The following is a 127226-nucleotide window of genomic DNA, read 5'->3' as shown; positions in this document are numbered from 1 at the left end:
TATAGGAGGTTTGAGTTTTGATCTGGATGTTTTGGGTGGTCTTTAAAGACCACCTAGGACTGAGCACATTTTACAAAGAGAGAGTTCATTCTAACCTGGAATCGCCTCAGATTGTAACCTCTAGAAAATCTCTGGTCACATTTTCACGTAAATCATATTTAAGTTCTGGTGTCTTCAGTTTTATTTTGTTGCTGTAATCAATCAGCGCCTAATAACAGTTTTGCCCTTAGCAATAGCATGCATGTTTTGTTTCTGTGTTTAAAATTGGTGCCTCCTCAGGGAATGTGCAGGTTAGATTTGAATTCAAGCAGCTGAATAATCTTGTTGCCTATTAAAGACAGAACGTCTGAATCCTGCCTTTCTCCTCAACGGACATAAAATTACATGCTGTGTGCCAACGAGAAGGGAATATATTGGCAAATAAGGTCACAGTGTGGGAAAGGTTGAAAGCAACAGGGACAAATGACTTTGAAAACACTAATTAAACATCTCAAGTCTATGGGAAAAGGGCATTTAATTATATTTTAGGTGTAACATATGCAAAGTCACTAGTAATGTCAAGTGAATAAGTGAAGAGCACACAAGAAATTAAATTGAGTATGGTTTGTCATTCTCCAGTGACATTTTGTCACCTTATGGAAATTTCCTCCTTTAGAGACTAGTGAACAGTGTAAGATGCTGTCATATCCCTACCTGGTTTGCTGTACACAAAGATGTCAAGTTACAAAACTGCCAAGATACCAATTAATTCATAAAATAAGGAAATGAATAATTCAGCAAATGAATTAATATTTGAAGACAGGATCGAGCTCCGATGAATTCACACCATCACTCTGGCTACTGAATTATCATTTGTGTGCTTGTTGTGCCTTTTTCAGTACTTACTAATTTTAAAATACTCATTATAATTATATGAGAATCCATTTAAAAATAGTGGAAAAACTCTGTCACAAATGCAAATCAGCTCTTGAAGCCATTCAGATAAGTGCTCAATCAACATCCAAAATTATCAATACATTCACAGTAACAACAATACTTTCCATAGTTGCTATCATTTGGATACCTTAATGCATTTTACAAAAAAACAAAAACAAACAAACAAACAAAAAAACACATCACAGAAGGGTTTTTCATGTGGGGAATTGAAGATAATGAAAGATTAAGTGATTTCTTAGGGTTAGTCCAGAGATCCATGGAGTGCTGCGAGTAAAACTCGCTTTCTTCATCATCTGTGATGATCTCCACTTGTCATTCAAGCAGGCTGGTTAGTGTAAATAAGTGCGATTATATTATCATATGCAGAGTCTTGAATTTGGTCTTTGATAAAAAGTGAAAATGAAACCGACAATTTATTTAATAGACATGTATATTGTCATGTCAGTTCGATACATGCAATTACCTTCTCAAATACTTGCGCATGTGGCTTCCCAGTACTGCAGTTAACTCTCGTGGAGAAGGAGCAAGAATTAATCAGCACTCAATAAAATGCGAAGAGAATGTGAACATCTGTGCTTGTGCCAAATCTTTCCCTGCTGCTTAATCAAAGCTAAGTGCGGTTGTGCATCCTTACATGCCTAAGAGATCTCTCTTCCCACATCCTCCAAACACCTGCAGTTCCCAAAGCTTCCATATAACTTGTACATTGTCACCCCTGAGCATCTACTTGCATGATTAAATCTTTATATAAATTTAAATGTCTATTTTGTCCTCTAAAAATACAGCCCAGAAAATGTTCTGCATCAAAAAACCATCTGTCTCAGGATATCTGTACTAGGCCTTTCTGTTTATCCAGTGAATAGGGCCCCAAGTTCTCTATTCAGAGTCCCCAAAAGGCACAACTAGGACAGAGCTAAGAACATGAAGCTTTGATAGTGCTGTCACAGGAAGAGTATCAAATTTAGTAAATGCTGCTTTTGATGACAGGTGATAGAAAGATGCCTTGGAGTACTACGTATGCTGTTAATATTTCTTTCTCCCTATAAGTTCAATTTCTTGCATACAGTGCAATCAAGGCCTGAGTTTGTGAAGGGAAAACAACATACCAAAGCAGTGACTTACATTTAAGTCACCAAACCAGATGTTCTGACTCACAGCACAAGCAGGAGAGGGGGGGAAGAGGAGAGGGCTGGGCAGCATGTCTTGTCAGCTGTTCTGGGCTTGGTTAAGTCTTCCACACTGCATACTTAGGCAGGCCACTGTAACATCTCCAGCTGAGATTTCTCTACAAGAGCCTGTAAGACTTAATAAAATTCTGTTCATCTCCTGCCCCAAATTCATCCTTTGCAATTTAGGGTTGTGAAGAAGGTATAAAGACAATTGTGCTTCTGACTGTACTAGGAATTTTATTCACAAATCTTTATGGAGAAATGTGTTTGCCATCCTGACCTTCTATTAAAAAGGTAAAATAATTGTAGACAATCTGAATTCTAAATATATATTTCCAGATTTTTCTTTTGAAGTAACAAGATTTTTAAGATCATGTGGGTCTTCTGGAATCATTGGATGTGATTGGTGCTGCCCATTCTGACTTTTAACTTTTGTGTTTCTTGATTTTTGTGCATAAAGATGTGGTTTAAACATTTCCAAGAGATCCGAAGTACATTCCCACGCAAGACTACCCACAAGGGGATAGTGAAAAGCCCTGAAGTTCTCATCCCACAATTTCCTTCGTATTTTTTGAGGGCAGTCCTGAGATAGGAAGGATGTGTCCTGCACTGAGATGGTATGTTTTATTCCAAAAGCCGGTTCTAGAAATGAAATCAAACCCTGCCCTTCCGATACATCTGCCAGTTTGTAGCAGTGTGACACACACTTGCAAAGCCCTGTGGGGTGGCAAACTGCTTTGCTCCTTTTGTTCCTCACCTTCCTGGGCCAGGCACACACTGGCATCCCTGCCTGCCTGTTATCTCTGCCTGCATATGGTAGATGTTGCTATGCAACTGTGCACCAACAACAACTGGCTCATTTTAGAATGGAGAATTAACTAAATTAGTTCTGATGAAGACATGATACAGCTGAAGAGCAGCAGGAGTGAAGAAAAAAAAAAAAGGAAAAAATTGATGCCACAGAACTTTTCATCTCACTCTTTCGTTGGCCCATGCTAAATTGGACTCACAGCCACCAGTAATAGGAGACACTGGAAGAAACCTGACAGAATGTAGGAGTTCAGTTTTCTGTCCTCCTGAAGAATTGTTTCCTCTACTGCTTCCTTGAGCCACTGTGGCTTGTATGACATCAGGGACTGGAGACTCACCATAGACGGTAAGGAATTTTTCTTCTAGTAAGGGCATTCTGTGTTGAGAATGGCCAGATTTCATTCTTTTCTATTGCTTGAGTTCTGCAATCTCAGAATCCAGATTCTAGCGTTTTGTGGAAAAGCACTATCAGCTTCTAGGCTCAGTATCTTGCATCATTCATCTAGAGAGACAAGAGCCAAGCAAAAAATATACAACTTTCACTGCAAGTATATTTATTCCCATCTGTATAATCAATGAATATAAAGATATTATAATTACAAAATAAACAAGAAAGTTAGACAAAACAGGTTATAAAAACAAAAAGAGAACAGATAGAATGCTTACCTGCATCCTGAGCTCACTGCAAAACTTCAGAGAAGGGACCTCCAGAAGAGACCCATTCTTACTGGCAGTCAGCTCTTAAATGGGTGTAGGCAAGGTGCAGCCAGGCTCCACCCCTTCTGGCAGCACAGATGAATTGCCTTCACCTGTGCTCCCAGGGCTGACTCATTGCTCACTTCAGGTGATCAGAGGTTCAGGCCGTGATTCAGCAGTTCCTATACACCATCTATGTTCACTGTTCATGAATATTTCAGCAAATAGTCTCACAGGCTAGAAGAGTCCTAGAAAAAGAGCATACAAATATTGACAAATGTTGCCAGAAGAAAAATCTCTGTTACAACTGTGATTCTATCAGTAACACTCCCCAGTCATGGAGCGTATGTGTACCCAACTTACTTGTTGTGACAGACCAATATGAATGAGAATTCAAGTACTGAGTATTCAAACTGGTAAATTTGCAGGCCAAAGACTGTTGAAATGAACCTGTGAGTGATTCTGAGCAAGCTTAATATAGTTTTCTGGTGTTCAGAATACTGAAAACAAAAGCAGACAGAAGTAAGGAAGGCAATCGGCAATGCAGCTTTACTTGCAGAGGTGATCAGTCCATCATTTGTTCCTTATATCCCCTGCTCTTAAAAGTCAGTAATAAATGTTACAATATCTTCGTTCACAAATGTATGTTCAGACAACTTGTGGATATGACTCTGATTTTTATCTAAGCTCCTTTAAAATAACATAGTTAAAGCTCACAGGCTTAGTCAGTGATGGAGACTCATAAGATAGATTTACTACGTTATTCATATCTCTGAACTATATTTAAAAAAAAGAATTGCTTTTATCAGTAGAATATTACATATGTGGGTTTTCTGCACATAAGCTAGAACTCTCTAGAGTGGTGATTAAGTTACAGATCTCTCGCCTCTCGTTTGGTTTTGGTGTTGTTAAGAATGCAGCTAACATAGCTATAGATGCTGTATCATTACAACTTTTCTAATATGCTATCAATTAAGAAAAAATATTCCTTTCCTGTATATCTTTTCAATATCTTTATTCATTATAACGAGACTTTGATGTCATGGATCTGAGAGAAATACTGGGGAAAGGATCAGGAGATATATAAAAACAGAAGAAGGGAAGTCTGCTCATAATGATCCATAATGAGCAAAAACCTGAATGTCAGCAAAGCAAATTTGGCATCTCTAAGGATGAGTTCAGACTGCCATCTGGGGGATTTAGGACTGAGATAACTGGCTGACAGGCTGAGAAATTTAGCCTACATGGTGAATCTAAATGGATCCCTTTCAAATAGCAGTAGCCAAAGAATTCACTGCAAGTACCTTGTCTGGTGAACTTTTTACCAAATAGTTCTGCTTACAAACTCTTTGCAAACCCGTGTACTTGCAGAATTGTTTGAATGGATAATTTTCAGCCTACAGCCTGTCCTCAGACTTCTCTATCATCTATTATTTTAGGTGGTGTGGGTCTAGTAGATTTGATTGAACTTGCAAAATGGATTAAGACTGTAGGCACAACATTCCTAGTGAAGGATTTTTCTGTTATCTCACCTATCCAGGGTAACAAATTACATCAAAATCAGAAAGCCATTATCAAGGTGTATTTAAAAGCCTGTAATGTGTTTTCTCACATGCAAATAGTAATTTGTCTTTTAAATTCCCCATTAAGAGCATCAGTAGATAACCAATCTGTTTATATAATCAGGGAGACTTAATGTCTGTTAAGATGTGACCAATTTACATCCTGTTGTCATCTGTTCCATTCAGTGAGATTTCACTATTTCTTCTCATTCCTAAACATAACTCCAGAGGAGAAAAAAGGAGGTTTTGAAGGCTGGCCCCTCTCTCGTTGTTGTTCAAAGACAAAAGGAAAAGGAGAATCCATAAATGCCTCTTAGAAGACGTATTGCATGCAGAAAGCAAGTGGCTGCATATTGCTGAGTGGGATTACACTCTTACAAGTCCAGGTCTCAGGCACAACAATATGAAAATTGCATGTCTTGTGCCTTCTGAGAGAAATAAACAACCTCTAGATAGAAAAGGGAGACGGGCCAGCTGCCAGCTTTAAGCTCCATGTAATTTCTTTAACTTCATATTGCCATGGGCTCATTAGATGGGCCAGTGTCACAAGCACCGAGTGTGCCACTGGGCTAGCAGCTAATCCAATTAGCGTTAGCTGCTTAGTTTCTAAAACTGGATCTGCAATACCGGATGACAGTCTTATTCAGCATTACTATTGGAGCTAGAGTTCTCCTTCAGATCTGCAGACCCACACAGCATGAAAAATAAATTCTCGAAAGGAATGAAGTTGGCAGAGAAAGGGTTTCTCTTCCCACTTTCAAACTGTCTGAACAGAACAGCGTGTGTTCATTGTGCATAGAGAGGGAGATTACTTATAATTTAGCTTGCTAAATTGGCATTTAAAACAAATATTTACAGATGATCCAGTCTGGAAGTACCCATTAAATTGATTTAAAATCATACAGAAATGTTAACCCCCTTTTTATGCTAAAGTGGTTGTATAGGTTTCAGGAAGAAAATTTGATTTCTTGCGTTTTTTATTTACGTTACTCTTTCAAGAGACTGACAGAAGACTGAATTTGCATGGAGTAGAAACAAACTGAGTAGCTAGCATAGAAACGCAGTCTCATCTCAGAAATGGCAGCAATTCTTGTTATAAATCATTCACATAGTTACAGGGAGAATATATTCCAAGTTCCATAGCATGGATATCAGTATCTTGCCTTTTCTTTTTTTTTTTTTTTTTTCCCCATAGATTCAGGATTATAACATTCCTTCAAAATTTGGGCTGGGTTTTCTTGGTTTTGTTCTGTAAGTGCAGCTGTGGCTATATATTATTCCAAAACACCTCCTGCACCATATGCATCCCATATGAAGTCTAGACATAGTACAGAATTTTTCTGAAAAACAGAAAATTTTAAAACAACAAGCAGCAAACAAAAACAACCCAAAAGATCCTTTCTTGCCTAGGAGGGTTGTTTTGTTTTTAAATTTTCATAGTGCTGAAGACTCTGTGTTAAAGTTATGCTGTAAGTCTCTTTAAGTTTCTGATGAGTGAGACAACAGGAGCACTCACTGTTGGCAATCCCAGCTTGCATTCTTTCTTCCAGCGCCCTAGGAAAATGGAAGTAGGAGCCATTTCTGGAGTTACAGGAGCCAGGTAGGTGTGTAGTTGAGAAGAAATGAAATCCTGTTTTTTCTATTAGACAAGTGAAAAACAGTATGTGGTTCCTCTGTACCGCTGTTAGAGGGCAGCAGATAGCCAAAACAAGAAAAAAGAAAGGAAAAAAAAAAAACGAAAAAAAAGAAGTCAACTTTGGACATTGTATTGACCTAGTTCTGCCACGGCTTTGTAGCATCCACAATGGGAAATCTTCGATGGCAGAGACAGGTTGTGTAGCACTCGTTTCAACCCCTGATTGTAGTCAGATACAAATTTTGTAAGTTTTACTTGCTCAGATCAGTATTTTTTTTCCCTTTCTTACCTTGGGATTTCTTGAGAATTTAAACGGCTTTACAGCCATTTTCAGGGTGGAAATTAATCTACAATCTATCATTCTGTCAGTGCTAAAAATATTCCTTCTATGCATTCCTTCAAATCACCTACTGTTTCTATGGCTTGGGAGGGGAACCTGTAGAAGTGTAATGGTGGAATCTAGAGCTTCTTGAACTTTTATAAACACACTGAGTACTATTATGAAATCCTGACACCATCACTTAACCTGTCAAATATTTGCTTTCTAAGCTTCCAGATTACTCATTGATAGTGTGATTTTACTGACGCCTCTTTGTCAGGATACTGTACATCCTTCTCTTCTGCAGCTCTCACTAGAATGAATAGCCTTGGAGAAAAAACCACCTAGGATCCTAGAAACCACTAATTGAAGTTTCACCTCTTTCAGTGGCTCCAACTTACCAATTCCCACTCTTAAGCAAACCCATACATCCTGACCTGGGAGACCATCTCCTGGCAGCTGAGTAAAGTTCTGTAGTCTATTCCCCAAAATAGGAACTTGTTCTTCAATTTAAATATTTGTCCATTCAACAGTGCCACTTTCCAAAGGAAACTGTCTGCAGGCCTTGCTCTGATACCTATAATTACTATTCTAAAAACGGTATTTAATTTGCTCCTCTGGATTTGGCATCAGTGTCATTACAGGCAAAAACGGTGAAAGTTTATTTTGCTTTCAAAAATTGCCTAGGCATCAAGATTAAGCTGGTGCTGCTTGTTATTCCTTCAGGTAATCGAACACCAGATATCTGGAAATGCCACAGTCAATGTCATAACCAACAGCTGCCACACGGTCATAGGATAATCCTCAGATAACAGTTATTTTTAGAGTTAGGATTCAGGTTTGGGTGAAGTAAAGGCCTAGAGCTAGAGCAGTGCTATGGGACTGTGGGCAGCAAAGAGAAGGGCTCTGAGAAGGATTTGTAATGAGTATGCATGCAGAAGGCTCAGCCTGGTGAGGGGCTGGGATCCCTGAGTGGCTTTGAGTCCTTCTGAGGAACAGAGGCAGCCCCCAGCTGCTTTTGCCAGGGGGCTGGGAGAGAAGAGAGCTGTCCTTGGGAAAATATGTTTTAGGAGCAGTGGTTCAGGGCATGCATGGTGATCATCATGACAATACATAATTATGCATAGCAATTCTGAACAGAAGCATTGGCTAGAATGTAAATAACTGTTTAGGAAAAAAAATGATACAGTGTGGACATAATATTTTAAAATGTGCTAGTATGTGCAAGAGGCAGCTTCCTGAGCCACCTTTATTCTAGCTGCTTAAAGGAATTATTCATTTCTGCATTAAATATCTGACCTGTGACAATTTATGAAATTATTTCTTTTTCTCCATTCTTACAACCTCAAAGTCCTCTTCTTTTCTAACCCACTTTTTTTTTTCTTTTTTAATTCAGAGGTGTAATTATGAAGGTCAGTGCCAGCAACATTTGAACTGTATTTCTGATATGCATTCAGTTTGATGAAATAAATGAGTTAATTGATGACTATGCAAACAGCTGTTAGTACCAGGAGTAATTTGCTTCAGCTGAAAGTGGAGAATGTCACTATATTTTTTATTTATTTTTTTTTTTACCCAAACAACAGCATAGCTCTAGAAATAAATGTACAGTCGGACACTGCCTTGGAATGATTCTCCCACAGCTTGCAGAGATCAGCCTGCAGGTGGGGAGCAAACAACACTCCATCCTCAAATAAAAGCTTCAATCTGCAATCTTGACACAAATAACCCTGAATTTCTGTGGTATTTAGAGCTGTGCCTAAACCTGAATAACACTTATTCCCTGTATAAATAAATACAAACCTGAAATCTGAATGTGCTAGATAGCAACAGGTTTTATGCTTTTTATCAGTGGATGTCTCCATAGGAGGCTTTACAGACGTGTCTGTGTGCACTTGTAGAATGCTACAGTCCTCAGAGCAATGGTATCATGCAAAACAAGGACAGTGTAAGTTTTTCATTGTCAGAATGAGAATATTGAATTACTAAACATCGGAAAAGAGAAAGGAATGCCCATTACCTGATCCAAGACTCTGGCCCTTTCTCCAGTGCTCCAAGATGCCACGCATTTGCCTCTGCAAAGCTTTGGAAGGCTGCAGCAAATACAGAAAGGATTTTTCCCCTAGTGCTGCTTTCTATGGCCATGCTTCAACAAGAACCAGAGCATCACACTGCTTGTGAGGGAAGCGGCAGCATGTTGGTTTAAGGCCAGGATGGTGGGGAAGAGCTGCTGTCTTCTGGCCTGACCTGTTGCACCGCCAGCTACAACATGTCATGCTCAGTTCATTAAAAAAAAAAAAAAAATCTGTAAGAAAAAAAAAAAAAAAAAAAGGATATAAAAGCAGTCTCCCATGAGCTGCTCTTCCACCAGACCAGTATGTTTGGACTTACATATTACTATTGTCAGGATACTCTGACCTAGCTGAATGTAAAAAAGTAGTTTGAGCAGACAGTCAAAATACCCACTAATTAACTTCTTCCAATGCCACCCTCAAAACAGGCTGTAGCTGGAAATAATTAGCTATAGCAGAGCTCTCAAACTTTGTGAACCATCTCATTTTTAGCTGCTTTGTGCTGGCTGAACAAGTTTTGCAGCAAGGAGGACAGGCCTGCTGGCAATTGGCTGCTGCCCTGGCCCTCACTGCAGAGCTGCTCCATAGCTGCATGGCTGCAGACAGCAGGAATCCAACCTGAACTCCAAGCAGTCTGGACAGACCAAAGCCAGAGATGCTGCATTTTGTAGACCATCAGCAGGATAAAAGCTCTCAGTGCACTGACCCGTAGATCCCCCCAGCCAGAGAGCACAGGCTGAGCTTCTGCAAGCAAAGGCTGAAAAGTACTTTTTGTCTGGAGCCGGAGAAGGAGCACAGCCAGCAGTGCTCTACATGTCCCCCACCAGGTGTTACCCTGTAACCCCTCAGAAGTAAAGGACAATGTTACTCATGATCTTTATAGGTGGCAGGTTGGAATTCATATTCTTGGGGGTGATAAAATGATGTGAGAGAAATATACTAAGATCATACAGCTGCAGCCACTCCCCAGGAAGAGCATAGGAACTTTCTTTCCCCTCTCTCAGCTCCTTTCTGTATGCCTATAAAGCACTTACTGAATGAGAAGGTGTGTTGGGAAAGCAGAGCTACTCTGGCCAAGTAGAGAAGCACAGTTGCTGGAATACATTTGTGGTGATGTTCCAATTGAGTTCAGTGTCTTTCTTTGGGAATCAACTATAATTGTTTCTTGAAGTAACTGCTGCAAATTTCTTTTGTAGCCAGTATCCCAGCTGTGTGTGAAGGCTGATAAACCACCAGCCTTCTATAGCCTCACATGCCTTTTAACAGCCATATTATGGCCCAGAGACACTCCATCCATAGACATACCTGGAGTACATCCCTCTAGCTTCCAAACATGTGATTATTTTTTTTAAACAGGTTTATAGGTGTATTTCTCACCTTGAAGCAACATCCTGTGCAGGGACATTATCTTTTACACTGTCCTGGGCACAGTGTAAAGGGAGTCTGTGTAGCTGGATCAGCATAGTCCTGGACTTGAAAATATACCTACAGTTTTTTCAGTCCTCCCATACTTGATGTTAACCCCAAAGCCCATCTCTCCCAGAGGATGCAATCCTCGTACTTCTTTCCTCTTCACCATCCACAATCTCACTGCTGTCTTCCCCCAGAGAGGAGGGGAACTGAGTTTTACTCCGTTCCTGTCCAAAACGCCTTCCTCACCATTCCCACCCAAGTCCTGGCACAACCCAGTTCTTCCAAACAAATGCCCTCCTTTCCTGCAGCCTGCCCTGCTCCCGGTTTCAACCCTGCCTTTCTCCAAGTTGAATGTAATTTCAGTTTAATACCAAATTGCACCCGCATTACTTGATTTCTTCTTTTCAGTGTGTTGCCTGGTTTTTTTTTTAGCCTTGAATCTCTGTTATACAAAGTAAATTAGTAGGCATGGCATTACAGTCAAATACTCTCCCACATCATAAAAGGCATGTTTTGTTTCATTTTCACTACAAAGCTGACAGGTGAGTTACTTTTCTCCTTCTTCTATTAAATCTTGATTCTTTCTGAACTTCATGCAATTATATTATAATATCATTATGAGAAATTATTTTATTTGGTAATTCACAGTGCCCTCTCATGAAATAAGTTTCAAAATCTCTTGCAATTTTCTTCTTAAAGTTAGATGGTGTTGCTGCTACCCAAATCTCCTCCATGGAGAGGGATGTTCCTTACCTTTTTAACAGAAGACATAGCTGTAAGAACAGATATTTCCTTATGTCCTGTACATCCCACAGAAACATGCACATCCCACACAGCAATTCCCAATTCCAAAAATGTTTTACAGCACCAAGATCACTGACAGAGTAGCATCTTGAGTATGCTGCTGGTGCTCATATTGATATTGTACTTATCCAGTGGATTTAATAGAGGGAGGTAGATTCAATCTTGACCGTCAATCCTTTCCATGTCACAGGATTCAAAGATATCAGTTTTCTATTAAGTTTGGTTGCAAGCTCATGTGAGCCTGCTCCTTGTTAAATTATAGGAAATTCTCAAAGTACTGTGGCCAAGTGTTGCTCCTAGCCCAGTAGAGACAATGCATTCCTATTCTGAAGGAAAACACCCTCTGCCTTAGTGCACAATGACAGGTTTGGGCAGATAATGGATACAAAGCTGTGTTACAGAAACTTGCTTTCAAAGCCAAGTTTGTCTTTATTTTAACTTAAAAGACAAACATAGCTGCTGAGCATCAGCTTGTACAAAGAATTCAGTTTCAGTAATCTTCCATTAAACACCAACAGAAAGTCTTCATTTATCATTACTACAGCAGGCAATAGCAAGAGAAAGTCTCTTTTTAAGAATGTATTCAAAGCATTCAGAGACATTTCTTCAGTGATTGACTACTGAGTATTATATCTTTTTCTAAACTTTTTGCTTACTTATAAAACATTTTTTTTTCTCCTCTAGGGTTATCTATATTACATATTATCTCTTTTTCACTGTTTTCTGAGCATGAATTCATTTAATTATCCTGTATGATATGACCCCATGCTCCTCTCATCAACCAAATAAAATAATTTCTTTTGTCTTTGTTAAAGTTTTGATAATTCTCCCTTATTTGTTCATGCACATAAAAATACTCCATTGCTGTAGTTCATGTTACTTTTTTTCTGACAGGTTGAAATTACATTTGCCAAAAGCCAAAACTAAGTAAACCCTAACAATGTAAGCATGAATTTAATTTATTGGCGTGCATTGAGTTCAACATATTACCCATGGTACGCTAAGCTGCAGTAAGAAGGGTAAATCTGCTATTTATTCTGTAATTTTTCGTGCTAGAATTCATCTTTTGGTGAAATATTTTTTAGAAAAGTGTGGGGAAATCTTCCTGGCACCAATCTGTTTAATATATATTCCCAAATGTATTTAAATTTTTATGGTTCACTGAGCTTTTCTATTTGCTTTGTACTTAAAATACTTAGCAGTCTCCACTGACATCACATCATGTGTCTTACTTCAGAGCTCTGTTTCCTGATTTGCTGTAAAACTCAATGAAAGAGTTGCAGTAACTGCATACAGTTTAACAGCAAGCTGCAGCCTTGTCTCACTTAAATATCAAAGAAACTGATATCTGAACTGAGTATCAAGTGCATCTGAGATTCAGTACCTATTAACTTTGCTTTTTCCAGGCAATATCTTTGTCTATTTACTTTTCTTCAACATGCATTTTCATCCTAAAATACTTATTTTTTAAAAGAATTACTTGTTCCTCAACCTGAATCGAAAAGTGTAGAGTTGAAGTGTGAGGAGGAATCCAAAACCATACAGAAATTATGAAAGACTTATTCTGAGGAATGAACATAACAGGGTTCATTCTATGCATGCCTCGCTGAAGCAAGGGTAAAAGGTGGCATAGAGTGTCTTTGCCACTCCCAGTCATAGGACCAGCAGATGTCATCCCTGGGAAAGCTATGAGCATAGATAGGTTGTCCAAGGAGGTTGTGGATGCCCCATCCCTGGAGGCAATTCAAGGCCAGGCTGGATGTGGCTCTGGACAGTCTTGACTAGTGGTTGGCAACCCTGCACATAGGAGGGAGTTGAAAATAGATGATCATTGTGGTGCTTTTCAACCCAGGCCATTCTATGATCCCATGATTCTTTGAGATGCACACTGTACATCTGCAAAGTCTGCAGCAGTGCTGCAAACACTGCAAAGAAATGCAGCCAGATCCTCAGGAGACATTATGTCTGCATAGCAGCAGCACCAGTTTACGTTAGTTTTAGGTGGAGGCCACAGAATCCAGTGACTTCTGAAATGAATTTGGTAATGATAATACAACTTCTGCTGCAACAAATCATACTAAAAATAAACGAAAAACGATTCTGCCAGGTACTGTTTAAAATTGGAATGTTTTATCATTTCAGAGGCCAAAGACTTAGTGAACTAAAATATTATCCATAAATGCAGACTTTTAAATTCAAGGCTGGGAAGCACTGGGATACAAGAGGCAGAGCAGTTTCAGCTTTTGGGACTCAAGGAGCAAAGATGGGGTGAGCTTGTGGAGTTTGACCTGCATCATTTCTGTCATATTTTAGCCTTCACTTCTGTGAATGAAACACCTCACAGTGGAATTTAATTCATGCATTCATGCAGAGAAGATAAAGCAGACGGGCAGTTCTGTTGTTTGAAAAAGTAAGGCTAAGAAGCAACAGTCCAGAGAGCATTGAAAGCTTCCCATAAATGACTCCATTCTTTTGCCCAGTTCAACTCTGGTCTGAATCTGTGGAGCTGCATAAGAGCATTTTATAAACTTAGATGAGAGCACAGTGTGGTTTTATATACACATTTATATGGAGTATCTTGCAGAGCGCTGTGCGAACAAGGACTTAAGATACCGGTAATGCATCAGCTATGTAAGCAAATGTGGCAGCAGCTCTATTTCAGTGATAGCTGGAGCAAAGCAGACCCTGTCCAACTGAGGAAGGCATTGTTGGCCAGGCCCTCAGAGAAGGAACTGCTCCTCAGCCTCTTTCTAAGCGAAATGATGGATGCTTAGTGCCCTCCTGGGTGCCAGCAGCACGAGGAACACGGGGCTCAGCTCGTACACCAGCACTATACACCAACACCAGCACAGTTTCACACAGGGTCTAGGTGTCCTTGCCCTTTGCCCCATCGTGCTTTGGGCATATGTGATGTTACCTAACTCAGTTCCTGCCTAACAGCATTTTTTATAAACAGCCATTAATTTTAGGTTTAAAGTTCTTTTCAAGTAATAACAGCAAGTGTTGAAGTGTTTGTGTTTCTGTCTGAAACGGAGGAGCACATCCTATCTTTAACAACACTGCTAATCCTAAGCCCTTTCTTTTTGGCAGCAGATTTGTAGCAGTGCTCTTGCTTTATAACAATAAATCTCTCATCAGCTCTCTTTGAGGGGGGGAAAACGGCAAGAGTCATGGAGTTACCAAAGCAAAAAGTGAGACAGGCTGACTGGTTGAATTATTGATAGTACCACAAGATGGTGCTGGACGTTTCACTGTCTCAGGTCCCTGAAAGTTTTTAGCTTGTTGCTTAAAAATTCTTAGGTTTGTACTTCCTCCAGCTATACTTCTCCCCAGTTGAAGAACTGAGAGAGTTTACACTGAGCTGTGCTGGCTCACTGCAAAGGGATGTGCAAGTGAGTTGGCATTGTACCCAGGCTGGAAAATAAGTTTTCTAGTGTATGTTATCCTGAGAACATCATTAGTGGTGATCTGTAGTTGTGCATCCCAAGATGATTTCACGGCAGGTTGGCACAGCTTTAGTCCTACTGCGATGAAACCTCCCAGATTAATACTGTTTTCCAAGCCTCCTGTTGCTCACAGCAACGTGGAATCATGACAGAACAATCTTTGTGGCATTTCTGATGGACTTTTTTGTTCAAAAGGGAGAAAAATCCTTACAAGTAGGAACTATATAAAATCATTCTATTCCATTTTTGTACAGTTTTTATTCTAGAAAGAAAAAAAAAAATCTAAGAATATAGATTACCTTCCTCTAGTGACTTGTAATTCACTCTTGAACAAAGAGATCTGATCAGTAGTTTTTTCCTCTATTTCTCTAAAATTAAATTTTCAGTATCGCAAGGTTTAGCAAACCATTTCTGACACTGTCAGGCCATGACTGGTAATGCTGTTAACATTTCCTAAGCATGTGTTTAGGAAAAAATATGGAATCAGTAAAAAAAATCAGTACAACTTTCACTTCAGATTCTCAGTGAGAATAATAGACCTACAATGATTTGTGGCCACTGCAGATTAGGCCTTTAAGTAGGAAAAGGTTCTTGCTTTTATAACATTAATGGAGTTCAAATCTGGATATGACATAACTGGCCAGTATAATATAGAGGAAAGCATTCAGATCTGGAATGCAAATATCCTGATTCTGGAAGTGTTTATGTTCCCATCTGAACTCAGGGAGCTCATCTCAGCTTTAATTTGTGGTGTCTCTGCTCCTCAGGATTTGTTGTCTCTTTTCCCACAGACAACACCTCCTACAGTCTCTTTTTCCAGCTGCTCTCCTGATTTTATAACCAGTCGGCCCAGAACAACACAGCAGATGCAGACTTCTAATATACAGTATCAGCTGCATCTCTCCTCTTGTTTGTTTTCCTTACTGATAGAGATGAGTGGTTTCAGTGGCAACAAAAGAAACGTGTCCAGCTTCCTTTTTATCTTCAGCCTGGAATACATTAGTCATCTCTTGTCCTACTTCAGTCTTATGCGCCTTCACTGTAATAGAGTCTTTTCCAAACTGCATGACACCCACTAAGGCATATGATGAAAGCAGAAGGAATGTGACTTTTGTTTATAGTCAGCATCACTCCGAGGCTTGTGTTAGTGATATTGCTACAGAGAAAAGGTTAAAAACCACTTGTAGGTATTCACTGAGAACATGGAAAGTATTTTCTAGATGAGGAATTGGAATGGTTTGCATTTATGAATAAAACTGCATATAGCAGTTACAGTGTTTTTCCTAAGTTATAGTGTTTTTATTAAGGAAAGAATTCATTCTTAGGTTGAAAGATAGAGAAATTAGGACATGGGAAGCTTAACAGAATTATAGAGGAATGAACTGGGGACTTCTAATTGCCTGCCCATTCCAAGGTGTGAACACTTTGTACACACTTCTTTGTATGGAATGGGAAGTACTTTGTGTTTACTAGGCCATTTCAAGCAATGCAACCAGCCAAAAGGTCAGCAGCTCAAAAAGTGGTCATTCTGGGTCTATTTTCAGACACAGTCAAGCAAGTACTTTGCCATATCTTCTTATTGTAGGAAGACTATGGATTTAGAATGACTTTGTCATTTTATGGTAGTAAATGTGACATTTTTGTTTTCGAAAATATTACGTAAATGTAGTATTAGTCAGATATATTGCAACAGCAGATATTCTTAGGAATACAGCTGTTCCTGAAATGGTGCTGTGGAACTTGGGTTTTCCCAGGCACTCTTCTGTGCATCTGTTGAACGGTGTGAATTTGCCTTTCTTCCCCTCAGCGTGGCTAGCAGAATGCAGTATCTGGTCTGTTGTTATCCTAAATGAAAATGGAGGTCTAGGGATGTGGTAGATTATTGCATAAGTAAAACTACAATTGTTATCTAAAGAATTCTGCATTTTCCTAATTTTTTCCAGACTCAAATATGGAGCATCACTTGGATTACAACATATTCTTCATGGGAGCAAGAAAGTCGGTGTTTACATAAAGTCTTCTGTAATGACTGTCTGGTTTCTGGAACATGGGGTAGCATATTCATACTCCACACCCTGCATGAGTGATACAGTTATTGTAGCCTTCTGACAAGTGTAAATTACAGAATAAAATCTGCTTTCGATGTAACGCACAGCCCTTTCACACCGTCTGCCACTACCTGTATACCTGCATGCTTTAGGGCTCCCTTGCTCTACAGAGGCGTAAGAAAGCCTTAATGAAAATGAAACTCATGGCCCAATACTTTGATCATCTCACTAGTCTCTCTTTTACGTCACCCTTTCAACTATCTAACTATCGAGGAGGATGGAAAAAAACTGAGGGTTTTGCATTGCAAAATGCTACCTAATTTATGATGACACTTTTTGTAGTATTATTACAATGATACCTCCTAAATTGACCTGGCTATAAGTAATGAAATAATGATAAGCAAACACTTTGAAATTTCTACTTCATCCTTGGGATGTTTAGAAATACAGAGAAGACACCTTGTCTTGTGATTTCTGTGGGAATTTCCATGCTGCTTGCCCTGTCCTGTGAGATCAGGCAAGGGAAAGCAAGAATCTCAGAAAAGGCTCTGCATTTAGGGCTTAGTTTTCTCTTGCCCTCAAGCTTGCTGGTTGCTTATAGCTAAGCAAAGCAGGTAAAAACCCTGCACATTTTCTGCTTCCTTGCTTCCAGTCTAACTGAGATATAGTCACCTTCTGCCATTTATCTTGGTGTCCTGCTTGATCTTGTCTTGGTCAATTGTCTTAGTGCAATTGTTATGTACCTCTCTTGGGCAAAGCAATCTGTGAGTTTTCTCATTATGTACCATTATACAGAGGGCTGGAACATCCCCCCTGCAGGGCAGGCTGAGAAGTTGGGGCTCTTCAGCCTGGTGAAAGTTTCAGGGGGACCTGATAACGGACTTCCAGTACCTGAAGGGGCCTACAGGAAAGCTGGGGAGGGACTTTTTATAAGGACATGTAGCGATAGGACGATCCCCTGGCGGAGTTCAAGGCCAGACTGGATGGGGCTGTGAGCAACCTGGTCTACAGGGAGGCATCCCTGCCTATAGCAGGGGGTCGGAACTAGGTGCTCTTAAAGGTCCCTTCCAAGCAAAACCATTTTGTGATTCTATGATTATGTACCATGATGAGTGAACATACTCTGGGAAAAACCATGCTGAGGTTTGGGTTTGTAAGGCAACTTTCACAGAACTTTGAAGAGTTTGGGTTAGAAATTGTTCCAGATTATCTGGAACAACCATTGAGACTGTATAAATTCTGATATGCATGCATTAAAGGAATAGGGTCAATACTACATATTGCTGGGGATGTTATTACAGCTAATGTGCTCCATCACAATACAGACTTAAAAGTTGTCTTAGCATGGGGCTAATAAATGACTTGGAGCAGTCACTGAAAACTCTTTGTGAATACTGTGGCAAAAACTAATGTAAATAAAGAAAGATCAAAGTAAACTTTGAAGTAGGAATGGAGCCTGACATAGCCTAGCAAAACATAGACATAACCCAACAAACTGGAAATATTTCATTTTCAATTTCCTGTCCAAGATACCAGCCTTAAGCCTTACTTTATTATTATCATTATGATATTTTTTGGTTTTTACTGTCATTAAATAGAAGCTATGCTGGCAACTTATTTTACAAGCTTTCTGTAAAGATATGGACTGTATTTTCTTTTTTTCATCACTCTTGACTGCATTTTACTGTGCAGCAGAGCAGTGTAGCTTACCAGCTCCACTAGCACAAGACAAATGAAGTCAGTGCCATCACAAAAACACTACGCAGAAAATGAGGAGTGTAATAAAGGCCCAAAAGAATGGATCAGCATGTAGGTTTATCCATACATTTAGCAGTATCCTTTCATTCACCTGATTTTCACCTTTATGTAAACCTCTCATAAACACTGCAGTGCTGGAACCAGCTATGAAGAGTCCTCTTTTCCAGACCCATTTCATGTACATAATAAAGGCTTAGGTCATGGTTCCAGCCTTGTATGTCTATGCAGGCTTATAAGGGAAGCAACACCCTTAATCTGTAACCATAGAAGTCTGCACAATTATCCATCTCCAATGTTGGAAGCTCTATGGGGCAATTTTTCTGTCATTTAGGCACCCCTTTGCATACAGATGGGGCCTTCTCTCCACCATTTCATTCCACTGAAGACAATTTATGAGCATCAGCTGCAAAGCCACCTTCCTCCATCTACTCTAAGAGCATGCTGCTACACAATCTCACCCAAAGGCATCCTGCCAAAATGTCTTCTCACTGGCGTGTGTAATGCAGCTAGTTGACCACTGGGCTATAGCAATGAGCTAGCAAGAAGTCAGAATCATTCTTCACATGTAAAATAACAGACTGGCTGAGCTTGGCAGGACCTCTGGGTCCATCTGGTCCAACCAAGCAGGTATACTTAGAGCAGGTTGCACAGGAACGTGTCCAAGCGGGCTTTGAAGATCTCCAGGGAAGGAGTTCTTGCTGAGTTATGTCTTTTGGAAACAAGCCTGAGCAAGAAACTCCAAATCCTAACCCGGATTTCTTCAGTGCCCTTGTGCATGAACATCCTACATGTTAATAAGCATCTATTACTGCTGTATAATAGACAAAATTTAACAGACTTGGGTTTATTACTTGGCAAGCTATTACTAATGAATTCATATAATTTGGTGGTGTGAAAGTGGTGGAGATATCCTGCCCTGTTCATTGCTGGCAGACCTGAGAGACATGCTGCTAAAGGAGCTCCTTTGAGCAAGGCTGCAGGCAGCAATCTGGAGACCGCCAGCTTTCCCAGCTGAGACCAGAAGCCCCGGGGCAGCAGAAGGCTCCTTTGCATTCCCAGCAATTTTCTTTGCCAGGGTGGAAATCCTGAACTCCACCTGGAGTGCCTGGAAGTCAGGACCCCATTTGGAACTGTTCTTGAGCTCAAGATGAAGGCAGTAGCCATAAGAAAAGCTCTGGATTGATGTGGTGGCCAGCAGATCAGCTATAGCACAAACACTGCCATTTCCAAACAGACCTAGTCTTTCATGGAGATTAAAGTAAATCCCAGCTAGCTATAATCCTAAATAACAACAAATCAGGATGTGCTGTACATTATTAAATGACTCCTCCGTTACTTTTGGTCTTCCTTGCCTTGAAGAGCATCAGGAGCACCAACAGTCAGGACCCTTTACATGCAGTGTGCCATTACCCGATTTGTTACATGCTTTCTTCTCAAGAAAGAAACTAGAGCCAGCTGAACAATCGGAAGGCCTGCACTCTCAAAGACGATTGCTAGGTCAGTGCTTTCATTATTATGGGTTCTTGGTGGAAACATAAACCACCACAGCAGAGAGCTCTCGTGGTTTGTACAACTCAGCAGAATGCACAGGCTGTGTAGTTTAAATGTATTTTATTAACACTTGAGCAGTCACTTCATGCATAGATAGCTTTTAACACTGTTGGCACATAAATAAGAGAGCCCTGTTATGCAGTATATTAGGAAGAAAAAAAAAGAAAGTATTTTCCTTTCCAGAGGCGTGTGCCTCTGCAATGTGAGGTGTTGCTGTATCATCTCTCTGCCTTAAGGGATGTGGTATGATTGGTATATCACTGCTTGTAGGAAGCCAGGCTCTGGGGATGCAGCTGTGTTGCCAGAAAGTCTGCACACTACAGACATTTCTTTTGTGTGCTGCCAGTAAGCTGTGGCTGTGACTGCATCCCTAAGGGTTCCCGAAATCTTCTGGACTGTAGGTGTAGCTCTGTGCTGCCAGAAAGCCTGTGGTTGCGGATGTCTTTGTCTATAAGGCTGAAGAGTTGTAGACTGTTGATGTATCAGTATGGGCTATAAAAAAGCTCGAATACAAAAGGTGTATCTCTCTCTTCTGCTGAACCCTTTGGGCCATCCCAGAGCTATTTGTGTCCATAGCATTTGGACACACGCTTCTCTATTTGCCCTAGCACGTCTACAGGGTAATAAAGTTTGAGGTATGATGTTTATGACAACTTACCCTCTGTTTTAACATAAGCAACATCCCTCTGATGGTCTTGAGACTGTTTTAAGTTGCTTGTTAAGCTACTGACACCGGTGTAAGTAAGTAGTGTTCTGCCCATTATTACAGATGCATGTTGTCACATTTACAGAAGACCAATGTTCAGCCTGCTGGTAAAGTGTTTTAAAACCTTTGTGCTCCTTAGGGTTCCTAACCAGCTCTTAACCAGGGAGAAGACTGATCTGAATAGCAGCTGGAACTAGCACTCTGCAGCAAGTAATAAATCTTCAGCTGGAGCTGTGGGCAAAAGGAGCTTAGCTGGCATGTGTACAGCATACACAGAAATACCACATGCATTCATTTTCATGTTTTCAGGATCTGCATCTTCTGATTCAAGGACAAGTCCCAAATGCATATTCTTGCTTCAGAGCTTGGGCAGTATCAACACATTGAAATACTCCAACTTTGGCATGACTTTGTAACACAAGATAGCAGTCTGTGCTATGCCCAAAGGAATGAGTTATCCTTCAGGACATGGTGTGCAAATACATAAGAGGAATCCTGGCCAAATCTTTGTACTTCTCCCTGCTGTGTATTTCCTCCAAACAGTTAATTGGCTCTAAGGATGCAGTCTAGACAACACTTTCTCCTTCATCCTGAAGCTAAAAATAAGGAAGTGTGAAAAGGTGCTGAACTTTTGCTGATGTGGAACAGGCTAAAAACTTCAGAAGACTGTGGGGATTCTGCTTTTCGTGATTGCTTATTACAGTCATACTTTACGTCTTCTGCACAGAAAGAAAGAATGATTACCTAATTCAGTAGTAACATGAAGCTGAATGCATTTTTTCACTGAGTACTCAAAAGTACAGATCCTGATACGTTTTTAGCCAGTAAATGCATCTGATCATGTGCCGAGATGAAAAATAAGGCTCCAAATACCCATCTGGATTCAGAAATAAACTCAGCACCTCAGGCTCATCCCTAATGGAAAGAATGACACAGACAAGCATGACTTCATGGTCATGAGGCCTTGAAAATGTACATCCAAAACGTTTGTAACAATATATATTTTATCAGTTTTGGAAGCTGCTAAAAATAAGAGCCAAATGATGAAGCAGTGTGGAGTGTCTGCAGGGAAAGGTGCTTTGTGCCAATAAGTCAGAGATATTAGCTTTTGGCTCACAAGTCTGAATGATTTTCTGGCCATACAGTCAGACTTGGATCATCCAGATCTTGCAGAAATGTGAGAGAAGCAGAAAATGCCATTTGCTTCCTTAGGCTCAAAACCAGTACTAACTCATACTTATAGAACTGTATTGAACATTTAATATACTGTATGTTTCTGCCTTATCTTTCCTTGAAATACATACAGAAAAGCAGCCGTTCTTATTAGATGGACCATAAAGTGAATTTCTATATGCTATGGTTTTTACATCTTTTGTTGTCTTTCCTCTCCCAGATAAATCTGCTCTGTTTTTCTAATGAAACACATAGTATGACCTTGCTACAAATACAATTTGTTGTTATAATTGTAGGAAATTGAGCTATTTTTCACCCTAGAATTGTGTGAATATTGCAAGAGGTTTTTGCATAGATACTTGCCAGCTTGAGTGTTTAAATTATCATGCTTCAGGTACAGCTGTTAAGTATAGCAACTGCAGTGGACTTGACAAGCTGGAGAAACCCAGGAGGCAACTTGTGAAGAGAGAGAACAAGCAATGGGGTTTGTACTGCTCACAGCTGAGTGCAGTCTGTTTCACTTCCAACACCAAAGGTCCATATGAGCTGTGCTAGCCCCCGGCTTGTTTTCAATGGATTTCTCCACATTTTCTAAGCACTCCAATAAATTAATTTACTGGCAGTATTGTACTATTGTAAGAAAATATAACCAAAGGATTTGTCTAATTTCTTATTTTTGAGCCTGCAACCCTGAAGATTTACACCGCAAAGGCATTTCCAAGAGCTGCCTTGACAGGGTGCAGAGCAATTTCTTGTGAGCTTTGTGTCAAGACAGCTCAAGGTAGGAGGTGCAAACATCCCAGTGAGCTGTAGTTTATTCCTTCATTTTGCATGGATCCTGCTAAGCTCATGCTTTAGATACTTCAGCAAGTGGGCTACCTCTCTGACCCAACCAAGCAAAATTGATGCCAGTTCCAAGCCTAGTCTACTCCTCTCCCCAGGATGCTGTAGATGATCTGCCAATTGGGCTGAAGGCCAGGAGAAATGGTAAATGCAAGACTGCAATGCTCCATCATCAAATCCCAAGGAAAGTTGGTGAGTACATCAGGCCTGGAACAAGGGTGATTTGAGGTTTCTTGACTCAGAGAACAGCAAGTCCTTTTACCAGGAAAGAGAGCCTTCAGCCTGTCCTCTGCGCTAGGGAAGCCATATTCCAAGTCACCTTCATGACATGGCTGGGAATAATTAAGGAAAAGAAGGGGAGCAAATAGCTTGGAGGATCCTGAGTGGCAGGGAACAGAATCTGGTGGTGGCTGGGGACACTTGCCCTCACTCTTCTGTTCCAAACCTGCTGCTCCATCTGCCCCAGCTTCCAAGTACCATACCAGTTCTTGCAGCTGCACCAGTGGTATGTGAATCCCTCTCTTTAGGATATTTGTAATCAGTGACAGTTTTGATGTGCTGCCAATATTTTTCTTTCAGCAGTTCCAGCAGGAGTAAGGAAATAGTAAGCTTTCAATTATTTACACTGTGGCGATACCTGAAGAGAAATTCACCAAACAAAAAAGAGGTACTTGTCCGCACCAACTGTTTTCCTCCTGACAGATTTCAAAGCATGAGACATAAAAAGATGTGAAGCTCTCCAAGTCAAAAGCTTTTTTGTGAGGAAGGTTATGTCCAACAACAGCAATCTCAGCCTTCCTACTGTCCCATCCCAGGGAGATGTGTGCAGCTGGGGGCTGCCCTGCCCGTCTTACCCTCCTGCCCACAGGCCTGACGGCATCAGGAGCTAACGGCACCAGAACGCTTTTAGCAGCTTTCCATTGCGTCACAGCAGGCAACCACCAACAGGAAAACTGGTGCTGGTTGAGCTGGTGCGACACTGGGTTTGTTCAAACCCAAAAGCCTGTCTAAACCTATTCCATCAACACTTTTTGTCATGGATGCAGTGATTAATGTAGAGAGGCTGCACAGAGAAGGGCCATCCCACACCCTCATCCACGTGTTATCAGCTCCCATCTACTGAAAACATGTCTGGGCAAGGCTTGGCTGCATAAATGTGGCAAAATGTTTTCTCAGGAAAATAATGAGATTATTCATCCAGAGATTGGAGTGCTTGGCGTAATCTCTCCTCAGAAAGACAGAGAGGAGAGGAAGAGAAGGCTCTGGGGAGACCTCACTGCAACATTCCAGTGCTTGAAAGGAGCTTGAAAGCAGGAAGGGGACTGACTTTTTGTATGGTCTGATAGTGATAGCACAAGGGGGAATGGCCTAAACTAAAAGAGGGGAGATTTAGATTAGACGTTAGGAGGAAATTCTTTACTCAGAGGGCAGTGAGGCCCTGGCACAGTGCCCAGAGAAGCAGTGGATGCCCAAGGCCAGGTTGGACGGGACCCTGGACAGCCTGAGCTGGTGGGAGCAGCCCTGCCCACAGCTGGGGTGGGGCTGGGTGGTCTTCAATGTCCCCTCCAACCCAAAGCATTGTATGATTCTTTTAAATACTTGCTCCTGGGCATATTCACAAATGTTTGCTGCACAAAACAGTTTGAGATTCCAACACATAAAGCAGGGCAGAAATCCTTCATTTCAAACTGAGTCTTAGGATAGTGGTTTCTTGAGAATTGTTATTATAGAATGGCAAATGAAGAAAATGCAGTGTGGTTTGAAGCAGCCAGACTGTGAACTACATAAAAAAAAGACTGTAATAAGTCAATGACTCAGCTGTCATTCAGAGGAAAAATGTGGGATGTACAGTAGGAAGGGAAAGTGCACCATGGAAAGGGTTGCTGTGGCATGCCCCATTCTCGTGCCGTGCCATGCCAGTATTGCCGATGGCTGGGCTTGGGCCTTAACCAGCATGTAAGAAGAAGCTGCTTCACCAGAATTTCAGAATAGCAAAGGGAAGTGGAAAGTTTACTTCTTGCATCAAAAGTATTGCCAGCAAAAAAAAAAAAAAAAGTTGGGAAAGAAAAAAACAATACAAATTACCTCTAGGTATTTTTATGCACAGATCAGAAAACCTTTCAGAAAGCCACACAAAAGTCATTAGTGACTGTGACAATGGGGAGACAGTAGAGTGAAGAAAAATGTCTTCGCTTTTAATTATACTGGAGACTTTTTCCCTTGGGTTCTCTCTTGGTTAGAGTATAAATGCTCTGTAGTTAATTAGCTCTTCCTTCCTTTAGAGCAATTTCATGATTTTAATTAATATAGCATTGCTAACCTATTAATCCTGCCAATTGGCTGGAGGTGTTGCACAAATGGTTAAAAACAAGCAGCAATTAAGATGGACCCGTTACCTATAGAAGCTTTTGAAAATTGAAATAGCTCACTCAGCCCAATAAACACACTGTAGGTCATCTAGGAATGTCCCAGCCTGTCTCAGGTAAAATTAAGTCCTGATCCAACAAGCCTTTTCAAGTCATATATAGTTCTATGGATGTGAACTGTCTCACAGGAACTGAAAGAATCAAAGCATTTCCGAAGGCCTGGGTGGTGTGTGGCAGCCCTGGTGATGCTGACCCCAGCTGCTGAGGTTCAGGTTGGGAGTTTCACATAGGTGTGGAGTACAGCATCAAGGCCACATTGGCCTTCAGATGCCAACAAGAGCTCTGGTCATTATAAATTGCTTCTGGGAAGATGTGGGAGACTAAAGCAGGAGGAAGAGTTTGTTTTGAGACAACCAGTAATTTTATGTGCTGTAGAGGGCCATCAGTAAAATAGTGGTTGAGTGTAGACAGCACTTGCACTGAACTGTTCTCATGGTACGACACATTGGCACCTTCTGTAACCTGCTATTTATTTCTCCAGAAACTCAGGCTTCTTTAAAAGAAATACAGAAAGATAGGAGAAATGTGTATATCAATAGAAAGGCACAGAGGCTGGGTGGAGATCAGGGCTGAACCTGCACAGCACTTGGGACATTGCAACAGGGAGGTCAGAGGAGTCAGCTCTGCATTGATGGATGAAATATTAACATTTTAACTGCTGTATTTGCTTGTGTAATGGCTGTGCACATGGAGCAGGCACACCCTGCAATCACAGCCCCAGCTGACAGGGAACAAAAGAGCTCTGGCAGTTTTAGAAGGTGTGCACACAGCAGTGGTGCCCTCTTTTCAAACTCACGAAAGCACAGATCTACCCATTACCATGGCCTGCCATCTCACAGAGATGTTACACCTTTTCCTCCCGGGAAGAAGGGACCAATTCTTCAACATCTATCAGAGCTCTCAGATACATTTGACACATGAAGCAAAAGCAGATCTGTGCCAAAGCCTTCCTCCTTCCCAGGTGAAGCTAATCATCCAAAAAGGTGTAGGAGTTATTTGGACGGGGCAATTCCATGTGGGATTTCATTTGAAGAAAAGTATGATTCTGAAAGAATACTGGCAGCATTACTTTTTGTATTATCAGACAGTAAACTGTAATGCACTGCAGCCCAGTTTTAACAGAGAAGTTTCACAGTCATATTATAAACAGGAACATTAGCAGTTTTATCATCTTGCTCCAGGTAATCATCTTGTTCCATATAATTATTAGCTTTCGCTTCTTGGATGAAGTAATCTTTTAAAATCTGTTCCTATTTAATTAGTCACATTCCCTACTGACTGCCACAGGCATCTCCTGTGCAGGTGTAGTCTTGAAGCTGTAAATACATTTTCAGAAGCGATTCCAAAAAGGAGCTGCTCAGACTGGAACCAGCAGCAGAAAACCTTTTCTGCATCAGTCTTACTATTCAAGACAAGAAGATGATCTGCTTGCAGGCTGTGTAATGAGGAAACCAATTGAGCAGAGAGATCTGGTCAAGGGTAGGTGAAGGGATTAACATTTTAAAGAGGGCATACTGCACTGCACTGTAATGCAGCCTGACTTTGCTTGCAATCTTTTTGTGCTCAGTGTTTGAAAAGCTTGATCTGTGTGTTACCTGGGGCTTTAGGTGTACTCAGCATCACCCACACGTAGATCTGAATTAGCTGATCGGAAGGCAAGGCTCCCAGGGAATAGTGGCCTGAGGGTGGGCTTTGTTTCCCTATTGACTGAGTTTTGAGTCTCTACATTTGTGCTTACACAGAAGCACCAAAATCTTGCCTAGCCAGAGCTTTAGGTGATGTTCGACTTAGAGAAGGCAAAGACCATCTGCTGAGAAATATACACCATTTTAAAAAACGAAAGCTGGGGCTTACCAGTGGTAAATTCATCTGTAATCTTTTTATCCCCACAAGCAGCTGATTTTCTTTAGATGCTCCAAGAGACTTCAGGATTCTCTGGAAGGGAGAGATTGGTAGGTCACATTCACTTCTGTTTTCACAACTAGAATGAGTAGCTTAAGGCTAGGGGAATCCTCCTCTATTCCAGAAAGCTTATTCTCCTGAGCCCAGGTTACAGCAGTAACAAACTCTTTGATATTATTCTGCGGTCCATGATAACCTTTGTAAATCCCACATCAGGAGGAGATCTGAGAGAGTTATAGCACCAGTGTCGCCATTTTTCTCTCTTTGACTCTCAACCAAAGCATCTCTTTGTTGCAGAAGACCAACTTCTCTATGAATGTCTCTGCACAACATGGATAGGAAGAAAGCCATGAAAAGTCTCCTCTCTCTTCACTCTCCTTCTGGCTGCTGCACTTGGCTGCAGTAAGGATAAAAGCCAACCTTCATGTGATAGTATCACGATTATTATTAGTCTTGGATGATATCCCACAGTGACATCAAGCTCACTGTAACATATAATAAGTCAATAAAAGGATTAAACTGAACTTAAGCTCTTCCCAACTGTCAATATCTATTGCCCATGTACTTGCATCAGAAACAGAGAAGACTATTCTCTCTTAGAGAGTCTGATTTTATTTCCACTGAAAGAATTTAATGATGGCAAGTTCATCAGTTTCAAGAGAAATGTTCTTGGATGGAATTAATCTAAAAAGAACAAAAATCAAGTTCCTAATATTGATATATTAATCTTCTGCTTGGCTCCTTATTCACATCATGAAGCCATTGATTCAAATGTGATTTCTGGGTCTCTTTAGATAGGTATCTAGTCAATGAAATTTTCTGTGGGGAAATTGCTCACATAACATTCTGCATATGTTGCTGGCATAATCGAAGGATCAGCAAAACCCACTTCTGCTTTTTCTATATATTTATTTCAGTGTAAACATGAGCACTTCCAAAGCACACCAGGATTGAACCTCGTGGTGGATTTGTGTGCTGGGATGATATCCTGTTCTACAGAGATTACAAACTCACACTGCCAGCCTTTAAGCTACTCACTTGGCCCACAGGAGCCCTAGGCTTCTTACAGCCACTTAAGTCTTAAGGCACCTAAATTAAATATTTTGAATAATCACAGAGTAAAACCTTGACTTTCAAACATGGCTTCTGATTTGAGGAAATAACATTTCTGATTTCTCTTAGAGCATCCTAAATTTGACTTGCGTGTAGGAAGAGCTGTAGATCTCATGGACCTCAGCTGGAGCTGGAGGCATTAAATGTCTGACCTCAGGCTGATCAAACTGGGCACATGCAATCAAGCACAACAAAATCAGAAACTGCTTTTGAAAACAAACCCTCCAGCGCTTTGTCAGAGGAGGTGTGGGATAAATACAGATTACTCCCTTCCATTTTGAATCCAGATGATGCATCTCAAACACAAAACTGCCCTTTGCTTGTATTGAGAGAAGGTATGTAAAAGTCTGGAAGATAAAGGTGAAGCCAAAGTGTTTCATGTATTTTTTTACCCAACAATGCAAACCTCAGAAGAAGAGTGTATGGCAGGTATGATAACATACTTTTCTGACTAGAAAGTTACTGACCATTTAAAAAGAGGCAAAAGTATTTACTGAGAGGAGGGAAATATTTTTGTTTTCTTTGTACAAATAAATTGCTTGTTTATCACTATGTAGTTATGAGTAAGCATGTGAGTTTCTTGATGTGCAGTTATTGATTTTTTTCCTGTAAATTATCTTGTGGTTATGCTGCCTGCCTCTGAGAAGTGCAGGTTATTATTGATCATTATGAAGCTGATAACTACATGGTAAGTTCTTCAGCATTGCTTTCATCTTTTACCTTTCCTATTCTCTTTATTCTTTTTTAGAGTTTCTTTTTTTGACTTTCCCAGAAATTCTGCCTGCCTACATAATATTGTTCTCTGACTTTTCTACAGTGAGATATATTTCCCAAATACCATAAGCAAAATATGGGCTCACATCTATCCAGAGCATTTATTTGGTGCACTAAGCATCATCACTGCTGGAAACTTGCATAGTCTTAAAGCAACTTCTCATGATGAAAGAATAGGCAGCAAGTTAAATTTTAAAGCTGTCATCTTCTTTATGTCCTTAGAATCCACAGAGAATGAGACTGAGAGAACAAAATGCCGCTTAACTGCGGCAGTCAGTGAGGAATCCTGAAGTTGCCATCCTAAACTGCTTGATAATGGATAAACAAAAGCACTTTGAAAAGTTTTCTACAAATCCTCATTAAGTCCCTATATCTTAGGTAATCCTGAGCTAACTAACTGAAAGATAAAAATGTAAGCCTTCATATTTGGGGTCAAAGATAAAAAAGTCCCCAAAGTCCTCTACTTTTCTTGTGAATCTGATCTAAGTTCCTTAATCTGTAATTCCTGAGCAAGCAGAAAACTAAATGAGTTACAAGTCTTTGGACAGAAGATTTCACAATCCCCAGATCTGTAGGTTTCTCTTCTCTATTTTTATGGTTATCTCTCTTGAAAGAAATTATTTTAAATGGAGTTGTCCTTTATCTCTCCCTCTCTATGATGTTGAAAGGAGGCCTGAAATGGTTGAACCTCTAAATATTGCCTTGTTTTTCCTTTCTCCTCATATTGGATTGTCAGTTCTGGGTTTTCACAAGGCTTGCATGGAAATCTGTTGGAATCTGGTCAGGGTACGTGTCAATACTTCTCACATGTTAGTTAAATCCACCAGGAGGATACAATGCAAAGAGAAGGATATAGTGAGTGCTGGATAGCTTCATAACAAGGATTTCCATCCTCTATTATGTTCCTTAATTCAAAACTAAGACAATAAAATGTACCGGAGAATACATGGAAAGAAAACAGGACTATCTTTCCCTCACTCCTTATAAGCTATCATCACCATTATATGAATGCTGATGTTATGCAGCCAAGTGTTGCAATGTACAGTTGCCTCATTTATTCTGCAGCTATGTTTAGGCCAACAAATTAATAGTCAGAAAGAACTTTTCTAAAAATCTGTCTTTCAGTGCTCTTTCTTCTGTGTTGCAAGTCATTTTCAGCTCATATTCTGTGGGCAGCACAGGGATTTGTTTTGTGTTCTCATCTTCAGATGAATCTGCACATTCTGAAGAAGGCTATGCTGCTCAAATTCTGTCATCGCTTGCTGACGTAACTTTTTAATTAAAACCTGACAAGATGAAGAAAACTGACTGTGCAGTTGTGAGTGATTGATTTATATGAAGTTACGTGAAAGATTTCTGTATGAATGGAGATTCTTTGTTTCTCAACCAAAGGAGAACGTGCAAGCCGCTGGCATGTTCTCAGAACCTTAGAAGGCATTAGTCATGATGGACTGTGAGGATTCATCTGAAGTGCTCATGAAATTTGGCGCAATTGGTTCCGTTTTAATATCAATCCTGTGGATTTATGCTTTGTCCAGGCAACAAGTCAGAGTAATGTTATATAACTATTTTGAAGGTAAAAGTACCGGGCAATAGCCATAGTTCTATCTGCTCTTCATTGCTGCAGCTAAATCCTTTTTCTCAGCCTTGGGGCACAAAATGAGACATGGAACAGAACTTTGACACCATCCCATTGTCTGACAAATCAGATGACTCGTAGCACTGTGTCAGAACAAAGCATTGGGATGGGCAAATGATTTATGACACGATCCATTTAATGATCTATGAGGAGTTTCTGCAAAGTGAGGTCAGTCAATGGCATTTTTAAGTAAATGTCACCTTTCTCGCCTCCAGCAGTAGCTGCTTGTATTTGCCTCCATTTCTTCTATTAAAATTGCCCACACAGTGCTGTTGGAAGACATCTACAGCGGTTGTAAATTATTTTTCTACAGTATATGTTGCTGCAACTATTTGTTCAACATTCCAATGAACACTCTTCCTTCCATCTTATTAGTCATCTGGCAAAGGAGAATGGCTGCAGTATTTTTACTGCACAGCTCCACGTATCAGTCAAATCATTTTGTCAAATGGTAATCAAAGATCTTTTCTTTTCTTTTCTTTTCTTTTCTTTTCTTTTCTTTTCTTTTCTTTTCTTTTCTTTTCTTTTCTTTTCTTTTCTTTTCTTTTCTTTTCTTTTCTTTTCTTTTCTTTTCTTTTCTTTTCTTTTCTTTTCTTTTCTTTTCTTTTCTTTTCTTTTCTTTTTCTTTTCTTTTCTTTTCTTTTCTTTTCTTTTCTTTTCTTTTCTTTTCTTTTCTTTTCTTTTCTTTTCTTTTCTTTTCTTTTCTTTTCTTTTCTTTTCTTTTCTTTTCTTTTCTTTCTTCTTTCTTTTCTTTTCTTTCTTTCTTTCTCTTCTTTCTTTCTTCTCTTTTCTTTCTCTTCTCTTCTCTTCTCTTCTCTTCTCTCTCTTCTTCTCTTCTCTTCTCTTCTCTTCTCTTCTCTTCTCTTCTCTTCTCTTCTCTTCTCTTCTCTTCTCTTCTCTTCTCTTCTCTTCTCTTCTCTTCTCTTCTCTTCTCTTCTCTTCTCTTCTCTCTCTTCTCTTCTCTTTTCTTTTCTCTTTCTTCTCTTTTCTCTTCTTTTCTTTTCCAGAAGAGATCAAAATGTCCCATTTCAGAAGGCTAAAATGGAATTCAGCACTACTAGGTACCTCTACACTATCACTACCATCTTGAAATTGTGAAATTGGTCACTGTCTTGACTGGTGTTGCAGACAAAGTTAGCTGGCATGGTGGTAGAAGCCCTATTAGCAACCCACACCAATTTTCCTGTAACTTGGAGAGATTTAAAGGGAGAGCTCAGTGTTGACGGGTCATTTGTGATTTTAACAAAACAGCAAAGTTCCGCCTTTTGCATCAGAACAGTAGATGCACGCATTGGTCATGCAGCTTTAGGTCTCCAGAAACACTCCACATGAGAGTAGGAGGTTACAGAACTTGTATTTTCTCTCAGAGAGGCAGGTAGCAATCTGCCATAAACATTAAAAGAAAAAAAAAAAAACAGTCTGAAGAAATCAGAGCTAAGTGCTCCGGTAACAGAAGTGCTGTCTCTAAAGTTGCAGGGTGTGGCTAGTGACCTCCACAAGCCCTGATATGAAAGGATAGACTGCTGTCCTGCAGCGGTGCTAAGGAACAAAGTTGAACTGCCATGTGATGTCATAGGGTCTGAAAGTGGTGTGCCACAGCTCTCAAGGAACCATCAGAATGTGGAGTCATTTAGGGAACATTTCCAAGATAAAGAGGGAGTAAGGAAGACACTGCGCTGGCCTCTGTACCAAGGCAAAGCCAGAGAGCTCCATGTGACACTGACAGACAAGCTGGACCACCTCTCTTCAAGTATTGCATGCAGAGACTCTGAACATTATGTGCTGGTTATCTATTCACAAAGCACTCAAGACTGCAGCACAGGCACTGAATGCAGCAAAATAAACAATGTAAAATCCGTGGAAAGCTCTTTTGATCTGGTGTATGCACTGGGATTCAGTCAGGAGACTCATTTGAGCAGCCAACACTGCACAAACCAGCAGGGCTGAACGTTGCACAAGAGCACAGTACAGAGAGGAATGCTAAAGGTGCTAGGCCACCATTGTGACAAGGCACTTCTCTTGCACAAGGACTTTGCAAGGCTTTTCATGATTTCTGAGTCTTTCCCTCACTGAGACTGTCCTATATGAAGAGAACCTGGGGCGTTACAGAGTGACTCATCTGCTGACCAGTGTCATCTATTTACTTGGAACACCACAATGCCCCCAGATTCATTACCCCTTGTCTTGCCATGTTTCAAAGCATCTCATCTTTGTGACATGAAGCCCTGGAGCAAGCGAAAGCAATCTGTATTACATCTCACCATCTCATCAGGACTTGAGTGCAAAATGAAGATGGGGTGGTGCTAAAGGAGCAGAAGCATTTTATTGCATTTGTCATGGAGACCGATGTTAAGACAGTATAACCATAACCCCCTTCCTCCTCTTTTTTAACACTGCTTTGGACTGTTTGCTGCCATAGCTCCCACCAAGCAGTAGGCAGTGCACAGAGATTGGCCAACATGTAGTTCAAAAGAGAAAGAGGCAAGAGAAGGATCTGTTCCAGGAACTACTGGCTCTAACCCAACAGAAGGTCCTCAAGCATTTCCCGGAGAACCCTCGGAGGACCAAAATGGAGATCACTGCCCTGGAAAGAGCTCTGACACAGACACTACAGAGGAAGAACGTCAGGGATTAGCTTCTTTTGTGATTGGAGTTAATGATTGCAGCCCAGTCTACTGCACTCTGGGGAAGATACACCAGCCTGGGGTAAATAGGATCCCTCCCACTGCAGGCAATGGGCAGTTCCACCCCTGGAAAATGAAAAACAACAAATGCATCAGTGGCTTTTAACAAGTTTGGTTTGCAGACCTCTAACACTTTTCTGATGGAGATCTCGATTCATATACAATTAATGAACTCTCTGCTTACTTCATTACTTACCTACATAACTGTCAAAATGTGAATTCATCATAGGCTTGTTGGTCAAAAAAACAATGGATTGTATGGAATGTATTTTTACATATATTTTTCTTACTATTCAGCTTGAAGTAATCTTAGCCTGATACTCCTCAGTTGTGAAATTTCATTGCTATGCAAACTATAAATAGCACAATATCCTTCTATGCTGTTAACTCCAAATATGAGTAAATGCAAACACATATTCTTGGTTAAAAGACATTCCTTCCAACTATTTTCTCATTGCTGAAAGTGGGCATAGGATCCTGTTTCCTTGACCACAAGAGGCAGCTTGCCAATGCAGTTTTTTTTGACTTACTTATGTCCAGAGGATCTCTTGGCTTCTTTTAGTTCTTCAAAATCTTTCTCTTCCACTGATATGTGCAATAACGAACAGTCAGTTAGCTCCCCTCAAGTACTGGAAGGCTATAATGAGATCTCCCTGAAGCTTTCTCCAGGCTGAACAAGCCCAGCTCTTTCAGCCTTTCTTCACAGGAGAGGTGCTCCAGCCCTTTCATCATCTTCATGGCCCACTAATATCCTGCTGTGCAACAACAGCAGCAACAACCTTCTCACAACACCACTGGTGTCCATATAAAAACGCCCCTATTTTACAAAACTGGATTGCAAAAGCCGTTACCAATCCAGAGTGATGAATGGAGTGGAGCTTTTGTGTCCATGCTCTGTTCCACTCACTGCTGCTCGAAAAGTGGCTATGGATGAATGCTCCGCTGAAGTATATGCTCAGTTTGATCAAGACCAACACCCAGGGAAGAAACAGAGCCCCTCAACCCCTATGCTTTGTGGTGGAGAAATGTGAGAGAAATCACAGGGTGAGGGTGAAGCAGTGCATCACCCCAACAGGGGCTGCCCTCCTAGAACACCACTCTGGTCATTAGAACAAGGCCACAGCTACATCAACAGTGGTCAACAAGGAGGATACTATAAGCCAGAGTTGTGGCTTGGCTACATTTAAACTCCACAAAGTTTAATGACGCTTGAGCAAACAAAATCTGGCGGCACAGTATCTATGTGTAAACTCATCATCGTCACTGAAAACACTGCGGTGTGAGCTCTCCAGGGAGGGCCTCTCCCTCACCCACTTCCAGAGAGGACTGCAAGCACTCCAGCAGCTTTCATGCAAGCCTTCCTTCCACTAGAAGGAATTGCATGAATGCAGCAGCAATATATGTTCAGCTGTAGCCCATGGAAAGCGTTTGAGGAGCCATTTGGCCTCAGTCCAGACTCAGGCCAGCTGAGCTCCTGTGGGAGCACAGGGCTCCTCACTGCCAGCATTGTCCTGGGGCTGACAGCTGAGGAGGAGCGCACCGAGGAGGCTTGGCAGAACATTTCACATTACTCAATTTGTGCAAAATATTGGTGTAACATCTGATGTTTTGGAGCAACTAGCTGAGTTATCATTAAAACTCTCCGAGTGGGGTGATATTCCTGCGCTGCCCGAGGCGTGCTCAGCCATCTGTTTGTCGGATGGGGATGCGAGGGGCTGCATCACGCTCCAGATGTTTTTCGTGTCATCCGAGCACAGGCTGCCTTCAGAAAAAGAGAAATTGAAAAGGAAATTCCTGAGTAAAGGCAAAAAGCTCATACCATCTATGGTCATGAATATTTGAGGATGACATGATGATAAAAAAATTGAAGATAATAGCTGCTCAGAATTATTGCCAATTTGTTCTGACAAACACTTCTGGTTTATCTCATATGATGGCGTTCAGTGCTTCTAGAGCTTTAAAAAGAACTGATCTAGAGACAATTAAAATAAGTGGGATCTGCCCTGTGACTCCTTTGGGATTTGGACTGTAAGCACCAAAATGCTGTCAGAGCTTTATCTCAAGCTGTGGTAGTTCCTAGCAAATATTTTGTCTCTTGAATCTGAAGATTGCAACCTTTGACACAAGAGTTCCAGCACAAGAGAGGCAGGGAAGTCTTGATAAGTATAAGGAGAGGGAAACATAGATCCAGCATACTATAGGTATGGCTGATACAGGCATGCATAAAGATGCCCTAATGACTGTCTGGTGAAAATCAGAGTTTTTATTTCTTTCGGTAACTGACTGCTAAACTGCCAGTGATGATGTTCTTGCCCGACTGAAACATGAGATTTGTGTTACTGACTTGAGATGACCAGGATTTTACCCTATGCAATTAGCTGTAAAACCAAGCCAAAATCCCAAGACTGCCTTGAACTTTGTCTGACTTGAAATTCAGTTTTGAATTTCAGAGCTCATATCAGTTTTGTAGGACAGATGCAAAGTAGAGGCTGTCATCTTGAAAAATGCATCCATAGGGGACTTTATCTCAGAGGTAACTTTAGGAAAAAAAGAAAACCACAATCAAAAAATATGTTTTTCATCTTGATCTCATTATTGCCACTAACTGTATCGGAGTTAAGAGTTTGTCTCCTCTTCTCTCCAACCCAGATGCGTTTCCCCCTTTTTCTAGATGGAAAGCATGTAAAGCATGAAAAGCTATTGCCAAAAATCCACCTGTTAATATCTCAGACTAGCAGGAGTGATTTTCACTAAGAGAAAGGATAAAAGTACTTACGACCATAATTGGAAGGCAGCCAGGTTCATGATTTTCTCATGGTAGATGAGAGTTCCCCTTGGAGAATCTTCCCATGTCCAAGTTCTCATTTAATAAATGAAAAAAATTCCTCTCTTGGTGATTCTGTAACACAGAGGAACTTGGGTTTTAGAGATTATATATATTTATAATATACATGCATGAATTTATTTGTGAGTATAATAGCTAGTATAAAGGAAGGGCTGTATCACCTCACTGGCAGAAAGCAATAACTTATTTACACTAAGAATATATGCTCCATTGCTAAGATTCCTTTCTAGAAGGAACTGAGAGGGACCTGGAGGAGCTCTTCAGGTGCAATAATCAGAAGGGTCTTTTCTCTGTCCCCAGTCTATCCTGTCATGAATCTGTCTTCACATGCCCAGACTCACTGTACATTGATCTTGGTGGAGTTTAATCTCAAGAGAAGGGCAGAATAGTGAATGACACCTTGATGGGGGGACTGAGAAAAATATATTACAACCAGAATGTAATGATGGATTTGGGTCTCATCACGACACGGAATTGTCCATCTCTCCAAGCTGCTCGTTGCAGCAGCAGCAGCACAAGGAGCCAGCTGGGAACCTGGGACACATCCTGGGCTTGTTCATGACTGAGAATATTGAGAAGTGAGAGCGGTCTGGGACGAGAGCACGTGCAGAAGGCTGCTCATACGATTTGCCAATGGAAGAGATGAAAGCTTGGAATAGTCAGAACCTGACAGTGGCACCATGAAATTGTTTAGTGATAATACATGTCCTTTATATTGGCAATATGCTTTAAGAAAGCTGTCCTCATACTGTTGCTTGTCAGCCACATGGGATTATCAATATCCTTTCCTATGCACACAGGAGTAAAGAAAGCAGCTTTCTCCCAAATACTGTCTATGCAGCTTTTCAGCAGTGGCATGTTTCTGTTCAGTCCTTTTCAGGATTTTATTAAAATCTCAGTGGCAAAAGCACTCCACAATTTTTTTATTCTGTATTCTACAGCTCGATGAAGTATTTTGCAACAGGAGAAATGCAAGTGTGGTTTTAATGGAATTGCAAAGCTGTATCTGAAATATAGCATTAGCCAATTTACCTGTATCAGGAGGAAATGTCACACCATGCTGTGTGTGTGTGTCACCATGAGATAACACAAGCCTTCTGGGAATTAGGAAACATTGCTTTACTTGTGCCTTCAGCACACAAGGAGTAATTACTGCATGGTAATAAGAAACACGAAATGTCTAATTCCTGCCACAAAATGGCAAGGAAACAATAAACAGTTACTTCCTTGTTATGAAAGATCATGTTCCTTCCCACTGACAGAAACATCCATGGATGGAAGATGTCTTTGGAGTGTGTCTGTGTGCCTGAACTGTGTGCCTGTACGTGGCATATTTGTGTGTGTGAGGTTTTACTATGCATGCAGATACACACATATACATTAGGTACCACTTTCAGATGTGTGTAGGCATTTGAAAGAAACCATTTCAGCCTATATCTTATAAATCATGCACAAATCTCTAGCATTGTAACTGTTCAACATAATGTTACCCTTTAATTGGAATTTGGAATTGCTTTGAACATGTGGCAATATTGCTCCTTTAAAAATGCTCTAAATGCTAATGCTGCAGTAAAAGGACAGGACTTTCCACTGGAAGCTTTTATGTTCAGATTTATAACAGTTCTGGAAACAATATTTAATTTTGCAAATAATTAGGCATATTTTAATGAATTCTATCAATGCTGTTGTTTCTGTAAATGGATTCTTTTACAGACTTGTAGAAAGAAGATTAAATCCACCTCCCCAGAAAGAAGAAGAAAAAGAAAAAGAAAAGAAAAGGTAAGGAAGGATGCTAGGACTCGGCTGTAGGACTTGGAGGACTTACTGATTTTGTCATTTGACGTATGTGACGTGTCCATTCAGTCTGACAGGGCAGCTATAGAATACTGTTGTCCTTTATCTCAACATTGAGCAAAATATTAACAACAAAATTACATTCCTTAAGCCTTCTTCCATTGGTAAGAGATCAATGAACATAATTCCATAAACACAAGCCTCAGGACACATTACTCTTCCTTGGTGTGAGAATCAGCCGTGTTCATCCAAGACATAGCCTTCAGTGCTAATAAATGTTTAACAAATGACTGACAAGCCAATTTCAGCCAATGGCTTTCTCATGAGCTATACATTAGGACTATTGCTTAGCACATCAGCTGCCTGTCCTTTGGCCTGATTTGTCACATGGCACTGTTTGTAACCCCTGTCTGCACAACTGTCCAATCCATAGGAAGGTTTTAAGGTGATCGTGTCATGCAGCTTATGAATGGTATGAAGACTGGCACAAGTATTTGCAAAGCTTTTTCACTAGTAAGAAATGCAGACCTCAAAAATGTGTGAAAAAAACATAGAAGACTACATATAGAAAATACTGCTCAGAAAAAAGAATGCTTGGTAGATGGGGTAACATCCTGTGTGTGAAAAGATGTATTTATTTGTATATTTGTTTATTTATTTGGTTCTCTCTCTTCTGTAGACTCTCTGGACAACTTCATTGGTGTTTTCCACAGTTCAGTTTCCATTAAAACAAAGGGCATAAGATTTCCCATGAATTCTAAGCAAATTCTGTAGTGGCACCAGGCAGGTCTGGAGGGAGGCAGACTGTTACTGTCAGTGAAATGTGGATGGGGACAAGAAGGGTAAGAGTTCGCTTCCTTTTCCATCACTCCTAAAGCAGAAGCTTTCTCCCTTCCCCTGACAACCAGCAATCCTTACCTATGCCTACTACGCTACCTGTAATAGGGGGAACAAGGCTGAGATCAGGCCTTCATCTTGCTGCAGGGAAGCCAAGCACAAAGATGAAAAGAAGGTTGGGATGGGATGGGATGGGATGGGATGGGATGGGATGGGATGGGATGGGATGGGATGGGATGGGATGGGATGGAAGGGCAGGGGAAAAAGGAGAGTAAAGGGAATGGAAGGGGTCTGTCATTAATGTTTTCTTCATTGCTGGCCACAGAAGATGACTCTACTGTGAGTACGTGACTGTTAAATATTAGTCAGTTTTGTTGGACTGCTCTTCCTAAATTGAACAACCATTTTCTTGGCCTTGTCCCTTTGGATTACATTCTCTCCCTGCTATTTTCTGTGCCCATTTATTGCATCATTTGCATTTTAGACTGTCCTTTCATTTGTCCTTCACATCTTGGCATGCTGTGTACTGGTAATAATAATAACCAAGATCCAGATTCTGAGCCCATTAACAGAAAAATAAATCTGAAGCATCTGTGTTGGGTTCAGCTGAGGTCTACAGAGCTTGATGTTGACACTGAAGCTGTGAATACACATGGGCTCCCAGCACAGAGCGTGCTGTAATATCAAGGCCTTGTTTGTATGGAGCCCTAAGAACACTGGGCTCCTCGCCTCTTGAAGAGTATTAAATGAGTGTTATAAGAAGTAAGCAGTACTCATAATTAGTAACAGAGTTACAAGAAGAGTGGAACCTATCTCCATGCACTATTTAGGTATCATTACTCAGCATTAATGCTTGCCTTGGCCTGACAGATGAATCACAGTGAAGGCTGTTTGGATTGGACATGACAGGGAGCAGTTTGTCTGCTGGTGTGTAATGGGGCAGCTCCAGCAGGGTCAACAGAGCGGAGCTGTCTCAGCCCTAAGGTGATAGTGGCCCCAGGGACTCTGCCATTGGCCTTCCTGGAACTGGGATCCAGTGTGCAGCATGCCTTCTCCGAGAGCAAAACAAAATGAATAGCTAACCAGGAATGAAAAGTAGGGGGAAAAAAAAACAAAAAAAAAAACACCAAAGAAAAAAAGAGATACTTGCACAACCGTGTGGTTCACTTTCGGCAATTCAAGTTTATTGTACACGCTACATCAAAACAAACCTTTGCAATTAATTTTTTTCTTGTGGGAAGGGAGGTATTTTTATTTTTTCTGAACTCCTACACCCTTGTTAAAAGCTTAAAGCAGGCCGAGTTGTGCAAGAATCCTCAGAGGCTGCTGTGGCAGGGAAGCTCCATGACCACTCCCATGTGTGTGAAAGGAAAGGGATCCGCTCCCGGAGCCTGTCCATCCTCCTGCACCTTCATCTTCCTCCCACATGGCCCTGTTAGCAGCCCAGCCAGCCCTTACTCAGCAACATCTGCCATGGAAATCAGAGGGAAGGGCCATGCTTAGCTGTTTTTTATCTATGGGGTTTGAACAACTACAATCTTTGTTCCCTGAAAGAGCTCCATAAAAACGGACCGGAAGGCCTTCAGATTTGGTTGGGTGGATTTTTAATGTGCATCTGTGGGGCAAATATCAGCAGTGCAGGAACAATGCCAAAAACACTAGGCATGAGACACAAATTTAACCTGAAAAAAAAAACCTGAATACATGTTTTTGCAGCTGGAGTGAACTTCCGTGCTCTTGAAATTGGGCATCTTTTACTAGGATCTTCTGTTCCATGCTTCATGGCAAGCATACTGGATCTTTGTAAAAAAGAAACTCCTATCTTAAGATAACCATTGGCTTATTAAACATACTCTCTCCTATTTTAGTTAGCTTTTCAGTGCTTGTGATGATATTTCAGCTGTATGTCCTTAATTCATTTTACACCCCTGTCACCAGCACTGCTCAGCTGTGCTTTGAACAGGATATTCTGGAACAAAGAATGACATTTTCCTCCTGCCACGTGATCACCACAAAGCATTTTCCTGGATCTGATCAGAGCTGATGAGTTACAGAGGGGAGCAAGTTCTGCTACAGCAGAACTGGGTGCCAGACAGCAATGAGTGGCCATGCCTAACCCTGGCAGATCTGAGTAGTGACCTAGATGTAAGAAGCAGCGGATCACCTAACAACTGATATACAAACATAATCCATTACTTTTGTTAAATGCAACGTTGCATTTCAGCCTACTGCAGATATGTAATGACTGTGCTGTGGGCAAGAATGAAAATAGCATGCTTGGCATTATGCATTTGTATAATACGTCACAATGCTTAGCATACATATAGCACTGTTCATTTTCAGGACACATCATATAATTTGAACCTCGAAAAGCTGTGAAACAGATCAGTACATTGCTCTTCGAAAGATTACTTTTTCACAAAAGCTCACATGTAAGTGAATCACATGAAGAACAACACGTCTATAGGCAGATTCTGATCAAATTACTTCAGTGAAAATATTAAGTGTCTTTGAAGTCAACGAAGAACTTCCAGCAATACAACCAAAATCAGAATCTGGATCCTATTTCTACATGCCATAAAGCTGAACTGTTATTGGATAGCATGGCACATCTAAAAATAAGCCAAGAGGTATATTTTTAGCTCCTTCTGGAAATTGTGTTGACATTGTTTCTTTCTTCTCTGGCTAACTTAGAACATTAAATCCAATGCTGTGCTTCTTTTTTTGCCTTCCGTGCCCGTGTATCTGTTTCCATGCTGCCTCCTTTCCTGGGCTGGGCAAGCAAGGTGATTTGTTTGTGCAAAAAGATGTATTTGTGCAAGACAATGTGTTTGTGCAAGGTGACGTGTTTGTGCAGGACGATGGCACTGGTTACAGACAAAGGCCTTTCACTTTTCACAGCTCAGGGTGAGATTTGAATTTAACATGAAACTTAGGTGCCATTAAAATGTCCAAGATCAGATCTTATTGACAACAAGGTCTCAGGGCAGAAATGTGTTTTCTTGCTAAATGTTGTGAGCTTTTTGAAGGAGACCTCTAGAACCTTTTCCCCTTTGCATCCATCACTGAAGCCGTGACAGGCAAGGTTATTGCCAGCTCTGGCTCAGCTGCCACTACAGATGTCTGATGGCTTTTCTCTGCTCCTGATAACCTCTGAGTAGGCTGCACGAATTTCAGCCCAGCCTTTAGCCTGCTGTGAGACACAGATCATACAATTCATTGCTGTAATCGGTTCTTTGCCATTTGTTCCATATACAAGTTCTGGGAGGGAAAAAATTTACTTTCTTTTGCGGGACTAACTCATTCATTTCAACAGGCCATTGTGGTTTAACTGTTAGAAAGTCCAAGAATGCCTGTGTCAGACATTTCCTTCCAACATTTTATCCTATACTGTCATTTTGTCAATTATCTTTAAAGCTCTTCTGCCAATTTAATGCTGTCAGCAGAAAACAATGCTGGGATACTGCAGTTTTTTCAGGGGGAAGTGGAAAATAAAGTACCCAAAATCTCAAGATGTTTGGAAATAGCTGAATGACTCAGTAAAAAAGGAAGCCCAGTCCACTCAGCAAGGTATCTTATCCAAATAAGCTAATAAAATCTTAACCAAACAAGATACTGTATGAATAAGAAATAGTAAAATAAAAGTTGTCCTAAGTAAGTAAATAAATTCACTCACACAGACACGAACATACGCTTAAATCTTTCAGTAAGAAGTTTAGCTAAAACCTTAAAGCAAAAAATAATCTTTGCATCTTCTTCCATCTTCATTTCACCTTCTTTGGTCTGCTTAAGGAGGGGGAGAGAAAGGATTGCTGAAAATGACCCCAGATTCACTGAGGATTACACGGGGCTTTCGCGATTGATAAAGATCTCCCCATTTTTAGAATAATTTACCGGATTAATTCATATCAAAACCTGAAATTATTCCTCAGACAAGACAGGTTCTAGTTTGGATCTGAATACACAGCTCTACTGCATGATAGTTGCACATGTTTCTGCATTTAAAATCTCCTGTTGCACGGCTGCAGCACGGACCTTTGTAAAAAAATTAGTTCCTATGAGGGACAGCAGCTCCATTTAGGACCCACAGTTTGTCATTCCACAAAAACTACAGCACTGAACTCCACAGAGGGCAGATACAGAGTGAGAACATCTGTGACCACTTAGGTTAATTGCCTTTCCCAACTCTTCCCCCACTTCTGGGCTCTGATGGCCCCCTGAAGATCAATGGCAGGTCACCAGGCATCTTGTTGCAGGCATTCTGCCGTCCTGCCCCATCTCCTGGGGTTATCTAAATCTGGTTTCAAGTCTGCCTTCAGAGGGTCCCACAGGGCTACTTACAGAGTCTGCTGTCTCCTCTGTCCCCAGCTTCCTCCAGAGAGCAACAGCCAGGGAAGCTTCTCTGCTTCACAACACTAATGTCGTGGCACATTATGTCTCCTGCAGTAGGCTCAGACACAGCTCTGAGAGGAGTCGTGCAAGTACCTGCTCTAAATAGTTACTTTACTCTTCATTTTCATAGCAAAAGAATATTTTCTGGTAAAAGGTGTTACAGATGATAATTCAAATGCACTGTTATCTAAATATCCATTTACACTATTATCTTTTGCTGAAATATACTGCAGTTTTTCAGAAGAAAGTCAATATTTCCAAAAAATGCTTATCAAAAAGGATGGTGACAGCGCTGATGCATGTAAATGATTTGAGCCTTACCTCCTCTTCCATTACACTGAATCTAAACTCAAGGTACATAAAAGAAAGAAAATGAACTTTTAGAAAAGCAAGTTTGAAATCACTATTGAAACCCACAGCAATTAAAAAAGTGCCTTCTTTTTTGAAAGCAAGCACTGAAATTGATGCAGTGACCGCTGCCCCAGGTTTCACTGCGGTTCTATCTCAGCGCTACGGTGGCTTGCTAGCTTCCTTTCTGAAACTCTTCAGATGTGGCAAGTTGGCTGCAGCTGTAGAGACCGGGGGCGTCATGAGAAAGATGAGATGTCAAAGCTGCAGGAAACAATTGAAACTAGTTATTTTTAGCAATGGTTATTAAAAGGCCGGCACAGAGATCTTTAGCGATGTACAACCCATTTATATCCTCTGTCTGTTTTTCAGCCTCTCAGAGGCATGCCCAGGGACAGGGAGAACCTCTTTGCCAACTGTGTCACACCATTGACAACCAAACAAGCTGTCCTGGCGCCTCGCTCCTGAGAGGTGCAGCTCTTTTTCAGGTAGTCTTCCTTCTGAAAAATCGATTTGTTAATACTGTTGTAGACTCCTTAGAGACTTACAAGAATAAGAAAGTACTGGGGATAAGTTATACTTTAACTTTTCACCAAAATGTGCTTCCTCATGATTCTTAGGGCAAAATCAGAATCTTGACTGCAACTAATAATGCATTTAAAAAGTCGACATGCACGTAATTTCATCTTTTTATGTGAAAGTAAATAATCCATGGAGCCTTGTACCTGTAGTTTGTAATGACCTCAGGAATCGGAAATGAGCAAAGAAATGAGACCTCTTTTGCCTTTTGAAAAGTGAGGACTACGTTTCCCCTTTCCCAGTCACTGGGAACTTCACTGGACTGCCATGACTTCTCAAGCTGTGTTTTAGCAACTTCATCCTCCAGTCTCTCAGCACCCTCCTTTTTTCAGGTCTTTCATTTCATTTTTCACAATGTAGTAGATATGCTGGCATAATAAAAGGCAAAAATTTAGGTCTTATTCTTAGGTTTTGTTCACATTGAAATGGCCAATTTTTCCTCTGTTTTATTTCTGAGACTCCTTTTGCTGCTGAGAATCAAATTTATAAAATTGTGGGGAAAATTTCATTTGACTTGTATCTGAAATTGCTCATAAAGTTGTGGATGGAATTCTGTTAGAGTTAAGGTAGTGGAACATCAATCGTTCCAGCTGTGAACTCAACACACAGCAGAAAGCTCCCACATGGGAGCTGAGGAGACAGCAGTTGCTGTGCTCACCTGGGTGCACAGCTCCCATCCAGCACCCAACCCTGTGAACACAAAAGAAGTGGGCCTTGGCAGCAGCCAGTAGGCTTCCAGAAGGAGAAGGCACCTGGACTTGGTTTCTACGACGCAGAAGGCAATGAGTCCACGCTGTCTGCATGCCAAGAAGCTGGAGCTGACTCACTGCCGGAGTTCCCCTTGGGAGGGACAAGTGCCTAGAGAATTGACAGACATCTTCATTTCTTCACTAAGCAGAGTTGTCTGGTCATAAATGAAAGTGACGTTTCTGGGAAAAATACAGAGAACATGCAATGGCAGAACAAGAGTGGTGCAGAAGACTCTGCAAGACTGTGTGACCTTATTACTGTGAAAGCTATAGATGATGACAGTAACAACTCCAGCCACAACAACTGCAGAGCAGGTCTGCAGATAACAAGAATTATTACATACTTTTAATATCTGCTGAACCAACATGTTCATACAACTTACTGACCAAAACATATTCAAACGGCAAGGCAGGAAGTTTTTCTAAGCCTTCTCTCAGCCAAGGGTGCCACTGACTGCATTAAGATGTTTGAGTGTACTGCTCTCCTCCCTGACCACAAGTGCACAGACAGATCCATACTGTGGCGGGCTGGCAGCAGGGAGACCGGGGAGAGGTGACCAAGGCAGGCTGCTGAGCCAGGCCCCACGCACAGCCCTAGACTCAGCCTTGTACTTATTTGGAATAAAAGTGAGTGCATTTTGATGAGCTAAGCAACCAAACTGGGTTAATAGCCAGTTTGTCAACAACTTGTTTTGGCTTGCTGACAAGACCATGGTTGTTTATCCCAAGTAAACTCAGTCTTGGCTGATTTTGTTCCCAGGAAAATGAAGAACCCCAAAGGTCCCCTCACAGTGCCAGTAGTGAGCAAGGATTTGGGAGGCTCTGGGCTGAGGACTGGCTGGAAACCTCTGATGCTCCACACAGACACATCATACGTGCTCAGAGCAAGGTGATGATGAGTGCTCAGACAGCCCAGCCACAGTGCCCTGCTAATGCAGCAATGCTCTGTGTGCGTGTCAGTGGCCAAGATGCTTTCCCAAACATCTGGAAAGCTCTGGTGTCCTCTGAGCTGCTGTGGGGGCACTCCCTGAATGACACCAGAACTAAACCAGCCAGAGCTAAGCACATTTATAGGTAATAAATAACCAAGTACTTCCTTTCACAAGTGCACCAGGGCATCCTGATGATAGGTGTGCAACGCAACAAGAGCATTCCAAAATATTTTTCCAAAAAAACATTTCTGACACCAAGGATTGCTTGCTTAATTTATTAACGTGTTTACAAACCCAGTTTCAAAAGCCTTGACATACCACAGGGGAAATACAGGCATGCTGGTCTTTAGGTTTTGGTGGTCGTGAGCTTTTCTGCTTCTCCAGATTAAGAGTTTGGTGAAGGTTGGTTGGCTTTATAGCACAAGCTGCTGTCACGTAAACACTAGCAACACCTCAAAGACAAAAAATGTGTGCATGTTTCTAATTTTAAGCACACGAGGTTATCAACGGAGTGCTCGAGGACTGTGCGGGTCGGGCGGAGGGATGCGCTGCCCGGTCTTGCCGATCGGATTGCAGCTCCTCTCGGGCTGACTCAGAGGCACTCACACTCCACTTGCTTCACCCAATGCTGACGCAGGCTTTTACAAGTCTCCACAAAGTCTGAGCGTCGACCTTCCCTAGGAATAAGCAAGGCACGGACGGGCATCACACCCCTCGCCGTCCCGCCCCGCCTTCCTCGGGCCTCCTCCGCCGCCCCCAACGCCGGCAGCCCGAGAGGCCCCGCCAAGGCAGCGCACGGCCGCCCCGGCCGCCTCCCCGGGCTCACCGCCCCTCGGGGACGGCATCGCCGGCCCGGCCCGCCCGCACCGCCCGGCGCTCCCTGCGTTGCGGGGCCGGGGAGGAGCAGGAGGAGGAGGAGGAGAGAGCTGGGGAAGGCAGCGCGGGGCAGCGGCCGCAGGAGGAGGGAGGAGTCGCCGCCGCCGGATGCTGCGAGGAGGCGTCGCGGCCCCCCTGCGCCGCCGGCCGCTCACCTGAGCGGGCAGGAGGGCGGAGGAGGAGGAGCCGGCGGCCGAGCTGCGCGGAGCCCGGCGGCGGCGAGGCGGGCGGCAGCGCGGCGGGCGAGGCCATGGCGGCGGGCGCCTAGCGGGGCCGGCAGCGCGGCAGGAGGCCCGCGGCCCGCCCTGAGCGCCCCGCTGCCGGCGGGGACAGCGGGCGGCCTCCACCGCCTGGCCGCGGCCTACGACAGCGGGCGGCCTTCCCGAGCGCGCCGGGCGCGGCGCCGCGGCCCACAAGATGTCCACTCGCACCCCGCTGCCCACCGTCAACGAGCGGGACACGGAGAACGTGAGTGCCGCGCCGCGCCGCGCCGTGCCGTGCCGTGCCGGCCGCCGCCCCCCCCGCCTTCCCCTTCCCGGCGCAGCCGCCTGCCCCCGCCTCGGGCCGCTCCGCGCGGGGCTGCTGGCACGCATTGTTCGGCCGGGCTGGGCCGCCCTGCCCTTATATGTACTGAGCGCAGCCCGGCGCCCCGCGCGCACACGGCCAGTCGGCCTCGGTGCTCCGCTGGGAGCGGCCTCCTGCCTGGCCTGCCTCCTGCCCGGCCTGCCCGCGGCTTGCGGGCTCCTCCGGCGCTGCGTGCTTGTTAGGCTGCCTGCCGGCCGTACTGCTCTTTGTTTGGTCTGCACCTTGGAGATGGGCTCCTGCTTTCCTGTTGCTATATTCCTTCCTCTGGTTTGCTTTGTGTTTTGTCTGTGTTCTCGGCCTCCGTATGTCCCGAGTTGATTGTTTGGATCTTCCTTTGTGTTCTGCTCAAACATCTTTGCGCTCTTCCTCTGCTCCACCCGGACTCGATGCAGTTGAAGCGTCGTGTTGTTCTCCATTGTCATGACCTTCCCGTGGAAAATAACACATCTCTTGTCATGGTAGGCAGAGTACCCAACCAATTCTAGAGGCCTGGACTTTGTCTGGCCCTTTCCGCTGGTGGGAATTGCTTAAGTGGGCGCAGCATGGGAAGTGTGAAGGTGAGAGAACCAAGATTAGAAGAGTTATGTTTGGAACGTGGACTCGATATCATTGGTTGCCTTTGGGAAGGTGAAGGTGCGGGAGCGCTCCTATGAAATGTCTCACATGTGGTTCTACCCATTTTCTTGTTGGGTGGAAGGCCATCAGTAGGAAACGAAGGGAGATGGTGAGGTAGGTTAGAAGAGGAGAAGGTGTTTGGGGGTTATGGCCAGCATTAGGCCTTGCCTGTACGAGGCAAAGAAGCTGTGTCTGCTTGATGGGTTATTGAATTATATGAAGAGGCTTTAGTGGGTGAAGGTAGCAGAAATATGATAATGTAGTTAAAGAACTAAAGGCTTTAATCTCAGTTGCTAAGTGAAAATTTAATTGACAAGCAACATCAGCGTAGTTGAAACTTAAAGCAAGTAGATGCACTTGGCCCGTCCTCATTATTTGTTCATGGACTGCCTCTCCTCTGTTGGTGTCAGAATTGAAGCACGCAAGTCCTTGAGATGAAGAGTGTTTAGATTTAATTAAATGACAAGATCCCAATTTGAGTGATATGTGTTACTTATGAGTTTCTATTTCAAATGTATATAGGAATGTAGAGGAGGGGTGGATGACAGAAGGAGATAAGAAATATTTATGCATAAACCCAGGAGTACAGTACATAAGATTTGCAAAGTGCATTTACACAAGGCAAATGGAAATATTTTCAAACGTCATCAACTTCTGTGAAATGAGAACTTCATGTGTTAGTAGTTCATTTAGAAAATATGCTAATTTTGAATGGTCTGTTTTGACAGCTAGATATAGGTAAGGATATATTCTCTTCTTTCAGAGAGGGCATTAGGCTTATAAAATTTGGTTTGTACAGAATATCAAAGTCTTCAGAATTGCACACTTGCTACTGCAAATCTTGGTATAAGTCTGTAACCTATTACTAATGAATATAATCCTCTAGTCAGATGAACAGTAAAGGGCTGTTCAGCAGTGAGTTCCCAAATCTGCCCCAAGTAGTTCTGGTGCTGTTGTGAGTGGGGTTCTGGAGCAGGGATCCAGGGAAGCCCTTTGGGTGTTGCTGGACTCCCCAGCCTCAGAGCTAAAGTGAGGAATGTGGGGTGAAGGAGCTGGCCTGCTGGTGGCTTTAGAGCAGCAAAATCCCTTGGTTTAAAATGGACTCTGTCAGGGTGAGGTGAGACGCTTAATTTACTCTTAATGTGCTTCCTCCTACTAATAAGCACTAATGGACTGGCAAAGCATTTGTGCTGTCTGGATGCACGAAGGTTGGCTAGTAAGCAGTGGTAACTGGGTGGTGAGACCTTGCAAGTAAAGGGAGAAGTTATTAGAAAGGGAGGGCTGGGAAAGCAGGAGCCAAAGAGCAGTGTGAGTGTTTTTGGCCTGGTGAACTAAATCCCTCTTTGTAGTGCATATTTTCAATTCCCAAGCACTTCTATTAGTGAAGCTCTCAGAAGACATGCAGTTAACAGTGATCTTCCTTTCCCTCCGCCACGGCTGCCTCTCAGAAGTGTTGCTCCATTGTGCAGCTCTCAAGGGACAGATTGTAGCTCTGCATCCCGGAGAGAGCTGATTGATGGCTCTGAGTACAAACCTACGGACACGTCCAGCTGTGCTCTGCACATGGCGTGAGTTCGTTACATGAAGTCATCGGGACCTACCCGACCACTGCCACCCCTGCTCCCTTGGCAGCTGCCAGCAATGTCCTTTTAGAGAAAAAAATGTATGTATTTGTGTATATATTTCCAGTGTACCCTTTTCTTAGTGAGTATGCAAGCATGTGTTCTGACATTAGAAAAACAAAATCAGATATAGCACTTGTCATAAAAATATACACGCCTTGAAGATTCATGGGAGCTCCTGGCTGGATGTGTGAAAACTGTGCAGGTTTCCACAATTGTTTGTGCCTTGTATGCCACAGTGCCCTCAGAAGGTAGTCCAGACGGAATAGGGTCGTGCAGCAGATTAGCTGATAAGCTCTTATCAGCAAGATGGAGTGAAAGGTAAGAGGGCTGATGACAGTGGGCAAACAACAGGTGGAGGGGAACGGTCGTTGTGGAACAGTCAGTATGTGTGTAACTGATAGGGCTGTGCTATATAAACTCACACCCATTTTTTCCCTCTTCCTGTTCTCCCTTTTATCTCCCAGTGCAATATTTTAATTTTTCTAATGCGTATGTCTCTAAGTGTTTTTCACTGGAAATTCTATTTCTCTTTCACCAAAATTATGTTTAAAGAAACAAAATACAGTTGTCATTTTTCTTATTGAATGGTCAGTTGGGAAAGTTGAGGGAAGTTGATGGGGGGAGGCAGCACAGTAAAGATTATTTTTATGCCTATTATCAGCTTTTTGTTTTGTTTAAAGTGAGGGGTAATAGTAACATTGAAAATAAATGTTCTTCTGTTTTGATTTTGTATATGTAGCTATTTGCAGCTTGCTCTTGGTAGCGCTGTGTAGGCTGCTGTAGGTAATGTGTCTGCATTCAGACAGTTGCAGTTGGGGTTAGTTTGGGTGAACGGAGCTTCCCATCTCTGCTGAGGCTGCAGGAGGAGAGGGATGGGAATCTGAGTCTGTGAGCTTGCAGCTCTTTTGTTTGCATTGAGTTGGGATTAATTGAGGAAAGAGGAGCTTTTGTGTTTTCCCCTTTCTATTGTACCATACAGTGATTAAGTTTGGGGTCGTCTTGAACTAAAGCAAAAGAAAAGAAATGTGTTGGTAATATATTCTGCTCAGTGTGTTTTGAGAGTTCTGTATAAGAAAAGACACATGGAGATGTGGCAGTGGGCTCTATGCCACTTGTTCCAGTGTTACAAGTGGTCAGGGAATGCTGTAGATTGCTTCTTCTGGCATAAATGTCTCCTGCTTTGGCATAAGAGTTTTGCTGAATTTGATAGTGAAAGTCATTTGATCTTTCAAAGATAGTGCTGTGGCTGTGCTGTGGCATCCTCCTCTGAAAAGGTTTAAGGCACTGTTCTGTGCCACGATTGCGTGTTGGCTGCAGAAGAAGCAACAACCAAGGCAGGAGTGCTGGATGGTGGTGCTGGCCGAGGACGAACATAGGAACTGTCTGTCTTTTGGCTTACCTAGCCACTGCTAGTGAGTGTTATTCGATGTCATGACAGAGGGGAGTCTTGGAGCAGGGTAGTATGGTGAGATGAGCTGATGAGATCTGCATCATCGTGCAGGTAATTGCAGCAACCTGCACACCCCAGCTGAGGCTTGACAGGGAAGAGGATGTCTCAGGTGGTAACAAAAGCAGATGTGGCGAAGGGTGCTGTCTGATAGCAGAGCCTAGGGGGCAGCTGCATTTCTGAGGGAAGCTGGTTGAATAGGGCAAGAGTGGAGAGGATGGGATGGAGTGATAAGGTCCGGATAATAATAATTATACCGTGTTTAATTTATTTCCTTTTTTTTTTTTCTTTGCCTGGATTTGCTTTTGCACAATAAGAACACATGGCTTTGATTTGGACAGAGGGGGCGTGGGAGAAAGTATCTGACAAGAATTCTTTCTTTCAGTGCCTTAAGCAGAAGGATGGCCTACTTTCCAGGCCTTGTGGGTTCAAGAGTACAGCTGTATCTTTCTTATCCACAAGAGAAGGGCTTTCGCAAACTGGAGAATGCCTGTATTTTTTTTCTGTGTACGATGAGTTTCCTTGATCATAAGAACTCCATTAGGCTGTGTTTGTTCGAATGGTGAAAACGGGGCACGTTCCCCCAGTCTGAATGTTTCTGTTTCCTTTGTGCAGATTTTTTATTTTTTTTTTTAGATTTTGGCTCAAGTCTTGAGCAAGCTCCTAAGCTGTGGGGAAAACAAGAGAGCAAGGTCCATTTTATTATGATTTTATTATGAAATGCATTAACAGTTTGGATTTACCCTTCCGGGTGAATCACAGGTGGGACGGGCGATGCACATTTCATTTCTTTTTCTTTCCCCTTTCTGTAAAGAGAAATATTTTAGAGCAAATGAGCATGCTATCTAGCTTCATGCTTCACTGTTTTTTCTAGGTGTCGTAAAGGAACCCAAGTTGCCAGAGTTTAGAAAGAGTTAATGTGGTTTGATTGTACTGCTTGTGTCATTTCACACTTTGTGGGTTTCTGGAGGTTCATAGGTACACGTAGCATTAGATTGTTTGTGGCTGCTGTTCTGAAAACTATATGTGATCAGTGGATTTAAATGCGTGATGAGAACAATGAGATTAAGTTGCAGCCAGCATCGGGTGGGGGATCTCTACATCATCCTGTCCTGAGCCTGCAGAATTGCTGTTTGTGTTAGTATGGCTTTTTGTTTTCTAACTCTGCATTTAGAATGTCTCAGTTTTCTGTAAAGGTAGGGTTTGTTTTTTTCCATGGTACCTGATTATGATTGGAAATGAATGTTTGCACCGTCACTGTGGTAAGCTACTGCCGTGACAGTTGCTGCTCTTCAGCAGAGGGAACTCCTGTTGATTTCTGCTATCAACAGCTCCAACACTAAGCAAAGTAATATTTCATTTTTATTTTTAGTGCAAATAGTGGGATTTCTCTAAAACTATGTTTTTGGTCAGCAATTTGTATTTTCACGTGCAGAGTTATTTTCTTGTTCTCAGAATTTAGTGGAGACCTATCCTTGAGCTCTTGCTGCTTTTAAGAGCACTTCAAAGTTCCGTGCAGATTCGTTGAGGAACTGCTGTATAATCAGGACAGAGATGGTCTTACTGTTAATATGGACCTCAAAGTCTGTGGTGCAAATAAAGCCCTGAAACAGATTGCTAGAAACTGCCCTGCTAACAGCTGGAGTGAACTCTTCAAGTGTTAACATTGCAGAGCTAGCATTTTTATCCATGGTGCTCAGATATTATCTTTTTTTAGCTTCAACTTTTGTTTCCCTTTTCTTCTTTTTCCCTTTTTTTTGGTTGTTGTTCATATACATGTATGTTTATGCCCCGTGCTGCCCTCTGGATTAAGTGTATTACATCTAATTTGCTGCAGACAATGGTGTGTTTCAAACTTCGCTTATTTGTGTTGTGGCCGTGACATGATCTATTATTTTGTTGTTGTTGGAAGCACAATGCTTGCTTTTTGTGTTTTGTTTGTTTTTTATCTTTCTGGAATTTCAGAATCACCATTTTTTTTTCCTTTTTATGACTTAGTAATTCTTTTGGGTCTTCGTTCTTGAACATTCGCTCTCCTCTAGGTAGTGGTATGCTAAGAACAAATGATCTCCCGTTGAATATTTCTTGAAAACAACTAAGCAAGCAGGAGAGTTCCATTGAAACATTCATATCCTTCAGTGTAATGAATATAACACAACTGAAATCTGAGGCAGTTTAACATTCAGTAGTAATGATGCAGCTCGATGGAATTTTGATGGGCATCCTAGCAAAGCTGAGGTTAAAAATTCCAAGTGGCTCAAATGATCTAGTTTGATCTTACTTTACCCAAGTAGTAACTGAACATGCTTTAACTAAGAACACCAACTTATCCTGAAAGCCATATGTTCCTGTTTGCAGTAAGGCATCTGCACAGTTGCATTCAGCTGGGCTGCAATTAACCTTTCAAGCAATGAAGTGGATGAGCCCATGGAGCAGTGCCATGGCTTAGACTGTAATGCTCAATCGATGGTGTCCTGATGTAAAATCTGGAAGCATAGGCTTTTGGTGTGTCTGTGTAGAAAGTAAGATTGCTATGCTATTCTACAATTCTCCGTTTGGTTGGGACTGCCACTTTTAGGTTCTTGTAAATCATTATGGAAAGCAGGCTTGCTGTTCTGCTAGAATTAATGTGTTGTCTGTGTGCCTTTGAATTTTCCTTATTCTGTTTTTTTGTATTTGGATCCAGCAGGAGTTATTTGCTTCTGTTCTCCTGCCGTTCCTATACTTGTGGGATATTTCAGGTGTAGACTGTGGGTGAAGCAGTGAGAAGTGCCTGCACTTCACTGCCTTTTTAACATAGTGCTGCTATGATGAAAATGACTCTGTAAAGGCTCCTGCTGAGCTGCTAAAGATGTAAGTGCTTAATAATACTTGTGGCTCCTGGCTCTTTGTGTACAAACTGTTTCAAATTTGGGGCATCTTATAGTAGTGCAAATTGTTATAGAAACCTATGTTCATAATAGAATAATCCAGTGTGTTGTGGGGGGAAAAAAAAAGGCTCTTTTTTCATGTCTGCATGTTTCTTAGCACTGCCTGGAAGAATATGGAATCACAGAATGGTTTGTGTTGGAAGGGACCTTTAACACCATCTTGTTCCAACCCCCTGCTATAGGCAGGGACACCTCCTTCTAGACCGGATTGCTCACAGCCCCATCCAGCCTGGCCTTGAATTCCTCCAGGGAGAGGCAACCTGTGCCTGTATCTCACCACCCTCACAGTAAAGAATGTCTTCCTAACATCTAGTCTAAATCTATCCTCTTACAGTTTGAAGCCGTTTCCCCTCGTCCTGTCTCTGTTTGCTATTATAAAAGTCCCCCCCCAGCTTTCCTTTGGGTCCCTTCAGGTACTGGAACGCTGCTACCAGGTCTTCTTGGACCCTACTGTTCTCCAGTCCTCAGAAAGAGGACTTCTGATTACAGTAAGCCTTAGTCAGTTTCTTTGTTTTCATTTCCAAGATGTGTACCTAATCAAGAAGCACTTTCAAAAAATGAGCAGTAAAACATTCTTTAAATTATTCTGTCTTTTGTAGTGTTCAGCTAAAGGCTGGCTACATCTGGTCAGTCTTAGGGAAGATGGATAGGCATGGCCCTATTATATTGAAACATCATCTTAACTGTAGAGCAGTGTCTGCCTTGTTTGATGTGACTCTAAGGTGGGTCAGCAGTAAGTAGAACAGCAATCCTGTTTTATGTTTAAACATGGAGCCCGTGGAATTCACAAAAGTAGCAAATAAGACAAGCTAATCAGAGCAGAAGATGATATCCAGAATATGATAAATGTTAATAGATTCAACAACGCTGTATTTTAAGCAAATGCAGCTGTGACGTGGATAGCGTGGATTGCACAGAGCAACTGTACTTTTCACCCCTGATGGAAAGTGCTGCTGTAGTGCATCCATGATGGCACAGCCCAATGGATGCACAGAGCTGCTGGATAGCCCATGGCACTCTTTGGCAAGAGCGAGTAATGGAAATAATACCGGTGACAGAGTCTAATTGTTTTTATATTATAAAGCAATAGCAGTGCATGATAACTTTAAAATCTCAAGCGGAGACAAAATTAGACAAAGTTGTTACGTGCTATCTTCTATTAGATGGATGTGGTTGGAAAAAATAGCCGAGCTTTTGGATGGAGCAGGCTCCAGCAGGGCTGGCTGGCTGGGCTGTGCCCCAGGCTCACCTTGTGGTAAAACCTGCAGTGCCTCTGCTCTGGCTACCAGGGGAGGGCCCAGCCTGTCTGCTGGTGCAGCAAGGCACACACCTCGAGGTGAGCCAGCCTGAGTCACCCCGAGCTGCTGCTATTTTCAGCCCGGAGGAGGCTTGCCTCCTGCCCGCCTTCCTGCACTGCTGGTGGATCTCATCTTTTCCATCTTATGCAAATACTTGGGAAAAAATAGAAATAAAAGTAAGGAAAATGGTTTTTTGCTTGTCTTCAAGCAGCCACCTTTTTTGGAAAAGGCCTCTTGACTGCAACCTTAATCTTAATGGTTATTACCTATGTACTTGGTCAGGTTCATTTTCAACCTAGTGATAATCTCAAACCTGCTACCACAACAGCTTTCTTACACACTTCCCAGTATCCATCTGTCTGAGATTCTGTTAACCCACATTCGTTAAGTTGCCGGACACTTACTACCTGTAATTTCCTATTTTATCACCTTCCTCCCCTCCCCCTTTGTTTTTCCCACATTTTGCTTACTAAAGTGCTTTTGTACTTGGGTTTGCGTAGCCACTGCCAACTTCCTTATGCTTCTCACCCTTTCTGGGACCACTTCCAGCTTTGCTCATGAGATAACCCAAATCAATACAAAGCTTTACTAAAGCTACGTAGTTGTATCTCCTGTTTATCCTTCATGTAATATCCTCTTGGTTGGATCCCAGGGTGCGTGTTAGTATAGGAATGGTCTGAATTGTCCAGTTAAAGGGAGTGAAAGAATGCTTTGCTCTGGGTGGGCTGAGGGGAGTTGGTTTGTTCTGGGGATTCTTTTTGGAGTTACAAGCAGAGAGGATTGTTACCACTTAAATTATTTGCCAGTTGCAGACTTGACTGTCCCCACTCTGCGTTTCCTTCCTCCTCCCCAACCCCCAGTGACATTACTGTGCTTTCTTCTCTCAGATGTCATCTGAAAGTAACCAAAATTGTGTTATGATTAGTCAGAAGGGATGCACGATTTTCTAATACTCTCTGTAGAGGGTTATTTCGCGATCTCCAGTAACACATGAGGAATTTATTGTGATAGAACTGCAGAGCTGGGGGAGCTGAGTGTAGGAAATAGCACAGTATGCACAGCAGCAGTGTAAGTTACTTGTGCTTAAACAGTAAATATCTGAAATTCCTTCTGAGAGTGCCTGCTCGGCTGCAGTTGTATGTAAGTATCTAATTCTTAGATGTTGCTGTCATTACTTAAAATAAGCACAAGCATAGCTCAGAAATTCAGAGAATCTTGCACAATTAAGATGAGTCTGAGTTTTACCATGGAAATTACCTTACTCTGTTAAATGCTACATTGAGCTTTTACAAAGGATATTGGAGTTTCCCACAAATGGATTGTATGTGTAATGTATTTATTCATCTCTATTCCAGATAATATTATCGATTGAAGGTAATAGAATTCTTTAAAGCATTCTGGCTTTTATTTAGTAAATTTCTTCCAACAAGAGTCAGATTTTCTTGCCTTTGCAGTTATCATAGCAGGGACCGTGTACTGGCAGCTGCAAAAAAAGAATCAGGAAAAAGATGTTGTTTAGTGAAGAGTTACAATAGCATTTTCTCCTTAAGGTCGGGCTCCAGAAGGAGCAACAATTGTAGTCATTTCACACAATGAGATGTATACAGAAAATATTAATAATACCGTCTCTGAGCAGTCTGTGCCATGCATGCGTGTGGGTAACAGCTTTTCAAATCTTCATCTCTGAATTTGGTATGAAACAAACAAGGCTGGCTGCTTTTTAGAGATCTTTCTTCCAGCGATGGACAGATGATGCACACGAACAAAGAAAATGTATGAGAGCGCTTCATAATGCAACTCTTGCTCCATCTACTGCATAGCGCAGAGAAATCTTATCTGCAGAAAGTCAGTGTGAGCAATTTGAGTTGATCTAATAAAGGCGCTGGGATTAGTTGATGCAGGGCATTGTTATTGGAGAATGTATGGCTTATTGTGGTGGTTGTGAGCAGGCTGACAGAAATCTGATAACTCAACCCGTGCAAAGAAAAATAAACTGATGAAATAACCAGCATTTAAAGGTCCTTTCTAGCAAAGCTATTCTTGCCTCTCTGATGAGAAACGTGGTGATTTTCGTATGAAAATCAAAATATTTTTGAAGTATTACAGGATACGTGTTCTGTTGTTGTTTGTGTGTTTGTGTTTTGTTGGTTGATTCTGTGACCTTTTGGGGAACTTCGTGCTTTGGTGTTGCTGTCAGCTTTTTCGCTATTTCTCATTAAATACATTTCCAGTAGTGTATAATATTTTACTTAAATGGAATTATTTTCAAACTGGTGGTGTCAGGACTTCTGCAGCAGCAAAGAAGATGCAAACTAGGCTTGTATGCATCTTTTTGTTCTATTTCCCTTCGTATAGTTAATAGTTCAGTAGTTAATAACTATTAACCCAAGGAAGCTAAACCAAATACAGCAGTTGACTACCGGACTAAAACTAGTAATGATAAAAAGAAGTATCAATAGTACATCATCTGTTTTCCTAGTATTATCTTGATTTAATTGAAGATATTTCCAAGACTGGCTCAGTGGGACTTCAACAGAGGAAAGCAGTAAGTAAATTGGGAGTTAGAAGAATATGTTGACAGGAAGTACAGTCACCATATGAGTAACTTAACTGTGGAGTTAAGTTTTTACTCTGAGATAATTTTGGAGAAAGGGTAGAAAGGCTTTCCAAATTCACGTCAGTTGTTGGATGGTAGAAAGATGGTAGGAAATGAATGGATTCAAATTAATTCCTATTTTAATGTGAGCATCTTATCAGGTAAGCCACTTGAACTGGACAGTTGTAGACTGTGAGTGCCTTATTTTACTGCTAGCCAGTCTGATTTGAAGTATGACCAGCACAGGAGAGAGTGAATAGTTGCTGCTAATGGTGAGCCAGAGGTCACCACTGCTGCCAGTGGTTACTTGCTGTCCCTCACCATCTAGAGGTAGATAGAGAAGTCTGGAAGTGCCTGACTTTGACAGCTTGCAGGCTGGGAGGAGGTTGGAAGACCATAGCTAGGGATCTGTGATTCCTCACCCACTGACTGTCAAGGTCTGGAGAGAGAAAGCCTTGGTTATTTTCTGTATTTTTTTCTTCTTATTGTTGGCTTTTGTTTGTTTCAATGTCTGTATTTATTTTGAATGCCTGTTAGCTTTTGTTCAACCCTTTAGTCATAAATTCCTTGTATTCTTAAGCTTCATCTGTATATGTATGCATACACAAATAACATTATTTCTTCCAGTTTTTCACATCTCTTTATTTTAATGGACAGTAAAGAGTCCATTAATTCAGTGTCTGTTGTTTTTGCAATGTTTTTCCCTTCACTTCTTTTGCTGACATGCACAACACAGATTTTTCATTGGTTATTTTACTTCTTTTTCTTGAGTTTGGCTTTTGCATTTCTTTTGTATGCTTGCATATGACTTCTGTTTGTGGCTTGAATTCAGTACATTGACAGATGTCTGCAGTATGTGTCAGCCTGTTAATATTCATAATCAACTGTATCAGCCTGTTTAAAACTGTAAGGAAATATTTTTAGCTGTGTTATATCCTTTGCAAAATCTCTGAGGAACATTGCTGTTGGTTGCTTTTCTTTCTTCCTCCCCTCCACCCCTGGATTTTGGTAGTTTGTGATGCTAAATAACTGGAGGCCAAAGTTCATAACAAGTGGTTGCTTGAGTGTAGAAGAAGGGGGCTCCAAGGAGATGTTGTCTGAGTACAGCTCAGCTCATGCACTGATTGTGAAATGGAAGCTGATCAAAGGGGCAGTGTTTGGACTGCCTCAAGTTAAGCATAAATGTGTGCAAGTTTGGGAATATGTTTGCCAAGCTGAAGTGTGTTATAGCATTACCCACATAGGGGTAGATAGTTACTGCAGCCCAACAGGTTATGTGTTTTTTGATCTGATAGAATAAATAGTTTTTTTATTAGAAACAAGGCAGAGTGCACTCAGCAGCAGGTTGCCTTCATTTTGCTTTGGCTTTTCTTTCAGTTCTCAGTGTCCCACTACACCTGCTACTTCAACTGCATCATGATAATCTTGCTATAAAGAACATAGCTTACCCTTTGAGAAGACCAGTGATTTTTAGCAGTGCTCTTAAAGCATTCCTTACTGTAACGGGCAATAAATCCATCTCCAGCCATCAGATCAGGCTCATCTAGACAGCAACTGGGTCAAAACTGTTGTAATTTTTTAGAAGAAGGGGTCTTTGTCATTGGCAGAGGGTTGAAACTAGAGAATCTTTAAGGTCTGTTTCAGCCCAAACCATTCTTTTATTCTCTGATAATGGAATGCTCTGGAGGTGCACGCTCATTGATAGGAGTGTCCCACACCATCTGGCTTGCTTCCTCCTTTTAGGTCGGTTTTCTGTGCTGGATTGCATATTCTTTACTCTTCTTTCAAATTCAAACTTTGTATCAGTGCTTGTGAAAACAGTGTCTGCAGTATGCAGAGCCTAATTGAATCCTGGCTTAACTGTTAGAGCTGCATCTCCTTGGCTGTAGGCTTCCAGAATTGACATCAGGAGGAGGAAGGAGGGCCAGGAGATACTGATGTGTCTGACATGAAGTAGCTGAGCTGGTGTCCTCTAGCACAAGGGTCTGTGAATGTGCTCACCTGACCAGGAGGGATTCGTTGTCTCTGCCCTGAAGGCTGTAGCTCCTGAGAACAGGCAGAATATAGGCCCTATTCATCTGCTGTATGTCCATGCAATTTTTTTCTCTTTAATTCTCAAAATTAACAGGTTGCCCAACTACTTTTAGATATGTTTGTGTTATATGAAAGGGAATTAGATGAGTCTCCGTGTCCTTTAAATTAGAATTTCAAGAATTTGGAAAAGAATATTGCAAAATCCTTGGAGATCTTCAATTGAAACACGATGTAATGGAAATCACAGAGCCCTGTGCTGCTCTATGATTTCTTCTGTAGGACGTTGTATAGCTATCAGGTCAGATATTGTAATTGGCCATCTCATCCCTTTTCAGCAGGAGTCTGTACTTCAGAAAATTAATAAAATCTTGAGGTGAAATGTTTTTATCAGAATGAGACAGCAGTCTGTCTTGATGGGTTCATCATTGGACTGATACACTCATGGGGATGTAAAGACTCAGGCATACTGTCTAGCTTGCGAGAAATAACTTCATTTTCTGTTACATGTGGTAAAAATGTTAAGTGATATACCGGTGCATGTCATTCCTAAAAGATAGTTTCTTAAGCAGGCATTGTAAGCTCTTCTATCTCACCAAGCCTGTGTTCATAAACAAAACAAATCACAAGTCTCCTTCTTTCTTTGTGGGGCTTTTAATCTGCTTTAGTTCATATTGTTTCCCCCAGTCCTTCTGACTTTTTGCTTTGGCTTAGTTTCTAACTGGTTCCTGCTCTTCTCATCATCTGGATGCAAGCCTCAGGCTTGCAGATAAGAGTTTGCAGAAACAGCCCTTTCCCCTCTGTTTTGAAGTTGGGTATTAAAGCGTCTTCCATTTCTTGTACTCCTGCAATCATTTTGAGAAGCTCCATGTGCCTGATATGATCCTGTGCCTTAGGTTGTTTCAGGTCTCTCTCCTCCTGCCTTTCATCAGGCCAGCTGAAAAATGGCCTGGCTGCGTCGTTTATAAGTGCAATAAAAGCTCCTGCCAGTTTCCGTGCCAGAAGTTTCACTTTCTGGTTGTGTTCCTGTTCGTGTTTAGTTGGTTCCAATTAGCTATCAGCATTAGCTTTTCATTTCATTTTGTACTGTGGAATATTTTGGAGCTAACTGTGGGTGCCCGGTGCCTGTGGGTGCTGGCAGGGGAGCTGAGAATGCTGTCTGCAGCTCTGTGCTGGCAGAAGATCTGCCCAGAAGAAGGCAGAAGAGACTGGCAAAGCTGAGTGATGATCTCCTGAGAAAAGAGCAGCAGCTGGCAGGAAGCATTGGATGGTTTAAACGTGCCTATGAGGCTGCAGCAGGAATGTCTCCTTCCTTCTCCCTTCTGCTTCTCTGCTAAAAGGATTCACGTTAGGTTTCACCTGTGAGGTATGTTAACCATTTCATTTTGGGGGGGAAAAAAAAAAAGGAGACTCTTTTGCTTAGTACAGCTTGACTGGAGCTTGTAGGAGTACAGTGAATGATAAATAATTAAAAATTAGTAAACCTAACAAGATGTTAGGAGGAATTCTTTTTCCTCCCCTTGGCTGCACCTGTGGCGTATTGCAGCGGATTTTAGCAATCCTGCCTTAACTTTTGTTGGGTTTGAGACAGTGGGCTCAGTTGTTTTTCAGTAGCAATTAATGGAGAAGATAAGGGCTGGCTGTCCTAAATTAGCCCTGGAAAATGTTGTTTGTGTGTTAGAGATGAGTCAGGAGCGAAAGCGCCAGGTTGCAATAACAATGCCAATTTTGAGCACAATAAAACAAGCACAGGAAGGTGCTGCTCTCTGCACCTGCTGCCAGCCTGCCTGGGGAAGCTTCCTGAAGGAGGGTGAGAAGCAGAGGCATCGTAGTGCCTGTTGATGGGCTGCAAGGCCTGCTGTGCTTCTAAGAAGGCAGTGGGTTTTGTGAAGCGCTTTGATGGACTACTCTCCTCTGGGGTTGACCAGCACGTTTTTTGTAACTTTTGTATAGAAAGTAGCTGTGATTCTATTTGATGATAAGCTTCACTCTTCCACATAACATGAATGCTTGATATGCTGTGGGAAGGGTTTGTTGAGTTAGTGTCATTATATTGGACACACTGGAACAGGTTGCCCAGTAAGGCTGTGGATGCTTCCTCCATGGAGGCATTCAAGGCCAGGCTGGATGGGGCTGTGAGCAACCTGCTCTGGAGGGAGGTGTCCCTGCCTATAGCAGGGGGTTGGAACAAGGTAGTCTTAAAGGTCCCTTCCAACACAAACCATTCCATGATTCTATATGGAATTATATGTATTCTGGAGAACTGTGGAAATGCATTGGATTGCTGTGCAGCAATAGGGCACACCCTCTGCTTTCTGTCCTAGATTGCTTGCAGTGCAGACCTGTAAATATTGCAGCTTCTGTATTTTGTGATAAGAGAAACAGTTCTGTCTTGGAGTTGGCAAATTGACTTCTGTCTCGTGAAAACGTGTTGAGCACTTCAGGTTAAAAAAAAAAAGCTTTTATAGGGCTTTGGAACCATAGTAATAAGCACAGTTTTAAGATTTACTCTGTGGTCTGTGTAGGCATATCTGTCACCAGTATATGTGAAATGAATCTTTCTTTTGTTTATACTGCCTCTTGCAGCGGAAGTAAGTTTGCTTCTTATCTTTGAAGCCGTTTCTGAAATAGAGAAAGTTACAATTGGGGAGAAGAGGAAAGATACACGAAAAGAAAGGATGAAAGTTATAACTTAATGTTATGATAAAGTATCATAACTTAATACTGTTTATTGAGCTCCATGTGTATAGGCTGGACATTAAAAAATACATATAAAAATTTATGTATGTGCATAAAATCCTTTTCAGAGTTACGGTTTCAGTTAATAAAATGCTTGCATGTGCTTGACTGCAACCGGTAGTATTCAAACTCATTGTTTCTTACTGCTGATAGCTTCAAGCTCTTCCAGAAGTTCATGCCTGGAATTCCTGCATGTTATGTAAATCAGATATAAACAGAGAGATGCGCATGCGTGTGGTTGATTACTTTCATTGAGCACTGCTGGAAAGCCTGCATGAGCAGGCTCAACATATGGGTACAAGTCAAAGACAAGCTCTTCACAATTTTGTCTCATTCTCTTTTCTCTCCACCATGCACTGATATCCAATTAAAATGTTCTGAGCATTCTGTTTCCCTTACAGTATTTCTGTGGGGTTCTTTCTTGTGTGCTTTTGAGTTGTGTCCTGCACATTGTTTCAGTGGAATAGGTTGACTGTTTCATTTCTTTTAATAACGAAGTTCCTGTCATGCATTCATAGTCTAGTTTAGCTGCTGATAAGGGATTAAGAAAAGAATTCTGTGCATACACACACATTTTTGTCTTTAATTTTCCCTTTCAGAGTACTTTCTCATGTGTACTATGTGGAACATCAGAGTGGATCGTGCTCTGATAATCTTTTGATTAAGATCAGAAGAGCTTTAGGAATTATAGTATGGCATGATGGGTACTTGTGGCAAGAGTAAGCAGTGGTTTTGTGCAGGTGTGAGGTTTACCTGGAGCAGTGAGTCCTCTTCTGGCAGTAGCTGAGAGATAAGATGCTGTCACCTGCAGCTTGGAGTTGCACCACACCTCCCACTGTACCTGAAACTCTCCACAGAAGATGCTGAAGAAGCAAATCTGAACATCTGTGTTGGTTTCATGCTGAGGTTTGCCATAACTTTCCAAAAAAAATTTCAACTTGTCTGGTTTGGTTTAGTTGTTACTTAAGCGAAAGGGAAAAGAGGTGTTTTGTGAGAATCTCTTATGGAATGAATCAGTAGTTACAGACAGCAAGCAGTTAAAGTAGAAAAACAAGCAGACGTCCAGGACATGACATCTCATCCTTCTCTTCTTTTTGTCCATGCACCTGTATGCATCAAAGCTGATACAAGTCAAAGCTATAGAGAAGAAAGTTTCTGAGGCACGTAGAGTCCTCTCTCTGCACTGGTTATTTGGATAATCTTGCAAAATATGACCGCTGTTACAAATGCTTGTGACACATGCTTGAAAATGCCTGGGGTTATGAACACGAAAATTGGCTGCAAGAAAGTGAAGTTCAGAGCAGGAGATAATATTGAGAGCAGAAATGTGATGCTGTGCCTTATCTAGCACTGCTTGTTCTTTCTTCAGTTCTGTGGGTGACTGCACTGAGGAATTTGACTTGGGTAATTCAGGAAGGGGAAAATTCAGGACTAAGAAGTTTGCTTAATCTGATGAGGTATGCTGATAGGCATATTGATGTGTGGAAGTTAGGTGCAGCTCCAAAGGGCTATCAAGGCCTTATGTGTTTAATTGAAAGAGAATGTGGTTTGGTGGCCAGAATAGTTTTGGGGACTTCTTAAGACTTAAGAATGGGTATCATACTTGATGATGCAAGTTTCATTAAAGCATACAATCAGTGGGAATATACCCCAGTGGTAGCTAAACAACAGAAGAATGCTGAATAAGTGCAGTAGAGAAGCACAGGCTTTGTATCTACCATGACAGCTGTTTCCCATTACATAGATGTCAAGGTAAATTAAGATATCTAGAGAAATATCAGAATCCCTAACTAAAAAACCCTCTCTTGGAATTGCAGGTTGTTAGCTAGAATTGTTATTAGATGGTAGGGATTTTTATTTTTTATTAACAGCCCACTTGTTTCCAGCATCCTGACAAATTTCTCAGAGTTTAGAGGTGGTTGTTCTGAAATGGCATTTTAAAATAGCCTCACAGTAGCTGATGCATAATGAATGAACATATTGTAATGGACCAGAAATGTCTTTAAACTACTCTGTGGATATTGTATGATTCTGTTGAATTCAGCTTTAGTGTTGTTTGGAAGAAATCTCTGATATGCTATTATGTGATCTAAGTTTTGTTGTGGGTTTTGTTTTTTCTTGTCTGTTTGATGTCTCAATTTTGTCATGTTTGCATTTCATTTAATACTGATTTGCAGAAGCTGATTAGTTTCATCTGTAAATTTCCCTATATTTCCCAACAACAGCGAGCTGTTTGTGTGAAAGAGAGGTTTGTTTCAAAACTTCAGAAAAGTAATTAGAAATATATTCACTGCTCATTCAGAAATTATATGCGTGTAGCTCACAAGCTAAGAAACTTAACCTTTTTTATGCATGTATTCTGACATCCTGAGCCATAGCTGTGGAGAAGGCTTTACTAAGAAGATAAGCTGTCTAAGAGGGAAGAGTTATGAAACTAGAAAGCGACATTTTCTGTCACAGACCAAAATCCAGGATTATCATGACCAGGAACCTCATCTGCTTTTTTTCCTCTTCAGTTAAGTTCCATGTTATCTTGTCTGATAACTGATTTCCCTCTTAAATCTGTATGAAAATGATCTCTTTAGCGAGGCTCTTTCCCATTGCCAGTGGCATTGGTTTTGTTGCCCATCCAAATGCTTATCTAAAAGATCCTTTCAAGTACCTACTGGAAGGAGGCTAATCCTATGATGTGTATGAATTGGCAATTAATATTAGGATTGCTGATACTTCTGGTAGGCATCCTATTTCACGACAAGGTTTAATTGTGTGCATGAATAAACTCAGAGACTTAAAACTCATTCACTGTGTAACACAGTGCTGGAGCTCTGGATGGGGTTCTAGGTCTGACTGGAATATTCCTGGTCAGTGCTATACAAATAGTGACTTGCAGGATGTTTTCTTAAATAAGATTTTCATTTGGGCTCTGTCTATCACATGCAAGACTGGAGTCCTATACTCAAGGAATGTTTCACAGCCTGTTAGCCTGGGGCTGTCCTTCTGATCCTCTGAGTCCACAAAGTATTTAGTTATGCGCTTCTGAAGGATAAATACTATTGCTAGTGTGCTGTTTTATGGCTGAGTAAATTTGACTGATATACAGAATCTAAACATGCCTGACTTGCTTGGTTCTGAAATAATTTGGAAAATGTTCTAGCTCTAAATTAAGCAGTGGGGGTAAAGCAGTGTTTTGCAGAGATGTTCAGATAATGAAAAGCTGAACAGAAAATTATATTTAGGACTGTTGTCCTGGCTGTGATGAATAATGATAGAGGTGATGTAAAGAGAGCTGTGCTACATTTGGTAGGTACATTTTGGCTGTGGCTCCTTGTTTTTTTTTTCCAGTTTCACTGCAGCTGTTGGCCAGTTTTCCCAGTTCTACTAGTGCTCATGGACTGAAATAACTCACTGTTTACAGGAGCAGGCTGACATCAGTCTGTAATAACCACATGCTAAAGTTGGAAGCATCACCTCAAATTCTATCTTGTACAAGAAAATAAAGACGTGCCTAGCGAATGACTGGGTGGGAAAGCTTAAAGGACAACTTAGTGCTGCCTTCTGGCTCTCCTCTCAGTGAAGGTGAAAGATCCAGAAACCTTTGGTCTGTAAACAGGCACAGTGCTCTGTACCAAGGTACCGAGATAGCCACTTCTTGAGTGAAGCAGTGAATAAAGAAATAAATACTATGGTATTGGAGTTTTGTTTGTGATTGATGCGTGCTAGAAGCTCAGAGACCTGGGATGAGTAGTTGTGCCTTTCTGCTACAAAAGTTAAACACTCACAGTTTCTAGCTACAGCATTCGCCTACCTTAAAATCTGTAGCGGAAAAGATGCAAGTCTAAATTTTACGTGTAAAACACTTCATAAAGTCGTAGAATCACCAAGATGGGAAAAGACCTCTAAGATCATTTAATTTGCCACTGATACAAGAATGTATTTGAAATACAGAAACACTTAACCCCCTTTTTGACATCTTCTAGTACTTTGGTTTCTGCTTGGAATGTTTCTGAGAGCCATTTGTATCTTAGAATCACCAAAGTTGGAAAAGACCTCCAAGATCATCTAGTCCAACCATCCACCTACCACCAGTATTTCCCACTGAAACCATATCCCTCACTGTGACATCCAAACGTTTCTTGAATGCCTCCAGGGGTGATGACTGTACCACCTGTCTGGGCAGTGCATTCCAGCGCCTGACCACTCTTTTAGAGAAGAAATTTTTCCTAACGTCCAGCCTGAATCTCCCCTGGTGCAGCTTGGGGCCATTCCCTCTAGTTGTATCACTAGTTACCCTGGAGAAGAGGCTGATCCCCATCTCACCATGATCTCCTGTCTGGCAGTTATAGAGATTGGTACGGTCTCCCCCTGAACCTCCTCTTCTCCAGACCTCTCCCAGCTCCCTCAGCAGCTCCCCATAAGACTTGTGCTCCAGACCCCTCACAAGCTTCGTTGCCCTTCCATGGACATGTACCAGGGCCTTGTTGTCTTCTTTCTAGTGGGGGGCCCAGAATTGAACATGGCACTCAAGATGCAGCCTCACCAGATCTGATGGGGGGAATGGTCACCTCCCTGCTCCTGCTGGCAACACTATTTCTGATACAAGCCAGGATGCTACTGACCTTCTTGGCCATCTGGGCACACTGCTGGCCCATGTTTGGCCTAGTGTTGATCAGCTCCCCCAGGTTCATATCTTTCACATGTCTTGCCCATTATGTGCTGGGAAAGTGGGTAGTACAGAAGCACTGCAAGTTTTAGTTACTGACATTTAACATGAGTTAATGTACAGACTTGTATTAAAAAAAATTACATTCTTGTTCTTCTTAAGGCTTTTGAGATTTGAAATATATTTATGAGCCCTCATGGTATTTTTCTTTCTCCTGACTTTTTAACTAAAGGTGTAGGTTGTTCATTACTTCGTTACTACTCCAAGAACTTCTGTGGCTTACCGAAAGATGCAGGCATGTTTGGGGAACACATCCTATGTCAAAAAAAAAAACATTTTATTGTAATGTTACTTGAGATGAAAGAAGTTGGGGAAAAAAATTGAGCAACACTTTGTTATCACATGTGCCAAAAACACGAATACTTTCTGTACTATGTTTTTTTTAAATACTAAATTTGGTTGAGATTGTGTATTAGAAACACGGTTCATAGTTTGACCTAGCGTTGTATTAGAGGACGTCTGTAATGGCTTATTGGTTCCTGCCTGCGCGTCTCTAGTTTTACTTTTGGAGTTGGTAAAAGATCTTTCTTCAGGCCTTTTTCTTGAGTCATGCACCCAATTGTATACAAAAGCAGTGTGCTCTGCTTAGGCTACAATCTGGTTATCAGGCATACTTGCAAAAAGTAAATTCATTCCTTCTCCTCTACACTTTTTTTTTTTGCTTTTAATTTATTTAACTGCAACAGTCTGAAATCCAAGTAGGTAAATTCTCAAGTATTTTATCTTCTTCCAGCATACCTCCGTGGATGGATACACTGAACCCCATGTCCAGCCTATCAAATCCAGTAGCAGACAGAACATCCCCCGATGTAGGAACTCAATTACATCTACAAATGAGGAACATCCTCACATTGGAAATTATCGCTTACTGAAAACAATAGGAAAAGGAAATTTTGCCAAAGTGAAGCTGGCAAGACATGTTCTTACTGGAAGGGAGGTAAGCCTTTTCACAAAAAAAAAAAAAAAGCTGTCACAGTATTTCATGTACTCTTTAGCTATCTTTATAATGAGTATTTCCACTTTTCTTTTACCTTTCTCTTCTAAAGAGCCTCACTTTTATATGAGTGGTTATTTGATGTTCGTGAGTTTGCTTTCCCTACTGACTTGCCTCTTTTTTTTGGAGAAAAAGCCAGGAAGTTTGTTGCCCACCAGAGGGTATTTTGGGTTTTTGGGAGGAGCTCCATTCATCCTCTCGTTTCCCAAACCAAAAAAAACCTTACTGATAGAGTATGTTTTGGTACTTGGGAAGGGTAGTTTTCCAGGAAACAGAATAACACTGTTCTGTCCAAATACTGACAGAAGTATAAAATGATTTTACTGCGGTACGATCCAGTGGCAAAGTCCTGAACTCCTGCTTGTAGAACCTGGTTGTTGAGAAATTTTGCCTGCTGGAATGCGTAAAGCATACATATGCATGTCTTAAAGGCACATGTATGCTGTTGCTCATAGATATGCAATATATTGTCATTCACACATTTCTCTGAATTTAACCTGAGTTTCTTTTTTTTTTTCCTTCCCCAAGGTTGCTGTGAAAATAATAGATAAAACCCAGCTAAATCCTACTAGTCTGCAAAAGGTAAGAGCATATAGTGGTATCTGAATCTATAATCAGTTGAACTTTGACCTTTTATTTCCTTTGCAAAAATATTTGGTCTTGTTATCTGGTTAAATAAACATCTCTGTGTATCTGTGACCTTTGGAGATGCTGGTATCCTACAGCCTTCACTGTGATGTGCATGTGCAATTTGTTTGCTAGCAGTTACTCTGTACGGTTCCTAACTAAGCACTACTTCTTTGCTCTTCCTTCTTCCTCTGGCTTCAGTTTTTGCTGACAATAAAATGTGTGTCTAATTAGTTACACAAATAACTTGTCTACACACTAAATCAAAATGAAATGCTATAAAGGACAGTGTTTTTCTTGGATTTTTCTTTAATGGAGTAATTGTTTTTTTGTGGAATTGTGAGAGGGCCAGTTTCTATGGCTTTAATGTTTTTTTTTTTTTACCTTTGTTCTTGCAACTTCAACAAAACATTTGTTAAACTCAAGTGACCCTTGGCAATTACTTTTGTGCACAGAATTGAGTGGAGGTAATTGGAACATTCTGGTTGGTTTGTTGCACTGTCAGTACCTGCAGATAGACATTCAGAAGCCCTACGTAGGCATTGTCATGGTGTAATAAGTGTTTTAATAAATTGTTGGTTTTTTTTTTCTTGTTCTTTGTCTTCTGTTTGTGTTTTGACTGAAGCACAGAAAGGTTTTGTCCTACTGGAGGTTACCCATTAAAAAGAAAAAGGATGTTTTTTTTATTTATAGATACTTAACTGCTGTTGTAACTGTAGAATGAGAAAGAAGCTAAGACTCATTGCTGTTCCTTTATCTCTGGCTGTCATTGTTTTGGGGTCTTTTTGTATAACTTTGTAGATAGAGAGTTGTGAATAACTTAGCTTTAATTTCTTTTAGCTCTTTTATTTGTTTAATTTCTGCTCTATGGTATTTTTGTTGTGTGTAAGTTCTTGAGAATTTTCTTTAGTTTAATCTGTTGAGTAGAGTCCGTGCAAAAGCATTGCTGTCCTTAAAGCCTGTCCTGTATGAAGCAAATCTCTTTGCAAGTTGGTGAAGAGGGACCCATCAGAGCAGTACTTGACAGAGTATATGGAGGAAATCTTATCCTGCTCATGTAGCTTGTCATGTAGCTGGTTTCCTACCTAGCTTGGTAATTACACTGGGACAGTTAGATGAGCAGGACTGAGCAATAAGAAGGTGAAAGATGTGTTTTGCCAGTGTGTTTCAATCGAGTGGCCTTTTAGTTCCAACCTCCAAATGAATTGTTCCATTTTCTACACTACTTTACAAGAAAACAGAAATTAACATCCAAATCTACAGAAAACACTTTTTTTCTTAAGTCTTGAAGTGACAGTTTGGGACAAATTAATGAGAAGCTGTTGGTGGAGATGAAAAGCTCAATATGTTTCTGTCATAAATGAGGAGTATTTATGTGGAAATAATCAACATACCCTTCAAAAGTATTGGATTTCTGATTTTCAAATTGATATGTTCTCTTTCATTACAAGGCAAAAATTGCAAGCAAAAACAGGATGAATGAGTGTTCAATGAACGTTGTGCTCTAAACACTGTTAGGTTATGAGATAAGAAGTACTTCAGTCTGTGGCATACAATGGCATACAATAGGGTTTAACTACCTTTGAGCCCTGTGTGTATGTTAGGGTAGGGAAAATGAAAGATTTAGATGCTCTTTTAAAAATAATGCCTTTTAAACATCTGCTTAGATTGAAGTATACTGTCAGAGGAAGAAAAAAGAAGCCATTAATTAGATGAGATGCTACTTGGGTTGCTTTAATCTTTTGACTTTACTTCTAAATTTACATGTAATTATTTAAAAAGTTCTTGTTTTTTTGTGTGGTAAACTTTTAACAGTCTAGATCTTATTTAATTCCCTAATTTCTGTAGAAACAGTGTACTTTTGTAGCTTTAGAGACTTCATGCTTAAGTTTTCCAGGAAGTTTTATTTCAGCAGTAATTGCTTTATTGATAAATGAGTTATAACACATGCAAATAATTGTGGTTGGAATTACTGATAGTATTTGATGTCATCTGCATTAAAAATAATAAAAATATGTAGAAGTTACTCTGTGAAATCTCCAAGACAACAGTGAAACTTTTAAAATGTTAAGTACAGTAAGAAAAAATAGAAACATTTAGTTCCTTATGTTTTATTGAATCTCTGTGTGGCCAGAATTTTTATTATTTTATCCACTGAAGTTGTGTGTAGGTCTGTTAAGCAGTCAACTTTTCTTTAAGATGTAACATTGGAAGTGGGGAATGGTGATAGTACCATGATTTAAATAGGAACAGATACTTTTCTAGTGAGTATTTATAGCAGTATGCTAAAGCAAGTTACTACCACAAAAATGCCACTCCTGAGTCTGAGCTCATCAAAAGCAGCATAGCTGAGAATAGTGTCACTTAATGGAAGCAGTGAGTTGTGTGCAGGTCAGCAAAACATGTAGGCCTTCAGTAACTTTGGGATGTGTGTTATTAATCAGACATGACAGCTGAGTAGTGATCTTAGATTTTGTGAATGAGCACTGTGCCTCCTCTCTCTGTTACTGCCATATAAAGGATACAAAGGGCAATTAGGCTTTGCTTTAGTACTGCTGCTGACCTAGTTGGGTAGAATGAGCTGAAGCATCCTCATTTGACATGTACTCTTCCAACTTGTAAACAAATATTTGAGCGTGTACTCAGTTGCTGCTAGTGTCATGTAAGCAATGAAAGTTTAGTTTGACCTTAGCCACAATTTGTGCTGTGTTGAATGACAAGCAATTTTGCAGGTATAGTCAAATAAAAGCATCAGGTATTAAGTAATGACAGAAATAAGCTGTCCTTGTGGATTTTCCATTTGGGCTCTCTGGCATGCAGTGTGGTAAGTTGTCTTAAGTTCTAATATTCTTCTTGCTTCAGGACCTCTATTTAAATAGGTCAGCAGCATTGAATTAAGAATTGTTTGCCTTTCTAATTTTTCACTGTGTGGTTCTCATTATGTGAGCACCTGCGTAAGAGACAAAAGTGGCTTTTATTGTGGACTTTTGCCCAGATAATAGTGCATTGTTCTGACGTGGCTTTTTCCACTGTCATGATAGTAACATTTTCCCAAAAGTAAGCATTTGGGTTTCATAATAACTTGAATTTATGTCAATACCTGTTCTATTTTCTGCATGTCAGTTACATGAAAGCATCTTCTTGTATTGGCTTTGCTGGTGATGCTTCTGAAATAGCATTCTGGTCCTGCTACATAAAACACGCTTGGAGAGCAGAAGATGCTTTTGTTCTGAGTAGGTTTCATCGGTGAGTGACATTTTCAGGTTTCCCCATTTCAGCAGTTCACTGGGCCTTGTACTCATTAACCATAGCTTAGGCTACAATTTAGGTTCGTTTGAGTTTTCTTCATAATACAACAAAAATAAGTGATTGAAATTGTTCCACATTTTCTATGTGTTATCTGTTTGTAGCTATTTTCTTTTTGCTTTATTTTTTAGCATCCCTTCTCATAATGATTTAGAAACTAGATTGACTTGGCTAAAATTTTTAGTTTGGTTTTTAGTGACTTAAAACAGTCAATCCTGATTGTAGATGTCAGCCTGACAGCAAGCAGATCTCTTTATTTTCTACAGTATGTGCTCTGAAAAAATGAAATTGCAAAAGCAGGAATGGAATTTTCAGGCCTTCTGCCTTTTCCACAGCTACAAGTTCTACAAATTGCTGTCCTGTACTGTAAGTGAAGCTATTGAGGCTATTACCCATTTGCAAAATAAAATGCTTGTTTGAGAACTTTCTGAACGGGAGCACATTTAGGACTAAAGAACAGTCTTAGAAATTTGTGGTAGGCAGGGGAAAGGGAAAACAGAGTGCTTTCATCTTTTGAGTGAGCAATATTCTGGTGCTACCTGCATTTGTAGAGAGGCAGACACCATCCCACTGGTAAAATAGCAAGTTTCCATTCAGCTTCTGCCTGACGTAATCTGTTTGGATGAGTATCACCCAAGATAATTTCTGCTGCTTCAGCCTTGCCCAGTTCCTGCTTTAAGTATACGTGCACATTTCAACCTGCAGGAGAAGTGCTTTGGAGTAAACAACAAACAAAACAACCCCCCAAAACAAACAAAACAAAACACCAGCATCACAGAATTGCCTTCTCTGCCAACAAGCACTTCAGAACTGCTCTCCAAGAAGAAAATACCCTATTTCACCTTTTGAGTTGATTTGGTTCTTTTAAAAGGTTGAGACTTGTAAAAGGTTGAGGCTGTTAATACCTCTTCATGTATTCTTGATTACTACTAGCACTGTGTATCTGCTTTGACGTGAGAACATATGCTTCAGTTTTCAGAAAAATTTCTATTCAAGAGGATACGTAATATGAGGTGTTAGGGGTGGGCTGGGGAAATCTATTGGCATTTGTATGGAATAAATCTGGGCCGCAACCTTGGATCATAATGATTTATTCTGTTCAGAGCCCAAGCAAGGAAGTGTTTCGTAGAACAAAGTATGTGCATGAGGCTAATGGTCAGCTCTATTGTCCTCAATACAGAACTTAGTTTTATGTCCATTTCATTTCTGGAAGAAAAATTACAAACGTAGAATGAAAGTTCTTGTTGTTAGGAAGACAATTTTGAATCTTAAACAATTAGTAAACTTCCAAATCCTTTGAGAATATTGAATAGAATAATGCATGTGTATTTTGACAGTGGTGTGCTTCATGTTACATGTAAAATTGTGTTCCTTGATAGTGTTTTTTCTAAATTTGAAATTGTTTGTAGAAATCTAATATTAAATACTGCTTATTAAGACCTGTGTTCAAGGCCATAACTTTTATACTAATGTTAATACTGTTAAGTTGTGAAGTTCCACTCTGGTCTTCTGGTGGGAACAGCAGTTTTGTACGTATGTCTGCTTAGTAGGGTTTCTCAAGTAGTTCCATTATGCAATCCACTGGTTTTGATTTGTTAGCTTCTGATGAATTCATTTACAACTTGGTGTGATGGCTTTTAACTGGGTTTGTGAACAAACAAGAAAATTTTGCAAAAGTTCATTCTGGTGCGCTGTATTACGCACCCATGTGTTCCATTCTGAACAGAAATGAGCTGCATTGTGTTGCTCATGTTTTCCCAGAGAAATATTTCTGTTGTCTCAAGCATCATATATTAACTGAAGAGCTACTCCTCCCTTTCAGGAGGTATTCAGTCTCCAGCTTGCATCATTGTACCTTTTTGTAGCCTTTTGCGTCGAGACTAATTTTGAAAATGGTGTGATGTCCTCTGAGACATCAGATGAGCAAAACAGCCACAATCATTGAGCCAGATTTTTATATAAGGAGGGCTGTAGTGAATGTTTCCAAAATAGCTAAACGCTGTACTGAATGAAGACAGTGAGCTTTTCCCTGCATTTCAACGACCTACTGGGACTGGAGTGTGTGTAGCACAGTGAATAGTTTGGATAGTGGGGATATGCTGCTCAGTGAAGTAAAACAGTGCAAACTTACATGGTTCTAAAAGCTGTAAATACTGCTGAAGAAAACTGTGTCGTCCCTTCAGCTTCCTTCTGTTTGTCTTCTTTCCTTTCAGCCCCTAGGTCAGTCTTGCAACATCTCTTATTTAATTGGTAAAACCAAAAATGTTTGAAATGCAAGAGCAAAGTCCTCTTAAAGCTCTAGCTTCTTCCTGATTTAAACAACAAGAACTAAAAAAGAACATTATTGTCTTAGATGTTTGCTTAGGTGCAAGTTTGTTTTTGATTACTTCACTCAGGATCATCAAGCAGACTTCAGTAACAAACCTTTCAGCCTTGATGGGAAGGAGAAAGGACATTGTGATCAATGACCCATTTATGAGAAAAGGGAACTTTTACACTTCACCTCCGTGGAGCATGAAGTCTAGGATGTCCGGATTCCTGGTGTCTGATTCTGTTTTAATGATGTCTTAAGATTTTATTTATTTATTTATTTATTTATCTATTTTTTGTGATAGTGCACCTTCCATGCACCATCTTACTTAGAGGTAGCTCAAGATATTTAACAGAGCTTGCAAGCAACCGAAACAGTCAGCTCACAGAGGGATAACAACAGCTTGTGTTTGCTTAGATTGTGGATGCCCCATCCCTGGAGGCATTCAAGGCTAGGCTGGATGTGGCTCTGGGCAGCCTGGTCTGGTGGTTGGTGACCCTGCACGTAGCAGGGGGATTGAAACTAGATGAGCTTTGAGGTCCTTTTTAACCTAGGCCATTCTATGAATATTTTCAATGAAAATATTCCATTCTTTTTGGTCAGTGGAAACCCTGAAAGTTGGTATTGCAGAAGGAGCTATAAAATTAGTTTGTGTTTGTATAAAGCTTGAAAATGGGTGTCTTTTTTGTAAATGGCTGGTAGTAATTTATGCTCTTCACTGTTAAATTGGTGATTATTACATTAGATAATATTCAAGGTATAGGTTTCATTCACTGGAGTTCACTGGGCTATTTTTTATGTATACATAGAGAACGTTTTCTGCTGATGTTAATTCCTATGGCTTACGCTGTTCCTTTTCACCTTATAAAATCATTTACCTTAAGTAACATACTCTAAGAATGTTTTCTTACTTCCAAACAGTTGTTTCGAGAAGTACGAATAATGAAGATACTGAATCATCCCAATATTGGTAGGAGTCCTGCATTTCTGCAGACTTCTTTCTTTTTATTATGCTGTTTACTCTCTGGGTTTTATTTTGAATGTTCTTCACTGTTAAGTTTTTGTTCCTTAAACTTCTGAGATAATAGGACAGTAGGCATTGGGTAAATATATTTCTGTCTCACTTTATTGACCCTGCTTGAAACAAGATTATTGACATGAGGAGATAAAATGTATAGTCATGAAAAACATCAACATTGAGCACTCTGGTCAGCCAAGGAAGCAAATTTCCCTCTTTACACTGAAATTTCTTAGTTTCTTAGGTGAAATGAGCAAAACTCCATTGTTTCAGTCTAGGAAAGACTCCTGCCACCTGATATTTCCAGAAAATTAGACTTGCCACGCATGTAATTTTCCCTTTCTGCTTTAGTTCTTTCACCTACCCCACAGCTTCAGGGCCCTACTTTGTGATGACAATTCTTCTGGCTGAGGAGGGCTGGACAGTCTTGTTCCAGAGACACTTAATGTTCCTGAATCGGCCAGAGGGCTTGTTGCATACAAGGTATGGACAAGGCATACAAGTTACTACATGCTAGGCACTCCCTTTTCATCCCTTGAATCGTTTGTTGCTTTTCCAACATTCTTAGCTTCTGCTGGTTTTTGTTGGGTTTTCTTTTTTTTGGGGGGGAGGGGGGAAGGGTGGGAGGGCTGTGGTGGTGGTGTGTTTGTTTCAAATGTGTGATGGCTGTTGGTATCTGAGAGAAGTCTGTCAGACTTAACAGTTGTGTCAGCTATGCAGTTTTTAGTTGGTCAGCGTATCAGTTTTCTAACTGAGAACAATTTACTGGTGAAACTGGGAAGGTTTGTATGGTCTTACAGAAATCTGTCAAATTAAACACTAATTGTAGCATGAATCTGTTTGTATACTGTGCATAAACTTCTGAGGAAACTGTGAATTAATGTGCTTTATTATCAACCCTGAAAATAATTTTGCTTTCTCCCCCACCCCCAAAAGAGTGCTAACCTAAAGGAGAGACAATTTCCTTGCAGTGTAATGTTCTCACTGGCAATAAATTATACTCACTTTCTGAATAAGGATTTGGTTGGGTTTTTTTGTGTGTTTGCATTGTGCTTTTGTTCCCCATTGCAATCTCTTATTCATTTTTCTTTCAGTGAAATTATTTGAAGTCATTGAAACTGAAAAGACATTGTATTTGGTAATGGAATATGCCAGCGGGGGTAAGTAAATTCTTAATTCTGCTTTAAGGATGAACTGAAATGCAGAAAGCCGTGCTGCTTGTATGCCTCGGAACAACTTAAGGATTTTATGCTTAATGGGTTATTCCAGTCTACTCTTCAGAACCATCCTAGTAGACATCCCAGGTCATACTCTTTCTTGCTTGCATAATGCTCTGTAAAGTAACCTATTAGATTTGTGCTTAAGGGTAGTTACTGATCTAAGGTTTACTGCTGAAAACCTCGTGCCAATTCAGTGTGAAAACTTAACTCAGTATCTGCCATATTTAAGCAAGCATCAGTCCTCATTTTACCTTGAAAATGTGTGCTAAGCATTGAAGAGACAGGTCCAGGGATGTGAATAAGGAATAAGAAAAAGTGGGACTAGCAGATAATAAAGAGCATAATGGACAGTGAGTGCATGCATGCTTATCAACTGAATGAAACTGCTTGAACGTGGGAAGGGAACCCAGCCCAAGGCTGGTGGCCAGTTAGGAAGGGCTGTTTGTCAGACAGTGCAAAGATCAAGGTCTGGACAGAATTTTAGGAACTTTATCTTAGAGAACAACTGGGAAGAAAGAAAAGCAAGTAGTGCATACACTCCTGAGTGAAGTGGCTAGAGATGCACAGAGCAGATCTGACATAGAAGTCCTCTGATTCTCAGCATATTTTATATGCAACATAAGTTTTTTAAGATCACGAGTCATTTTATTCTGTCTCATAGTGTTTTTTAGATTTGTGTTGGATAACTGAGGAAGTCTTAGTACAAAGGTTTTTAATGTTTGTATTTGTTGACTGTTACATGTCTAGAAAAGAAAATGAATGCAAGCAATAAAGTATAATTTTTCCTGTCTGCTTCTATTTCTCTCTGCTCTGAAAAGGGGAGGGTTTGTTTTCAAGCGTTGCCTGATTGTGCTTTAGAGTCAAAAATATAACCATGGTGGATAGGACTGATGTTTTCTCATATTTGTGTTTAGGAGAAGTGTTTGACTACTTAGTTGCACATGGAAGAATGAAAGAAAAAGAAGCTCGTGCAAAATTCAGGCAGGTATGAAATTAACATTCAATCTTTCAATTCTATGTATGGTATTTTCAAATAGACTTGAGTATGTGCATACTTTTTTTTTTTTTTTTTGCTTTAAAAAAAAAAGAAAGAAAATTCATTGTTGTGGTAATGTTTATTAAAGCTGGAGTGGAAAAAATTGCTGTAGAAGAAATATCTGCTTCCTACGTACCATCTAAAAATAGTAGTAGGCTGCTTTACATTCCTTTTAGTGGATGCTCCTAAGGGCCACATTTTTTATTGTGACTCGCTTGAGGTTTTCATCCTTTAATGAGTACTTTGGAGTTTAACAGACAGTCTATCTAGAGATGTTGATATTATTGCTTATCTCTTGCTGTATCTTGTCACATCGTTTTCTGCAAGGGACATTATGTAAAAGGATTTTGTATCTTATTTACAAACCTTTTCATCCTGATTTTTTCTTGTACTGTTTTTGTGAAAAGCTTTGATAGATTGATGAGCAAAATTTCGAGTTAAAGTGTATGCTTAACATGTAAAGAAACTTCTTTTAACTTTTTCTAACTTTATCTTTTTGTTATGCAAACGAAAAAGATGCATATGAAAATGTGTAATGAACTATTCTGTTGATGATGAAATGTGCAGGTATGCTACTGGTATTTCAGATGATAAAATCTGAAATGGAACATTCAGCTACTGATTTTTCAAAAAAATTATTATTTCTCTTTATAGCTATTGTGCAATCAGTATTTAAAACAGATGCTTCTCTGCATCTGTTACCTGCAGGAGTATGTATTAAACTTTTTAATAAGAAAATGAGTTTTGGTATTTCAGATTTTATGAAGCGTACATGAATATTTTTCTAAAAGGACAGCTTTATGTATTAACTTTTTTGTTTTGCTGAATCATATCAGGAGCTAAAATTACTAAACAATATGTGAAAATTTATATTGAATTTAAGCTAAAATATTTCTCTGATTGTCTTGGTGTTTCAGATTGTATCTGCAGTGCAGTACTGTCATCAGAAATGCATAGTTCATCGTGATCTTAAGGTAAACTGTTATTCATTCTTCGTTGTAATGATTGACAGTGTAGACTTAATTTCATTATATAAATTTGTCCTTGCTGTAGACTCTGAACAGGTGAATGTGGGAACTGCTATCTCTTCGTGTTTTATTCTCGATTTTCTGAAGCACAGAAACAATGTAGCTTGCTTGTTGGAACAGGGGTAAGACAAGAACAGAATGTGTGCTACTTTCATCTCAGTTTTGGCTCTGAGAGAAAGATGTGCTCTCTGAAGAATTATACCTGCTGGCATACAGATATCTACAGAGTGAAGCTGCGAAAGTTCAGTGACAGCAATCAACACCACTTAATTAACTACTTTCAGTTAAGAAGTATATATATTGCAGGATATAGAAAACATTCACTTCTTAGTGATTCATTTAAAAAAAAAGTAAGATTTTTAATCCATATGAATTTCTGGTTTGTACTTTAATTCAGGCCAAAAAATACATTGAAGATAAACATAAATTACTCCAATTTCCTTTCATTTTTTTTTTAAATGCTTTGTGGTGCTTTTTTTCCTGGTACACAAATACCAGGCCTTGTTAAAGAATTCTGCAGTTGCATGCACAACCTAAGCCTTTAGTCTAAAGTTGTCTTCATGCCAAGTTTAGATATCATAGGATTTGGACACAGGATCTTCACCCATTTAAAAGCTTGATTGTATTCTTGCTTTACAAAGAAAACACTGCTGTAGGTTCTTTTTTGCTCATGTATCTAAATACCTGTGAAAAGATTAATTTGGATATTTCCAACAGAATGCCTTCAACCTCTTTGTTACAAATCTATTCCCTAATAAATGTTGATATGCCAGCTCCTGGCATATGTATGGTACCATACAATCCATCCTTTACAGCTGAGTCCTTCTTTCCCAGGATTGTTGTCATTGGATGCTGGAGGTGCTACTGCGTGGCCAGTGCTCTTAAGTCAGAATGGAAGGAAAAAAACGATCTTACAAAATCTTGATTTAAAAATAAATACAATAAATTCTTTTCCTTCTTATGTGGTGGTTTGGCACTTGTAATGTTTTGTCAAGCACCCTGGAGTAGCTTGCTCCTGACACTGTTAAGGGCTTTCTAGAAGGCTGGATCTACAGTGCCTGCTGGCTCAACTGAAGAGCTCCCTTCGTTGATCCCCTTTTAAGTACATGAGGCTGAGAGTGGGAGAGAAGAGATGGCTGTCTGTCTCCTTACCCTTACCTGGAACTTGCTTGATCTGCACAGCTACGTAATTGACTCTTGCTGTATTTATTTAGCATCCTGCATCTTACTCTTTCTCCTAGAGCCCTTTGCAGCCTCTACCCTTAATTCCCTTCTTAGCTGCTTAGCATGCATACGCTTCTTTGGCCCTGAAGCGTGACCAGAAAAGGGCAATGAGACTGATGGAAGGTCTGAAGCATAAGTCTTATGGGGGATGGCTGGTGGAACTGGGATTGTTCATTCTGAGAAAAGGAGAGACCTTATTGCTCTATACAACTGTCTGAAAGGAGATAGTGGCAAGATGGGGTCAACTTCTTTTGGGTAACAGCAGTAGAACAAGAGGTAGTGGCTTTAAGTTGTGCCAAGGGGAGGTTCGGGTTGGATATTAGGAAAAAATTCTTAGAGTGGTAAGGCACTGGCACAGGCTGCCCAGCGAGGTGGTAGAGTCACCATCCCTGGAGGTGTTCAAGAAACATGTGGATGTGGTACTGAGGGATGTGGTTAATGAACATGGGTTGGCAGCTGGACATGATGATCTTAGGGATCTTTTCCAACCTTAATGACTTTTTGATTCTTCGTGTAACTCAGAGGACTATGGAAAATTGCTCTGTGGCATTTGCATGGTATCCCTTTTAACACCTGTCATAAGTCTCTGCTGCTGTTCTTTTTCCTTGTTTCAAGATAGACAGAAAGGCTCCAAAATCACGTGTTAGTTTACTTTTCTCTCTACATTTTCTCTTATATAAAGTTATGCTAGGTTCATTTGAAATGTTCAGCATTAAGTGTGATTGAAAACCAGTCAGCTTAGCCAATGGAAAATGCATAACCTAGAGTGAAAAGGACTAAATGTATGGTTTTGAGGAAGTGTTCTCACTTCCTCTCTCCTTTCCAAACATTGTCTGTCATCTCTGCAGCTCCACACAAAGAATTTTAAGTGAGAAAAAGGAGGAAGAGGCAATTTGTAAAGTTGTCTGTGTTCACATCTGCTTCTGTTGTTTTTTTCCAAGTTACGGGCATGGCTGACCAATTTACTTCATTTGCACCTTATTAAAACAGAGGTCTAGTATCACAATGGAGATTTGATGAGCTTTTTTATTTTTTTAAGAGAAATAAGGTAAGCTATGATATATAGGTTACTTCTGACTCAGATAGGAAGAGGCATGTAAGGTACAAGTGTGTCTAGTCCTTTCTGGAAAAAGAGGGAGAGTGTGAGGCCCATTGCTACTTAAACTGTCTCCCATTGATTTGCTTCTGTGAAACTAAAAAGCTTGAGTAGAAAGAGTTATAACTGAATCCAGCTTTGTGCTCGCAATATGGTGCACAAGTCTTATCATACCTTTCCAAGTGACTGCTAATGCTTTTTGGTCTGAATATCTAGCCAAAAAGAGCATAGTCTTGTTATTTGGCATATTAAAAGTGTGTGTGTGTGGAGGGGGGGAAGAGGAGGAGAAAGAGAATAGGTGGGCTGTTGTTTTTTAGTGGTTTTGTCTGAATAAGAAACCTAAAAGTGCAGGGTCTTAGGGTAGCTGCGTACTGCTGAACTAGGAGGACTATTGTAATCGCTGAGCAGCTGCACTGACAGTAATGTTTTCACCACAAGGAAAATGAAGTCTTTGTGCAGTAATGTAGAAGGCTGTCAAATCTGGAAAATATTTCAGAGTGTGTCTGCAGGCACATCAGCTGGAACCAGCTGAGATTGCAGGTCATGAATTGGGAAAATAAAATATTTTCCAGGAAAGTAAGTTAGTGAAAATGGGCTATATTTTGTTCTTGACAAAGGCTAAATTCTGTCTGCCAGCTATTGGTTTGATATATTGGTAGACTCCTTTCCTAGTCATTGAATGAGATGAAATTATTAAAAATAAAACCAACAAGGGCGGAGAGAGAACACATGTTTACTGCTGTTAGCAAAGTAAACAAGTTCAGTGATCCTAAGCCAAGAGATGTGTGGTGCTGGTTTTTCTGATTGTTTGTTTCCTTCTCCAAGTGGAAGGAAAGAACAGTTATTAGTCTGTTTCGAAGAGGACTCAACTGAGCACAGCATCTGATGAGAGAATTCAGTGTTAGCTATAAAGCTGACATTTGGCAGTTAAGAGAATGCTGCACTTTGGCTAATGGCTGACCTGTTAAAGAAGAGATTCCTGCACTACTTAGTTTCTGGGAAATAGTGCTGGTGATGTGTCCATCAGGAGCCTGGACACAGATGAGTAAACACTGTGGTTCTCCTGCACACAATGCATAGCACCTTGTTTTAGGAGATGCACTTCATTCTTTTCCAGTAGCATATGAAAATTTCTCTAAGCATATTCTTTTTATCTTCTTCCCTGCCTATGATATTAAGGTATAAAATACTGTCACTGATTCTTCGGGTTCCTGAATACTTGCATCTGCACATTTGTAATGCATTCTATTCACACAGTCATTGTTTAATGCCCACTAACATTGAGATGCATAATATGTCCATTTTTCATACAGAGTGTAATAATTGAGTGTTAATGTTATTACCGCTAAAGCAAAACACTAGCAATAAGGTGGGAAGAATTTTTTGGTGCAGGTTGCTAAGGTAGGACACATGGCTTTTCAAGTCATGAGTGCCTACTAACAGCTCCCCACCAAATGGAAGATGATGTTTGGGATTCAGTATATGCTCCATGGTGTCAGAAAACCATCAAAACCTGAAACTGCTGTTTTGAGAAGTCCATGTGCTTCAATCTGACACTTAACAGTTCTATTTTCCTAGCTAAATAAATTCAATTTTCAATCTTAATAATACATTAAGGGGGATTAGTTCCTTTCTTAATGCAAGAAAGATGCAGAAGATAAAACAATTTTTCATTTGTCTGTGATATATTGGTCTTATACATGGCTTGTCCTTCTTTTATTTTTCTCTTAGGCAGAAAACCTTCTACTTGATTCAGATATGAACATTAAAATTGCAGACTTTGGGTTTAGTAATGAATTTACAGTTGGTAATAAACTGGACACATTTTGTGGAAGCCCACCGTATGCTGCTCCTGAACTTTTCCAAGGAAAGAAATACGATGGTCCTGAAGTAGATGTGTGGAGTCTTGGAGTGATATTGTACACACTAGTAAGCGGATCATTGCCATTTGATGGTCAGAATTTAAAGGTAGGCTTATAATATGAAATCTAGGCTTTTCTTCTTTAAGTTTTCTGTGTCATTTGTAGGTTCATCTTTTAAAAATTTATTTTAAAGGAATTGAGGGAGCGAGTACTGAGGGGGAAGTATCGTATTCCGTTCTATATGTCCACAGACTGTGAAAATCTTCTTAAGAAGCTACTAGTACTGAACCCAATAAAACGAGGCAGCTTGGAAGTAAGTAATTATACCTTTTTCCTTTAAAAATAAATAAATAAATGATAACTATTATCCCAGCTGGGCTTGCTTACCCTGGAGAAGAGAAGGCTATGGAGTTACCTCATTGCAGCTTTCCGGTACCTAGGGAGCCTACAGGCAGGAGGGGAGTCAACTCTTTACAAAGGTAGATAATGGCAGAACAAGGGGAAAGGGTTTTAAGTTGAAGGAAGGAAGATTTATGTTGGATATTGGGCAAGTTCTTTACCAAGAGAGTGGTATGGTGCTGGCACAAGCTGCCCAGAGAGGCTGTGGATGCTCCGTCCCTGGAGGTGTTCAAGTCCAGGTTGGATGGGGCCCTGGACAGCCTGTGGTCTAGTATGAGACATGGAGGTTGGTAGCCCTGCCTGCAGCAGGGCGGTTGAAGGTTAATGATCCTTGAGGTCTCTTCCAACCCAAGCTATTTTATGGTCTTCCAACCCAAGCTATTTTATGGTTCTACGATTAATTTAGATTAAGAATGAGCAAAATATAGTAATTGCTTAAGCCTTCTTTTAATTTTCATGATAAGTATCTCCTGTTTTAGGGGGACCAAAAGTACTGAAAACAAATAAACAACCCACCCCACTCCCCAAAACAAAACCCTAGGAAGCATCCCAGAAACAAAGCAGCTTGAGTAGAATATGTTAGTGAATTGCAACTAACTGAAGACTGTCATCTAAGAACATTTCAGAGTGCAAAGTGCTCCCATTTGTTTGGATCAGATAATAGATTCAAAACATTGGGAAAGCTGGACAAGATCATAAATATCTTCATCTTTGAGGAATTCTTCAGGGGAAAAAAAAAAAAAAAAGAAAGAACAGCAAGCAATACCATAAGTATTTTTGAAAGTAACACCTGCTTACCGTAGTTATGAAAGTAGAACAGAAGATAAATACATTCTTTGAAAATAGTATTTGCATGAGTTAATTGCCAGTGACCTTTGCTTTATCTTTCTATGCATAGTTGTGCAGCAGCGGATAGAATTCCAGAGATGAAATCCCATTTAAGCAGCTTTATATTTGTGTTGGTGTGACTTCTGCCCCCTGGTACCTGTGCAAGGAAGCGTGCATTTGCTGAGCTGTGTCTGCATGCAGCTTCTTTCAAGCTGATACTGTTTTGTGACTTAATATGAATAGTTTTAACTTGAATATAATCTGCACAGAAGAAAATAGTGAGTGATGACTTCTATTTGGATGTTCATTAATTGTGTTGTATCCTTTCTCATCTGGAAGACATAGTGATAAGAGCTTAACCACCACAAGACATTGGAAGATTGCTCCTCTTTCCTCACAATGTCATGTTTCAGTTTTAGGAAATACGTTCTCATTTTATCTTACTTTTCTCTGGATTTTCAGCAGTTGCAGTTTCTCTTCAGATGTACTTTCATTTTCATTCAAATATTGTGGCATTTTCCAGTTCTTTTAAAATTCCCTTTTGTCCTTGGAGAGAGGTGTTGCGTAGCAGCCTCACAGGGAGCTGCACAGTAGTCAGGTTGTATGGAAGTAAATATTACATGGGACAGGGATGATTTGAGTCAGTACTAAAACAGTGATGGTATGGGCAGTAGTCAGTACACTAACAAAGGGGGAGAGGCAGTACAAACTTACTTTAAATAGGTGTTCCTAAAATTACATTTGGAGTATGTATTTAGTAGTTGGTCTGGAAATAAATAGCTGTTAAATTTGTGTGAGCACTTCTAAAAATGTGTAACTAAAATTAGAAGTACATATTTAGTAGAAGCTTTTGAAAGGCAGAAGGTTAATGTTATCCTGGGGGAGAGGGTTTTTCCTTGTGCTGTCTTGCAACTACAACCCTGGCCATACATGCATTCATGATTCCCATGCATGATTTTCCCAGGCCATCCAGTAGGGTTGGATATTGGGGAAGTTCTTTACTACTCACTGGTGAATTTGCAGCAGAGCTGAGGCTGACTCAGTATCAGCACTGCGTATGTTAGCTTTACCACTCTTACTCTGGTAAGAATCAAGTAAACTTTTATTCACATGGTGTGTGTAGATGACTTCTTGGTTGCAACAGAGAGGAAACACTTCAGAAGCAAGAGAACATTTTTGTAAAACTATAAACCTTCCAGGAAGAGATGGAGAAAGAATGCAGTATTAGAAGATATGTGGAACTCTGTCAGGTTTTCCAGAAATCCACCACTCCACCACCATCCTTAAGTTCTTTGCAAAGCAAAACTGAAATTCCCATGAAGGAGATCTGTGTTTACAAGCAGTAACAAAGCACATCATTTTGAGAAAAAACAGACCTTGAGTCAGGCAAGATTAGTATTATATAGCCTTGAAATTCAATGGAAACTTCAGTAATATTTATTTGGTTGAAATACAGCTTGCATTGATGATAATCAGATCTTTAAATACCCTGACCAAGGCTGCTGTTCTGTAATCAGCTGACTTTCACAGATGTAATATTGATCCTTGAATAAGACTGTGTCATTTCAGAATGCTTATAAGAACCTGTTTTAAGAGTCACACAGTAACTGAGACTGTCTGATCCTCTGTTTAGTAAGATATTTAATTAGCAATGTATTATAATGATAACTTAAAAAATGTAGATGCTGTACAATACTCCTTTGAGAGTCGATCATGTTATTACAAGGTTAGAAATAAATAACCAGGATCTATCATTAAGTAAGCTCATGATTTGTGCCAGAAATGCAGTATAGCAATGTGTTGACAATTCTTCCCTCCACCCCAGCCACCCACAAAAGCCAAAAAATCAATTATGTGGCAGATCTTTGAATAAATCTTTAAGTCTTACTGTCAGCAAATTGTTAATAGGTTCCAGTATGAAGTTTTGTATTGCACTTGTAAGGATAGAGCTATTTGTGTCTTTAATTTGGCAGCAGCACTGCATAGAAAGAATTTGGTTATATCAATGGAAAATTGAGTCTTTTGCTCTATGCTAGAGATAACTTAATTTGATGTTTGTAAGGCGTATTTGGAGTCTGTGGGAAACTAGACTTATTGGCACTTGTTTCATGATTCTGTCAATCTAGCAAGCAATATTAGTATTGTCCCTAGAAGAGGCATGTGTGCCTCAAGCTGTAGGAGGAAAATTGGTTTTAGCTGTTTTATAAAAAGATGATGAATATGTCCTTAAGGAGAAATTGCAGTGATGGTTAGGCATTCCAAGTGATCAATGCTGCAGGCATACAAGGGGTCCAAGCCACAGCAGAAGGAAATTATTTTCAAAGAATGCAGGAGAAGTTTTTAAAGTTAATGCTTGTGTGGCATGGACAGAGTTAAGAGGCATTTTCCCCTCCAGCTGAACTGTGGCGTCTTTAGTTCCATTGCAGTGGGAAGATGCATAAGATGAAAATGACAGTTTGGGTAGGGGTCTTGAATTATTCTGGGAAGTATAGACATGCTTCTGTATTATTCTTTAGTTTCCTGCTTTGTTATTATTTGAAGGAGTTATTTATTGTGGTACAATCTGTTTTGTAGTAGCATCCAGGAACTGTAACTAAGATTAGGGCCTGTGTATCAATCCTTCAGCCCAAAAAAGATGAAGAGACTGATGGAAGTGAAAAGTACAAAATGAAAGATTTGTGTTCGTTGGAAGTGCATCCCAGTAGTTTTTCTGATGGTTCAGCTGGTTTTTTGTATTGTAGATGGTAAATAAACAGCATGGGGAATTAATTAATGAGGAAAAAAAAGAATGTGAAAGATAACAGGAGATATGGTAAGAAGATATGAGTTGGGGAAAAGTAGGAGAGAGAGGGCAACATTCTGGTTGTCTTGGATTTCAAGTTGTTTTATTATTCAAATCAGCTGGCACAGATTTAATCAAGTACTGTAAACATTCACTTCTTTTCCTAGCAAATTATGAAGGATCGATGGATGAATGTTGGCCATGAAGAGGAAGAATTGAAGCCATATACCGAGCCTGAACCAGACTTTAATGACACCAAGAGAATAGGTAAGGCTTCTAGAAAAATGCTGTGTATTACATTCATAGGCAATACTATCTTGTAAGTCAAACGAAACTCTTTAACGGCGTTTAAGATACTTATCATACAAGTAAAATGTTTTCTTATTTAAATGAGAAATTTCAATACAATGCTTTCCTCATAAGTACTGCTGTGACAGAGTTGACATGAGTCTACACGCACAGGAAAGAACAAATCAGATTACAGAATTCAAAAGGCAAAAGGAAAGGGACTTTGTTATGCTAGTAGTGTTTTCTTTATCAGCTGTGGTCAGAGAATGCACTGTGTTGGCACTGTAGCAGTCATAGCTTCTATTTGCTAATGTTGAATTTGTTGAATTACACTCAGTGTTGCAAGTTTTCAAGATGATAAAAAAAAAACAACAGTGAAAGCAAGGAGATACAATCTTTCTGATTTCTCTTTCTCTTTATTTCTAGACATTATGGTAACAATGGGTTTTTCAAGAGAAGAAATCCACGAATCTTTAGTAAACCAAAAGTACGATGAAGTCATGGCTACTTACTTGCTTCTAGGTAGAAAACCACCTGAAGTAAGTGATACCTAATTTACATGTTTTATATTGTCTTTTAGGTCTGGTTGATTTGAATATTCTGATCATCAGTGTTTTATGAAAATTCAATTCATAAATCAAAATAGTAATTTGGAATTGGTAACTTCAGGAGTGTGTTTCCCATTCTTTTCATATATTCTTGGGTATCTTGTTAGTTCCCACGTGAGGAAACAGACTAAGTATAGTGTCTTGATGTTTATTCAAATATATATTGAACTAAGCTGTTAATCTGAAGTGGAATGACTTTAGATGCCAAGTCTTATTTCTGTCATGTGATATGTCTTTGCAGTTTAAATCTGAGCTATATAAGAATTTGAGTAAATGAATTGTTTTTCTAAACTGTGACATCCTTTATTTCTCAGAAACATACTCATCCTTTCTGACTCATGTGCTGTTATTATACATTTTATTCTATAATCATTTCATCACAGCCATTAATAAGTCTCTGGTAGGAAGTATTTTGGCTGTTTTAGAACTCATTGGATCTGTTGATCTTCTGGGATGCAGGAATTTTCTAGAAAAAGAGCTGTGAACAGAGGCTTTCTTTTTAGAAGGACTTCTTTTTTCCTGGTGCTTCTTTGGCCTTCCTTCATTTCTAATACAATGTAGCTCTTTATGAGTGTGCTTTCCCACAAAATTTCTGAACCAGAATTTCCTTGTGATGGCTGAGCATGGAGGGAATCTACCTAAAACAATTTTGACTCAAGCTGCTTAAAAGAGATTTCTTCTTCCACTGTTCTTAACAACTTATGCTGATAAGGTACCACGAAACTAGTGGCAGAGTTCCATACCTTATAAAGACACTTCAAATCTTACAAAGAGTCCTTGAATCGGTAATACTTGCCCTTCTGTTTTAATGTTATAAGTTTTCTTTAAGATTAAAAAAAAAAAATAAAAAAAAAATGCAAGAGGAGAAATTCTTTGGTTTATGTTTAACACAGCTTTGGCTCCTGTCAAGATTATTCTAATTTCATTTTAAGCATTCCATAACTCTTCAGCTTTAAATACGAGTTTCTAAAACGTACAAAATCAAGTGATGAAAAACCTTCTTGAAAATTGAACTGTGAACATAATTTTAAATATAAAGGATAGTGCCTTTTTTTGGAACTCTTCACTTTTTTATGCCATAAAAGAACCAGAAATGTTGAACTCTGTTCATGCTTTGCAAAACTGTTTTTCCTGTAGTTTGAAGGAGGCGACTCTCTATCCAGCAGCAACTTGGGTCAAAGATCTCGTCCTAGCAGCGACCTCAACAACAGCTCTGTGCAGTCTCCTGCTCACTTGAAGGTCCAACGGAGTATATCTACCAATCAGAAACAACGGCGGTTCAGCGATCATGGTGGGGATGACATTCCAACAAGTAAAGTAACATACACAACTTAAGTCTGAATGTGCAGTGTTTTGTGAACCTGGCCGGTCCACCACTCTGTGCATTTGTTGTGTATCTCGTCATGCTCCGCTGTGGTGCTTCTTTCTGTATGAACGTTTCTATGGTAAATCTGGGTCAATGTGAGTTAAACATTTAATTTTTGTCTTGCTACTTGGTTGACTGACTAAGAGCTTGAGGATGTTTCCTGTTTAGGAAGTAGAGGCAAAATATTGATCTGAATAAACTTAAACATGCAAACCATTACATTTAGCAGTGCATTTGGAGTTAGGACCAAATTGGAAGTTTTTCTCAGAGCTAACAATTTTGCCAAGTGTTCAGGAAACATTTTCAGGTGCAACTAGTTGCATCAAAAATGAATGTACATGTAAAGTATTGAATGAAAGCTTTCTTCCTCAAAAAGAAATATCAAATTACTAGAATCATTTAAAAATTGTTTTGCCCTTCTCTCTGTCTAATTTACATTGTTCTAATTTTTTTTTTTGTAATACTATTCTCCCCCTATGTTAGTGTGGCATTAAAAAAAAAAAAAAAGTCATCAGTATTGTGAAACATCATTAGCTGATGTGACTTTACTTCAAGGCAGCATAAAATCCTGTTGATTAAGGATTTGCCCCAAAGCTCTTTAACAATTCTTTCCCATTCCAGCAATTATTATTTTTCAAGTATAAATGTGCTTTTAAAGAATAGCCTTAGCATTTTTGAGGGAAAAATACTTTTCAAACTAGATTCAGGAAAATATATGCATCAAAAAGTACAAGAAGTCAAAATTTGATGTTTCTCTAGCTTTTTTAATAATATTGCAGAAAGTGCACTGGTTCAAATGAGAATTATACTATTCCTACTTACTGTCTATACATGAATCTCAATGTGCAATTCTCAACTGCACATTGTTAATAAAGGGAGTATGTATAAAAAGAACTTAGACTGTCAAAGCTCAGTTTAATACTTTGATAGGAGTGCTGAGTTTGCAGTTGTAGTTCTTCAGAAAGTCCAAATGTAATCCCCATGAGTCAAGAAAGAAAAAAAAAAAAACGTTTTGACCAAGAGATTAATTTTAGGTATTGCTAATAATGTTTTTATTTGACAGTTGGTCCATCAATTCCTCCTACTGTGTCATACACAAAAAGGGCTCAGGCAAACAGTGTGGAAAGTGAACAGAAAGAAGACTGGGACAAAGATGTGTCACGCAAACTTAGCAGCACAACAGTGGGATCCAAAGGAGAGATGGCTGCAAGTCCACTTGTGGGTCCAGAAAGAAAGAAATCAACAGTTCCCAGTGTGAGTGTGTGTGCTTTTGGTTTGTTAAATTTATTTTTCTCTTAACATTATTATAGACATAAGAGTTTCTAAACATGCTACTGATACCTTTTCTGTTTGCCAGAGGAATGTGTCAGAAATAGGCTGCAATGAATGTCTTTTAAAATAAATCTCTCCCTTCCCTCCTTAACTTTATTTTCTAACACTAATGTAGTAAGTAGTAAGCATGAGAATATCTGCAGTTGGGCAAACTGAAGGTTTGTCAAGGCAAGTATTGGACACTTAAGGAAAGAATGTGAGATCAGAGCCAATACAGAGTGCTCTGTCCTTAGTTTTTAATGCTTTCCCTGGTTTCTAATGCTTGTGTTATCTACAACGAAGTCAAAGGTCTTCCTGAATCAGAGAATTCATCTGAATGTTATTTTGTAATATCCCTCATGAACTATGTCTCCATCTGTTTCTCTGTCTGTTTATCTTTCTGAAGCTGCTCTATTTTTGACTTGAGAAATGGGATGAGGTGAGGGGGAATAACCCGTTTGTTCCCTTGTGTGTACTTGCTGATATCTCAGAATATCCCAAGTTGGAAGGGACCCATAAGGATCACTGAGTCCAACCACTGGCACCCAAAATCCAAACCTTATGTCCTTCTTACACTATGGCATATTTACCATCTTTTCAGTCATATTAGTCTAACTTCTAAGAGTTTAATTTCAAAAATATTTACTGTTGTTAATCTTCCTTACAAAATTGGTTTGAAACAGTTTATTCACTAGTTTCTGCAGGGAGATACTAAAGCAGAAAAGCTGTAAATGAGGAAAAAATAAACACAATAGATCTTGCAGAGCTGAGCTTAGTGTATATGAAATCGAGCAAACTTTCATTATACACTTTTGTGCTTGGTTGGAGGAGGATAAGAATGCTTGTAGGTATTTAACGAAATGTGTTTGAACTAAAATTAGTAACAGAAAGAGATAAGGTCCCATCATTGCTACAGGACACTTCTGCCACATGTTATTGTAAATTCTCACAGTCAAATTATTCTCTGTTCTGCATCATAATCTCAGGTTTGACTGACAAAGATCAACAGTATTTTCATTATTTTCTTTAAAACCCTTTCGATAAGGGAGGCAGCAAGCGTGAAAGCCAGAGCCCACGTTAGCAACTTAATCTGTGCAGGGAAGCCTTTAAGCCAGCCAGATGTATGTGTTCTTGGGAAGGTTCCAGTTAGCTCTTTCAGCTCTTGATCCCAAAGTCAAGTAATTCAGCAATGCATTATATAGAAATTGGGTAGTAATGTTTAGTAAAGCAAGTAACAGCAAAATTGATTTTCTCTATGCTTTTTCTTAGTGAACTTTGAATGGTACAATAAAGAGATGGTGAATGAAGTATTGGGTGGAGATAAGAGTAACTAGTGATGTAACTGATTTGTGTTAGTACATTAAGTTCATTTAAAGGCATTTGGAATGGTGAAAATTCTGTTTCGATTTCCAGGCTTGCTTTTTGTACAACATAAACATAGTAGAAAATAAGACTGAAATTAAATGAAATCCTTTAATTTTTCTTCTAGAACAACGTATTTTCTGGAAGTGGAATGACAAGAAGGAACACTTACGTTTGTGAACGTTCTTCAGATCGCTATTCTGCAATACAGAATGGGAAGGACAACAGGTATTCCCTCTTGTGTGTTAATTTGAGTACACAGACTGGAGGCATAGAAGTGGGTTATGCAACAATCAATACAGTTATGAAGCATGGTGTGAGAAGTAAAGTTTTACTGTGTGTTTTTATCTTCTCATCTAATGCAGCTTCAATATTTGTGATGAAATACAAAGTTGTAGATCTGCCTTTCCCTCTTCTTCTGGATCATCGTTCAAATCCCTTCATAATTACTCAAATATTTAAAAATTCAGACTTGTTAGTGCTTTTTGATGTCTCTGTTTGGTCCAAGTAATATTCTGATAGTGTTTATAACCAATTTATATCTGTATGCAGGGTGCTGATTACAATTATTCAGTGTGCTTTGTCAAATACTAACATATTTAATGCTTCAACAATGACTTGTTAAAAAACATGGGTTTTGTTTATCTTTGATATTATGGCATTATTTACCTCTTGTATCTGGCTGAAAAATTAAAAATATAGATCTGTTGATCTGCATTAAGATGACAATCTGTGAAACATGAGGAAGTTAACACCACTTGCTGTTATTTAAATTGCTTAAAGAAGGGATTGCTTAAAAAGCCGTAAAGCTAATTAATTGTTTTCTAATTACTAGATGGAATTTTCCAGAAGGCCTTTCTAAATTTTTGTGTACAAATTAACAAATGTTTAAATAACAGTTTAAACATCTTTAAAAAAAAGAAAAAATACCTTGTTTAAATGTAGAGTTAAAATCTGTATTTGGATATATCCTAATCTCACAAATATTAATTTTTGCTTTAATAGATGTAATTCCAACACCACCTTAATGAGAAGTGACTATTTGAAGTTCTTCATTTTATAGTTCATTTTTAATTATTTCTGTAGGATTGAAAAATGGCCAAGTCTTGATTCCTCTTCTTTTCATGAATGCAATAACTGTGCTCAGTTCTTCGTGAAGAACGAAGAAGAATGTTGCAGATCAGTTTGTGTTTGGTGTAGCTGAACATCTCGTGCCATCATCGCATTAGTCCGATTCTGAGATCTTTACTTTGCTACAGATATTATTTCACTTTGGGACTGCTGTTGCTATTACATAATTAATGTAGTTTTGCTTATACTTATAGAGGCAAAGCTGTATTTTGGCCTAAGTTATCTGAGATTGTTTTTAAAAATTCATGACATAATATTACTTCTACTACCATGCCTTCTTTGCTGCTTAGTTGAAGCAGAAATAAAAAGTACGGGTGGAAGGAGCTGTATCAGTCTAGCATTGGCTTGAGAGAGAGCTGATGCAGAAGGCAAATACTTTGCTTGAAGCAGAGCAGCCTGTTCTGTTCTTCATAGAAAGCTGTTGTGGTGCTGCTCTGTGAGGAGGAGCCTTCCCGTGCCTGAGGGACACTGCAGCCATAGGGCAAGAAGTTGCCTTCTTACTTGGGGTCATGACCAGGCGTTTAAATCCCTTCCGCATCTCCTGAGTGAACTTTTATAGCTTTCTATGTTTTATTTCTCTTTCAGTACTTACTTAGAGGTAGATTTGGGGGGTTTTGGTTGTCATGAGTTTGGTCTGTAGGAATTTCATCTATTGGGAAACACCCAACATGGCAGCTCCAGGTTCCGATCACCAAGTTGCAGTGCTGTCGTTGTCAGAAGTGTTTTATGGTGTGTTGGCATTCTTTAGGGTATCAAAGATGTTTTTCAGAGACAAGTACAATCTTGTGCTGCTTGATAAGTAGCTGCACAATAAGATGCAAGCAGTTCCTTGTGTGCATAGCTCTTTGAGGTGTCACCACAATAGAAATTAAAGCCAGAGAACTACGGACATGAGACCAGCTATTTTTTTGCTGTCTTTAATTGTTCCACATAGCTGTAACACCTCTGTTTAATGGTGGAAGAATCAAGGGGAATTTTTCCTCTGCCAAGGATGTTTTAAACACTTGCAGAAAATTCAAATTTGACAACTTTTTGGCAGTTAAGTGATGAAGAATGGGAATAATTCGGGATTGCTTTCAGGCTGAGCACTCTGAATTGACCTCTTCTGTAAGTTGGGGCTTTCTCTTGAAGCTGACTTGCCCTTAATGCACTACACAGAATTCTGAAGGAGAAGTACAGCTTGGAGTGAGCGTGTTTTAAAGGGCTAAGTAACAATGTGGCAGCAGTTAAAAAAAATGTTCTTAGTTTTAGATGTTTGAGTTCTAACTGAAGAGTATTCACTGTTAATGACTTATCCTCAATTACTTATCCTTTACTTCAGCAGCAGGAGGCAGCCTCATCACTCTGTTTTCTGATTATTTAAACAGTGCTTGCTACATTCCAAAAGAAAACATGACTTACTGTATTCCATATTGCAGGATTTTACACTGACTGTTCTTTTTCCTTTTCATTTCTCTGTCCCTCCTGCCTTGCTGCCATGACAAAAGCCTAACAGAAATGTCTGCAAGTAGCACATCTTCTGCAGGCTCTGCAGTAGCTTCTGCTGTGTCAACACGGCCTCGACATCAGAAGTCTATGTCTGCCTCTGGTCATCCTATAAAAGTCACACTGCCAACCATCAGAGATGGCACTGAAGGTTACCGACCAAGGTAATAAATTGCTTATTATTTCTTTAATGCTTTAGAAATGATGTTCTTCAGTTCGTGTACTTGGATATGTTTGTATTCAATTTTAAACTGTCATGTTACATTCTGTTCTGAAGCAGTAGCTCACTCAAGTAATATGGGTGTTTAGAGGTGACTTACAGACTGATATTGTTCATGATGCCTTTGTGTAAAGTTAAAGAAGTTCCTTGACTGCCTCCCTCTGGAAGCTTCTGGAAAACTGCTAGGTCTAAATGTAACTAATTTAGACAGGGCCATACAACACAGGCTGCCATAAGTCCACGTGAAATACTGAAATGTTTTGGAAATTACTAAGCTTCTTTCTGACTGAAGGCACCGTAAGGTAGCTGTTCCCACTATTAATTGCCTAAATAACTTTATACATTTGTGACATCTGGCTATTTCAGAAATATTTAAACTCTTGGAATACTTATATGTTGAAGGTTTTGATTAATGCTTTTTTTTTCAGGAAGAGGGCTGGGAAAAACTTTCATATCTCACTAAGGCTTTTCTCTCTCTCCTTTGTCCTATTATCTGTGTATGTTTTTGTTTTTGTTTTTTTTAACTGCTCTTAATACCTGAGATAGTTGGTTCTACACTGAAAATCTCTCTTGATTTATTTCCAAGCATGAATCACTGAAACTCAATCAGTAGCAGATTCGAGTTTTTAAAAGAAAGAAAAATTGAGTGGAGATTTTTCCTATCGTTGAGAAATGGTTGTCATGTAGGAGGGTTTTTAGCACAGTCTTTCTCTTTATTTATGCTTCTGTTTTCCCAGCAGTGCAACTCAAAGAGTGCCTGCTGCTTCCCCGTCTGCTCATAGTATTAGCACTACCACTCCAGACCGAACCCGCTTTCCTCGGGGGAGTTCAAGTCGAAGCACTTTCCATGGTGAGCAGCTAAGGGAGCGGCGTAATGCCACTTACAATGGACCACCTGCCTCACCATCACATGAAACCGGTGCTTTTGCACATGCTAGAAGAGGGACATCAACTGGTATAATAAGCAAGATAACTTCCAAGTTTGTTCGCAGGTTAGTACCTCAATTTCTAAGAAAAGTGCCCAGCCTATAACTAGGGCTATAATTGCAAAGTCATTGAGAATTTCCAGTTCAACAGCCTGCAATGTATGTAAATTCAGTTAGAATGCCGTTTTATGTGTTCCTTTCAGGACCTGCCTTGTTTTACTTCTGTGTATACAGTAACGTTCCTGTTTGACCAGCTATTCTCCTGTTCCTTTATTATGAAAGAGCAAGAGAATGCTGCTCAGTTTTCTTGTTCATGCTTTATAGCTGAAAGATAAAGGTGCTACTTCTAAGTTAAAATGAAATGAGCTTAAACGGTGGCTTAAATGAGTCATTATTTATTATTAACAATACTTCATGATTAAGTACCAAGTCTGGGTGTAGTTTGCTGCAAGGACTGTATTCACAATTGTATTACTGTGCCTAGATGGAATAGTGCTTACAGATTATTTCAGGGAATTCTACTTCTGTGAATACATGAGAAGGTTAGAAGAGGGGAGAGGTCACGATGTCTGGAAATAGTAATATTTCAGTGTTATGCAGCCTCTCATGCCATGCTGTTACGGTCTAATAAGAAGCCTTCAAAACTAAGTTCAGGATTCTGAAAGAAGAGAATGGACACGTGCAGCAGTTTCCTGGAACTGCATTCACCCCTGTGGTGATGCTAACAGCAATATTGCTGTGAGGAAAGGTGCTGGGAAAGATTTTCAAATACTGCATTTTCATGTGACTGTTTACACAGCAGTCACAATAACTTTGTCAAAAGGAGACTTTCCAGTTTTCCTCTGTTTAACAGGCATTTACCCGCTTAGTCTATTTATGAATGTGTTCTTACTACACTACTGTCAATTTCACAGTAGAATTACCTTTTGGAAACTATTGTTTTCTTCGCAGATTCATACTGTTATGAACTGAATTCCACAGTTTGTATGTAGAAGGAGGATAAATTCAGAGCTAGTTTAAGCTAGTAGTTGCACGTTCAGAAGTACAAGATAATGAATTATTGAAGGTGATATTACAAAGGAAGAGTGAAAGCCTGGAATATGAAGGTTTCTTGTAAAAGTGCTTCACCTGGTCTGCAGAAAGTGTGTCAGTGTGTGATGACCAGGGAGGGAAGGAAAAAAAAAATAATACGTGAATCATTTTCCTGTTTCAGAAACCTGAAAATGAAAGATCTCCCATTATTGGTATGTCCAGCACTCACATAGTTGGAGGAGAGAGGCTGCTCTCTTTTTCAGTTACAGTAAAGTTACTCAACTATGTTAGCAGTATAGATTTGCAAATAGAAAGAAAGGTATTTTCTGCTAAGCAACTGATCAATTTCTTGAGCACAGGCTGGCTTTTGTTGTAGCTCAGGGTTTTGTTACGAGAATAGTACCTGGAATTTCCTCATTTTAAAGAGAGAGATGGAACGTTTAATATGTTATGTTAAGCTACAATAATACTGTTGTAAAACACATGGTTAGAATTAACATATTATAAACTGTGTTGGCTTTCGAAACAAACCTTTTTCTATAGTACTTTTAGTATAATTTACTATTGTTTTATGCTGTGAAAAATGAAAATGAAAAATACATTTGCTTGTAGTGAAGACCTCAAAGTACTTTGTTTTTAAATTTTGGGTTTGAGACTTATAATGGCTGGGATTACATAGTTAGGTTTGTTTTTTCCAGTTCTTTCAGTTGGCATCATGTAAGTTGCATGCCTTTAACTTCTGTTCTGTTGAGGAAATAATGATTTAAAGCATACTTCGATCAGAAGGTATCACAAAAGATGTATTTTTTTTTAACTTTTGGCAAATGTCTTTTTTGGTAAGTATATAAAATAAATGCGTAATGAGATTGTTTTATGTGTAGGATATCAAAGTATTTTCTATCAGAGTTTTATAACAAATGATACTTCTCTGATAGTGCTTCCTAAAGTATTTGTTTCGAAGATATTACTTGAATTAGTTAATTAAAATTGTGTCCTTTAAATGTTTGCACTGCAGCAGTATAAACTAGGTGGCTCATATGGTCTGTGAATGTATGTGCCAGCTGCTTCAGACTACAGAATATCTCCTTAATGAAGTTCAATTATAATTTAACAAGGTGGAGAAAAAAAAAACAAACAACAGCAGTTAACTTCCAGCTCACCAATAGCCTTACTGATGGCAGTGTAACAGCTGACATGCTTAAAGTTGAGCGGATGTTGAAGGAACCTTTCTGAACTGGGCTCCAAACACGTGGCCAAGCAGATTCCTAGGCGTGCCTTGTCCTTAATGACATGAGTCCTCTAAGGGTGGGCATGCACCAAAGTGCTGTCAGCACAGGAAGGCCTGGCTTATAGGGGTACCAAGCTGAGCTCCCCAGCCCACCTCAACTGACAGCTGCTGTTCCGTGCTTGCTGGAATTACATGTGGAATCTGCTCTGTCTGCACTAGGCTGGGAACAACATGTTCATTTTAACATAAGGTTTAAAAAATAAAAATAAAAAAAAATTAATAATTGCATCTCAGAGCTGAAAGAAGGGAAGGTATCATAAATGGAAATAAAAATCACAGATGTGAAGAAATACTATTAAACAATACTAGACTTGATGTTATTACGCTGATTTTTTTTCTCGTCAGTAGCTATTTAACATTGTACTAGATGTAGGTTTTTCTTAACTTTTATTTTTCACCTGTATCATTGAATCTCAACCTTAACTTTGTTTTGAGGGATCCAAGTGAAGGCGAAGCCAGTGGCAGAACTGACACCTCAAGGTGAGGAGCCACTATTAATACTTCGCTCCTAGGTCTTCTGCATCATGGTTTAAGTGATTTCTTAAAGACTTGAAATCAGGATGTAAAATAGAATAGTGCTTTAGTAATCTGCGTTTTAAAAAATGTTGTGGATTTGGGGGGGAGGGGACTATGGTGAGGTCCTTTACACATCATTCTTGCTTTTTTGCAAAGTACTTATATAAACCTCTATTCCTTTGAATAATTACGTCCTGATAGGAGTAAACCAGTCATTTAGACATCTAAAATCATGCTTTGGCTTCTAAATATGTGTTTACTTTTGGTTTCAGTGGAAAATGGAACATACTTTGTGTGTTTGTGTATATAGACTGTACACTAAATTTTTACAGTAGTTTGCATACTGTGTTAATTACTGAAGCTACTGTTTGCCAGAAGTAAACACCCTACTGTGCCTGCTAAATGAATGCCACTTTGCACAGAGAGAAAAAATAAGTGACATTCAGACAAAAAGGGTGGTGATTGCTAAGTGCTGACTTTGTATGGCACCTGCCATGCTCAAATTTGTAGATGGTGTATTAGTAGTAAAGCATTCCTTCATATGCTCATTTTCCAGCATATCTGCTCTTTTGCCATCTTTCAGCATTTAATTCTGCATTTTCGGTGTGCTTAGCGTAGTGCGTAACTTTTTTTATGCTGTCTGAAGGACAGGCTTTGCAGTTTGCATTCTAAGCTGGTCAAGTACAGAAAGTTTTTAGTTTTCAAAAAGACTCAGTAGACCCTTATCTTAAAAAAAAAAAAAAAAAAAAATTAAAAAATCAATTTCCTAGCTGGATACAATGTTTAGTACACAGCACATTTTACCTTCATTAAAGTCTGTCACAGCTAGAATTCGACATGGTGAAGGAAAAGACATTAAACATTCAAATGAAATTAAGTGTGAAGTTGCTTTCAGCTCTTGCTTTCATTCTCCAGCTTCCTCTACTTTTTGTCATCCTACATTGTCTTTTTTGGGCTAAAAGTTGTTTCAGATGTTAGCCCTGTCATGCTCTATCCTGTAGTATTGATGTGGTTCTTGGGAGATCACAGTGAATGTTAAATTTAACTGTTTGTTTTGGCTTCTCTCTGAGTAGCAATAAATTATAGACTATTAAAGCAAGAAAAGCACCTTTCCCCCATCACTTTCAACTGGTGATGGATGGAGGAGGCATCAGGTATCGTTCAGACCTGGGACAAGAACAGAAATTGTTGGCTGTGGAAATAATGAGTGCTGTTTCTCAGTGTTGGCTGACCGTTTTAGTAATCTACAAACAAGACGTGCTTGTAATGAAGCATAAAATTCTGCTTCATCAGTTGAAATAGAGCATATCATTATAAGGTCTCTGCACAGAGAGAGGTCAAAAATAGACAAATGGGAGGGAAAAAAAAGGGGGGGATGGGGGAAGAGAAAAGGTAGAGAGGTAGAGGGGGAATTAACTGAAGACTTGTGAATTGCAGGATGGGGTTACTTCTCTGCTGCTTTTACGGTATGGTTTATGCTTCAGGATTGTGTCCCTCAACTTCAGTTTTGTTGGTGTATGGCTTGCTGCAGATCATGAAATCAGCAGAACTTCAGTCATGCTTTTACATAGCTCCCACCTCCTTTGGAGCAGTATAGAGTTAACATGTGTCTGCAGTTACCATTACATGTGTTGTCATCAGAAGGTTTTAGAACAGGGGTTTCCAAACTGGGTTTGCTTGTGTGCCATCACTGGCAGCTGCACCAGCTCTGGTGGCAGCTCCCAGTGCAGTGCCATACTGCACATGAATGCGCAAGTGTTCAAACAGTAACCATTTAACGCTTCAGGTTAGCTTGCACATGACTAACAGTAGCGTGTCAGCCGCAGTTTAGAAACCCTTGTTCGAAAACTGTGTTTCTCTTCTCTCTCTTGGTTGTGCTTCTTTCGCTTCTGACCGTTCTGTATGCCGCTTCTTCCAGGAGCGTTTCTGGAGAGCCGAAAGACAGAGAGAAGGAGGATAGCAAAGATTCGAAGCCACGTTCCTTGCGGTTCACGTGGAGTATGAAGACCACTAGTTCTATGGACCCAAACGATATGATGAGAGAGATTCGGAAGGTGTTAGACGCTAATAACTGTGATTATGAACAAAAAGAGAGGTTTTTGCTCTTCTGTGTTCACGGTGACGCACGACAAGATAGCCTTGTTCAGTGGGAGATGGAGGTCTGCAAACTGCCGCGATTGTCGCTCAATGGAGTTCGTTTCAAGAGAATATCTGGAACTTCTATTGCGTTTAAGAACATTGCATCCAAGATAGCGAACGAGCTTAAGCTGTAAAGAGAAATTAAATTTTTTGGGATCAGGGAAGATTCGTACACGATCTACACTTTGAATGTACTGGTTACGCCTAACGTGATTGGCCTGTGAAACTCCCATGTAGAAATTGCCCTTATTGCAATAAGGTTATACATAGTTATTCAGAATTGTAAAGTTAAATCCAGTATGACCTATATTAAATAACTAGCTAAAGAAGTTACGTTCACATGTACAGGTAAGTATATAGAGCATTCTGTTCATTTTATGTTCATAGGGTTGTATAATAAAAAGATGACTGCTTAAATTCAGATCTTGTATAGTTGTCTAGATTTCTGCACAGAAATGTATGTTTGATGCTTTGAGTTGGAGAAGTTCTTCCCTATCATTTACATTTTTGGTGGTTTTTATAAGTCTTACCTCTATCATGCGTTTTTTAAAAAAAAGAAAGAAACAAAAAACTTGTGTCCTGAGTCAAATGCACAAATGTAGTTTTCACAACTGTAGCATGACCATTTTTATTTAAGGGTTGTTCATGATTTGAACCCAGAATCGATGGATAAATTGGCTTTAGTTCCACACAAGACTGTTCCTGCTTATCTTTGGTCTTATTCTTGTTGTTGGACAGTGTTGAGTTGAAAGATACGAACTTGTTTACAGTGTTGGCACTTACAGTTTAAAACCTTTGTTTTGCCTTGGGCTGGCTCAGAGCTATGGGGGAACAGAAACCAGGCATGATGTTTTGTCTGCAAACAATAGTGCTTGCTCCCGTGGCCCATTAACAAATGTAGCACCAAAATGGAGAACCATAATTATTTCATTTGAGTATCATGGTATAAAATATAACTCATTTGCTGCCTACTATAAATTCCATTTTATGGAAATACATTGGGACTGTTTAATAGCACAAGATGATCTGAAGTGTTGACCAATTGTATAAGTTAATAATACCACCTCAGGAATTAGCTTGGCTTTTGGAATACGTGCCCCCAAAGAGTACATGCAATTCCACGTACTATTTTACAGCTAAACATACATTGTTTATAACGGTAAATTGTTGATTTATGCTTTGTGGTTGTACAGTTTGTTCCCATGTAACCTGTTTGTGTTTAATATTTTACCAGATTTCTTGTATTTATTCCACATCATTATGCCTGTAATGTGCAGCTTTGTAATTAGGCTTTTGCCTACAGAAAAGAAAAAAGAAAAAAAAAGCAAACCACATTTTTTTTCCCTTCATAATGATTATAAAGTATGTAAAACCACTAGTACTGGTACATTTTAATACTTGTTATTTTGTACTGAATTAACCATAGAGGTTGGTTGTGCAATGTTATTTAATGTCGTAATTACTGTAATATCAACATATGGGCCCCATCCGCACACTCTTGTGAAGAATAGAAAGTTCATTAAGAAATTGTCACTTTAAAAAATAAAAATTAAAAAAAAAAGCTGTGGTAAACTCTGTAACCCTAAGTTAGAAGGCTGTAAGTGTAGTAAATGTGCCATTCAAGAATGGCTTCTTGACGAAGATGGACTTGACATGCTGTACTGTGATGTAGCTTTCCTCTGTAACAGTTATGTTCTGAAATGGACGTGTATTGTTGCCTTAGCAAAAGGGTGGTGTCTGGAAAGAAAGAACTGTAGCCCCTTTTTTTTTATCTGATGTTCATTGAAACAAAATCTGATGCAAGTCATCTTGATTCACTGGTGCACTCTATTAAAACTTACTTGAACAGTTCCATACTAAAACAGTTGTCGTTGGCCCTTTATACAAGTGCAATAATTTCTGCAGGTAGCAACACAGTCTAGAGGTCTCTGATGGCAGGTGTGCATTGTGTGTGGGTGTTCTAGTGTGAAGCCTTCGTGTTCTACGTGCCGTGAATTCAGCATTGGTGTTGCATCAGTTCTCTGGTCCTGTGGGCTTACTGGCACAGTACTTCTTGGAAATGGGTGGCCAAGAGCTTTCCAAAAGTTACTCAAAAATCTCGGGAAGGGATGGATTGTGCGTCTGCTCAGCGTGCCCATAAGTATCCATGAAGGTTCATTTATCCTCAAAAATGCACCGCTGGAAAAGAACCATGAAATGAATCCAACGTCACATCTGAACTCTGTGCTGAAACAAAACTCCTTGAAAGGTTCAGTGGAAAAAATGTAGGTCATGCTCTGGGACAGTAGATTAAGTACTTACGATGGCTTCCTGCTTTACATGCTGTGTTTTCACAGGGCTGGCTTTGGCCCAGATTGTTACAGTTTCATGTAACAGGAGCTGTGTTCCTGCTCCATGGTACACAGATAATGTTTCAAGAGGACAGAGTTTGTAACTGTTAGTTCAGCTCTCCGCAGTGCCCCGAAATGCCCATTTAGTTTTTCAGAAGGGGGAGCAGACGGTTTGTAAATGACGCTATTGCCTGTAACTGCCAGCAGGGTGAAATGGGGCTGGTTCCCAAATCCCGTTGAATGTGACCTTTTTTGTGCCCTGTTGGAAGAGAACGGCTGAGCTGTGAGCCAAGCTGTGCTTCCTGCAGCAAATCCGTGAAAAATGCCTCTGCGCAGGCACGATCTCAGTGCCAAAGCTGAAGCCGTGCTGCACCCGAACACGTCCTTTAGTTTTCAGGCTTGTTACTGGCAGAGATAAGATGGCAGTGGGCACAAAATAGACTTTTTCAGAACTGCTGGCTTTATTGGCGAAAAGCACGCAGCTTAATCATGGGAGTCAGTAGGATGCTGCATATGGAATCCTTGGCGTGGCTTTAGCTTGCGGAGTCTGAGGGACAGTTATGTGCCATGTCACGTTCTGCGGTTGTAGGAGAGGAGGGGGATGTCCCAGCCCCTCAGACGGCTCAGCTCATTGGGCTGGGCATGGCATCTACCGCTGCCCTCGGAGCCTGACCCTGTAAGTGAGGGAACGGCATAGAGCTGTGTCGGGAAGGGCCGGGGAGGGTTAGGGAGCAGTTCTGCCCCAGAGGGCGGTGGGCACGGAACAGGCTGTCCAGGGCAGTGGGCACAGCTCTGAGCTGCCGGAGTTGAGGGGGTGTTTGGACAGTGCTCTCAGACGTAGGGTTTGGATTTGGGGTGGCTCTGCCTGAAGCCTGGGGTTGGACTCGATGGTCCCCGTGGGCGCGTCCCAGCTAGGAATATATGTGATCGTGCGATGTTTCCCACAGTGACGGACCTGAACTTCAGGCGCCCGTCTCCTACCTTTTTGGGGACTAGCCAAGCTAAGGGCGCAGGCGGGGAGCCGCGGGCTGAAGGCTCTGCTCCTCGCTGAGGAAATGCCCGGCTGAGGGCCGCCCCGGTGCGGGACAGCGGCCGCCTCCGGCCACACCTGTGAGGCGGCGACGGCGGAGAGAGCGGCGAGCGGCGGCGCGGGACGGCACCATGACGGTGGGGCCGCGGCTGGGGGCCAAGGCGCGGAGCCGCTTCTCGCGGCGGGGACCCGGCGACGACCAGGTGTGCATCCTGCCCGGCGAGGACGAGGAGGCGGCGGCCGGAGCCCCGCGACCGGAGCAGGAGCGGGAGGAGGGAGCGGGCGGCAGGAAGGTGCGCTTCGCCCTCCTGCCCGACTCCTACCAGCCCCTGCGGCCGCCGCCACCCCCCGGCAAGCGGCCCTACGGCAAGAGGCTGAGGAAGTACGGCAAGGTGAGGAGGGGGGGAGAACGCCGTGCTCCCAGCCCCGGAGCGGCGCCGAGCTCAGCCGTGGGACGGGCACACGGCGTGCCTTCGCTCTGCCTTTCTTTCGGCGTCATTAGTTCCACACCGTTCGTTAGAGCTTCCAGCTCGTTAGCCTGGATTTCTGCTTGGCAGAAGTGACAGAAAGAAAGCGCGGGGAAATTCCTCTAGCGCTCTGCATGCTTTCCAGGGACCCAGCCGGCCGTGGGGCAGAGCCGGGGCTGGGCCGCGGCCGGTGAGCGCGGTGCTGGGCAGTGCGGCCGGCGAGCGCCGCCAGGGGAACGCGGTTACTTCTCTCTGGTGTTCACTTACACACGTCTTGGCCGCGTCTCGGCACTCAAAGAATAGTTGCTATGCTAGCAAGAAGGTCCTGTTTGGGGTCTGGAATGGCTTCCTACCTGAGAGTACAGATGTCAGTACGAGAACAGGCGTCCTACCGCATTCCTAAAAAAAATGGTGGTTTTCTTGAGGCCCAGCACCCAAAGAACGCCAGTTAGCTTGGCAAATCACTTACTATTGAAACTCGTAAGACTTCACGGTTGACAGCACAGTCACAAGCTGCCTCACAAGTTTTTCTGTTTCGTAAAGCAGAGATGAATAGGAACCACTTATTTCAGTCTCCTGTGATGGATTCAGTATTTGTAGTTTCCAGCGTTGCTTTCCAAGTCGCGGGAAATGCACCTTAAGCCTCATAGCAGCAGAGCTCACCTTGTGTGCCACTCCCATTGGCATTGCTTGGACTCCGTAGCACTGCCATAGGGAACTGCCCATGAAGGCACTGGTGAGTGGGGCAGGTGCGTGGGGTGAGGGGCAGATGAGGGACACAAAGTCGCAGTGTGATACGGCAGGGCAGGGGTGAACACAGCCCCACAAGTCCTCCTCCACCCCCCTCCGTTTTGCCATCCTAACTCCCTGCAGGTATGTTTCCAGAGCTGCAAATAGAGCGCGTTCAGCTGCGTGGCATTGCAGGTGATGGTTTTTCTGTGGCAGGATCGCCGTAATCTAGCTGTAAGAAATCTTAGGAATGTGACAGATAATGGTTTTCACTGATGTCATTATGCGTATAAATATATCCTCTGCTGCAATGTTTTCTGCATTACAGGAGATATTTCTGATCTAGGCCCAGGCGCCAACTCACAGTTGGGATTTCTTCCCAGGCTGAACCCATTGTATTCCCCAGTCATGAACACCCATGTGAGCAACAACTAGAGGCAGATTTAAATTAGCTCAGGTTTTACTTCTAGTAATCTGTTCTCATGCAGTACACTTGAGTTCTGACATACATATAGTGATTAACACGGATCAAAACAGTCTGTTTTGACTAAGAAGTCTTGTTTTGACACAAAATTTATGTGCTTTTAAGATACTAACATACTTAGGGCACGTGTTTGTGGGACACATATACTGGATGTGAACTGAAATTGTTTTTATTCCTGAATAAAAATCCAAATAAAGCCTCACTTCCTGCAGAGGCTGCATCCGCTCGGTGCAACTGTGCTCTGTGGGTGTGTATTTTTAGGTAAAAATAGACCGTAAAACAGCACCATGCTGAAGCCCTCATCAGCTGTGGGAGAAGCCCGTTCTCTAGGTTGTGAACGCTGCACATTAAGGCAGCTGTCAGAACAGTCTCCTGGGAAGCTCTTTTCCATTACCTGTCCTTTTTCCCTACAGAACGTCGGCAAAGCCCTGCAGAAAGGATGCCGCTATTTGGTGGTCGGCTTGCAAGGACTGGCAACAGCCTACACGGCTCCCTTCGGGGTGGCAGCACAGATGGCATCGCTCGTCCGCTAGAGCACGGGGTGAGCATGAGTGTTTCCCAGAAGACTGCAGCAATTTCAGCTCTCTTACCATTAAATCATCATCCAAGACTGCATCTGAGAAACCTCTTGCAAATGGACAGCCCAACCCCATGCAGCACCTGGGCCCTGTATTCTTTTCTGCAAAATTCTCCGGCACCTTCCAAACTTTAAAATCAGATTGGGTCAGAGGAATGCAAGGACAGGGGGGTGATTGTGGACTAACAGAGGCAGGCATGCGTTGGTTTTCTAAAGCTATGTGTGGAGGGGAGCAAAGAACAGATGGGAAAGCAGGTAGATGAGGGAGAGAGGTGAAGAGAAGTAGATGGTGAAGGTGGTGGATGGGAGGTGGAGGAGACTGGAGTCTGATGGGAAGGAAATAGTCAAAGCTATGGAGGAAATAGGTAATGAGAGAAAGGACAAGGTAGCCTTTGGTGTCCTATGTTCTTTTTTCTTTCTGAGATGGTTTAAGCTAGGAATGATCTTAAACTTCTGGATATGAATTGACTGGGGAGACATGGTGGGCTTTGCTGCATCACTGTTGTTCATCTCAAACACTGGAAATCATAAGCCCTTAGCTCTTAGCACTAGTTAAAAATGTAGGAAGGAAAAGAGGTGTTTGTCTTCTGATTTGGGGGCATTAAATGTTTGCTGTGATTAAAATGTTAAAGCTTTCCTCTGCTGCTGTAAAATCCACCTGCTGGTTTTTATACACAGTTTTTATCTAGCATACCTGACTCCAGAAGCTGGAGCTTCAAAAAATGAACTTAAAAACAAATAATTTTTTACAAAATCCCAGCTGTATCTGAAAGAGCTGCATGTGCCATTTGGGGCAGCATGTTTTGTATAAGAATGGGCCCACAGAACCTACTGGCTCCACCTCCATTTCCGCGTTTGGAAGTTGCAGCCAGACAATGTAAGTGCTGGATGGCTCAGCTCAGTTGTGCGGATGGAGCTGCTTCCGTGTCACACCTCGAGGGACATCAATCTCCTGTTGATGGCACAGGAACAACTGTTCTTATGGGCCTTCAAAATTCTGTGAATTGATTTGGCTTTTTTTCCGATCAGTCTTTCATGGTAGCAGTAAATGATTTCCCTGCCAGCACTTTCTCTGTACTATAGATCTTCCTAGTTTTGATAGTGTTTTTGTAATCAAGGAACTGGTGTGTTCTAGAAACAAGTGCTGCTCATTTGTGTTCTTTGCCTTTTCTGAACGGAGGGGCACTGCATGTCTTAGCACTACTGTATTTCTTCTAAATGTAGCAAATGGAACAAAGATGGATTTTTTTCATGCTCTTTTCTATCTGAACAGTAAATAAAAGTATGTGATCCATGTGTGATTATCTGTGTATGTAAGCCTGCACACAAGCGAGAAGCTTTTCAGCCATGGCCCAAGCAGAGGGGGGAAGCTGCAGTGTAAACTTCCCTGTGTTGTTCTGCCTCAGCCCCTCCTGTGGGGACAGGGCTGTAGCCAGGCTGCATGGAGACACTCAGGAAGGTCAAGACGTAGACAGCAGGCTGCAGAGGAGGGTGGTGACCTCTAGTTATTTCTCTGTAGCTTTCTTGACCTCTGTTTGGTCAGACCTGTCCTTCTGATGGAGTCGCTCAGAGCAGAGCAGAGGAGCTAAGGGGAGGCCTCTTGGCAGCTGCAGCTCCTCACAGGGAGCGGAGGGCAGTGCTGAGCTCTGCTCTGTGTGACAGCGACAGGGCCCAAGGGAACAGCATGGACCTGTGTCAGGGGAGGGGCAGTGGGGTTTAGGGAAAGGATCTGCAGGTGAGAGTGGTGGGCATGGCACCAATGCCAGACCACAAGGAGCATTTGGGCAGTTCTCAGACATAGGGTTTGGATTTTGGGTGGTGCCAACTGGGGCCACTGGTTGAACTCAGTGATCCTTGTGAGTCCCTTCCAACTCATGGTATTCTATTCTGATTAATAAAGATATTAAACAGTACCAGTCCCAATATGGACCACAGAGGGACACCACTCATCACTGATGTCCACCCGAACACTGAGCCATTGACCACAATGCTCTGGTTCCCACCATCTATCCAGGACACATCTCTGTTTTCTCTGTGCCTTGCACATCCATGTGTCCTCAGAACAGAACGGTTGCTCCCTCATTGCACCACACATTCCAGCCCATTCAGTGCAGGCATTTTTCACAAAGGTAAACATGAACTTTAGTTTGTAAACTGCTTGGCACAGCACTTGCCACTGACTTTTGTCTGCTGACCTATAGCCTCTGCTATAGGTATGGTGCAACGTTAAGGGAATAATAACCTTGTTGCCATCCGTGCAGAATGATTTGTAAACAGCCTGAGAGAAAGGAAAAGCTTGGTGCTGCATGTTGGTGAGCAACCTGCTGAACAAACAGTGTCTAAAATAGGTCTGTAACAAAGAAATAGAGAAGAAAAAGTAAGCAAGTAACCAGTGCTGTTGCTATAAAACAGCTGGTGATTCCGGAGAACTATTCCTCAAGATGAACTCTCTCTCACTGAGGTTACCAATTACGGTAAGCTAATCAGTGCTCCTTAGACAGTAATCCACTCCTCAGATGGCGCGGTGCATTTGTGAGGCCATGCTGTGGTCTGAGGGCTTGCCCTCCCTTCCCCAGCCCAGCTCCAACAGCAGCACCAGTCATGGGGTGCATGCAGAGGGCCGCAGTCGTGTCCAGCACAGCTGTGGGAGAGCTCAGCTGTGGGCACGGGCAGGCTGTTTTGTTACCAGTGTCTTCCCTTCAGCCTTATTCTCCAAGCTCCTCTTAGCCTCTAGAGGAATGCCGGCCCTCCTCATGGATACATGAGGGATGTGATGGATGCTGCTGTTGGGGAAAGTTTGATTTCAAGGCCTGAATGCAGGCAAGCAGTTCCTTTGCACCTCTGCTTGCCATGGCACCAAGCAGGTGTTGCTTTTCAGAGCTGTGCTGCATGGTGTCTGGTTGCCTTCACACTTCCACTCATCTTTTACCATCATTTATGACACATGGCAGTGTGAATAAGCCCAGGAAGCTGGGTACAAGAGGAGCAGTCAGAAGGAGCCACCTTGCCCAAGCTTTTCTCAGAAATGGACTCCAGTCCCCCAACAGCCCAGCAAGTCGCTCTATGAACAACATCCCTGGCTGGTCCTAGCAGAGAGTCATGGAGCAGAGCGAAGCTCATTCCCGCTGTTTTTTGCCAGAGCATTTAACTGCTGCTTCAGCCTCTCAGCCCTGAGGAAATGGCAGTGGCCTCACAGCTATTGTCCTTTGTCCTGCAGCGCGAGCTGTGAGGAAGCGCTCTGGCACAACAGCCTGTGAAGTGCCGTGACCAGGGGAAGCCACACCACACCACGTCATTGCAGTGCTCGCGGGACTTTGCCAGCCACGGGCCAAGGTTCACCCCTTATGTGATGGGCTCGAGGGCAGGTCTGGTCAGCCTTCTCATTTCCTTGCATCCCAAGGGGCCTGTCCTCTTCTGAGATGAAACAGGTCCTAAAATCTGCATTCAGTGAGCTTTGGAAATCATTTTTCTTCAAGGAGCAATAAAGACCCTAAGGAGCATGTAGAAATAATGGAGTTAATGAAGATAATGGAAGTAAATTCTCTCACCCTTGTCACTGCAGGAGGAGGTATCAGGCTGCCAGGGTGGTTTTGGGGTGAAGTCCAGGTTGAGCTCAGCAAGGGTGGGGCTCCTTCCTGGATCCTGCGTCACCAGTGAGGAGAGGCTCAGGGTTCTGGGCTTTGTGTAGCTGGAGGAGAGGGACCTAATGAAATTCTTCAGTACTAAAAAAGAGGTTGCCAACAAGATGCAGCCAGGCATCTGAGGTGCGCATAGACAGCATGGACCATGGTCATCTGTTGAAATGAGGGAGTTTTCAGCCAGATACAAGAAGAAACGTTCACTAATATGACAGTTAAGCATGAGAAGAGGCTGCCCTAGAAGACTGGGGTCTCTACCCCAGGGGTCTTTCAAGGTATGACTATAAAAGAGCAGAGCAACCCAGTCCAAGTGCAACACTGGCACTGCTGTGAGCAGGAGTTGGACTAGAGACCTCCTGGCATCTCTCCCACTTCACATTTACCTCCTGCATGGAGATGGAGAATTTTCACGACTCACCATACCCTGCTGAAACCACAGAATGAAACTTTGTTTCTGTTGACAGGGAAGGACTTGCAGAGATCTCTGGGCAAACTGTGCCAAGAAGCTAGGCCCTCGGTGAGGTTTCCTCTGAGCTGAGCTATGCTGGCTGAAAGGCAATTGTCCTTTAGTGCCATCTCCTGGGAAAAAGTCAGATTTCCACCCTTGTTATTGTTCTGCTTCACCTCCTCCTGCTGAGTTTCCTGCCCTCCCCTCAGCTACTTTGCCAAGACGTATCTTCAGGATGTTGGGTCTGGTGTTTTGAATCCGGAGTCTCTGTGTCCTGTTTGCAATTGTCTCAAATGTAAAGACATGGAACACTGTTCTCTTTTTTGCTGCTGTTGTCGTTGTTGGTTTTGTTGCTGTTGCGTTTTCTTTTTTCCCTTTTACACCCAAAAAATTTATTGTACTTTGCAATTCTTGGTGTGCCTTAAAAACCTTCACGAAGGTTGCTCCGCTGAAGGAATTAGCCCAGCCACTCGTTTCCAAATCTCGCCCTCTACTGGAGAGATCCCAGCTGCTTTCCACAGGAGGCGAGGTTTCAAACACCGGAGGAAGGACCTGCCCCGGGAGCCGCCTTGGACCCCAGCACCAGCACTGGTGTGTAAGTAGCCCACATTGCTTCATCCTGGTCCAAAAATTTCCTCGGATCAACCATTTCACCGCTGTCCCGGTGAATTTAAGGAGGCCGACGTTTAACATTTGACTGGAGGAATTTTCAATTAGACAATTTTCAGTCAATCTTCCTATATGACCAGACAGAGGACAAAGCAGCCAACCGACCTGCCTGACTTCTATACATTTATGGCTCCTTATGTAAGAAAAGCTGTACTATTTTGACTCCATTAAAGCCATCTCTCACTAATGAGCCTATTTTTAATTCTATCATTGCCAATTATTCTCCTGAGATTTTTCCCTACCTTAATTTCACTCAGCTCATTTCTAGTGCATGACTCACTGAACTCTGATTTCCTCTCTTCTCTATGAAGGAATCTTTTGAATTTATTTTTTGTTCTGACTTTAGAAGAAGGATGCAATTTGTGTGGGGGTATGATGTAAAATATTTTTTATCATATCTGTCTGAAATCAAAGTGGGATGACTGCATACCCAGCAGTGTCATCCCATCATCCTCGCCTTTTGCGGAATTTGCAGAGGCACTGGAAAAATACCTGGCATGTCTCTGGAGTGGGACAGTTAATTCCTTCATGGGGACAAACCCAACCTACACTTAGCTCTGCCCCAACACCCTTTCTCCTCATCTAGGCCAGCGTTTTGCTGCCTTTGACAGTGGGAACTTCTTTGGAATGTCCACCCAGATCAGGATGCTGCTGTCTTCTGTTATTCCTCCTTCAGTTCCTTCATGCTACAGTCTTCAAGAGTCAGAGCTGATCTGAATAAAATCTCATTAGGGTCCAAGTTGGCAGGTTTAGGGAATAAATTTAAGATCCTTCTTGGATTTAGAAATCTTTTTTTTTTTTTTAACTTAAATCTCTATGCAATCACTAGGAAAGGCAACTGTATCTAGATTTAATGCACAAGTCCTTTGAATTGAAAGAAGCTTTTCTGCACAGTGTTGTGCTACCCATCATGTATAATTAGGGAGCAGCTGTAGCTATCACAGCACCAACACACTATATAGGCCCATACATCTCCATATCTTCATGCTGGTTAATCATAGAATCATAGAGTCATTAACACTGAAAAAGATCTGAGATCATCTATCTAACCGTCCACCTACCATCAACATTGCCCACTAAGCCATGTCCCTCAGTACCACATCCACATGTTTCTTGAACACCTCCAGGGATGGTGAGCCCACCACCTCCCTGGGCAGCCTGTGCCAGTGCCCAACCACTCTTCCTGAGTTTTTCCTAATATCCAACTTGCACTTCCCCTGGTACAACTTGGGGCCATTCCTCTCATCCTGTCACTGTTTCTTGGGAGCACATCTACACTTCAGATCTGTTTTCTCTGGCACCAAAGAAGAGATCAATCAAAAAATCATGCAAAAGTATTATCTTATTCCAAATCCTGTCAATTGGAATGCCTCTGAGACTGAAGTTCATGGGACAAAATCATTCTGTGTTTTGTGATTTGCACAGTGAATAATGCTACCAGTGCTCACAAAATCACAGGAGATATTTACTCATTTTGCCTTAAGCTTGTGAAAATAAATGTCAGTATCTGTTAGGAATGGCATCATGTTTTGAGAAACTTGTAGCCAGAATAAATACTAATGTATCTTTTTCCTATCATTTATTTCATTTCATGCATTGCTTTTATTGTTAGATCCTAAACCTGGTTTGTGTTTTTCTGTTTCTGTTTTTTTTTTTTTTTTTTCCCCCCTTATTACTTCCATTAATTTGTTTTGTTTCATGCTTGTACGTATTGCTCACAGGACAAGTGTTTACAAATTAGACAGTCATTAGTGTTCTGTTGAATATTTGCTAATACATCAGATGCCCGGTTCCCTTCATAGCATTTTACTGCTCTTTGTAGGTGTGGCTGCAGATTAAAGATTTCTCTGTGAGTTTAATTAAACTATCACATATTGACTCTGTATTAAATCAGAAGATGAATGGCTATCAAGGGACATGCAAATGCTCTCTGTCTTCAGCAGGGCTGGCTCTCTTTTCATGTCTGGGGCAGCTTTCTCAACTTCTTAGAGTCATTATTCATTAAATTATATTTAATGATTTGAAGGTGATGGGGATGGGGGAGTGGCACTCCTGCACTGAAGCTTCTCAGGCAGAGTGAGCGTCCCCGTACTGCTGCTCACCCAACATCCCCCTACCTGAAAGAAGTAGGCAAAGGCATATGCAAGAAAACCAGGCTTATTTCCTTTCTCTGTTAAAGCTATGACAATGCCACCATATTCTGGTGGAAGACTTCTGTCTCTCTGGTGCTATTTGCCTCACAGTGTCATGCTGGCAATCATGTCATGGATCTTCTGATTGAGGACTCCTCCATGGACTCCTCTGTTGCCCATGAGGAAGATCAGAGCTTTGGGGGTCCTGCCTATACAGATGGATCTGCTGTTACCACCTTTGCTTCTGACATCCATCACATTGTCTCCTTCTACCAGCAGGCTATCACGAATCACACTGCACTTTTTCCCTGCGATGGTGATTCCAGTCATCAGGAATGTTTTCCTATCCTGGCTTGTGATCAAGTCCACTTCATAAGGTGACACAGCCGACAGCAGCCCTCCTGGCTTGGCTGCCCATACGCACTTGTTGTCGGAGAGCCCCACAATGGCCACATCATCAATGTTCCTGTCGCTCAGGATGCAGTCAATGTAATACTTCCAGCAGTTCATAGTGGCAGGGCTGCAGAAATCTCTCAGAAATGCGAAGCACTGCCCCTCCTTGCTTTTTGGTCTTGCCTCAGTCTTGGCAAGCTGATCCTAAAAGTGTTGGTTTGTGAGCCTGAGCAGGGAAGCCAGAGGAACCAATGTAGCAGGCTCCAACTTTGCCCTGAGCAGAGATCCTGGAAGTTGACAGAAGGTTCCATGATGTCAGCAGCCACAAGCATTATTATGATGTTGCCTCTGCCTAGCACAAAGACACCATGGAGTGCCATTAATGAGGCTTTCTAATCAGGTGCCCACCAAGAAGGAAGCCCTGACATGGGGCCTCACCCAGCTGGCACCCAGCAGCAGCTGCAGGCATACCTGCAGTCATGACTGACTCCAGGCTGCCCTGGGTATTGTACAGAGGTCACAAAGTTCAAGATTTTATCAGCTAAATTAAGGTGAAATGACACCAAGCAATCAGATAACACTTTTACTCAAAGAAAGAGAAGCTTCAAGTTTGCCTGGGAAAAATGGTTATTGGTACTAGATAAGAAATTCCCTATTAGCGATGAGCTACGATGCCTTTGCATTATGTTCTCCCTGAGTACAAGCTCAGTTATTCAGAATATTCCAGAAATGGGTTTGGGTCTTGGGTGGTTGTCAGGCCTCCTCTAATGTTGTGATCAAAGTATGGCCCTATCCCTGTGCGAGTGCTGTTTGATTCTTAGAATACTCTGGAAATGGGTTGATGGTTCAGAGGGGATTCAGGAGGTCTCACTCTCCCCCTGTGCAAATGACAGCAAGATGACTCCTAGGTGCGCAGGCATAGTTTATGAGATTCTCTCCCCTACGAAGTTTGCCTGTTGTAATTCAGCCAGTCTTGTATGGTCATCCCAAGACAAGAAAATCAGCCTGGAGGAATACCTCACCTTTGCAAAGCTCCCCCTTCCAACTGCTCCTTATTTCACAGAATCACAGAATTATCAAGGTTGGAAAGACCACTACGATCACCTTGTCCAACCATCAACTCATCCCCACCACGCCCACTAACCGTGGCCCACTAACTATTGCCCTCAGTGCCACATTCCCATGTTTCTTGAACACTTCTAGGAACGGTGACTCCACCACCTCCCTGGGCAGCCTGCGCTACTGCGTCACCACTCTTTCAGAGAAGAAATTTTTTTCCCAATACTCAATCTGAACTTCTGTTGACACAGCTTGAGGCCATTCCCTCTCATCTTGTAGCTGCTGCCCAGAAGAGGCCAAACCCTATCTCACCACAACCTCCTTTCAGACAGTTGTTGAGATTGATGAGGTCTCCCCTGAGCCTCTTCTTCTCCAGACTGAACAATCCCGGTTCCTTCAGTCGCTTTCAGTAAGACTGGTGCTTCAGACCCCTCACAGCTTTGTTGCCCTTCTCTGGCCACGCTCCAGGGCCTCAGTGTCTTTCTCTGCTTCCAGGTAGCAGCAACAGGACAAGAAATAATGGCCTTAAGTTGTACCAGGGAAGGTTCAGGTTGGATATCAGAAAAAACTTCTCAGAAAGAGCAAGGACACAGTGACACAGGCAGCCCACGGAGGCGGTGAAGTCACTCTCCCCGCGCGCCCCGAGCCGGAAGGGGCCGACCCCGCCCCGCCTCCCTGCGCACGCCGTCCGTTCAGCGCGTCGCTCGGTCGCCATGATGGGGGCGCAGGGTCTGGTGCTGTCGGCGCCGCGGGGCTGGCTGTGGGGGGCGGCGGCGGTAGCGGCGCTGGGCGTCCTGCTCGGGGCCTGGCGCTGGACCCGAGGGAGAGCCGCGGGGCGCCGCCGCCGCCCGGGCCGGCTGCAGCGGGTGGGCACGGTGTCCAGCCTCTTCGTGTACCCCGTAAAGTCGTGCCAGGGGGTGGCGGTGCAGCGGGCGCGGGTGACGCCGATGGGGCTGCAGAGCGGGGAGATGCGGGACAGGTAGGGCAGCCCTGCGCGAGGCTGCGGCGGGGATCGCCTCGCCGGGCATCGCGTGTTCAGCCTCGCTCCGTATCGTTCAGGTTTTGGCTCGTGGTCAAGGAGGACGGGCACATGGTCACGGCTCGTCAGGAGCCGCGTCTCGTCCTTATCTCTACCGGCTGTGAAAATGGTTACCTGACCCTGAGCGCCCAGGGGATGAAGAAGCTGTGTCTGCCCGTGAAGCTGCCCCGCAAAAACCCGGTGCAGAACTGCAGGTACGGGAGGGCGGGGCGCTGCCCGGGATCCCCTCGTCCCTCCCTGATCTCTGCTTGCTGCGATGTACCTCACTCAATTGCTTCAGGACCGGGCGGTGGTTGGCATTTTGAGTAGAATTGGCAGGTGAAATTCTCTGCCGTATGTTATGCGAAAGGCCGAGATTGATGGTAACAAAAGGTCCGCTTCTGATCTGATAAACAGTAGTGGAGATAAAACTCAGGAAAGATAACGCAGCGTTCGAAGACCATAAGTTGTGATCTTTAGTCTTTGCACCACGTGGTGTTCGCTTGTTTGTGTTTGCTTGCCATGTTGTTCTCACTTGGGTGAGTAGTTGTATCTTACTGCCTCAGTCCTGTGTCTTCTGGTCACTGCTGCTGTGTGCATCAGCAGTTTGGGGTTCGTGTCCGTGCCCCCTCACAAAGCTGTTTCAGGTGAACTGCTTACAGGCAGTCATCTTGTTCTTAGAATCAACCATCATGAAAATTGGAAAAGAACCTCTGAGATCATCAATCCAACCGTTCCCCTACCACCAGTACTGCCCTCTGTCCGTGCCCCTCAGTGCCACATCTCCACGTTTCTTGAACCCCTCAGGGACATTGACTTCTCCACCTCCGATCAGCCTGTGCCACTTCCTCACTGCTCTTCCTGAGAAAAAAACTTTCTCCTAAGATTCATCCTTGTGCCTGGAGCCATGTGGGATGGGCTTGCCCTGGTTATTTCACTCATGTATTGAAATCTGTGCTGGGGAATGGGAGGGGGAAACAGAAAGCACCTCTTCTCTGTTAGAATATCAACTCATACCTAAAGTTACTTAATAACTGTACTCTGTGTTAGTTCCTGCAGAGAGACTGCTTAGTGTTGTTAGTTTGGATAGCGTACAAGGTTAATGTGCCAACTGGTATAATTAAAACTAAGTGCTGGAAAGGAACTCTATTTGCTTTTAATATAAATCAGTTGCTATGATGGCCCCTGATTAACACAGCTCAGTAGCTCTGTAGATACAAAGGAGGAGTGAGTTACAGATGGTAAGGTTTCTCACAGAGAAATAGGGCAGTATGTTAAAAATCAGTCTGTAACGTATGTACGTTAGCCATTGAGCCACGTATCAGAAATGTACACTATTTTCAAATGTTATTTTAAAATTATTGTGGTGTTAGAAGAAGATTTAAATAGACTAAGTGCATTTCCGTGATGAAAAGTTATCTTAGACTTTGCAATTTTAGATCTCAGGAATTTAATTTTCTCTCAAGTCCTCTCTCTTTAGTTTGATAAACTTTTGCACTCCGTGGCTTTAAAATTGCTAGATTTTTTGGGGAGAGTAAATAAGCAGAAGTTAGATGCAGGTAAATGGACTATGAATATTATGAAGTTGTCTGGTGGTGCCATAGGATGTAAAATTAGCAGTACCTTGCCTAGTTCTTTTCAAGACAAGTCCTGAGGTTTTGCATGATGTTGGAGGTTTTGCATGATGTTGCTGCTTTTGTGCTCAGGGCTGGCTGATTTGATCCATTAAGAATGAGGTTTGGGGACAGTAGTATATTCAGGGAAATGAAGATTTGGTTTTTGATCCCAGATTTTTCCCTTCCAGCTTGTGAGTGGGAGTTGCTGCTTTGCTGCATCACACAACCTGTGGGCAAGGAGAGCATGGTGCCTTCAGATCAGTACTGGTTTATGCTCAGTAGTAGGTGGGAGCTGACACAATGCAATATTGCATCTGGCTGCAAAAGGCTGTGTAGGTCTGCACACACAAACTGAGCACACGCAAATAAATTTGGGGTGTTTCTGAAAAGAAAGTAAGCAGGAGTGATTTGCCAATGGCTCTTTTTGCAGGGATGATTTGGGTGAGTGAAAAGAAATTGATCTTTTTGGCAGCAGAAGCCTACTGCTGGCTGTCATTTCCTGGAGCTCTGAGCCTTCCCATGGGTGTTTGTGAGGGCCTGGAAGTGGGAGTGGGCTTCGAGGAGCTGGGTGCAGCATTAGATGAGCTGCCTGAGCATCTGCATGCATAAAGCTGTGTAGCATGCTGTTGCAGGGGTAGAAGAAACTGCAGAGCATTTGGGTCAACTGTAGTAAAACAATTAATGACTGTTGCTGGAAGTTATGTGCTGAGTTGAGGTTTACCTTGTCCTGTGAGGAAAGTGTTTCTTGCATAAATTTGTTTTAAATTCTGCTGCTGGTGGCTTTTTGTGCCCCGTGGACTTTGCTTCCGTTATAAATGTTTAACCTCTCCTAGCATCTGGAATAGCTCAGTATCTTAAATTTGAGCTTTGCTTGTTGAATTAGTTGCCTGTTGCCAGATCTCACTGGGGTGAGACCATGCCAGCAGCCTCATGAAAGGCTGGCGTGTATCCTTTTGTTGTTGTGCCTAATGTGGTGAGGGGAGCAAAGCCATCTTCCAGAGACTTCTCAAGAGACAGATAGTTTTTTGGGGAAGGGTCTCGTTGAAAACAGTGGTTGAAGTTTGCGTTGTACTTCCTGCTCCAGTTGAGAATAGACAAACAGGTTTGTTACTGGTTGCTGTGTGACAGTTAGCCCTGGGCACCTAAAGTCTTTGCAGCTTGTTCTTTCACCAGCTGGTATTGTTCAGCCACATCTTTGTTACTTAGCTTCCTACAAGAAGATTGCACACTGGATATGATCCTCATGCCAAATTCAGATACCAGCTTCCACCTTGTTAATTCAGGTGGTTTATTACCTGCATCTAGTTACTACTGTTAAAATGCTTACTTTTGAATAGTGACAGTGCTTGAGCCCTTGGCTTTCCAGCTAACTTGCTAATATGCCTTGTGATCCCTTAGGGTGTTTGGATTGGATATTCAAGGCAGGGACTGTGGTGATGAAGTGGCTCAGTGGATCACCACATTCCTGAATTCAGAGCCATATCGGCTTGTGCACTTTGAGCCTTCCATGGTGCCAAGAAAGTCAAAGGATGTCATAAACCTTTTCCGAACCACTGATGAGGTAAATGAATGCTCTTGTTTCCTCCTTAAGCCATTCATACTTGCACAGTTGTTGTTACAACTTCTGTAATTTCAGCTTATTAATAGAAGTTTAATTTTACAGTTTGAGCAAATGAAAGCTGTAGCAATTTCTGAAATAGCAAGTAAAGTAACGTGCCCTTTTTTAACTTAATTCCACCAAAACTAAAATCTGAATACAGCATCTTAATACTGCCAGGCAAATAAATGGCCTCTTGTTGCAACATATCATAACTTACCTTTTGCCATTTACTCTCATGCTCTTACAGCTTGACAATTTGTTTGTGTTTGTTTTTGTAGGTTGCCTATCCTGATTGTAGCCCAGTGTTGATCATCTCAGAAGCTTCCTTGGAAGACTTAAATACCAGATTGGAGAAGAAAGTTAAGATACAGAACTTCAGACCGAATATTTTTGTGTCAGATTGCAGTGCTTTTGAGGAGGTAAAATAGATCTGAAATGTTTTTTAGAAGTCTTGGATATGTTTTTTTTCTTAATATCCTTGGGATGTGGTGCCAACATGGATGAGGAAAGCTACTGTTCTGTGATGTACAGCTGGATTCCAGAGAGATACAGCTTGAATCCATGTGAAACATTGAGGGGAGGTGACAAGTCTGTGAATACTTAATTAGCTTAGCAAAGGATGACATCAGTGTATTTAAGTGACAGTTTACTATTAAGGCTTGCCTTTAAGTATGAGACAAGGAAAGCTGTGCATGCTGTAATTGATCAGATTATTGATACACATTTACAATTTGCAAAATTGTGAATGCAGTCTTTTATAGCCTTTGGCACAAGAGTAAAACTGGCCCTTGTTATTCTGCAGTACCATCACTACATCTCTGACTGCGTTCTGATGGTTCAAAAAGTACTGTTTATGAAGGTATCTGGTGCTGAAATTGGTACCTGTCAATGAATTCAGGACTTTCAGCTATTAATTCAAACAGCTCAGCAAACCGTTGTCTTGGGAAAGTTTTTTTTTCCTAGATAAAAAGTTTATCTGGAGCCTAAAAAGCAGAAATTCAGCAGAGCACCAGCTTTGAGTAGGAAGTAAACTATACCCTGCTAGGATGGATAATAGGTGCCATAGCAAAGTTGAAGCTCCAATTAAAAACTCAGTCAACAGCCATATTTTTTTTTGTAAATAGGTTTCTGACCATGTATGGGGCCTGACTTATGTAATAAGCCTTTTGCCTGGATACAACCACCAAAGACCCCATACCAGAGCCCCAAATTAACACAGTGCATCCGTGATATTAGACTTTAACATATATAGCAATCCTAGGAATAGGTGGCAGTTGGTAGAAATTGGATGAATATTTACGTATTGAAACATATCTGTATGCTTTCAGTCATGGGGATGCGTGCTATTAAAGATGGTCATCTGGAGTGGTTTTGCCTGTTCAAGGGGGTGACTGCTGGGAGTGGTTGTGCGTGGTGCATCTTATCTGTGTATAAACCTTTCCTCAGGACAACTGGGAGGACATTCTTATTGGTGATGTGGAGATGAAAGGGACGGTGTGCTGTGCAAGGTAAACATTTGAGAGTGTTACTTTACATAAATGTATAAAGATTTATAGTAAAAAAAAAACCAAAAAACAAAAAAAAAAACCCACAAATGTTAATGATTTGGTGCTGTTTGTCATTGCAGGTGTATTTTAACGACTGTTGACCCAGACACTGGAGTCCTGGACAGGAAGGAGCCTCTGGAAACATTGAAAAGGTTGTAAAAATACCAGTGTGTTTCAGGATGTGCGATTGGATTTAGGCTACATCCCAACACGTGCTAGGCTGATGTTTTAAAAGTGGTTTTAAGGATGTGTGGAATGTAATAACGCAATGTAAAGGTCTGTGTTTATTGGCTTCCGTTCTATTTTATGCAATACTATGTGGTAAGAAAATTCAGGAAGTTCTCTCTTCTTTCTTGCAAACTTTACATTCGCTGCCTTTTTCATCAGTGCTAGAATGAATGCTTGGTGTGACAGATATTTAAGGTATTTTAAAGGTTTGATTTTGCAGCTTTAACATTTCTTTTTTAAGGTATTTTCTGTGTATGTGGTATATGTATGAATGTGTGAGTGCAGTCAGATCCTCTCTCTCTGTCCGAAGTGCCTAGTTCTCTTATTTATAGTGCTTGTTTAGTTTGTAGTCTAGTATGGTGGTCCAAACGTCAAAATATCAGAGGTGACAGAGGGGACATTTGATGTTTAGAATGTGCTTCCACTGCTTCTAAGGAAGTATTCTCTCTTTGCAGTTATCGCCTGTGTGATCCATCAGAGCGACACCTATACAAATCCAGCCCTCTCTTTGGAAGATACTTTGCTATTGACAAAACTGGAACAATTCAGGTTGGAGACCCTGTGTACAAGATGATCGAGTAATGGCAGACCTTTTTATCAGACGACTTTTCACTTACATATATAAATTACTTATCTGTAAACACAATCACTGATGCAGATTCATACATTTTTCTTATTCCTTGTAATGTTTTCAGTGCTGTATTTCTTTGTAAGGTGCAGGGTGTCTTTTGAAGCTATGAACTTACAATCATTTTAGATCTTATCAAATAGCATGCATGTAGCAACCAAATCTTTAGTTTTCTTTAGGGTGTCGTAGAAGAAAGCCTATGACAGGATAAACTTCACAGCACTACTGTGGGTATCTCACCTCTGAAAATTTTGTGTTGAGCCTAACATCAGGATCCAAACTAATTTTCAAGGACTTTGCTTTATGTAATAGATACTTTCAGTGCCTATGAAGAACTTTTACCCTTACCTGTTACTCATTTAGTTCTTTCCTTCCTTCTCTAACCAAATGCCAGGAATTTGTATGAAGCTGATAATTATACTATCTATTATGTTTCATAGTGCACAAAACTGACAGGGATGTGATGCAGAGGGAATGAACTCTGGATGGTATCAGTAATATTTTTTTCTTTAAATGTAGCTTAATCATGAAAATGAAAAAATCCAGGTCATCATGACAAAATCCAAGCCTCTCATCTTTTGAATGCTTGGCTGCCTGACACTTTGTTATGAATTGCTAGATCTGGAAAGGCTATTGAACTAGCCAAAAAGAGGAGTAATTAAATGTGGAGGACAAGCAATGATTCACTTCTGTGTTTGGATTCATTGTATTCTGCTGTGAATATGAAATTGGAATTTTGCTGCATGTTCACAGCTCAGCCCTGTAAGATGAAGATGAAGAACCCTTGTGCCTTTGAGTAAATTCAGATGGATATATCTGGCAAGCATGAAGCAAGCATGTGGGGAAGGTAGCTTTCTATTATTTGTAAGCTCAGAATTGCTCCATATAACCTTTATTAGCAGAGTGCTCTGTAAGTACTTGGTTTTCCTGTGATGGACAAGTACTCAGCTTGGTCTACACATCATGTATTGGTACATAGTTATGCTTAATGCAGTGACTAGGGGGAGGAAGTGAAGGGAGAAGTGTCTTCTTTTAAATGCAAGACAGTCCTGAGGTTCACTTTAAAACAGTATTTGTTAAAAATCCTGAATACTAGAAGCTGAAGCGTAGTGGAATTCCTGTTAGTACTATTAAGCAAAGATAGCCTGCTGGCCTGCCAAAACAATTAGTTAAGTGTGTCTGTTCATTAAGTCAAAGAAGTGGAATCAACGAGCTGAAATTTTGCCTCTACTTTTTTGTTGTTATTTGAGCACCACTTTAGGAGTTACATCACACATTGAATGGCATAGATTGCATTTCATTTTGTGCTCTCATTGATTGGACTAGTTTTCAAATGAGGTAGTGTTCCCAATGAAAAACTGCAAGTCTATTCCTGGTAGGAAAATGCCATAGATCTAAAACCCTAATTTATCCCTCTCAAAGCCCCTTAGAAGAGTTTGGTTAGAATGCTAAACTGAGTATGCCCTGAGTATAACAGATTTGACAAATGATGTTTAAATCCGTTGTGTGGGGAGCTGAAGAGGGTAACTAATGAACGTTGTAATATAAATATATTCTTATAAACGTTGAACTGCTGTAACTTTAGGAATTGAATTTGAATTTACTAGAGCCATTTAGGAAATTGACTGCAAAACATGTCACTCATAATACAATATTTTTGTAATTGTGCACTTTAAGAAGTTAATGTTTTTACTAACGATAAAGAAAAAGCTAAAGTATGAACTTCTATTGAATCCTGACTGTTTTAAGGAATAAAATTTGTTAATCGTTTTTCTTTGTTTCTCTTTTTGACATTTAACTGCTGCTGCTGTTTACTGGACTTTGCATACAATTAACTAGAGTTTGTTTAATTTTTTATTTATTTTCCCTCTTAAGTTTGGGAAAGTATCCAGTTAACCAGAGGAAGCCATACACATAAGAGAGCAGAATCATTGGATGTAAGTGGTCCTCTACCTCAGCTTCACAGCTCTTATGATCAAGATGATGAAAAAAGACATTTACAACCACCATCTTTTCTCCACAGACATTAAAAAAACAGGGAATATTCTGAAAGTAGGAAGTTATAGTACATTCATGTGAATACAAGAGATACAAAATAGGAAATTCCCTAAATATGAAGTCTTATTTTAAATCAGTGTAGTTCTTGCAGAACTGTGAGAATGAAGGACAGTCCTTGGCTGGTAGTCATTTCCTAGTTGCTTAGGATTTGAGTGGGGTCAAATTGTAAGCATTGTAAGTCAAAACTTGCCCTGAAAAAGAGGAAGAGCTATGTATTTGCATTTTAAGGAGGGGAAAAAAGCCCTCCAGAGGTATTGCTCCACTTCATATGGGAAGAAAAGAGATTCTTGGCACTTGCTACTCCAAATAGCAAAGGTGTTTCAAAAAAAGATTGCCACAGTGTTAATTTCTAATTTCTTCTAGAAGCTTAAATTGTTTTAATCTTATTTTGAGATCTTTAAGAAATTCCATGCACTGGGCATATGCAGGGCTGAGGACTGCTACATCTACAAACTTTGTTTCTTTCAGACCAAAAATTCTTAAGTGTCTCCCTGTCCTCCCCAAAACAACCAGCAGCAACAAAAACTTCCAGTCATTGCACCAGAAAAACAAAAAAACAACAGGAAAGAAAAGCTCACCACCAACACACTCGCAGGCATCAAAAACGTGTATCAGCCTTCAGACAGAGGAGATGTGGGGTCCCTCCATCTGCTCAGCAGGATGCCAATGCTTTCCCATCAGGGAGGATCTGTTCTGGAGGAGCAGTTCTTTGATTTGTTTATTATGAAAAAAATTCCAATGCCTCAGCTCCAAGTCATAGAAAAGTTGTATTAGTGATCAACAAATGGATTTATTTACTCAGTACATGTAACTTACGTGTACATGTACATCTTTTTACTGAAATTGTATTTTCCTAAGATGTTCTGTCAAGGTGAGTGTATTTACAAGGTCGTCTTCCATGGTCCTTTGAGTACCAATGTTTGTCTTGCATTCCTCTGACCTTTCTGAGACTCAAAAATAGCTGATCATCCTACCCCAGTGAACTTTCTGTGTAAATAAATACAGTTGGTGCCAGCTACTTTTGAAGAAACTATATTTAAAGCTATTCACTAATATCACATAATTACTGCCCTCCCCGGCCCCCTTGGGATTGTTTGCCCTTTTTAAGTGGTGTACATTTGGATAAAGTAAATGTCTCTGGCATGCCCTTTCCGAAGGGTCTTCCCACAGTTACTGTTTAATATATCCTTCATTAATCCAAGCAGGACAGGCCAGTGTATTTTATCTAATTAGCTAGAGGGAGCTGTCAAAGTGGATTTGGGGCTGGATTGGAAGACTTCAAGATGCATGAACTGAAAGAAGGAAGCAGGCACACAGGTGAGTCTGGATGCAACTGCAGTTGTACTGAGTGTATTCTAAAAAAGGTGATACAGTATTCGTATTAGGTGTCAGAGAACTGGTTTGTTTGGAGTTTATTTGCAAATTGCCAAAGTCCATTCTGCGTGTTCTTCCATAAATGACGAAATCACAAAATTCTCCATAAAATGTATTTATGGAAAAGCTATTTTCCCCCCTCGCCCCTGCTCCAAATACTTTCTCACTTCTTCAGCTGACGATGTAATGTGGACATTGCATTTCCTTCACTCTTAAACCCTTCATGTATTCAGTTCAGTGTGTGTATCAGTGTGTATGTATTTCTATGTGTGCATTGAATGCGTTAGGAAGCTTAAATATCCAAGTACCATGGTTTGCATACTTTGCTTTTTCCAGGTTTCCCTGCCCCAAACAAATATCTGAAGGCATCTCAAGCTGGCAAGATAGCAATAATTTCCACTTTATTTCCATCCCTGATTGCTTACTTTTTCCCATGAGAAAATGCTTTTGAATGACATTTAACTTGTGTAAGGGACTGGAAGCTCCATTCCTGCAAAAATGTGAAGGTTCCCTGGCTTGCTATTCTTGTTTCTTTCTCACCGCAACCTATTATAGATGCCTGCAAGGATTTTTTTTCTTCCCTGGCAGATTTCCATTGAAGATTGAGGCATCACTTTTGATACATTTCTGGGACTGAAAACTTGCTGGCATCAGTAAAATACAGCAAGATGTTACACTAGTACAACTTGTCCCAGCCTTGGATGAAGTTGTCTTCTTGTGATAATTAGCTTTTGAAACTTCAGAACAAAGCTTTTATTTTACTTCCCTTTATTTTCCTTTGCTTATTTTGTCCTTTACTTCATTCTCCTGTCTTAGTAACTACAAAACAACTTGGTGTAGGGGACCTTAAGAGAAGCTTTTTCTACATGCTAAGCCTCGATCTTCCTGTTACATTTTAAGTGCACTTGTCATACAATGACATGTCCCTTAGAGTATCTGAGTATTCAGACATTTTTTCTTCAGGTTTAACGTCTTTCTTAGACTTGTGGTGGCTCTCCATTCAGTGGATTGTGTAGCTCTCATGCAGCAGGATTACATGATTGGCTATGCTTAGATTGAAATTAAAACGTTGGCATTCAGCAGTGCCAAGAAATAAATAACTGACCCAAATCCTCTTTACTAACCTGTCCCAAGTGAAGTGTTGTACATGGTTATTTTTGCTTTGGTTGCATTTGTGGCCAGAGCCAGGGTGAGCAGCATTGCTAACAGCAGCCTGTGCTTTGGGGCCATGCAGTGTGCAGACCAAGGCTATGCCAGACAGCAACAGGAGAGTGACAACAAGCACGTGAAGGTTTCACACAAATGAGCTGCTTGAAAACTGTTCTTCCTGTCAGTCTGATAAGAAATAACTATGTTAGGCAAAATCTCACAAGCTACCTCTGAGAAAAAGTCTAGAGTTTCTGTCTCAGTGATTACAAATTTGTGAAAATGATGGGTGTTGTTCCTGAAGCCAGCTGGTGGAACAGGAAGCCACTTCTGAATGAGAGCTAGGAGGCACTTGTACAACACCCTGGTGGATGCCTCACTGAGGGCTTACAGCTTCTTGGTCAAGTCTGGAGCTTCCTCCACACCCCAGTGGAAGGGGAGTCTTCCTTATCTTCCTTGGAGTGAAACGTGAGTCGTGAGATGCTCTGATGGTGAGAGCGTGCCCTGCCAATGCTTAGCAAGCAGAAGGCAGTGGTTGGGCAGTGTTCTGGAGCTGTTGGTCCTACAGGGTTATAGAGGCAATCACAGATTCATAAAATCATTGAGGTTGGAAAAGACCTGCAAGATCATCGCAACTCTTCTTCCTGCTTCTGGAAAAAGTCAGAACCAGAACCAAAAGAAACAATAATACTAAGGCATATGTTATCTCTTGACACGATGGAAAACTGAATTAGTCTAACATCTTTAAAGAGCACAACAAATGTGTGGTTTCATTGCTACTTTCATTTATACTTGTCAAAACTCAGAGCACAATATGGTACATTTTCACCCTCTGTTTTCACTGGAAATTGCTTTCAGAGTGACTCATTTGTTGTTTGTATTTTCTATGGTTCCAGAGACGTTCCACATTTCAGTTGCTCTGCTTTTGTCCTCTCTGTGCCTTAGTCACTGGGATCTAGATATTGCCTTCCAACTGTTAAATGTGTGTTAACCCTAAGAAGTCCATCCATTATCTTGGGACCATGCACCCAAGAGTCAGACCTGACACTGAAGCATTTCACTTGAATAAAGAGGGTAGGATTTCACTTGGGATCTCAATGTGCCCTGTATGTTCTCTGCCTTTCTCCTTTCTTTGATATCTTCTAGTTGAACATCACTGCAGAGATTTGTGATCTTAAGCCTTGCTGAGTATTCTTCAGAGCTGTTCTTTTTTTTACTGTGAGCTGTTTAACCT

The 127226-nt window shown here is 41.1% G+C and overlaps 4 protein-coding genes across 12 annotated transcripts; 3 read left to right on the top strand and 1 right to left on the bottom strand.

Moving 5' to 3' along the window:
* Positions 1 to 46343: 46343 nt before the first annotated feature.
* On the top strand, positions 46344 to 102683 carry MARK1 (microtubule affinity regulating kinase 1). 9 transcript variants are annotated; one of them, XM_085219200.1, is made up of 18 exons: positions 46344 to 47300; positions 68152 to 68355; positions 68941 to 68994; positions 75578 to 75626; positions 76769 to 76834; positions 77809 to 77879; positions 78848 to 78904; positions 83010 to 83246; positions 83334 to 83453; positions 87317 to 87416; positions 87864 to 87976; positions 89183 to 89357; positions 90475 to 90665; positions 92212 to 92312; positions 94703 to 94864; positions 95658 to 95912; positions 98602 to 98646; positions 100601 to 102683. In XM_085219200.1, the coding sequence occupies exons 1-18, from the start codon at positions 47250 to 47252 to the stop codon at positions 100953 to 100955; spliced, it is 2406 nt and encodes an 801-aa protein (XP_085075326.1). In that variant the 5' UTR covers positions 46344 to 47249; the 3' UTR covers positions 100956 to 102683. The 9 variants fall into 9 exon arrangements, with proteins under 9 accessions (XP_085075326.1, XP_010704990.2, XP_010704988.2 ...); XM_010706681.4 differs by lacking the exon at positions 46344 to 47300 and adding an exon at positions 47712 to 47875; XM_010706682.4 differs by lacking the exon at positions 46344 to 47300 and adding an exon at positions 47724 to 47875 and having other exon boundaries at positions 95661 to 95912.
* Positions 102684 to 103939: 1256 nt separating this feature from the next.
* C2H1orf115 (chromosome 2 C1orf115 homolog) lies at positions 103940 to 107732 on the top strand. Its single transcript, XM_010706803.3, has 2 exons — positions 103940 to 104573; positions 106275 to 107732. The coding sequence occupies exons 1-2, from the start codon at positions 104313 to 104315 to the stop codon at positions 106392 to 106394; spliced, it is 381 nt and encodes a 126-aa protein (XP_010705105.2). The 5' UTR covers positions 103940 to 104312; the 3' UTR covers positions 106395 to 107732.
* A 4122-nt stretch (positions 107733 to 111854) lies between these two features.
* PFN3 (profilin 3) lies at positions 111855 to 115439 on the bottom strand. Its single transcript, XM_010706680.4, has one exon. It carries the CDS (start codon positions 113833 to 113835, stop codon positions 113431 to 113433), a length of 405 nt encoding a protein of 134 aa, XP_010704982.2. The 5' UTR covers positions 113836 to 115439; the 3' UTR covers positions 111855 to 113430.
* Positions 115435 to 123184, top strand: MTARC1 (mitochondrial amidoxime reducing component 2). Its single transcript, XM_085219201.1, has 7 exons — positions 115435 to 115756; positions 115837 to 116010; positions 118810 to 118972; positions 119290 to 119430; positions 120458 to 120519; positions 120639 to 120710; positions 121242 to 123184. Exons 1-7 carry the CDS (start codon positions 115491 to 115493, stop codon positions 121366 to 121368), a joined length of 1005 nt encoding a protein of 334 aa, XP_085075327.1. The 5' UTR covers positions 115435 to 115490; the 3' UTR covers positions 121369 to 123184.
* Positions 123185 to 127226: the final 4042 nt, after the last annotated feature.

The sequence above is a fragment of the Meleagris gallopavo genome, chromosome 2 (assembly GCF_905368555.1).
Source record: "Meleagris gallopavo chromosome 2, MGAL_WU_HG_1.1, whole genome shotgun sequence".
Classification (NCBI taxonomy): domain Eukaryota; kingdom Metazoa; phylum Chordata; class Aves; order Galliformes; family Phasianidae; genus Meleagris; species Meleagris gallopavo.
The sequence above is the reverse complement of the archived record's forward strand: the minus strand, read 5'-3'. Positions and strand labels throughout refer to the sequence as shown.

Bases quoted from the DNA above. Each gene is read 5' to 3' on its own strand.
- MARK1 (XM_010706681.4), top strand. From the start codon at position 47,804: ATGCAGTTGAAGCGTCGTGTTGTTCTCCATTGTCATGACCTTCCCGTG. The intron at 75,627-76,768 runs GTAGGAGTCCTG...TTTTTCTTTCAG, and splicing joins ACTGAATCATCCCAATATTG to TGAAATTATTTGAAGTCATT. The intron at 77,880-78,847 runs GTATGAAATTAA...TTGGTGTTTCAG, and splicing joins CTCGTGCAAAATTCAGGCAG to ATTGTATCTGCAGTGCAGTA.
- C2H1orf115 (XM_010706803.3), top strand. From the start codon at position 104,313: ATGACGGTGGGGCCGCGGCTGGGGGCCAAGGCGCGGAGCCGCTTCTCG. The intron at 104,574-106,274 runs GTGAGGAGGGGG...TTTTCCCTACAG, and splicing joins GGCTGAGGAAGTACGGCAAG to AACGTCGGCAAAGCCCTGCA.
- PFN3 (XM_010706680.4), bottom strand. From the start codon at position 113,835: ATGAACTGCTGGAAGTATTACATTGACTGCATCCTGAGCGACAGGAAC.
- MTARC1 (XM_085219201.1), top strand. From the start codon at position 115,491: ATGATGGGGGCGCAGGGTCTGGTGCTGTCGGCGCCGCGGGGCTGGCTG. The intron at 116,011-118,809 runs GTACGGGAGGGC...GTGATCCCTTAG, and splicing joins AACCCGGTGCAGAACTGCAG to GGTGTTTGGATTGGATATTC. The intron at 119,431-120,457 runs GTAAAATAGATC...ACCTTTCCTCAG, and splicing joins ATTGCAGTGCTTTTGAGGAG to GACAACTGGGAGGACATTCT.